The sequence below is a fragment of the Prunus avium genome, chromosome 1 (genome assembly GCF_965620075.1).
Source record: "Prunus avium chromosome 1, drPruAviu1.hap1.1, whole genome shotgun sequence".
NCBI classification, from domain to species: Eukaryota; Viridiplantae; Streptophyta; class Magnoliopsida; order Rosales; family Rosaceae; genus Prunus; species Prunus avium.
Window position 1 is genome coordinate 38,191,442 of NC_142284.1, and position 121,896 is coordinate 38,313,337.

Consider the following 121,896-nt stretch of genomic DNA (forward strand, 5'->3'; position numbering starts at 1 on the left):
TAGATTTCCTCCCTCCTCCATCTTAAGATTCAGGAGTTCTTCCTTGAGGAAGAGTTTGTTGGACAACGATTTCCCTGCAAACATCTCTTCGAGCTTCTCCCATGTTTGCTTCGCTGTATCCTTTATCACGTTGATGAGCACCTCATCGGAGAGATAGTTTTCGATAGCTTGCTTCGCTGTATCCTTTATCACGTTGATAACTCGTCAAGAACTCCCCACTCATCATCCGTCATGCTTGCTGGCTTCTTCTCCTTGCCAACCAACACAACATGGAGCTGTTGTTGTGTAAGAGCTGACTTCATCCTTCGTTGCCAAAGAGTGAAGTTCTCCTTCCCTGTGAAAGGCTTTAACTCCACCTTCATGCTTGCTGCCTGTGGTTGCTTCAGATGCTGTGAACTGCTACCACTCTCAGCTTCCATGTCACTTGCCATCTTCAACACACTAGCACTCCAAGAGAAGAACTAGCTCCAGCTGCCAAACACAGCTCTGATACCACTTGTTGTGAATTAATGACTAACTCACTGCCCTTAAAGATCTTGTTGTTGATGGACTTTAGACAAAGAACTCAATGATGGATGAGTCTTACACACACACACAGAAATTAACCAAGCACAAATGACACAAGTGTTTATAGAGGTTCAGCAAATTGCCTACATCCTCTTTGGTGATCACCTTGAGAAATTCACTAATGAAGATAGGTTACAACTTTGGTTTACAAAGGAAACCCCCTTAGAACACTACCCTCACAATCTGTTTCTCTCACACCCTTGCTCAACACCTTGATACATGATCGGTTCATAATTGTATATTATTTCTTACCCTTCTAGCTTATGATTTGGTTATGTTTTTGAGTTAAACTTGTGCTTTTAATCCTTTTTGTGTTTATCTTTCAGTTAATTGAGCTTTAGGTAACAATGATGGCTTTGGAGAACATAATTCATGCAATTCAAGCATGTTAAGGCCTAATTTGGATGAATTGATGAAGAGCTTAAAGACAAATTCATTATGGCTACAGCCCCCTGCCAGTCCAGTTCCGTAGGTCATATTGCAAGCTTTGTTTCAGCAACCTACATAGCTCGGATGAGGCCACATTCTTCATGACAGTTGCTCCAATTGGTGTGTACTATAACATATCCAAAATTCAGCCCCATTGGTTAAATCTGGAGTCCGTTACCTAGCAAACACAGAACCATGCTCAGGATGGATCTTATCAGCGCGGAAAATGAGTTAGCAATTTGTTTCGGCCTTAACTTCTTCCTCCGACCTTGGATTGGCCCAAATAACATATGGCTGGAAAGAAGACATTCTGCACTTCAATTTAGAGTGCTTAAAGTCCTAATTTGATTAAGAGAAGCCCAAGTTGTAAGCCCTTGAAGTTGCTGGTCATGCTGACCTCAGCATGTGCTGGTTGGATGCTTGGTCATGGTGAGCTAGGTATGAGCTATCATTTCTGGTTGGAAGCTTGGTCATGGTGACATGAAGATGAGCTAGGGCTGCTGGTGGGATTTAGTGGTGAAGTGCATCAACCAATTCAAGATTTTCTAATACAAGTGCATCACCCATTTCAGATTTTCTAATACAAGTGCATCAACCATTTCAGATTTTATAATTCAAGTGTTGTATGCATTAGTCTTATTGAATTCTGATTTTCACTTCCCCTAGGCCTATAAATAGGGAAGTTCTCTAAGCTTGTAATAACACCCCAAGAGGGGGAGCTCTCAAACACTTCTCTAGAGCTCCCTTCCCTTCTCTCCCTCAAATTCTCTTAGTTTCCCTTTGTAGTTCTCAATTGTTGTAATAAGATCATTCTATTAAATTTTCTTTGTACTAAATATCAAACACTTTTCCTTTCTCTTCTTCTAAATTCTTCAAATACTCTCTTCTCCAAACACTTCCCAAACACTTCTCCCATTTCCTTCATCAAATTCTCTAAAGCTTTCAAACACATGTTCTTCCAAAATCCTCAAAGTTCTCAAACATCTCTCTACTTCCCTTCTCTTCCAAAAGTCTCCATGTCTCAAACACTTCACAAACACATTTCTCTTCCTTCCCTAAGTTCTCAAATTCTCCAAGTTCACAAACATCCTCCAAGTTCTCAACCACTCTCTTCCAAATTCTCAAAGTTCCTAAACACTCTCTTCTCCCTCCTCAAAGTTCTCAAACACTTCCTTTCTTCCTCAAAGTTCTCTTAGTTTCCTTAATGTTTTCTTAGTTGTAATTTATTTTTCTTTGTTATGTAAATTCTTTTCTTAAGTTTTCAAGTTGAATTAGTTTCCAAGTTTCAATTATGGTTTTTGTTCTTATTCATTATGCTTATAAGTTAATATGCTAGTTTGAAAGATTGATCACCATTTAGGCTTGCATGTTAGCTATCTTGGTTTGAATTAAGAGTATACACCATGCTTTAATTCGAATTGAACTATGAATAGGAAGAGTATGTATGGACATTCGACAACAGGGATTAGATACATACTTGGTTGTTTAAAATGTTCTTCTATGCTTAATGGGTTCCTAATGCTTAATTTTAGGTTAGACAACAAATGATCAAATTAGGGAATTAGGAACACAAGGTTATGACCACACACCATGGCTTAATCATACATTAGCTAGAATCAATCCGTTAATCTAATTGAACTTGGGAACTTATTTGCTTGAGTTATTTCCTTTTTTCTTGTTGTATTTATTTCCTTTCTTTTTCATTTCTGTTTTGTGTAGGGAAAATGAATTGAATCATTCAATCACCAATCCTCGTGGGATCGACCTCGCACTTACATACGCTATACTACCGAACGGCTCGTGCACTTGCGAGTATCACAAGTTGAGGATGCAGCTTAATCAATTTTGGTGCAGCTGAAATCCACGCAACAAGTTTTTGGCGCCGTTGCCGGGGATTGGCAACATAGTTTGGTTCTATTTCTTTTCCCTACTTGTTTTATTTTTATTTTTCATTTTCATGTTTTTCTAGACAATTTCTTGTTTTAAAGTTAATGACGTTAATGGACCAGTTGTGTTTGTAGTCCAACAGAAAAGGACAATTGCCCAACAAGCAAGAGAACTGGGTTTAAGTCCCAGCTTACACAACCCATTGATGCTTGTTGCTTTGAAGCATGGAATTGGACTTGTGTTGATTTTTCCTTTTCATTTTTAGTTTTTTTTTATATATTTCGTAATCCTTTAATTCCGTTTCAAGTTTTTGTGTGTGTTTGTTTTAGCAATTTATTATAGCTCAATAATAAATGGAGAGAGATGGCAACCTCAATCATAAGAATAGGAAGTGTGGAGCAATGGGAGAAGTCGCGACCTCCAAGTGCATCACATTCGACCTAATCGCTTCAAGGGGGAGCATTTCAATCCTTTCTCTTCTTTGAATTCTGTTTATTTTCGTAGTTGTTTTTGCCTTTTGGTCCGCGTTGAGTTCTTTGTTTTTCTATGCTGAATCCAACCATATAAAGAACGTAAAATTTGGACTTACGGTTGGAAAGTTATAGCCTAAAAACTGAACATAGGTCGAAGCTGAAAAACATAGAAACGAATCTGTCCAAATGGTGATAAATATGTGATAGAAAGTGCTGTTTGTTTTTTTTTTCTTTGGTTTCTTGGTTTGTTTCTTTTAGTACAATAATTTATATCGTTTGTTTGAGTTTGTTTAGAGTACTTAGTTCATTTTCGTTTATGGTTTGTTGTTTCATGTTATCTTAATTTGTTTTTGTTTCTTTTTCTTACGAGAATATATTTTTAAAAAAATTTTAAAAGAAAAAAAAAATTATTTTTCATATGAGCCGACTTATGGTAACCCCAGTGAGCACTTCCGTTAATACAGTGTCTAGGAGTTCTTTAGGCGACACCTTCGGTGTCTAAGAAATTTGGGTTTTAAGCGGGACCATTGTGACCCCTCCAACCTTCCCGGATCCCCTGGCTGTGTTTTCTGAGGCCCTTAACTGGTCATCCGTGAGTTGCTTGTATATTCGTGTGTTTTTAAATTAAGTTTTATTTATTTATTTATTTTCTTTGTTTTCTTTTCTGTATAGTCTTTGTTTTTGTTTTGTTAAGTTAGTTTATTTATTTATTTACGTGGTATGGTTAGTTAGTTTATTTCTGAGTGTTAAAACACATTTTTATTTCAAACGCTGCATTAAAAACAAAAACAAAAAACAAAAAACAAAACAAAAAAAAAACAAAAACAAAAACAAAAAAACTTCTTCTTCTTCTTCTTCTTCTTTTTCTTCTTCATCTTCATCATCATCATGGCTTGCCTCTATTGTCTCTTACTTGCAGAATCTGCAGCAGCTCCACATGGTCCTCATTTTTTCTCTGCAGTGCTTCCACGTGCTGATTGGCACAGTAGAGCCGCTTCTGCAAGTCCGCCACCATAGCCTTCAAGGAAGTTATTTCCTCGCTCATCGCCGCACACTCCCGTGTTCTCGCCAGCAATCGCATACCCAAATTGGTAGCCGAGACCGCATGGAGAACAGTTAAATTATTGGACTCCTCCACCGCTGCTTTGTCAGACCTCTGTGCCACATGCAGATGATCTGTCGGTGTGAGCTTGCTGCCAATCATGCCTCCAAGCAGCGCTGCTCTGTTCGGCATTGCCTCAGAAAAATTCGGTATTACCTCAGCAAAGTTTGAGGCCGTACCGTGATGATATGTGGAGTTTGGGAAGACATGGTTTTGAGGAGCCCTTATCTGCGCATTCGGTGGCGCAAGGGACAATTCAAGGTTGAGATCATCAAGGTGAGTGCATGAGGATGCCATTGTTTTGTTTTTGGATTTTTTGATGTTTTTCTCTGAATTTGCAGGAAGAAATGCGGGGTACTCTTCTACTTCACCGAGATGAGTTTAAATAGACTTATACAGACGAGGGAGCCGAAAGCACTTCGGATCTCGAGGGTGCTATCATGTGCTCTTTTCTCTCGGATCCCTTCATTTCTGGCGCAAATTGCGAGCACGTTTTTTTTTTAAAAGGGAGCATGTCTACACTTTCACTTACTTTTGCCTCCCTGTTTTCTGATGTTTGTGTTTTTGCTTTTTCAGTTTTTATTTTATTTTATTTTATTTTATTTTATTTTCAATTATTTTCTTCTTGTTTGACAGGTTTCTTAATAATGTAGTTGGAAGAAGAGACAAAATTAAAGATGCGTCTTGGACACCTGGTGCAAGAATCCCAACTCTTCTTTTAAATTCTTGTTTGAATTGCGTGTTTATTTCAGTTTATTTATTTATTTATTTATTTTGTTTATTTATTTAATTAGGTAGTATAATTTAAAACTCATAGGATATTCTTTGAAGGAGCTAAATTTTTGGTAACTCCAGTGAGCAACCGCAGTCTATACAGTGTCTAGGAGTTCTTTAAGGCGACACCTTCGGTGTCTAAGAAGTTAGGGTTTTAAGCGGGACCATTGTGACCCCTCCAACCTTCCCGGAACCCCTGGCTGTGTTTTCTGAGGCCCTTAACTGGTCATCCTTAAGTTTTTCTCTTAAAAGAAGAAGCAGTTATTTGTGTATTTACTTAACTAAAAATAAAAATAAAAATAAAAAAAAAAAAAAAATCTTGTTTAGGTCTTCGTGTTTTTGTTTGATTGTCGTTCTTTACATTTAGGGTCAATCGTTTCTTTGAGATAGCTAACGTTTTTATTTCCCAATTAAAGAAAAAAAAAACACACATACACTTTAAAATTAAATAATAAATAAAAACTGAAATCATTTCTTCTTGGCGCTCGGTGTCTCGACCATAGGAGCTTTGAGTTTGGCCCTCTGGCTGTCCTCTTCCGGGGCTTCACGCACAGCCTCTTGGGGCTCATCACTTGAGCTCCCAAAGATCGCAATCTTAGCTTGAGCGTAACTACTCTCGCGATCTGCTTGCTTGCGTTTACCCGGTCGGTCTAGGTCCTCCAGTTGCTTTCTCATGTCGCGAGAGTACAACTCTACCATCTTTGATAGATTTTTATTCTCGTCTCGCAATACTTCTAGCTGGTGTCGATTCACCTCCACAATCCTTGACCTCTCCCTTTTCAAGCTTTTTATAGCACTCTGACAGTCTTCAACCAAACTTCGCTCCGCCGCCAACTGAGCTTTAAGCACCTCTACCTCATGGGACTTCGCAAGTAGGCGATGACCCAAACTTGCGACACATGCTGTACTCTGCACGCTCAGTGCCAGGGCATCACTCGTGACCCGGTTGTCATCCCTTGTCCCGAACACACGTATATCTTTGGGAGTCACTAAATTTCTGCAAACTCCAATGGCAACATCGTTGTCCAGGAGTATTGAGTCATTGACAGTCACAGGCCCCCGTGCGGAGGCAAAGTAGGGCATCCATACTGGTGCTACTGCTTGGCCTCGTGTCTGAGTCGGTGGAGCTAGGTTGAGATCTAACGAAAAGGGGTAGGAAGAAGCCATTTGATTTCTCACTTTTTTTTTTCTTTCTTTTTCTTGCTTCTTTTCTCTTTTGTGTTTCTGAGTTTTTGTGTTTTTTGTTTTTTGTTTTTTTCCCTTCTTTTTCCTTCTTATAGATGTAGTCTTTGACAAACAAACCCTAGCCGTTGCAGCGTCTAAGCGTTTTCTGAATATCCAGCGTTCCTCGAGTCCCACAACCTTCTCACTTTCCAACCGTTTCCAACACATTTGTCACGACTTGCTTTGTCTGAACGGACGCGTTCAGCAAAGTTGTCGCGCCTTTCCATGAGCCCGTAATTTTCGCTTGTGGATCTGCGGCGCCTCTATGCGTCGACACGTGGCTCCTGCTTTCTGCCCGTGACTATCCATGAAACGACATCAGGGACCACATTCCCTCTTTTTAGAAATCCCGCTTTGCGCTCATAATTCACGTTTTATCTTTTTAAGAAAAAAATTAAATTTAAACGTGTGGGCTTCAGATTTCATGTTGGGTCGGGTTTTACCGTTGTTGGGTTAATTTCATTTTGGGTTGGGCTTTCAATTGTTTGGGTTTCAGTTTGTGTAAGACTATCTGTTAGGGCTTACTGTTTTGAGTGTTTTACTGTTTCGTGTTTTTTTAATTTATTTATTTTATTTTATTTTATTTGATTGTTTGTTTTGTAATTTTTATTTTGTAATTGTTTTATTTTATTTTTGTATGTTTTGTGATTTTTATTTGCTTTAATACCCTTCATTTGTTGTTATGACATTGGTTGTGGCTAATTTTTAAACATTGAGGACAATGTTCATTTCTAGGTTTGGGGGTATTGGAGTTTAGCAAGTAAATTTGGTTTTTCTTAAAATTAAAAAAAATAATAATTGAAAAAAAAAAATTATTTATTTTTTTGCTTGTTTTTATTTTAAGTATTGTTTTGTTTTGTTTTTGTTTTGAGTCACTTTCCGAACACTTATGATGAGATAGTGATAAATGTTTGCATGACTTAAATAAAAATTGGATTTCATTTTATTTTAGTGTTTTTTTTTCTTTATTAAAAAATAAAAAAAAAATTTGGCATTGTTCTAGCATGATATGTTTGAAACCTTCTTTACACTTGCCATTTGTTTCATAATTTTCCAATTAAAGGATTTGCATGACCCAAAGAATTGTATCAAGCACAAATTAGACTTATATAACCATATAAAGTGAGCTTTTGAGCCTTGTGCTTCATTTCATGAGTGTTATACACATACTCTTATTTTCTTGTCATCAAAGTTGTTGTTTGATCTCATTATTCATTGATTTGGTTGAATACTTAAAAGTCATTCATTCTTTTGCAATTCGATTTCATGACATTTAAGAAATGATATTAAGGCCCTCTTTGGATCGTTTGTGCCTTTCAAGCTAACCTTATGCATGCTTAAGCATGATTTTCCATTGTTAACCATTTTAAGCCTACATGTAAACCTTTTCTTTCATTTACCAATTATATTTCCTCGCCTTAGCCTGAAAAACAAATATTTACCTTTCTAAGGAACTCATGAGCTTTAATTGGGATGTGTTTTTCATACTAAGTTTGGGAATTTCGAAGAAAAAAAAAAAATCACACAATTGGTGAAAGAAAAGAGAAAAGTTGTGATTAAGTGGTGGTTGAATGAAATTTCATTTTTAGGCCTTCAAAATAAATTGGTGGTTGTTCAGGAAAGGAGTGAATCAATGTAAATGAAGGGTATAAGGAGTTTTGATCAGGTAAAAGAAAAAAATCTAATCGTGATGATTCGAAGTCTTGTAAACAATTATTTTATGCTCTTGCATTGCGAGTTCCTTGGACTTTGTATTATCCATATCCTTCATTTCTTACTCACCTTACACCCTTGGCCCCATTACAACCCATGTTAAAGACCTAAATTGATCTTAAATGTCATGTGGTTGAATTGCATTCATTTTTCTACTTTTAAGTGTTTGACATCCTTCTTGAGATCATATTAATGCAAGTTCTTCATATTTCTATTGCGAGTTAAGTCCCTTATGGTTTAACTCTATTCTCATGTTTATAACTGAGTGTGCATTATAGCCCTCTTCTGAGTGATTCATTTGTGAGAGGACAACTTTGGTGAGATTTGAAGTTGAACTTATGCTTTGTATGATTTTTGAAATTGTGTGAAAACTAAGATTGGGGAATTTGTTGCATTTGGCTATCACACTACTACACTTTGAGCATATTGTGTTTAGAACTTTGCCGCTTTGTAAATAATGTCTAAAAATTGAGCTTTTATTGTTAAAACGTTTAAGTCATGTGCATGAGTCATTTCTCTTCAGAAAATGTTCGGAAAAATTGTTTTAAGTTCTTTGTGTTTTTGTGTTTGTTTTTGGTTTTGGTTTTGCTTAAGGACTAACAATCTTTAAGTTTTCTAATTACTTTGTTTTACAGAGTCAGTAAAACGTTTGTGGGTATCGTATCTGTTAAACCCTCAGGAGACACAACTCCTCCTACTAGGGATGCCTAGAGGTTTAAAGGCTTGTTGCATATGCTAAATGCAATCGAGTTACCTACGAAAGTGGTTTAGTTAACTTCTAGTTTTGTTTTTAACTTTTTTTTGTGTTGTTTTGCTCGAGGACTAGCAAAATCTAGGTTTGGGGGTATTTGATCGGTTCATAATTGTATATTATTTCTTACCCTTCTAGCTTATGATTTGGTTATGTTTTTGAGTTAAACTTGTGCTTTTAATCCTTTTTGTGTTTATCTTTCAGTTAATTGAGCTTTAGGTAACAATGATGGCTTTGGAGAACATAATTCATGCAATTCAAGCATGTTAAGGCCTAATTTGGATGAATTGATGAAGAGCTTAAAGACAAATTCATTATGGCTACAGCCCCCTGCCAGTCCAGTTCCGTAGGTCATATTGCAAGCTTTGTTTCAGCAACCTACATAGCTCGGATGAGGCCACATTCTTCATGACAGTTGCTCCAATTGGTGTGTACTATAACATATCCAAAATTCAGCCCCATTGGTTAAATCTGGAGTCCGTTACCTAGCAAACACAGAACCATGCTCAGGATGGATCTTATCAGCGCGGAAAATGAGTTAGCAATTTGTTTCGGCCTTAACTTCTTCCTCCGACCTTGGATTGGCCCAAATAACATATGGCTGGAAAGAAGACATTCTGCACTTCAATTTAGAGTGCTTAAAGTCCTAATTTGATTAAGAGAAGCCCAAGTTGTAAGCCCTTGAAGTTGCTGGTCATGCTGACCTCAGCATGTGCTGGTTGGATGCTTGGTCATGGTGAGCTAGGTATGAGCTATCATTTCTGGTTGGAAGCTTGGTCATGGTGACATGAAGATGAGCTAGGGCTGCTGGTGGGATTTAGTGGTGAAGTGCATCAACCAATTCAAGATTTTCTAATACAAGTGCATCACCCATTTCAGATTTTCTAATACAAGTGCATCAACCATTTCAGATTTTATAATTCAAGTGTTGTATGCATTAGTCTTATTGAATTCTGATTTTCACTTCCCCTAGGCCTATAAATAGGGAAGTTCTCTAAGCTTGTAATAACACCCCAAGAGGGGGAGCTCTCAAACACTTCTCTAGAGCTCCCTTCCCTTCTCTCCCTCAAATTCTCTTAGTTTCCCTTTGTAGTTCTCAATTGTTGTAATAAGATCATTCTATTAAATTTTCTTTGTACTAAATATCAAACACTTTTCCTTTCTCTTCTTCTAAATTCTTCAAATACTCTCTTCTCCAAACACTTCCCAAACACTTCTCCCATTTCCTTCATCAAATTCTCTAAAGCTTTCAAACACATGTTCTTCCAAAATCCTCAAAGTTCTCAAACATCTCTCTACTTCCCTTCTCTTCCAAAAGTCTCCATGTCTCAAACACTTCACAAACACATTTCTCTTCCTTCCCTAAGTTCTCAAATTCTCCAAGTTCACAAACATCCTCCAAGTTCTCAACCACTCTCTTCCAAATTCTCAAAGTTCCTAAACACTCTCTTCTCCCTCCTCAAAGTTCTCAAACACTTCCTTTCTTCCTCAAAGTTCTCTTAGTTTCCTTAATGTTTTCTTAGTTGTAATTTATTTTTCTTTGTTATGTAAATTCTTTTCTTAAGTTTTCAAGTTGAATTAGTTTCCAAGTTTCAATTATGGTTTTTGTTCTTATTCATTATGCTTATAAGTTAATATGCTAGTTTGAAAGATTGATCACCATTTAGGCTTGCATGTTAGCTATCTTGGTTTGAATTAAGAGTATACACCATGCTTTAATTCGAATTGAACTATGAATAGGAAGAGTATGTATGGACATTCGACAACAGGGATTAGATACATACTTGGTTGTTTAAAATGTTCTTCTATGCTTAATGGGTTCCTAATGCTTAATTTTAGGTTAGACAACAAATGATCAAATTAGGGAATTAGGAACACAAGGTTATGACCACACACCATGGCTTAATCATACATTAGCTAGAATCAATCCGTTAATCTAATTGAACTTGGGAACTTATTTGCTTGAGTTATTTCCTTTTTTCTTGTTGTATTTATTTCCTTTCTTTTTCATTTCTGTTTTGTGTAGGGAAAATGAATTGAATCATTCAATCACCAATCCTCGTGGGATCGACCTCGCACTTACATACGCTATACTACCGAACGGCTCGTGCACTTGCGAGTATCACAAGTTGAGGATGCAGCTTAATCAATTTTGGTGCAGCTGAAATCCACACAACAATACACTTAGAGAACTCTCTTGCTCTCACCTTAGCTTTTCTGAAACTCTCACTTAGAAAACTTAACTTCTGCTGCAGCCACTTCCTAATTATCCAACTTGTTTTCTCCTCTTGTGTTATCTTACTTCACCCCATTTCCTACACAAGCCAATGGACATAAGATAAGACACAATCTTTGTCCTCCACGTTCCTTCCTTTAGTCACCACTTAGACTAAATGTCAGATCAAGTAGGTAAATGATATCCCACTCAGCCACCTCCCACTTACACCAGAAAATGGAGAGTGATCTCTTTGAAATAAGATAACCAACTAGCCATGAGTGCTCTCCCAACTTATCCAGCAGGTAGTCAACATTCATTTAACTCAGAAGTGACCCACTAAGCCTCTGAAATCATGTGGAAAGCGATAGCCATCGAAAACACAGTTGAAAACACGTAAGGAAACGTCACAGCACCACTGGAGCGACCGGTCGTCAGGAATGGGCGACCGGTCGCCAGAAGTTTTCCCTCCAGACTTTGAATCTGCTCTAAACGACCGGTCGCAAATGTCACGCGACCGGTCGCTCATGCTTCCTGCGACCGGTCGCAAAGAACTGACGACCGGTCGCTCCTTGGTTTCGCTCCAGACTTCGAATCTGCCCAAAAACGACCGGTCGCAAATTCCCAGCGACCGGTCGCTTTTAGGCAGTTTCAAATTCTCCCTTTGAGCGCCAAAACCTTTATATCCTTTAGGTGAGCCATTTTTTCCAACAGTAACTTCTCATACTACACTTGTGAATTTATAAGATAAATCTATTGGATACCAATTACCTTTCAAGCATAGTCATGGGAAGCCACCAAACCGTTATTCACCTGATATTGGCAAGACATCAAAGTATCCAATTGCAAATCATGTCCCTCGCAGCTAATTTGGACTGGCCACTACACCTGGTTGATGTAAAGAATGCTTTCCTACATGGAGAACTCATAAAGGAGGTGTATATGGACATTACGAAAGGCGTTGTATGGACTGAAACAGTCACCACATGCATGGTTTGGGCAGTTCACCATGACAATGAAGAACAATGGTTTCAGACAAAGTAACTCAGATCATACTCTGTTCTTGAAATATCATAAAGAGATGGTAACAACTTTAATAATCTATGTTGACGATATGATTATTACTCAGAATTATAAACAGGAAATATCTCAGCTACAAGACTTAATCCATATTGGAACAATACTCTATTTACTTGCTTAATTACATTATTTACTTATTTTTAATTTACTTGCTTAATTACATTTTCGTCATCATAATCCTATTATCGTTTAATTCAAATATAATTAGATATAAATCACTCTAATATTTAATAGATTAACTTGATCCATATTTGAACAATACTCTATTTACTAGTATACTAATTTGAGCAATATTGTCCACTTGCAATTAATCACATCACTAGGCATTCAGAAGGATCCGTCAATCTAGGCATCCCTTGTGCTAGCAACAACTAAAATGATAGGTGTGTGAACATTAATCAGCATTTCAAAAATAACAAATATAGTATGACTAATCTTAAAACCAAGAACAACACACCAGAAATGTTCACCCAGAAACCCACCATTGGGAAAAACTGGGGGTCATCACTCCCACAAGGCAATCCATTAAGTCAAGAAGATTCTTACATAAAAAGTGATCACAAGCGCAAACAATCCTAGATCTATTTAGGAAATGAGCACTACCCCCATGTGCAACCTTTTTCTCCAAACTTGGCTGAGCTAGTAGCTTGTCCTTCTTGGAAATGAAAGCTAGTCCATCAGCTTCTTCATCCTCTTTAAGAAATCAAACAAGAATATGATCTAGACTAAAGGAGATGACTAGTCATAATGAACCGAGATGCAGACTGAAGAAGATGACTAGTCATTACTGAACCCAAATTTAGATTTTAAAAAGCAAATCATATTTCAAAGAATAATTTTCAAAATCTCATAATGAAAACTCAGACCTCACCAAGTAGAGAATGCAAACTAAAAGTTTTACTTCCAAAAATTTTCAATGGGTGAAGTAGATTTCAAACACATAAGCAGATTTCAAAAATGATTTGAAAACCTCATTTCAAAGGCCATGAACACTCTCAGACAAAAGAGAAAACTAAGTTGTCCAAAATGGTGCAAATGAAAGAGATGAGAAATGTGCAAAGCTATGGTCAGATTTCCTAAAAAAGACGTAGCTTTCGAAATGAAATCTTGAAAATCCATTTATATGTGATGAACACTCTCAGACAAACCAAAAACAAAACCAAGTATTTCAAAATGGTGAAAATGAAAGTGATGAGAGATGAAAACTTTGTATCACTAAACAAAAGTTTGATAAATGAAATTTCAATGAAAGCTCCGAAAGGAATTCAAGAACTCATGAACTCTTCTCCCAAAAAACAAAACCTAATTTATGCACAATCTCTCACTAAAATATGAAAAATGTGAAATGAGAGAGTTGATGAGTCCAAACCAGTCCTAGCCTTTTTGGCAAGTCAAAATGACACTTGGCAGCCAATCATTGGACTTATAATAAGCAAAATCACATGCCTTGATTAAAAATCCCGTACTGAAAATATTTGGCCTATATGACTAGTCATCTCCAAAAAGTATTGTGATGCAAATGCTGACTTTCCTAATGATGCCCATTATATGAATACAAAAATTATCTTGGTTTTGTAACCTCATAAGCTCTTCAATGTACTTCAACTTTCTAGCAAATACCCAAATCCTAATTAGTAAAGATGAGCTAAGAGGAATTACACACATGACAACTAATGATGACTAGACATACATATTTGACTAGTCATACATGACCACAATATAATACATGCAATGCAATGTACGATTTTTACTTTCAAGGATCTTGATTCCATTTGAGCCACGACAAGGTTGATCACAATTTTTGTAATCATCTTGAATGTAGACTTAAACTACCCTAAATTCCTCAAGCTTGAGTACATACAAAATTACAAATTTGTCAAAGACAGTTAAAAACATTAGCTAGACAAACCTAAACATAAGTGGTAAGACAGTAGTAACGAAACCAATGACAAGCTAACTCCAAAGTCCAAATCCAAACAAGTCATACCTACATGCGAAAAGCAAGGAAAGATAGTAGAAAATATACCAAAAAAGATTAAACTTAGAAGTCAAGTCTTTGCTGTTTACCAGGATTGCATAATATATATGTACTTGTTGAGGCGTTATAGATTTAATGTATATACTGACACAAAGTTAAAGTATTGGTCTTTAGAATATTTGGTCAAAGGCTTCATCGCATAGTTAATTACTAATGTAATCAACCAGCCTTACTCTTTTGTGTTTATCTAATCTCTAGACGGTGTCTTCCTTTACATTTGTCGCTTACATATAATGTGTATGCTACATGTTGTCTATATTTTCAGCTCCATTGTTAGCCATTGACCAAGACAACACACCGTTTTTTTCTTTGAAAACTTTTATGAAAAGGTCGTCTCTCTAGGACTCCACTAACTCCTTCAATTTTTTTTTGTTTTTTTCCTTAAAAAAATAAAAGAAAATAGCAATAAACGACAAATGTTAGCAAAAAAATGAAAAATGATAAAATTCGACAATAGATAAAAAGTTATTATATTTCCTATGTTATGAAAACTAATCTGGTAATAATAATATAACCCTAGATTCTTTCCAATGATAACTCGAAGACAGAGAGTGGGGAATAATATTGCAGCTTATTGGTGTGGTATGAAACCTAGGATGTGGCCTAAATTAGCCGCTTTGAGTTGGCCATTAACTGTTTAATTGTCAACGTATATATCTAATCTGTCCAAAGAATCTCAAATATATCAACATCTATATGACACAAGTTGGCCAATCATTCCACGTTTGACAAATAAACAAGTGATATATATATATTCATATTCTAATTGAAAAAAATAACAAGTTGGTATACGGTACCTCTAGGGTTCAAAGCCCTTCCCCTCCCCTCCCTTCTTACACGCCCATCCCCTCACCTTCCTTCTCTCTTTTTTTTTCTTTTTTTTTTGGTGACAGATTTAGGGTTCGGGCTTTTGATTTGCTTGGGGATGATGTAGCTGCCTTTGTTGGGTTGTTTTGTAGATCTCGGATTCCAACTCTTGATTTCCTTTGTGTATTTTAATTTTAATTTTATAATAAGTGCATCAACTCTTTTTAAGTTTGTTGCATATTCGTAGTCTCAACTTGTAACTTTTACTTGTGAGAGTTTAAAGATTGTAGTTTGCAGTTGTAGTTATGTACGTTGAGGTCTATGCTTGACTTTTGCAAGTTCCTTTTGTCCATTTATGGCTATGTGTGGGGAGGTACACTTGTACGCTTGATGTAACTAGTAGAGTCCTCGTATTCGGATTAACCCTCCGTGGTTCATGCGCTTCCGTATTTGTAATAATCATGTGTAGTTATCTATATTTATACTGGCTATTGTAATTAACGACCTTTATGCTTGAATTATAAATGCAATCTAATGTCTTTATCTATTTTTAAAAACAACAAGAAGTTGGTACACAAAAAACAATTAGAATATTTAATTCCTCCATCTTATTTCACAACATTAATTGATCACGAAAACCAAACTCATTACACCACATTATTTAAAAATAGAAATAAACTTTTTTACAGTTGGAAACTTACAACACACAAAATTAACCAAAGAAAATTACTGTAGGTAGCAAATTTGATGTATTATATGCCAAAGCTAGTAAATCAAAGTTTTCACCCCCGATTTCTTCCAACTGTGGTTGGGTGAAACATATTTGAGAAACTCCTCATCAGCTTCAAATATTTCCATGTCTTCCTTCCTCAAATTAACCCACGCCTCGACCCCATCGCCGCTTGGAGTGTCAAAGAAACTCACCAAGTTTCTATACGTCAGACTGGCTGACCCCATATAAACAGCCTTCCCCCATCCAAAATCAGCGTCGTACATCGGGAACCTGCACAGGCTCGTGAAGCTAAACGGCACCAACTCCCCGCGTTTCACTTGCGAGATGCGCTCTTTCAATAAACTCAAGTGCTGGTGCCCATCTTTCAGTTTCTTTACATACTCCGTGTTGACTTGCTTGAGCCCCTCTCTGACGTGGCCCACTATGGCTTGTAGTGTTGAGTCAGACACCGACCCGTCTTTGGGGCCCACGGGCACGGCTGGGCTCGCTTGTGACATTCGGCTCAAATTCCCGAAAGTATACTCCGGAAGTGGTGGATCCATTCTCGTCCGCAAGTTCACCGCATGAGACACGATGTATCTCTTTGGGACATCGTCAGAGTTGTCGATTTGCTTCGGGTTGTTGCAGGATGCGGCGTATCGGCTCAATATGAAGGCCGATAAGGCCTCCACACGGGTAGGACGCCGAGCGTGTTCGTTTTGGGCGTCCGTGCATTTCACCCTGAGTGTCGAAATTGCTGGTGCCTCGAACACAAAACGTTTCGTGGAAATGTTGTCTTTGACCATCCCGTTCGTGGGGTGGTAAAACCCGGACAAGTCCATTTGAGGGAAATACTTGTCGGACACAAAATCTGGTGCGGGCAGGGCGTCGACCTCGCCCCGCGTGGCTGCGGCGAGGCTGTTGAGAAAACTGAAATAAGCCAAGGCGTCTCCGGCCTTGTGGGACATGCCCATGGCGATGCTCATGCCGCCACACACGAACGACGTGATCTGTAGGCACACGCCCAGTTCGTGTGCGGAGTCGAGTTCGCATGGAAGGAACTTGTTGAAGTCGTTAGGGTTAGGGTTTGTGATGACGTCGGCGATGGTGACACTGGCTTTGGCTTCGACGTAGAGGGCACCCTCGTCGTTGCAGTCGATGTATTGGTTTTCCCTGACGCGTCCTGCTAAGGGGTAGAACTTGGTTAGGGTTTCCGATAAGGCTAGTTTGATTCTTGTGCAGCGTTGTTGTATGTATGTGGAGTCGGTGGCGTCGGGGTCTTTAGGGAAGAAGAGGACCATGGGCATGAAGACTGGCGGGTTGAGTTGGTCGATGAAGGAGAGGTTGTGGCGGCGGAGGTGGGGTGGAGTTGGAGAAGAGGGTTTGATGGTCTCTGTTGAGAGCACCTCAATTTCTAATGTAGGCATGGTTGATTTAGTGTTGCAAGCTAAGCTGCCGACAGAAAGATAGAAATATATGTGACAAATAATGGAGTGTTGGCAAATGATGAAGGGGATGGATAAGGGCAAGTCCACTATATGCTAACAAACAGAGTTTATATAGAGAACACAGAGGGTGGGAAAGCCTATAAAGTCAAACAAATCATTTTGGATATGGCCTGTAAAAGATAGTAATGTAATCGTGGAAATGTTTGACGGTTTAAAAAAAATATATATCTAGAACGAAGAAAGATTATTTTGATAGCTGGCCTACTTTAAAAGTCCCAATTCGCACTATAACTAGTGCCTCTCGTCGTGCCAAAAACGAGCCACGAAGTTGGTACCATATATAAAACTTCATTATCTACTTATTCGTAAAGAGCATGAAATTTGAGTGTAAAAGCTTAAACGGCCTTCACACTTGTGGACTCTTATTTTTCGTCTACCTTTCTCTAATTCTTTGTTCTTGCTTAGCCTCGACACCTGCGGTACTCTGATAATTTAGGATCCGTTTGATAATCATTTTAATTTTCAATTTTCGTAGTTAATTAGAATAATATAATCGTGTAAGGGTTTCGTTGTTTTGGTCATATATATAATCGTGGAAGGATAAACAACCGCGTGAGGACTATACTTGTTGTGTTTGTCGAGTTAGGAAGTGAGGAGGAGTTCAAGTATTGATTTTTAGACGGCCATAGTTTATTTATTAATTGGTTGATAAAAATGAAAGTCTATTTTTTTTGTACAAAATAAAATTGAATTTGACCATACCAAATCAATTACTATGGGTTTGGATTGGAAGGTACCCACCAAACTCCAAAATAATTTATAAAACAGGAGCAAAAGTGGACTTTTGGGCAAGTTGGTACTAGAGTCAAGCAATATAATCCATAAACAAAAAGAATAAAATTGGTTGCATTGCATGAAAACGGCCTGCGTTTCATCACTTCACCTGATGGTTGACCTGTTATTTAGTTTCTCCAACAGTGATATCGACAACACCCATAAATTTCATAAGGTTAAATTTATGTACATATATTTATACCAAACACCATATAAATTTATATTTATGTTCATTTTTATATTTAAATTTATCGAGAACAGCCATATAAATATACAAATAATTCATACCAAACACCAACCTTGTGATGTAAACCAGCTCATGTGCTATTCACACACACACTTATATATTTCTTGCCGAAGTTAGGTTCTCATACATAAATTGTCAATTTATTGTTATGAGAATTTGAATATGAAATTACTAATTTGCAAATTTAGGTCTCTTTTTCACTCGCCTAGACTCCGTATTATAAATACCTAATAAAAATCATAGGCCAGCGAATTGGTCACATCCTCGTAAAGTTATTTTGTAGAGCGTTTCCCAACTTGCATGATGTTGATATATATTAATTAGTTATAATCTGCGTGCTGAAAGCTTGAAATTAATTATAGTTTCTTTTAACCCAGCTGCCCCAAGCCTCCCCTCTTCTTCTGTTTTGGTCAAATGGATTACAAGAGAACAAATGTATAGAATGGAGTTGCTATCAACGATTAAGGCAAACGACAATTATAAGAAGAAAAAAAATTAATATATGAGTGCTGAAGGTTAGAAGGCAATTGTGACTAGGTAAATGCTGGTGGAGACAATTATATTTGGCAGGCAGGTCATGACTTAATCAAACACTTGCCAATTGGCATCGTCAACTTGCTTCGAGATATCAAGGATCATCCTTGCTTTTCTCCATTAATTCCTTTTATTATTTTATTATTTATTTGTTTATTTATTTAGACTTGAATAATAAATCATCACGCCATCCCAATTAAAACCATTTGCTTCTTGTCCAAGGTTCAGACCCTATTTATTAGGTAAAGGGAAACTTCGTTCCACACGCAAAAAAAAAGAGGCGCAAGACAGAGTCTCAGAAACCCCCAAAGAAAGACAAAAGAAAAAGAAAGATGTCTGCAGCCCAATATTTCTAGCCCATTACATTACAATATGGGCAAATGTTGGGAGGTGGTGAAAAATTGTTCGAGATTCAAAATTATTCACACGTGTCCAACCGCTGTGTTGAATGAGATGCTGCTCCATGATTCAACGGCATCAAATTCACTTTTGGAGTCCCCAATGAATCAAGACTCACCAATCCGAAAGGAGCCAAGGTCTATTGGGAAAAAGGCCGCAAAGGCCAAGGGAGGGAGTAATTCCACCAATGATTGTGCAAAAATTTTGGAGCAAATTGCTCTAAACGACCCAATGAGAATTGAGAGAGACATGAAAAGAGATGCGGACGAGAAGACAAGAGATGAAGCATTTGCAAGAGAAAGGGAGTATGCACACAAACAAGACATGGAGAAGAAGGATCGGGAAACCATGGCCATGGATACGAGTCATATGTCCCTTAAAACAAAGTCATTTTGGAAACTAGAATAAAGGGATGTTATGAGAAGAAGGATTTTCCGTGACGATGGACCTAGCAACACCGATTGGTGAAATGATGAAAATCATTAGGTTGTATTGAGAAGAGTTGACATTTATTAATTAGTTGTATTGCTTGTCTTTTATTTATCCGAAAATCTTATTCGAAATATGAGATGTGAATTTTATAATAAATATTGACATGTGGCAACCGAAAATCTTATCCAAATTAATCATTTAAGTAAAAAAAATAAAAATTAAAGTGAATAGTATTTGATCTTTGCAATGGCAATGAGTGGAAACACAACAAGCTTTTTGCAAGAGCTGGCACTATTCATTTGAATAGTAACAGCCATTGCGTCCCCTTTCCCTTTGCCATGGCAAATGGGTGGAAGTAGGCATGGGCGTGGATCGGTTTCGTGAACCAAACTAAAGACTTCGGTAGACCATTTTCTCTTCCTTTAACCAAACCAAATACTTCGGATCGGTTAACCTAACATTCAGTTCAAATTGATTCAGTACGTCGGTAGTACCGTAATAAAAACATACTATAAGAATACAATTTATAATACTTTCACATAACATAAGTTTTTGAACAAATACACCAAATTATCCTTGTAAAATATAAAAATTCAATAGTCTAATTCATCCAAGTACGAAATCAAATAACTTAGTCACTATACCATTCAATATGTACTCAAGATGTACTGGGAGCCACTTGTGTTTGTTGTTTGAACCTTTGAGCATTCTTTTTATTGAATTCTGTACATTTATGTAACTGATTTTGACATTTAGTCTACATTGGGTTCTTTAGCTTTTCATGCTGAATCCAACCATATAAAAAACATAAAATTTGAATTAACAATTGGAAAGTTACAGGTCAAAATGCTCTTACAAGTTCGAATCAACATTATCGTAAATTAGATTAATTATATTTTTAAATAATAGAAAAAACAACAACGGTTTCAACAGAGATGTTCTAACGGCTCCTCCGCTTCTATTGATTGTACCTCAAAAATTCAAAGCACAAAAATGACTGAGGTACAACAACATAAAGCAGCACCTGATACGAAACTGCAAGGATAGCGCCCAATTTCAAACTCGAAGCTTCTACTCTGACCGCCAAATATTCCAACACGTCTCTGCGTCTGCCATATTGAATTGAAATCAAATTGAAATTAAACATTTTAATACCCAAAAACCAGATTATTTCTTGACCAGTTGATCGACCTCTGTCTTTAATTCTCTCTTTTGTGTTTTTAATTTCTTAATTTGAGCATAAGAAAAAAATGCCAAGCCTCAGCTTGAAGCTGTACAGCTTGTTCTTCAAGTACCATCTGAGACACCAATTGCAGACCCTAAAGCAAATCCAACCCGACCCAAATTTCGGGATCACTTCCCGACCCGAAGAGCCCGCCGTTCCCGCCAACCCGACTTTCCAAGACGGCGTCGCCACCAAAGACATCCACGTCGACCCCCTCTCCTCTCTCTCCCTCCGCATCTTCTTACCCGACACTGTCCTCCCAGTCCCCCTCAAAACCGCAAAGCCTCCGAAACGTGGCGCCGCTCAATCGCCTCTCTCCTCTGACGACTCTGATGGGGCCGTGTATAGGGGATACTTTCCCGATCAGCTTATGGGGAAGCGCCACCGGAAGCTTCCGATATTTTTGCAGTTCCACGGAGGTGGGTTTGTGAGCGGGAGCAACGACACGTCGTCGAACGACGCGTTCTGCAGGAGGATGGCGAAGCTGTGCGACGTGATCGTGGTGGCGGTCGGGTACAGGCTGGCGCCGGAGAGCCCCTACCCGGCGCCGTTTGAGGACGGGGTTTTGGTGTTGAAGTGGGTAGCGAAGCAAGCCAACTTGGCTACGCTTCGAAACGCTCGCAGCCGTATCTTCGATAGCTTTGGGTCGTCGATGGTTGAGCCATGGCTGGCTGCTCATGGAGACCCATCTAGGTACTTGTTGCTTGTTGCCATATTTGAAATTGATCAATTTCATGGTTTTGCTGTTCTCTCTTAACATATCTGAAGTTCGAAACTTTTTAAGTTTGTGTTTATTTGTTTGTTTGAATTGGAATAATTAATGGGCATTGACATGGAATTTGTTATCAGAACAGGTGTGTACTCCTTGGGGTGAGCTGTGGAGCTAACCTAGCTGACTACATAGCTCGAAAGGCGGTGGAGGCAGGGAACCTCTTAGACCCTTTGAAAGTGGTGGCACAAGTCCTCATGTACCCTTTCTTCATTGGAAGCATTCCCACCAAGTCTGAGATTAAGTTGGCAAATTCCTACTTATATGACAAGGATACATGTATGCTGGCTTGGAAGCTATTTCTAACAGAGGAAGAGTTTGATTTAGACCATCCTGCAGGCAACCCCCTCTTGCCTGGGACAGGGCCACCCTTGAAGAGCATGCCTCCAACGCTAACAGTTGTGGCGGAGCATGATTGGATGCGCGACCGGGGCATTGCTTACTCAGAGGAGTTGAGGAAGGCTAATGTGGATGCACCTCTTCTTGATTACAAAGATACTGTGCATGAGTTTGCCACTCTTGATGTGCTCCTCCATACACCCCAGGCCAAGGCTTGTGCAGATGATATTACTATATGGGTCAAAAAGTATATCTCAATCAGAGGCGATGAGTTTTCCTATTGATTAATATGATTAGTTCAATGAAGAAGAAAACAATTATGAAGCTTGAGGATTGAAGCACATTTTAACAGCTTCAAAGGAACAAGAACAAAAGCATTTTGGTGTACAGCATCAGCTTCAAATTCATTCAATTTTTTGTTCATTTAATGGCTAGTCAAGAGACAATTTAAGATCAATTATATTCCCTGATATGTGATGTTCATTCTTTTTTTGCCACAATATGTGATGTTCATTCAGTTGTGCATTATATGTAAACCTTCGATCACATTTTTGTATAGTCACCCTGCAAATATAGAGTTATGAACAAGCATTATCTATTTAGTTCCAAGATTGTATGATCTAGAGAAAAACTAGCAAAGGTGCCCGCACGATGCTATAGGTATTAAAACTGTATAAAATATGTAAAAACTTGTAAAAACATATAGGAAACACAATATTATTTACATACATGTGAAAGTTTAAGTTACAAAAGATAAATTAGTAACATGTTATGTATGCGAAGTAGTGTTTAAAAACTATTACAGCTGTTGCAATAGATAGATAAATAACATGTTTTATACACTAAGATATCGATATACACAGATTGGTGATGGAACTTTTCTCTTCACTAGTTCTTGGTTTTTCATCTGTTTTGATGTCTTCATGAAGAGTATTTTCTTTTGTTGGCTTGGCTGCATAGGGGTTTTTTCTTCTTTCTTCTCATCTGCATGTGTTTTCACTTCTCTGTTACAAATTGGAAAAATGTTAGTTGTCAGTGTAGATAAATGGCAAAGTTCTAGTGAAAATAAGACAATAAAATATATGGGTGGTTTGTGCTATGGATCATAACAATGAAAATAAGTTGAGGAGTATTGCCTTATTTAAAGAAAAAAGGGAAACAAAAGTTTATATTCTGCAGCTACAAAAAGAGTATAGACCTTAAACCCTTACTGTAAATTCTTTATATATTTAGCAACCACATTTCACTCATCTTTCTCAAATGTACAGATGGGTAGAATTTGCAGCAGATTTCACTCATCTTTCCCCAAAAAAAGCCAAGTTTCTTAATATGAACTGAAATTTGCAGCAACTAAATATTAGAATTGGGAAGAATTGAAGTATACGTATACCACTTGAGTGAACTAAAAAATTAACGTAGGATAAAATCTTTAAAGTCCACAAACCAACAGAAAGGTGTTTAGTTGCTATTGCTTAAGTGTACATCATTGTCAGGTTTTAGAAGTCATTCCAACCAAAGTTAAGATTAGTTTTTAAGCTAGCTCTTATGCTAGGTTAAAGTAGTGACCTTTAAATACGATGAAATAAACACTCCTTCAAATATCCATCTAAAGGGATAACATCAGTTCAAATGCGTGACCATAAGTACGTTTTGCAACACTAGTTCAACAAGCCAGTTCCCCTTTACCAGTCAAGAGTTCAAAATCTAACAACAATAGGAACCCAATCACAGCTGCCTTCCCATTTATGAAAACAGAACACACACACATATATACAAAGGTACAAACTTGGACTGAAATAACACACAAAGATGCATAATTTCAGTCGCACAACCAAACCCAATTCCCTCCACCTCCATTTACACCCCTCAAATTCACTAAAAGCAGAAAATTTAACAACAGAAGGAAATGAAGTGATGGAGAAAAGAGTGATATCGGAGAGGCCAAGCGAGAGAAGAGGATTGTGGGGAGAGAGACCAGTGAAGGACCCAGAATTAGAAAAAAAAAACTAAGAAAACAACAACAACAAAAGTGTACATATGAAATCAGAACCTTGTAATGCAGAGGCTTTCTTTAACTCTAGGAAAACTCTGTAAGCTAAACCCATGGATGGTACAATACCTCAGTTCTAATGAATCAAAATGAAAAAGATAGAAAGTGTTCCATGATCAGTACCTGTAAAATTCTTACACTCCTAGTTCATTGGGCACAAATAACTGGAGTTTAATTAATTCCTACCACAATAATAAGTCTACAATCTAGAAAAAAAAAAAATAGTTCTTTCTATATATTTATTATTATATAAAAAAATTTGTGCTTAGTAACAGTGGCCAGTTGGATTGGGTTTTAGTATATAATATATATATGTCCAATGGTATATCCTATACAGGTTGCTTTGTTCACTATGTGCATGCCTCTTGCTCTTCTGCATATATACCCTTTGATAAATTTAAACTAATCTTCCATAGCAGCAGCAGGTAGGCTGGCCGGCAACAACAAATCTATTAGTGGTTTTAATTACTAGATGAATTGGATATCAGGTTCCGAACGGAATCAAGGGAGCCTAAAGACAAACAATTTAGGTGCAGATACTTCTTGTTTTGTCATGTATGTGTGCAGGATAAGCTTATCCTAGCTATATCCCAAGGCCATATGTATTATTTTAAACCACATCAGGACCTGGTAAAACGAAGGTAATAGAATAAAAGTTACAACCGCGAGTAGCATTGGAGAATTCTGTATCTGGGAAAATTACAGTCACATACGGATAAAGTACCAAAGCTGTGGACATAGACAAGATATAAAGCTCCCAAATCTTAGGGATTCCTTGAAAGTGATGGCAATAATGGAAGCTCCCTGGTCAGTGATTGCTCTATGTGTGCATTGCCCTATGCCTGCTGGAAGTAAGACAATTATTTTTTTCTAAGTCCTCACATTTTGCTCATTTGGAATACTTCGCAACATAGTAATCGCCATCGACGCAACAAGGAAGCTTCAACCTACACATCACAGACATATATAAATCCCCAGCGGAGGAGATGGTCATTTAACTTAGTTGCAAAATCTTCTCATACATTAGAAAGGTAGATTAATGGCATCTGGTCTCTATGCTCAAGCTGAATTCTATGGGGACAACACATCTGATGAGGTGATTGGTCTTGATCTCAATCTGTCATCCATGGCATGCCTTCCCGACCCTTCTTCTCTTTCCACTTTGGAGGAAAATCCTGCTGCCTGGGTGATCCCATTCATAGATGAAACAAGAAGTCATAAGAGGATAAAGCAGCAACATAGTGCCAGCTATGAATTCAATAATGCAGGTACTAACTATTATAGTCTTTACAGCGGCAGTGGCGGCATGTGTGCTAGGGGATTAGATAGCTTGCCAAGAATCCATTTCCGGGATCACATATTGGCATACACTCGGAGATACTTGGCAGTAGAGGCCATGGAAGAAGCCACTGCAAACCTGATGAGAGGCAAGGAAGGCGAATCCGGGGAAGGAGGAAGGGAAGATGGGACGAAACTAGTCCAGCAACTCATTGCTTGTGCTGAGGCTGTGGCTTGTCGTGACAAAGCTCATGCTTCAACATTACTTTATGAGCTCAGAGCTAATGCAAAGGTCTTTGGGACATCATTTCAGCGAGTAGCATCCTGCTTTGTCCAAGGTCTCTCTGACCGCCTTGCGCTGGTTCAACCGCTTGGGGCAGTGGGAGTTATAGGACCCATAACCAAGTCAACTGCTTTTTCGGCAGAAAAGGATGAGGCTTTGCACCTTGTTTATGAGATTTGCCCACAAATCCAATTCGGTCACTTTATAGCAAATGCATCAATATTGGAAGCCTTTGAGGGAGAAAGCTCTGTTCATGTCATAGACTTGGGCATGACCCTAGGCCTCTCACATGGATACCAATGGCGCAACTTAATAGACAGTCTAGCCAACCGTGGAGGACAACCCTTACATCGCCTTCAAATCACCGGTGTTGGCAACTCTGCCGAACGCCTTCAAGCAATTGGCAATGATCTCAAGCTGCATGCACAAAGCACGAAACTGAATTTTGAATTTTCAGCAGTGGAGAGCAGCTTGGAGAATCTAAAGCCTCAAGACTTCAATTTGGTTGATGGGGAGGTTTTGGTCATCAACGGCATACTTCAGTTGCATTGTCTGGTGAAAGAGAGCAGAGGTGCATTGAACTCAGTTTTACAAACACTTCATCAGCTATCACCAAAGCTTATGGTTTTGGTTGAGCAGGACACAAGCCACAATGGGCCTTTCTTTCTAGGGAGATTCATGGAGGCATTGCATAATTACTCTGCCATATTTGACTCCCTGGATGCAATGCTGCCCAAGTATGATACAAGGAGAGCTAAAATGGAGCAGTTTTATTTTGGGGAGGAGATTAAGAACATTGTGAGTTGTGAGGGACCTGCCAGGGTGGAGAGGCATGAAAGGGTTGAGCAATGGCGCCGGAGGATGAGACGTGCCGGGTTCCAACTGGCACCTCTGAAAATGATAGCACAGGCCATGAAATGGCTAGAAATTAATGCTTGTGAGGGTTACACAGTTGTAGAAGACAAGGGTTGCTTGGTTCTTGGGTGGAAGTCAAAGCCCATCATTGCAACTTCTTGCTGGAAATAATCTGCGACTTCATAAAACTTAGTCTGACAAAAAAGGAATAACGTTTGTGAATCTGATCAATCTTAATCGGACAACATAATCTGTTAACTATGTTTGATAATTTAGCATGATTCGTGTTTGAGTAAACAATATCTAGTGGACTACATTCTTATATCTTAAGAATCAAAGTGCATAGAGAGCCTGAAAAACTCTAAAACTCCACTTCAAAAGCTCCCCTTGGCCCCAAAATGTCACAGCCGTATTGAGGAAACAATATCAAAAAGAACCACAAAGTAGCTTTTGGGGCAATTGGGACTCTGTCAGTCATTTGGTCGAACATCTTGCACACAAAATGACCGTAGTGGCAAAATCGACGGCCAACAATACATCGCCATCAGCAACTTCATTGTGGGCTGCCACGTGTATGGCTGGCAATACACTCCGTGGACTATCACAAAAAAAAACACACAAAAAGCAACTTGCCTGGCCGAAAAAAAAAAAAAAAACTTGTGGATAAGACAGCACACATCCTTCGGTCAGTTTCCCAAAGGGCTCTCCTTTCTCGCTCACTCACAAAGCACACACAGTGAAGAAACGAAGACTGAGCAAAATCGAAGCAAAAATGGAAGCGGGTATGTCTCTAAACGCAGTCGTTCGGCTTCCGCTGTCGAGTTCGAGAACCCATGAAGATGGTTTGGTCAGGCACTCATTGGTCTCCACGACGACGACGACGACCCAGAAGGCAGAGCAAAGGCAGGGCCGCAAACTGGTCGTTCAAGCAAAGAGCAAAAGGGGAATGATGGCTCGCCAATTTCAAGCCAAGAAGCCTCCACCTCCTGCCATGCCCAAGATTGAAGACGACGGCAACCCACGTTTCGTTGTATTCATGAGAATGGCTAATGTTTGTTCTCTCTCCCCCCGTTTTTGCTTTTAATTTCCAAAGTTAATAACTTTCTTTGAGATTTTTGTTTAGCGGGAGAAAATTACAAGTTTTTACTTGTTGAATCTTGGACAGGTTTACCTATGGTACCCACTTAGTGTTATATCAGGCGGAACCACGGCTAAAATCATGGTTGCAGCAAAAGATAATTTTCTGGGGAAATATATATATAAAGATACACTTGCTAGAAATCTTGCTGCAGTTATTTACAGGGTGAGTTTTTGCTTAATTAAGCATAACTAGATTTCTACATACTTGTTCTTTTTTGTTAAATTTATGAACAGCAGTATGAACAATTACTCAACTGAACTGAGCAATCTGAAGTTGAGTTCATGTAACCAGAGTGAATTTGCCTCTTTTATTTTTTATTTTTTAATGTGTATAACTTGCCGAAATCTTCTAATGTTTTGTGTTATAAAATTTATGTATGGACATGTTAACTATATTGAGAATCCTTGTGGCAAAGATACTCATTGTTGACTAATCATGACTTAGAGGAAATATTCTGCTTTTAGTAGCCAAATGCGATTTTTATGATGGTTAAACATTTTTCGCAACCGGCCTCATATTAGCAATTGCATAATTGCTTGTTTTTAATTTAAACAGGACGAGAAGGAAATACAGAAGACAGCATTCAAGCAGTACCGAGTGTTGCGGTCAGCTACTGATTTTAGATATGGCTACAAAATTGTGGTAATCCTCTTATAACCTCTACACTAAATAAAAGTTCATTCATAGATGATTGTTATCCTTTTCTCACCATTAAAATGTGTGCAGAAGCTCAATTCTGTTATTTCAGTGTCTGAGTCTTTTCTGTGCTATACGTGTAGGAAAATGGTAACATGAGAGCAGCACTTTCTACCTCGGATGTAATTGAGGTAATTATTTGTCTTTTTCATTATGCTTGCCTACGCCATTGTCTTTGTCATGAGATTATAATGCATTAGACATTCAGCTGATCACAAGCTTCAGCCCTTGGGCTGCAACCCTTCAATTTGTTTATTCTAAATTAGAAGCTATTTATGCTGGTAGCTACAGAGTTACAGTTGAATTAAAATTTTCAGTTCTGATCAGATTGTTCTAATATTGTGACGGTTCTGAACCCAATTTCAGCTTCCAACAAAAGACAAGCTCAAAACAACTTTTGACAAAGTGAAAGATTTTTTTGGGGATGCAAAGGAATCTTTCGGCAAGCTGACAACACTGAACTTATCCGAGTCCGAGGAATCAGAAGAAAAATCTGCACAACAGGAAAAGTGAGTTATATGCACACAATACACTTGATAAGTTTTGTTTTCTCAACCGTAGTTGTCGAGGCTTTCTTGTTGGCTTCTCATTTTTCAGTTGTCAGGCAACACTCAAACCTAAAACCTCCCTAAATCAATCTCATAAATGAACGTCCATTACTTTACATGCCTAAAATGATTGTTGGTTCGTTTAACAGGGTAAAAGGCTGAAGGGCAGATAGGTTCTGTGAGATAGTGAAGCTTATTCAGCTGCGTGCACATTTCGCGAAAGGTCGTTTGGGATGATTGTACACACGGTTTTGTTTATAGATCTCTCTGTCCATTAAACATGATTTTATGTTCTTTGCCAATAACATCTGATACAAATTTAGCCTGTTCCACACTTTTATTTCTGAAAATCTCTTGAAACTGCTGAATTAAGTGCACCATGTAGCAAACGTGCCCTATTAAGACATTATATATGTAAAGGTGGTTAAGTGGGAGGTGAAAACAAGACATAAATAAGTTTAGTTTTGTAAGTTCTTTGGAAATCTGCATAGATGGATGGCATGAAATAAAACCCTAAATTTTCCTTGAGATTATAATCAGCATCGTATGTTATAACATGGAATACATTAATGCATGTTACCAACAAATTACATAGAATAGAAATTAATACCAACAACACATTCTTATATTATATTTTCCTCTTAAACAACGATGACGCAATCTTTCGTATGAAATTTTGGAGCTTTCTGCAGTGTGGAAACCAGACTCAGAGGGAGATGATGTTCCATTAAAACTCAAACTCAGAGGAAGCTTGAGACGGAAAGGAATCTTCTTTTCTTGCTGTGTTTTAAAGGTGGTGATGATCAATTCCCTTGAATTGGTGATCCATGTTGGCTGGGTGTTGGAACAAGAACAAGAGCAGACTTCTTTCTTGTGGCAAGCCCAAAAGTCTCGTCAAGGTCCACATCATCTGGTCCAACTCCTTGAGGCAATGCCCAATCAAAATGATACAAGAGCCTTGCCAATGCAATCTCCACAGTTGCCAACCCAAAGCCATATCCTGGGCAGCCTCTTCTTCCTCCACCAAATGGTAGAAACCTAAAATCTTGATCAACAACATTAACATTAACGTTGCCTGCATCTTGAAACCTCTCAGGCCTATACTCCAAGGGATTGTCCCACGACTGTGGGTCTCTTGCTATGGCATAGGCGTTGATTAGAACCCTAGTTTTTTCGGGTATTTCGTAGCCATCCAGAGTGCACTTGTCCATTGATTCTCGAGGGACAAGAAGAGGGACTGGCGGATGCAATCGCATTGTCTCTTTTATGACTGCTTTCAAGTAGTCAAAGTGTTGAAGGTAGCTCTCGTCAACTTTTCCAGTGCTGGATGCAAATTTTCGAACTTGTTCTTGTGCTTTCTTCATCACGTTTGGGTGTCTCACCAACTCTGTCATTGCCCATTCTAGGGTGGCTGATGTCGTATCGGTTCCGGCCACAAACATGTCCTATTAATTATATTAACACATTATCTTGATTAGGTTAATTGGGAGGTGATCCAGAAAACATGTCCACTGCTGATCTAAGCAATCGGTCCCATATTCAATTTAAGATCAAGATAGAAACAACTAGTAGTGACATGACATCACCCTTCTTAATTATATTTAGTTGAGAGTTGCGAGTTTAGGACTTGCATGCTGCATGCATGCATGCCACGCTTGACATACATACAATAAGTCATTAACACAAGCTACGTAGGACAAACAGAAATGCAACACAAAACGGTGTCGTTGGATCATAATAATAGAGAGGGGATCGATATTTACCAGTACAAGAGCCTTGAGATTGTCATCAGTAATTGGCACCTCCAAGTCATCTCTTTGTCGCACTCGAAGCAGAACATCCACAAAATCTTCTCTGCTACCGCCACCACGACCACCTTCGCACGACGTCGTTTTGTTCAAATGCTCTTGTATTATTTCATCACACACTTGTCTCAAACCCTCCAACTTCCTCTTCAGCCTCCTCCTGAGCCCACTCACCCAGTTGACCCACTCCCACTCGGGGAAGAAATCCCCTACGCACCACCCAGCAAGCAAAGCCTGCGTCTCACTCAAAAGCTCCACCAAACGATCTTCTGACTTTGACTTTGACTTTGACTTTGACTTTGACTCCTCCTCCTCCTCCACTATAAACCTCTTCCCCAACGCCACTCTACACAGCACATTGTTTGCCAACGCAAACAATAACTTGCTCATGTCCACTTCCGACCCGGACCGGCTGGCCACGTGGCTCAGCAGCCGGTTCACCTCCTCGTCTCGGACGAGTTGGAACGCGCTGACCCGTTTGGAGCTCAGCAACTCGGTGACGCATATTTTTCTAGCTTGGCGCCAGTAGGGACCGTACGGGGAGAAGGTGACGTCGGAGCAGCCGAAGGAGAGCCACTGAGCCGCCACGAGCTGCGGTCGGCTCGCGAATACGTGATCGTGGGTTTTGAGGACGAGCTTGGCCAGGTCAGCCGAGGAGATGACCAGCGTGGGCACTCGGCCGAGTTGGAGGTGGATGATGGGGCCCAGTTTCTGGGCCAGGTGGGCGAGGGATTGGTAAGGTGGAGCCTCTGTGAGGAGGAGGTGGTGAAGGTGGCCTATAATTGGAAGGCTTGTCGGTGACGGTGGAGTACGGACGGTGGCGGACTGTGGCTGTGACGGTGACGTTATACCTTTCCATTTCTGCAACTGCAAGCGAAGAAAGAAGAATACGAAGGGTATGAAAAGTAGAAGCGCGAGAATGAGAGAGTCCATTTTCTTCTTTTGCTTCCAAATTGAATCAATGATGTACTAAAGAGATTTGGGCTTTATATAGAAAAATATTTTGGGCTGCCAAAGATTAAAAAAAAAAAAAAAAGTTTCATGAGCCCAATATCCCAAGCCCATTAGATTATAATATGGCCCCACAATTATAAGGTCCAATTGTGAGAAGTCAAGGTATGTTTCTTGAATTTTCCTTAGGCTTATCCAGGGAAATTTTTCTCGAGTTCTCCAGAACTGTCCGACCGAATGTGTCTTCACCCTTCTATTCGTCTTCCAGAAGTGTCCATTATCTCCTTCAAATATTGGGAAATCCAGTCTCCCTACTCAATCAAATCAAGAACTCCCTCACTTTCTGTTAACATTTTCTTGCCTGCCAAACCCAACCAAACAAAGCCAATAATTTTCCAACTGATCAAAGCTCACAACCTCACTTCACTTGACCAATAAACACAAACCCCAAATCTTGAGAGAGACACAAAAAAATGTCTCAGGCCGTATCGAATTTGAGCATTTTTCTTCCAATGTCATCTGGTTGGAGGACCAAAAATTGCCCATCCCCTGTTTTCTCAAAACCAGTTAAGAACAGCCTCAGGGCCATGGCAAGAGATGCAAGGGACAACCTTGACCACTTGCAGAGGGCCACCACCAAGCACCAACAACAACAACCACCCCAGCCCAAAAAGAGAGTCGCCCCAGCACCACCTGTAGGTAAATTAATCACCCACTTACCAAATTTGAAAATCCAACGTTAAAGTTAGAATCTTTAATTTGATATTGAAAAATAAACAAAAACCCTTGAATTTTTGCAGGGTTGTGGGACCGGTTTCCGACGGCAAGGACAGTGCAGCAGATGATGGAGACCATGGAGAGGATGATGGACGACCCGTTTGCCTACTCGGGCGGGTCGGGCTGGGCATCCCCATTGCCGACGGAGACAGGTGGCTACAGCAGGGGAAGGACCCCATGGGAGATCAAAGAAGGTGAGGCTGATTACAAGATGAGATTTGACATGCCTGGGATGACCAAAGAGGACGTCAAGGTTTGGGTTGAGGAGAAAATGCTGGTTGTGAAGGCAGAGAAGGTGACCAAGAAGAAGGAAAATGGGGTGGAAGAAGAAGAAGATAATGGTGCTGATGAGTGGTCTGCTAAGAGCTATGGGAGGTACAACAGTAGAATTGCTTTGCCTGAGAATATTCAGTTTGAGAAGATTAAGGCTGAGGTTAAAGATGGGGTCTTGTATGTTTCTATTCCTAAGGCTACCAGTAGTTCTAAGATTTTGGACATTCATGTAGAGTGATAATTAGATTCAGTGATGGGGAGCAGAGGATTTTGGCATCTTTTTTCTTTTCTTTGTTCAATTTGAACAGGGTCAAAACAAATTTCATAAAATTTCCACGTAAAAAAGAAGCCCGAAACTTATTTATTTAATAACAATAATTGTGCCTAGATAATTTCATTCTTTTAATCGCGCGTATAAATTGTTGAGACAGGCATTTAGCATAATATAATTGTAAAAATAAAATAAAACTCTTACAATAGACATCTAAAAAACTACAATTGTAAAATTAAATATTAACTTTGTAAGTCGCGTTCAAGAATTTAAAAAAAAAGCCTCTTGTATGAACGATACGACAAACATACAAAAAATTACAATTGTAAAATTAAATATTAACTTTTTAAGTTGCTGGTATGAATAAAAAAAGCCTTTTGTATGGAAGTGCATGCAGAGAGGCTAGTATCCTTTTGATATATTTATTTTTTTTATTTCTCTAAAAATTAGAGATATTTAGTCATATACTCATTCTTAGCACTAAAATTATAAATAAATCCTATATTATTTAATTTTTATAAACAAACTCAAAAAACACCTCAAAAATGACAGCTGACCCTATTGAATTTAATTTTGACTATTAAATTACTTTGATACCCTATTGAGTATTTTGGGCTTTTTTATGAGGTTTTGGAGTTGAGTTTGTTTTAAGAAATCAATGACAGTTTTGTAATTTAAAAGAAGTTAAAAGTCTTTTTATTATGTTGTAAATGGATTGTGGGTGTGTTTCTAAAGTTCATTTCATATAGAGTTTTTTTTATAATTTAGGCTCATATATTGGGTATAATAGTGAATCTTCCAAATAAGTTACCATTTCCAAGTATAAACCAAAATTAAATCCAGAAAAATATTATTCTGCCTCATGTATAAGGGCTAGGGGATAAGTACGAACTGTGAGCCCCAAGAACATTCAAACAAAACCCAATGTTGCTAGCTAAGAGAAATAATAAATGATGGGCCTCTGCTATTTAAGGTACATATGTGCTTCTCAATTTTACTCACCTACGTTGTATTTGGTTGAGGAAATTCAAAATATAATCTCTCATGGTTTAAAACCTGTGGAGAACACCCGAAAACCATATTCTCTCGTCTGGAACAAAACCAGCAACACCAACAGCCATTCCAACCCTAAATCCCTCTTGCAAGAACCCATGAGATTAGCTCCAATATAATTAAGTATGAATACAGGGTTCTTGAAATTATGTGTATTTTTCTCTCTCTTTTTTTTATTGGCGTATACGATCTAAGAAATTTGTATGTATATACCAAACAAATTTACTATACAAAACAAATGTACTAGTGATAATTAATTATGAAATCTAAGCAATTTGTACGTATATACACTAGTTAGTCTCAATTGAAACAAAGTGATCAATATTCAAGGACAAGAGAGCTAGAGTATATATAGCAGCTACTAAATGTTCAGTTCAGACATGGGCGGAACCACACTAAGGGCTACACACTGTAGCACAGTGAGATTTTTTTGGGGAAAAATAATAAAACCTATATATTTAATTTGTTTTCAATATTAGCTCAGTATATATTAACTTATTAAAGTCCGAAAAAGTCCAATTCATTATAAATTTAATTGGAGGGCAGCAATAAAAATACACATTAAAATAGGTTCACTTTCAATTGTGTTGTTGAACATATTTTCATTTTGATCATATGTGTTTTTCAGTTGCATTTAATATGTAATTGTTTTTTGTTTTTGATAATGAGCAATAGTATTTTATTGATAAGAGGAACATAAACAAGTACAAAGCCACGATGGTGCTAAACCCTATTTGGTTTATGTTAAAGCTTATTGAAAATTAGTCAATGGAGTTATGAACTAGCGCGGTTTATATGATTTAATGTTCGCCTTTGTTTCTAAAAAGACTATAGAAAATGTAAGTACCAAAAAATAATAATTATTAAATTTTAAGCTAGTAACTTTAACTAGCTCACCCATTGTAAAATTCCTGATTCGACCCTTGAATCCACACATACTCATTTTTCTCTTCACTTAATGTTTATAAGGGTATCTCACATATATCACTGGTCGTGATATAGCCAAGCTCATTTAATTTTTTTAATTTATATACGTTCAATTAAAGGAGCTGCCAAGAACGATATGGTAACCCACGTGGAAGAGACTTAGCAATGGTTGGGACAGTAGCTTATGTCACGATGCCAAGTGAGTAATTAACCTTTTTAAAATTATAATTAGTAACTTAATTTCCTCTGTTTAGTAACAATAGTAAGCTTTAATTTTCATGGTAGTAAAACAAGTCCTTGCTTGCAAGCTTCTGTTATTGTATATACACACCGTGGAGACTCCCCAAGGTTGCTCTTCATCTACAAAAGATGGGTTACGACGATTTTTACAATTCAAGGTCAGTTTAGCAATGGGATGGTTAAAACATCATAAATTTATATGGAATATTATATTAAGTGTGTTGTTTTTTTTTTGGTATATTAACTTTGACAGTGATGAGTCTCGATTGTTTGTTCCTATTTGGTAGGCTAGATTGGATTGGATTGGATTAATCTTTCTACATTACACTGGACTGATTGGGATATAACTGGATTTTAGGAAGTTGTTTGGTGCAATACAACACCAAAGTTGAGATTAGCATGCCTTTTATATATATATATATATATATATATATATATATTCTCATTTCCAAATTAATTACAACAAAGTCAATTTTCAATCCAACAAAAAAAAAAAGAATATAAGTCGTCATCTTCAGACTTCTTCTTCTCAGCTACCTCCCTTCATATCTCAAAGAAGAAAAAAAATAGGCACAAAAATTGCAAAATTAAAAATATATATAAATAAAGAGGAAGAAGTTATGAATCTGCCTTTCACCAAATTTTTTCTTCCACCATATGCCTTTCGTCCAAGATCTGAGGTCTAGATATGGTAGCGGAAAAGATATGGCAGAGGGGAAGAGAGAGAGGATCTGAGATAAGAGAGAAGAGGAGAAGAGAAGAGGGGAAGAGAGAGAGAGAAGAAGAAGAGAGAACCGAGAAGTGAGAGAAGAGAGAGAAGAGAGTACAGAGAAGAAAGAGAACAAGAGATGAGAAGAAAATAGGGGAGGAGAGAGAGAGAGAGAGCAGAAGAAGAGAGATGGTTGGAGTCGTGCTCTCTGGCTTTGAAACCCACATATGGGGTTGGGTTTCTAAGCCCCAATTATTTGGGACTTGGATCCAAGGCCCGTATCCAGTCCTAGACACACTTTAAGCTCACCAAACAATAGCTAGGACTCATGTCCATTTTAATTGAAAATATTCAGTCCAGTCCAGCCTACCAAACGAGGCCTGAATGTTTGGGTCATTCTTGAAATGGGTCAAGGGGTTTCAATTTTGTCAATTTACGCCCTAACGTTTTAAAATTCGATCAATTTACACGTTTATGTTAGTTTGACTGTTTGGTCTTCTGTTAAGTGATGACGTGGTAAATGCGGACTCCACTTTTTTAGCTAAAGTGTAATCAAATATTAAAAAATAAAAATTTGGATTGATATAAAAATAAAAATAAAAACTTATATCCCTTCTCCCTCTCCTCCCTCACTTCGTCGGAATCTGACAGCCTCTCTCTCTCTCTCTCTCTCTAGGCAATCCCATCCTCCATAGCCACCATAACACACCATCTTGCCCAACCACCTCTCCCACCCAAAACTTCTCAAGACACTAGGGCCGGTCCTGGGTTTTCTAAGGCCCTGGGCAAATTTCTAAAATGTGCCCCTGTAGACAAATTAAACACTAAAAGTATAAAAATTTTATCAACTAATTAATTTTATTAAAATTAGAAGAGTTTACAAAAGATAAAGAACATTTTGAGGCCTCATTAAAACCTTGTTTGGGAAAAAGCTAATGGAATAACCACACCTCAATATTAAAGTCATTTGTTCTTTGCGAGTAAAATGAAGAATGATTAAAAAAATACTTTGCCGTTTTTTATTTTTTTCAAGATTCCATGTTTAACATTTGATGCTAAAATAGTTATCAACTCATTTGGAATTTTATGGCTAAGATAATGATAATGAATGTTCTTTATCTTGAACGAGTTGAAAATGGTGTTGCATTACTAGATCATATTGGATTGGTTGTTCAGATGCATTTGGTAAATTTTCAAGTGAAACATTAGTCTTTTTAACAAAATAGTTAATCAAATATCCTCTTACACTTTGAAAAAGTTCTATATCTATCTATAAAAAAGAAAGAATCTTGAAAGATCTTATGAGAAAGAAAAAAAAAACCTTGAAAGAAAGGCATTGGTTTGGTCTTGTGGAGGATTTTTTTTTCCAACTCAATGTCGGAGAAGAAGAGAATCACAAAAAATAAAAATAAAAATTTGTTTACATGTAGTTGTGGGGGCCCTTTTGTTCCAGCAGGTCTAGGTGAACTTGGGCCGCTGTAAAGAGAGAGTGAAGTTGCCAATTTGCCTGTGTTCAAGAAATAGGCCCAAAATACTCCGAAAGAATGCTGATTCTTAGGGAATACTCTGGTTTTTCTCACCAAGTAGAAATGATTGTTGTGAACTGAGATTTTGGTTTGGCCTGAGTGGCTTGTGGCATGGGAGCTAACTCTTCATGAGTTTAGCAAGAGCGTCTGCTTGAGTTGAAACATGGTTTAGGATGAAGGCTATTTTAGGGCTTGGAATGGTTTCTGATTTCTATGAAAAAGGTATAGGATGGATCTGGAAAAAGGAGAGGATGGTTTCTGGAAAAAGGAGAGGATGGTTTCTGATGTTAGGCTTGAGTGTTTCGAACAGTGGGTGTATGGCTTGCCCGCTGTGTCTTGGTTGGCTCTCCCTTCTAGGTAAACCACTGCTTCCTTTTATAGCTGTTGAAGCTCAAGCAGTTAATGAATGAGGGGCCTTAGGTTGGTGATACAGTAAATCAGTTTATAACTGAGGTTTTAGTGATGGGCAGTTGGGGGTTGGGTAGTAATTGCTGAAGTAAGACTGGCAGTAAATCTAACCATAGTTTTGGTGCTGTAAGGTATAAAATTGGAGATTGGGTCATAAATGTTGAGGAAGACACGCTCTCTGCTTACCCACTCAATAGGCTCAATAGAAATGGGCTTGGGTTTTGATGCTCCCAAGCATCTCAAAACCTCCATTTCTTGAACCTTTTGATGGGCCTCATTGATCCTTGTAACTATCCATACCACAACCTACTCAACAAGCTCCAGGCATGTATGTGGCTTAGGCCTACTTAAGCTTGTCGGGTGGTTTAGCATAGGAAAATGTATTATTAGCTTGGCATGGCATGTACACTAATTCTATATTTCTTTAATAAATTAATTCCCAAAATACAGTTTGGATTAACGCATGACCAACATTATATGTTATATTGGGCTTGAAATATCCTTGGGCCTCAACAGTAGTATTCTCGTGTTTTGTTTAATTTCCCTATATTTTGTTTTTTTTTTCTTTTGTTAAATTATATAATATAACAACAAGTGAGGAAGTTTCCTTGAGAGTATCAAAAAGTGATCTGTGCTGACATGCCAACATAATTACACGAACGTGTCCTTCTAGTTTTGATGGTTTGGTTTTTTTTACTTTTAATATACACATATATGAGCTATATAAAAAATTGAGTGCCCCTCTCATCTTTGGGCCCCGGGCTATAGGCCTGGTCCCCCTAGGCCAAGGCTGGCACCCACCATTCTCTCTCTTTACACCACTAACCCCAAGCCCAGCCACCCTCCCTCATCTCTCCTCTTCCAATTTCTGTCTTTCCAATCCAACCAAAACAACATAAAAACAAATTCTCAAACCCAACAACAAAACCTGGCAATGAAAAAAGAAGGAGATGATGAATTGGGTATTTCTAAAACAAAAGCAAAACTAGAAACCAACACTCACCTCTTAAAGGGTTATTTACTCAAATGGTCCATAAACTTATACCCAAGTTACATTTTGGTCCCTCAACTAAATTATTTGTTCAAATGATCCACCAACTCTTTATTAATCGTCACATTGATTCTACTGTTACATTTTCTGTTAAATTTAGTCATGTGAGCAGCACATGCTATATTTTTAAGGGTAAATAGGACTTTTGATAGTTAAAAAAAATAGAAATAAGTTTTTTAGAAAAGAAAAAAAAAGAAAAAGAAAACTACGGTGTCATCTCTTCTCCCCTTCCCCCTCATCTCCCCCATTCCCTATCTCCCCTCTACCCAATCTCCCTCTATACTCTCTGTGCTCTCTCCTCTTTCCCTATGTTCTAGAGAATGGCTCCATCCTAACCGTTTCTTTCTTTTTGGTTTTTAAATAAAACTCTATCTCTATCTCTTGGGGAGAAAACTTGGGCGTAGACTTGGGATTCTATCTCATGGGGAGAAAACTTGGCCAAGCTTTTCCATAATTTTTCAAAGGAAATTCCACTTAACTTGATCATATGGCTTACGGACATCACGCTTCACAACAACTTTTGGCTCCTTAATTTTTTTGACTGAATGAATAAGCTCAAAAGCAAGAGTGACATTATTAATGACATTATTAAGCAAAATGATATTCAAATGGTTAGCTAGTCTTTGCAATAATTTTGTAGACGCCGTTACATAGACTTATAGGTTGGAAATCCTTCACATTCTTTGCATTCTTTATCTTCGAAATCAGTGCCACCAACATATGGTTAAACTCCTTAATACTCTCGCCATTATTCAAGATCTACAAACAAATAAAAGCAATATCTTCCCCAATAACATCCCAGTATTTTTGGAAAAAAAACAAAAAAAGCAGACAAGCCATCTAAACGAAGGGCTTTCAAAGGTCCCATTTGGGAAAGTGTGTGACTAATTTCTGACAAATCAAAAGGGCGAGTAAGATGGGCATTCATCGCAGACGTTACCTTAGTTTCAACAACATCCATAATATTAGCTACATCCACGGGCATTCATCAAACCAGCATTTGTTGTCATCAGACCCCAGAAATTATGTTTTTCCTTCCTCTTTAATGAGTTTTTTCATGAAAATAACGTGTATTCCAGTCACCATCCCGAAGCCATTGAACTCGAGACCTTTGTTTCCAGAAAATCTCCTATTTCTCAAGTAGATCATCGAGTTTGCCTGATAAGGCATGCTTCCTGGTCGGGTCAAAATTGGGTTCATCCAGGTCAAGATTTTGGAGCTAACAATGATGAATATGTTTTAGAAGAAATCCAAATTGTTGTTGGCTCCAAGAATTAAGTCGTTGTGCGCATAGTAAAAACTTGTTTGTGAGAGGTAGAGACTGACAAGAAGCTTCACCCCAAGCCTCAAGAATAGTATTACGACATTCCTCTTTATTAGCCCACATGGCTTCAAAATGAAAACGCCTATTCCGAAAAGTTGTGGCAGGAGCATGAATTTCAACATGTGAAACCAAAGGCCTGAGATATCGGTTAGGTTGCTCGAGCCTTAGCCTTCAAAGATAGGCCTCGTCATCCACCTTGTTTTGGGTTAATACTTTTAGTCGGCCCACTAACTTGCTTCACTTGAAAACCCCTTTTTTAAGAGAGGATGGGCTGGGCCCAAAATAATGGAATTATGATATGTAATACCCCGAAAAATTCAAGGTGGATTTTCATATTTTAGTGAAAAATAATATAATGGTGGAGAATGATTATGGGTATTTTATCAAGTGATTTTGGATTGAGATTATTAAATTAAGTGTGTTTAATTTCAAGTTGGACAAACATGACCAAAATACCCCTATGTGTGGATAATTACCAAAACACCTTGTAGGCAAAGAAAAAAGTGAATCGTGGAGGACATCAAACCACCCTCCTCCCATTCTTCCCCCCCTTGCCTCAAGCTTTCATATCCACCATGTAAGAAAGGATGAGTCACCTAGTCTAAAATGGTGAGTCACCTAGCCTAATTAAGATTCTTAAATCATGAAATTATTCTCTTCCTTCCCATTCATTGTATCATCACTCTCTTATAACTTGATGACTCACCTAGCCTAAGGCTCTTCAATCATTAATTTACTCTTATCCTCATCATTCATTGTATCATCCATTTCTTCCTCATTCACCTTATTTTCATCCTTATTCTTCTTTTGTTCCTCTTCAAAATCCAAAATTCGTCACTTCCTTGGAGCAGCCGAGAACTCAAATTTCGGAAGTTTAAATGAGAAAACTTTGTTCATAAAAGTTGTTCATTTACGTGATTCCTATAACATACTCAAATTGCAGCTCAATCCGACTAGTATAGGCTCTGAAACGTTGGTATGATCACAATAAGTTTACCATTTCCTGATTTCACAGCAGTATGCTCGGTTTCAATATGTTTCAGTGATTTCCTGTACTCAAATGACTTTGGTTCCTTCATTAACGTTGTTTGAAATTCTGTCTATTATAACATATCAAAATTTTAGATTGATCAAACTTCTATAGCCACCTTGGGAATGTTTAGAGTGGAACTTGTTTGTAGTCTTCAACCCTAGTTCCTTCCCTCGTTTTCAGTCCAAAACACTCATTTCAAAAACTCAAAACACTATAGTCTCTTCATGATAGTTACTCTAAATTCTCCTCTTTATAACATATCCAAAGATCATCCAAACCCATTTTAACTCTCTGAAAATTGGTATGAACAAAACTTGTTCAATTGATTTTGTTGAATTTCTTGTTATAGATGTGTACTTTCTCTCAAATGGCTTGTTCCTTATCATTCAATTGATCAAATTAGCCACTATTGAGTAAATGATTCTTTGAAGGCATGAAGCTCATCTTTTTATTGTCTCTTTGAGTACTAGTTATAAACCAAGTGTTGGTTAGATTGCCTCAAGGATATATATATATATATATATATATATATATATATATATATATATATATATATGTGTACTTTCTCTCAAATGGCTTGTTCCTTATCATTCAATTGATCAAATTAGCCACTATTGAGTAAATGATTCTTTGAAGGCATGAAGCTCATCTTTTTATTGTCTCTTTGAGTACTAGTTATAAACCAAGTGTTGGTTAGATTGCCTCAAGGATATATATATATATATACAGTTATTCTCTTATCAGGATGTCCGCACGTTATTATCGTGCGGATCCTATTGTAAACAGGCAGGAAAACAGAGAGGGGTAGTACAAAATACACTGCGTCCGCACGATAATAACGTCCGGATGTCCGCATAAGAGAATTTCTGTATATATATATATATATATATCTTTTGAAGTGTGTTTTTATGAAGTTTTAGATTATTTCGATGTGATTTTGTTCCAATTTCATTTTGGAATTTTGTTACATCAAAATGAATATATCAAGGGTTATTTCAAATTTGGTTTTGTGTCATTTGAATTTAAATTGATTTTTGTGAAATTTCAAAGTAGAGACTATCCTACCGGAATTGTTTTGATTCTGCTACATACCTGATCGGTGCATAAATTACATATCATTTTGTACCCTTTTAACTTATGATTTGGTTATGTTTTTGAGTTAAACTTGTGCTTTTAATCCTTTTTGTGTTTATCTTTCAGTTCATTGAGCTTTAGGTAATAATGATGGCTTTAGAGAGCATAATTCATGCAAATTCAAGCATGTTAAGGAATAATTTGGATGAATGGATGAAGAGCTTAAAGACAAACTCATTTTGGCTACAGCCCCCTGCCAGTCCAGTTCCGTAGGTCATATTGCAAGCATTGTTTCAACAACCTACATAGCTCGAATGAGGCCATATTCTTCATGGAAGTTGTTCCAATTGGTGTGTACTATAACATATCCAAAATTCAGCCACATTGGATAAATTTGGAGTCCGTTACCTAGCAAACACAGAACCATGCTCAGGATGGATCTTATCAGCGCGGAAAATGAGTTAGCAATTTGTTTCGGCCTTAACTTCTTCCTCCGACCTTGGATTGGCCCAAATAACATATGGCTGGAAAGAAGACATTCTGAACTTCAATTTTGAGTGCTTAAAGTCCTAATTTGATTAAGAGAAGCCCAAGTTGTAAGCCCTTGAAGTTGCTGGTCATGCTGACCTCAGCATGTGCTGGTTGGATGCTTGGTCATGGTGAGCTAGGTATGAGCTATCATTTCTGGTTGGAAGCTTGGTCATGGTGACATGAAGATGAGCTAGGGCTGCTGGTGGGATCTATTGGTGAAGTGCATCAACCAATTCAAGATTTTCTAATACAAGTGCATCACCCAATTTAGATTTTCTAATACAAGTGCATCAACCATTTCAGATTTTATAAAACAAGTGTTGTATGCATTAGCCATATTGAATTCAGATTTTCACTTCCCCTAGGCCTATAAATAGGGAAGTTCTCTAAGCTTGTAAACACACCCCAAGGGGGGGGGAGCTCTCAAACACTTCTCTAGAGCTCCCCTCCCTTCTCTCCCTCAAATTCTCTTAGTTTTGCTTTCTAGTTCTCAATTCTAGCTTTCCTTTTGCTTCTTAGTTGTAATTTATTTTTCTTTGTTATGTAAATTCTTTTCTTAAGTTTTCAAGTTGAATTAGTTTCCAAGTTTCAATTATGGTTTTTGTTCTTATTCATTATGCTTATAAGTTAATATGCTAGTTTGAATGATTGATCACCATTTAGGCTTGCATGTTAGCTATCTTGGTTTGAATTAAGAGTATACACCATGCTTTAATTCGAATTGAACTATGAATAGGAAGAGTATGTATGGACATTCGACAACAGGGATTAGATACATACTTGGTTGTTTAAAATGTTCTTCTATACTTAATGGATTCCTAATGCTTAATTTTAGGTTAGACAACAAATGATCAAATTAGGGAATTAGGAACACAAGGTTATGACCACACACCATGGCTTAATCATACTTTAGCTAGAATCAATCCATTAATCTAAATTGAACTTGGGAACTTATTTGCTTGAGTTACTTTCTTATTTTCTTCCTTCTTTCATGTTCTTTGTTTTTGTTTTTGTTTTGTGTAGGAAAACTGAATTGGATCATTCAATCACCAATCCCTGTGGAATCGACCTCGCACTTACATACGCTAAACTACCAACGGATCGTGCACTTGCGAGTATCACAAGTTGAGGATGCAGCTGAATCCATTTTGGTGCAGCTAAATCTACACAACAATACCCTGTTTGAATAAGTGTTTAAAAATTTCCTAAACTTGGATTTTCATGAAATTTTAGTATGTTTTACTTTCTCGTATTTTCTTCAGATCTGGAAAGTTTTATCCAGTTTGGTTGTAAATTGTAATTTTGGTGATTTTTCAAAATAAAGTGTACAAACCTGGAAAAAAGAACGTTATGCAGCCTAGTCTGTTTTTGTTTCTATTTTGACATGCTTCCTTAATCCTAATTTTTATCAAATTTTGACATCTTTAATGTTTCTATGTCTAATTGTGATCTGGAAATTTTTACATTATTTTGATTTAAACTCAATATTTAGTGAATTTTCAAAGTTAAAGTGTTCCAACCCAATTGTTTAGCAAAACTGAAAATTTTGTTTTAAATTGATGTTTTAAATTTTCTTTATGAGTCTAAAGCCGAACCACCTGATTTTAAACATCCCAAAGAGTAGAACTATTACAGGAGGGGAATAGATTAGTTTTTGCTTGATGCTTAGTTTTAAGCTTGCTTGGATGTGAGGTTAAGGGAGTAACAATCGGGTCAAACAACTTGTCAAGTGTATTATGGGGTTTTAGGTCTACGTGCGCTAGTAGGACACTCAAATTTGTTTTCTTAACTAGGTGTTCTACTCTGCGTACTTTCGAGGACGAAACCACACAAGGTTAAGCTAGCTGGACTTGAGGTAGGGTTGCCTGATTTCCCAATGATTGGGCTATGTCACTGTTAATCTTGGTGCTTATACATAGTACTACAAATATGAATATTACTGTTGCTTTGCTCGGTGGATATTATTTAATGTTATGTGAATATTATTATTGATCTTTCTACGTGGATATTATTTGATGTTGAGTGAATATTATTATGCATGTGATTAAGCCTGATATATATTATTGTTATTATTTGTATTATTATTCTGCAGAGATAAATGATGTTTGCATTACATTACATATGCATCATAAAGACAGTGGTGTTTGGGGTGTGTGTGTGTCGTTTGAGGTATATCTAAGGGGTGGGAGAAGGCCTTAGATATATCTAAGTAAATTAAATGTGGAATATATTCAGGTGACGGGAGCAGAGCTTGAATATATTGAGGTGATGGGAGCAGGGCCTCTAATGAAAAGTGAAAGTTGAGAAATTCGTAAATAAAAGAAAAATGGGTTAAGGGACGGATGGGCACTAGTTCATATTTTAGGGTATTCGGAGCCACAGTGGTAAAACACATGGTATGGGACATGCGGGCTTGTTGCCCTAAGGTATGAATTAGTGGGATTAGAAGGGAGTGAGTTCATGGCATCACCGCATATGCAAATTTATTTATCTGGTATGATTGCATAATTTATATATCTTGTGTTGTTTGATGCATGACACTTTGATTAACTGTGATAGCTGACCTTGAGGGGTTTGACGATACTTTACTAGGCATTAGAATGCTCATACCCTAATAGATTTTGCAGGATTCAAGGCGAAGTTTGAGGAAGCGGGTTTCAACCAAGCTACTAGGTCTTTTGTTGTTGATTTGTGTAATTAATATTTGTAAGTAGTCAACCGTTTGTTAAAGATCTTAGTGTGTATTTAACAACGAGCTACTGCGACTCTGATTCTGTGATGTTAAGTAAATTTGTAATATTTGTGGCTCTATTTCTCCTCATATCATGGTCATATGATTTTATTCTTATGACTATGGTATGATTCACACCATGATCCGAGAATATTCCTTATTTTTGAATCGGGTCGTGACATGATAGTTTTTAATTCCAATAACTGAGGGAGAGAAAACACCACCATTGTCAATGGTATTCTTTCCTTTCTCAACAGTTACAAGCGAGTTAAATGCCAAAGAATCATTCCCCAAAATCAGCTCATGATTTAAATCTCCTTGAATGGCCTCATTACATAATTTACACCTCTTATGATGGCCAGCCATAATAGAGCCATTATTCTCATTAATGGTGCCTTGCCGTAACTTATCTCCTTCATCTTCATCCTCTTCCCGGCGCTGGACTTCGTCGGCAAGGCCTAGCTCGTCTGAGCTTAGTGCTTTCATCACCCATCTCGGCTTTAGTGGTCTTGGTGGTTTCATCTCAGGTTCATTTAACCATTCTTTGACCTTTGCTCTGATCCATGAACCAAAGGGTTTGAAATCCCATGGTTAATAACAAAATCCCGAAGCGAACACTGATTCAGAACATTATCACAAATGCCACACATATAACAATAATTTGTAAGCTTTCATATTTAATCAAAATAAGACGACTCCTAACCTCTGGGAAAGCAAAATGCAAACATCATTTCAGGGGTTGAGTAACATCAATAATAACCTTAATTCTTAGAAAACTTCCCAAACAAGTAACTCCTCTCTCAAAATCAATCTCAATAAACCTCCCCAAGATATCACCAATGAGTTGCCCAGTACTCCTCTCCATATATGCTAAAGGGACACCCTTCACTCTAACCCGAAAAGGTTGTGTAGTGAGGGGAACTCGATGGGGTCTTCTAAACCATCAGTTTCACCCAAGATCAAAGGAGCATTCTCAAAAGTCCAAGGACTACCTTTGACCACACAATTTTTGTCACTTTCTGACATAAAAGAAAACAAAAATCGCCCATGCTCCAGCTAGCAAATCTCTACACAAGCTCTTAAAGCATCTCCAGGAGAGTCTCCAAATTTTAGCCATATTATAGCAAACCACTTAAAATGTGTTTCCTCTAGCAATGTTCTCTATTTTGGATAATCTGAAATATTTTATTATTATTTTCTCTTTCTCTTGCAAATCCAATATATTTATTAAAAAAAAGTAGAACCCAACCCCACCAACCTACCAAATGTCTCTATCTCTCTCTCTCTCTCCCTTTTTCTCTCTCCTCCTAGCCAAATTCTCTCTCCTCCTTGCCAGATGTAGAGAGCCAAAAGTTGGTTCTCCAAAATAGAGAGCCAAATAGGGAGTCTGCTAGAGGAGGATTTTCCTTCTTTTTAGGCAAAGTAGCTAGGGATGAGATGATAAAGAGTCTGTTGGAGATGCTCAGCGACCAAAGCTTCTTCATAGTCCTCATAAAGAATTATACCTTAAAATCCTTCAAGGCGAGAAGCCTCCCAACTAAGAAGAAATGTGGAGCTTGCCTATTGTTTCCAATAGGTCGCTCAACTACTATAGGCATGTGTTCATCCTCAGTGACATTGAGTTGCGTGGTAAGTTTGTCCACAATCGCATCCATGGCAGCAAATAGACAATCAAAACTCTTACCCAGCCAAGAGAATAAAGCCACCCACAGTGACATACACTCAACTACATTACCAAAACAGTAATCTCGGACTCTCTCTCACAAAACTCAATTTTCTCCCAAACTCTGGAAACTCTCACGACTCTAGGTGAGAAGGAGAGACTTTTACATAATCAATTAATTAGTTCTCCAACAAAATTAATTTAGCAAAAAGTCAATTTTGGTTCTTATAGTTTGCCACTTTTACCACTTTGGTTCATGTCGATTTAATTTGGTCAATTTTGTCCCTGTGGTTTCAATGTGAAGCAATTCAAAGACAATCATCAATTTTTGTCAAATTTTTAAAACTTAGTTATGAAGGGGCAATTCAATCAATGTATTATTTTAAAGGCTTATTTACTGTAGTGCCCCCTGAAACTTGGGTCAAATCTCACTTTACCCCCCCAAAGTTAAAATGACCCACTTTCATCCCTTGACCGAGATTTGGTGATCCACTTTGCCCCCTGCCGTCAACTCCATTCAAACTCTGTTAAATCTGATGACATGGCAGGGGTGTTTTTGTAATTTTGTATATAAATAAAAATATAATTAAATAATTTTAATAATTAAAAATATAATTAAATAATTTTAATAATTAAAAATTAAAATAAATTTAAAAAATACCACTGCCACGTCATCAAAGTTAACAGCGTTTTGGATGGAGTTGACAGCAGGGGGCAAAGTGGGTCACCAAACCTCGGTCAAGGGATGAAAGTGGGCCATTTTAAGTTTGGGGGGGTAAAGTGAGATTTGACCAAAGTTTCAGGGGGCATTACTGTAATTAAGCCTATTTTAAATTAAAACAACATCTATAAACTAAAACATAATTTATTTATTTATAAAAACAAAACCCAGCAACCCCCCGGCCTCCCCCTCTCCCCCAAAAAGGGCAGCAACACAAGCTCGACAGCCAAGCTCAAACACCATCCTTCTCCCTTGCTAGCCCAGCCACCCTTCAGTTGCCCCAACCAATTCTATCTCCCCTTTGTAAACTAAATAGATTGCATATAGGAGAACACTACCTTGTTCTGTAGCCATTGGAATGATCGAAGCAGCAACTTGACACACACAGCACAGCTCCTCAATATCGATTTCTGTATACTCTCTCACAGATGGGGTATGAGTTCTCTAGAGTGGGTACTTCGATATGAGCAGGGACTATGTATTTATATGCATCAGTCGGAACTCCTTGCCCATCAAGAAGTCCTCAACCTCTCCTTATTGCATCAGAATTAGTAGTTCTAATCCACTATGAATTAGGAACCTTAGCAGTCTTGGACTTAAACTGAAACACTTCTCTCCAAGACTTACAAGTCCAGTTATAATTGAATTCCTTAGTCTCCACATAGCTTTGGAACTCTACGTTGATTAGCAGACCACTTGAGTGAGATTTTTAAGAAATAAAAATCTTACATTCTCCCACTTGGTCTATAATCAACAAAACCATGTTTCAACTACTTTATGGCCATGGAAATCAATTAAACTGTATTCCTAAACAAGCTCTTGGTCAACTATGAAAACAAGCATCGAATTATCAAGGTGCCTTGAATATAAAACATCCAGGACCTTTATAATCACATATACCTATCTGCATAGCCACATAAAGCTTCCGTCAAGATTAGAACACAAGATGAACATGACTTTTCTTTAGAAAATGCTTTATGTCATTACCATCTGTAGTCCACTTCTTTAAGAGATTACAAGATCTCCCTTTTCCAAAATAACTCTTTCATGAGTGAGTATCAGGTGCAATTATAGAAGCTAGCTTGTCTACACTTGATACCAACTGAAATCACTTGTTTAAACAAATTAAACACAGAATCAAATAATAATAATAAGACTGCACTTTAACTGAAAATCAATCAAGGTTCTTAAATAATAAAAATAAGCTACCAAAATGAAGGATAGATTCTAAAACAGACTCCCACTAGTCTTCCCCATCAAAACTGGACACCAATCCCATGCTTCTAACATGTCCATGAAAAACACCATTTGGCAGACCCTTAGTTAACGGATCAGCAATCATGAAATGTGTACCAATATGATCAAGCTTCACAAGACCATCCCTGATATTTTCTCTAACTGACAGATATTTAAACTTCAAATGTTTAGTGCCTGATGATCTTTTGTTGCTTTTGGTGAAGAACACTGCAGCACTATTATCATTCCAAATCTGAACTGGTCCTTCAATTGAGTCAACAACTCTCAGACTTGTGATAAGATTCTTGAGCCAAATAGCTTGACTTGCAGCTTCATAACACGCAATGTATTCAGACTGCATAGTTGATGTTGAAGTGTGTGTTTGCTTCACACTCTTCCACGAGACAGCTCCTCCTCCAAACACAAATACATAACCAGAAGTGGACTTTAAGGAATCCACACATCCTCCCAAATCTGCATCTGCATAACCAACTAACTCAAGATTCTCAACTTGCCTATAAACCAAATTGTAACTTTTGGTTCTCTGTAAATATCTTAAAACTTTCTTTGCAGCCACCCAATGTGCTTGGCCTGGATTGGACTGAAATCTCCCCAAAACACTTACTGCAAAAGCTAAGTCTGGTCTAGTACAGACTTGAGCATACATCAAACTTCCTACAAGTGAGGCATAGGGCTTGTCAACCATTTCTAATTTTTCTTGTTCAGTTTTAGGTGATTGTTCCATACTCAGTTTGTCTCCTTTTGAGACTGGAACATCTCCTCCTGCACAATTCTCCATATTAAATCTTCTCAACACCTTCTCTATGTAACCTTTTTGAGATAATCCAAGCAATCCTCTCTCCCTGTCACGACTGATTTCAATACCAAGTACATAAGAGGCTTCTCCAAGGTCTGTCATATCAAAAACTTTTGACAGAAAAACTTTGGTATCATGTAGTAAAGTCAAATTTTTGCTTGCCAAGAGAATGTCATCCACGTAAAGTATGAGAAAAATAAAATTTCTCCCACTGAATTTAATATATATACATTTATCCACAGGGCTTTCACTAAAACCATGAGACCTCACCACTTCATCAAATTTCAAATACCATTGTCTAGAAGCTTGTTTCAATCCATAAATGGATTTCCTTAATTTGCAAACCTGATCTTCTCTCCCTTCTTGAATGAAACCCTCAGGTTGCTGCATGTAGATCTCTTCATAGAGGTCTCCATTCAAGAATGCAGTCTTTACATCCATTTGATGGAGGTAGAGATTGAAATGAGCTACCAAAACCATCATGACTCTAAACGAATCCTTTGTAGAGACTGGAGAAAATGTCTCATTGTAATCAACTCCTGCCTGCTGTGTGAATCCTTTTGCAACTAGCCTAGCTTTGTATCTGTTAATGAGGCCCTTGGAATCCCTTTTAGTTTTGTAAATCCATTTGCACCCTATAGGTCGACATCCTTGAGGCAATTGAACCAATTCCCATACTTTATTTTTCTCCATTGAATTTAATTCAGATTTCATTGCCTGCAACCATTGCTCATTTGCTGAACTTGTCAAAGCTTGTTTAAGGGTTATAGGATCTTCTAGGCATGGATCATTTTGCTCAGATTCTTGAAGATAAACATAGTCACTTGACAGGGCTGATCTTCTGGCTCTTTTTGATCTTCTCACTTCCTGCTCTTCTTGTAAATTGTCTTGGTTTTGTTGCTGTGCATCTATATGGATTTCTGGTTGGTTAATATTCATCTCAACTTGTGCATTGACATCAACTTGGTGCATTTGAGGCGCTATTTCTTGAGGTGCTGTTTCTTCATTTTGCAAAACAATATTTGGTAGAATGATGTGGTCCTCTTCTTCAATCTCATTAGACTGCATGGTATTGCTGTCTATTAATTCATCAAAATCCAGTGTCCTATCTTCAATGGTTTCACTTTCTTCTTCTATAAAAACTGCTCTCCCAGTTTCAACGAATCTGGTTGTATTACTCGGACAATAAAATCGATATCCTTTCGTCCTCTCTGGATATCCCATGAAAAAACAGCTAGTTGTTCTTGCATCTAGTTTCTTTTCCAAAGGGTTATACAACTTGGCTTCAGCTTTACATCCCCAGACTTTTATATGGTTCAGACTCGGTTTTCTTTTGTTCCAAAGCTCGAAAGGTATTTGATTCACACTCTTAGTTGGTACTCTATTGAGAATATAATTTGCTGTTTTCAAGGCTTCTCCCCAAAGAAAAATAGGAAGATTTTTGCTTGCAATCATGGATCTCATCATATCTTTGAGGGTTCTGTTTCTTCTCTCTGAGACTCCATTTTGTTGTGGAGTTCCAGGGTTTGTATATTGAGCCACAATACCTTCTTGTTGAAGAAATCTTGCAAAAGGTCCAGGATTTCTTCCAGCTTCATCAAATCTACCATAAAACTCACCCCCTCTATCCGATCTAACTACTTTGATTTTAAGATCAAGTTGGTTTTCAACTTCTGCTTTAAACACTTTGAACATGTCTAGAGCATTTGATTTTTCTGCTATCAAATACACATATCCAAAACGTGAGAAGTCATCTGTAAAAGTGATAAAGTACTTGAAACCATCATGAGTTTGTGTTGGAAAGGGACCACAAATATCAGTATGAACGAGTTCTAACAGATTGGTACTTTTAATTGCCCCTTTCTTCCTTGCATTTGTGAGTTTTCCTTTTACACAACTAATGCAAATTTCATTCAATTCATCCAAGTCAAGTGGCGGCAGCACATGTTCTTTGCAAAGGGTTCTTATTCTTTCTTTAGAAATGTGACAGAGTCTCTTATGCCATAAGTTAGGTGATTCATTTTTACTTTGTGTTTTGCTAGTGCTTGCAACATTCATAATATGCTCAGATCCTTTGATATTTAAAGAAAACATGCCATTCACAAGAATTCCACTACCAACTGAAATTTTATTCTTCAAAATAGAAAATCCAACATCATTGACTACTAATTCGAACTTGGCTTTAACAAGCCTAGCTACTGACACCAAATTCCTTCTCATGGAAGGTACATAAGCTACTTCAAATAAATCCAAAATAAAACCAGACTCTAACTCAATCTTGACTGCTCCAATGAATTCCACTTGTACTTGGACTCCATTGCCAACGAACACCTTTAGTTCATCCTTGGTTGGCACCCTCTTGGTTATGAACCCCTGCAAGGAATTAGAAACATGTATTGTTGCCCCACTGTCAAGCCACCAGCTATAGTGTGATATATCAATTAAATTAGATTCAAAACAAACTTGGATTTCATTACCTCTAGCCTGCCTCTTTTCCAACCACCTCTTGTACCTGCGACACTCTTTCTTCATGTGTCCAAACTTCTTGCAGAAAAAACACTTAATTCCAGTCACACCTACTGCCCTTGAACCTTTGTCAGTTTGTTGATCAGGGATCCCATCTCAGCTTTCTCAGATTCCTTAAATTTCAGGCTAATGGACTCTAGGAATTCCTTAGCATTGTTGGAAGGTGGAATACCTCCTCTCACAGTTGGTGACATGGACTTGAGCATGATCAGAATGGCCATCCTATTTGCCTTTTCACATTTGGCAAAGTAAGCCTTTTCCTCTGCAGTTGCTCCTTCAGCAGGCTTTTCTGGAGCTTGCTCTCTTATAGCCAAGTCATAGTCTAGAAATCCCAAAGCCATCTCAAGATCCCTTTTCCATTTCTTGTAGTTTGATCCATTGAGGGTTTCGATGGTGTTAAGGTTGGTAGAAAAAACTGTAAGAGTTTATTGAAACATACAGATATATAAATCAAAACTGTCCCCAAATAATCTGTACATTATCAATTTACGCCTGTGGGCTGAAAATTGAACATGTTATAGTGATCACCAAAATATTTGATATATGAATTTCTTTCACAGGATGATTTCTCACATCTGTGGATTGAAAGCAATCACTGTTTAATTCATATATCCCATATTTTGCACCACACCACAATGAATCACCATAACCATGATTAACCAACATCTGTGGACAGACACTACTACAAAAAAGGCAAAAGACGACGGGAATTCACCGTCGTGAATTTGGTTTTCAAACCGTCGTAAAATCGATCGACGTCTTTTGCAAAGTAAAACCACGACGCGAAATCACCATCGTTGTTATAACAAACAACGTCATTAACAACCAAACAACCGACGTCTGTATACTGAAAAATGAACCAAAAAATTGTCCTGGAGAAGAATAGACGACCTATTTTATACAACCTCCGTCGTGTAAAAGAATACAATACGTCTTTAAATAAATAAAATATTACGTTATTAAATCATACGACGTCCAATGTATTTATATAACCGTCGTGCAATAGTAATGCCACTTCGTTTTTTACATTAATATTGACGTGGAAATAGCGGTTAGGGTAAATCACCGTCGTTGTTATAACAAATAACGTCATTTACAAAAAAAAACCGACGTCTGTACACTGAAAAATGAACCAAAAAATTGTCATGGAGAAGAATAGACGACTTATTTTATACAACATTCGTCGTGTAAAAGAAAACACTACGTCTTTAAATAAATAAAATATGACGTTATTAAATCATACAACGTCGAATATATTTATATAACCGTCGTGAAATAGTATTGTTACTTCACTTTTTCCATTAATATTGACGTGGAAATAGCGGTTAAGGTAAATCACCGTCGTTGTTATAATAAACAACGTCATTTACAAAAACAACCGACGTCTGTATACTGAAAAATGAACCAAAAAATTTTCATTTAGAAGAATAGACGACCTATTTTATACAAACGCAGTCGTGTGTATGTATATACTACGTCTTTAAATAAATAAAATACGACGTTATTAATATTTACTACGTCTTATATATTTACATAACCGACGTGGAAAATATGTTAGGCTCATGACTTACGACATATTTATTTCTATAAACGACGTAGTATGTGATATACAACGTCGTGATCATGTAAAAGACAGCCGTGTTTCTCTATTTATACGTCGTCTTTAGTAAAATAATAGTCGTCTAATCCATCCAAGACGCCGTCTTTTGTAATGTTCAGGTTCGATATTTGTCCTTTTAGACGTCGGTATTATTGTACTGAAGTCATGTTATTTGTAATTACATGTCGGCTCTTTATCCTTCTCCGACGTGATATCGTTAATAACTGTTTCACAATAACGTCGTCTTTTTTCACTTTTAGTTCGCTTTTAGACGTCGGTTAATTCAATGCCGTCGTTGAATGCTCCAAAACGTCGTTTTTGATTGACAATTTTATGGCAACAGACGTCTGTTTTTCACAGTTTTATAAGGACCGTCGTTTTATAATACTGAACCAGTATTTTATGTACTGATTGTTTTGTGTCCAAAACCTGCATATTGAAAGTGAAGAAAACACATTGCAATTTATTGCAAAATTAATGTCATACAGTAGTGCTGTTTAGGGCATAAATAATTTCATAAATTACAAGAGCATCATTCAATCCATAAATCTTCACACCCATCTCGAATATTTTGACTCCCAAACTCACCCACTAGTTCATCAAATGTGTCAACATTTGGCATCCCTCTAGTAAATGGCTCACACTCAATTCTCACATCACCTAAGACATCATCACCAATAACATCATCATTATATTCTCTATTAGGCGCTGATAACACTACCGACCAACCATGATGCATCGGGTCGTCAACAAAAAATACTTGTTTGACTTGAGAAGCCAAAACAAATTGGTCATTCCTATGTCCAATTTTACTCAAATCTACAAGGGTAAATCCAAGTTCGTCGACTACAAGGCCGGAAGTACTATCTATCCAATCGCACCTAAAGACTGGGATTGTAAACTTTTGGTAGTGAAGGTCCCAAATTTCTTGAATGACACCATAAAAACCCATATTTGAGAGAATTGGGTTTTTATCCTTGGCACTAGCAACTTGCATGGTATGTGCAAGTAAATAAACTCCACTATTTTGAACTGTCCGCACATCATCTTGTGCCTTGATGTTAAATTTAACACCTTTAATAAGATAGCTCCTATATAATGGCACTGCCATGTTTGGACCAGCTGCTAGCCACCTTAAATTTTCTGATACCCCATGATTGCCTCCCTCATCAAGTTCACTTTGAACCTGCAAATTAATTATATCTTAATTCAATCTAACATAGAAAGAAGAAAATTAAAAGTCCAATATGTTATTGAATAACATATACCTTGAAGTGTAGCCATTGAATGAAAGTGCTATTGTGCTTATCTTGCAGCCACTTTGTTCTCTTTCTAAATTTTGGATAAGCGGCCTTGATGTGGATCATATGTTCCCTACATGACACGAAAAATTCAAGCATTACGGTCCCAAACATATAAGATAAACATAAGAAATAATTTAAAATGGAAACTTAAGGAATAAAACTCATACTCGATATAAGGTAGAACTTCCTCCGTATTCTCCAAGACATATAGATGTGCTTGGTTCAACAGGTCCCGATCAACTAAGCTCACTGTGCAACCTGATAATGGCTTTGAAACTCCTATCTTCTGACTTGATGGCACTCCAATTGTACTAATATCAGATAAATGTTCAGTGCAATATTCTACAGCTTCTTCAGCTATATAACGCTCCGCAATGCAACCTTCGGGATGAGTACGGTTCTGAACATACCCCTTTAGAACTTTCATATATCTTTCGAACGGATACATCCATCTAAAATAAACTGGCCCACATAGACGAACTTCTCTAACAAGATGTATTACTAGATGAACCATGATATCGAAGAATGAAGGTGGAAAGTATTTTTCAAACAAACACAAAGTAACTACTACATCTTCTTCCAACTTATCTAGCTTGGAAACATCAACCATCTTTGCACATATAGCATTGAAGAAGAAGCACAAACGAGTTATTGCATACCTTGCAGGCTTCTCCAAAACAGAACGAATTGCCACAGGGAGCAATTGCTGCATTAAGGTATGACAATCATGTGATTTAAGGCCAAGAAGTCTTGAATCTTGTAAAGATACAAGATTTTTTATATTTGAAGAATAACCTTCAGGGACCTTCATACCATAGAAAGAATTGCAAACCGCTCTCTTCTCTGCTCTTGACAAATTCCAAGGCCCTGGAGGCAAACGAGTACTTCTTTCTCCATACTCGAGTTGCAAATCAGTTTTGACCCCCATGTTCAATAAATCTAACCGAGCAGCAATCCCATCTTTATTTTTTCCAGGGATCTCCAGCAATGTACCAATGATACTATCACAAACATTCTTCTCAATGTGCATAACATCGAGGACATGCCTCACTGGAAGGTATTTCCAATACTCAAGATCAAAGAATTTTGACTTCTTCTTCCAACAAATTCTGTCACCATCATTTTCACCTCCACCTCCCCCTTTTTTCGATCCCCATATGTAATTAATATCTTCAACCATATGCAGCACTTCTTCTCCCCTTAATGGCTCCAAAGGCGTGCCATATTCAGGTTTCCCATTAAAAGCTGCACGTTGCCTTCTATATGGATGATTAATTGGTAACCATTTTCTATGCCCAATGTAACAAATTTTGTGGCCATTTTTCAACCTATGACTAGGTGTATCATCGCCGCATATTGGACAAGCTTTATATCCTTTAACAACACAACCAGATAAGTTTCCATAGGCGGGAAAATCATTAATGGTCCACAGTAATGCAGCTCTGAGTGTAAAATATTCTCCTATGTGTGCATCATACACTCCTCTAATCCCATCCCACAAAGATTTTAAATCATCAATCAAAGGCTCCAAGTAGACGTCTATATCATTTCCGGGTTGTTTAGGACCGGAAATCAATAAAGTCAACATCATGAACTTTCGTTTCATGCACAGCCATGGTGGGAGATTATATGTAACTAAGATAACTGGCCAGCAACTATATCTGCTACTTAGAGAACTGTGGGGATTGAATCCATCAGATGAAAGAGCCAATCTCAAGTTTCTCGGCTCATTACCAAACTCGGGCCATTTATCATCAACAAGTTTCCAAGACGGGGAATCCGCCGGATGAGACATCTGACCGTCAATTGATTTTCTAGCAGCATGCCAAGTCAAATTCTTAGCTGTCTCATGTGATGGAAACATCCTTTTAAACCTTGGAATTGGAGGAAAATACCACAACACCTTCGCTACCACACCCTCTTTCAAGAATCCATCTTTGGTTTCCTTCCACCTTGAGATACCACAAGTAGGACAATTAGTTGAATCTTCATACTCCTTCCTATACAAGATGCAATCATTGGGGCATGCGTGGATTTTCTCATAACTCAGCCCCAATGCACACAAAGTCTTTTTTGCCTCATACAAAGAGGCCGGTATTGTATTTCCTTCTGGAAGCAACTCGTCCTGAAGTATCAATAATTCTGTAAAACATACATCACTCATCCCATGTTTTGCCTTCAAATTATACAACTTCACTAATGCCGATAACTTGGTGTACTTTCTACAACCAGGGTACAATGGTTGATCTCCATCCCCAATCACATTAGCAAACTCATAAGGATCGGATCCAAAATCACCAAAATCATTATCATCCATCTCTATTTCTTCAGACACAAAACTGTACCTACTATGGTCATCATCTTCTTCAACATTTCTACTAGCATTACTAGTTGCAATTGGTTCCCAAGGTTCTCCATGAAATGTCCAATTCTTATAGCTTTGGTCAACTCCATTAAAGTATAAGTGATCCCTTATAATTCCAACCCCAAACAATTTCAAATTCGCACATTTAACACATGGACAACGGATATGCGTTGTAGTTAGAAGATTTTCTACAGAAAATTGCAAAAATGCTTCCACCCCTAACTCATATGCCTTCGATCTTCTATCCGAGTGCATCCATGACTTATCCATCTCCGACACTATATCCTATTATCTATAATAAGGTGAAAAGACAAGCAATGACTATCACTATAGCAGATTATATAAGGTTTTAATAGCAAATAATATAGTAAACAGACGACGGTTTTTTAACAACAACAGACGTTTTACACATATATAGACGACGGATTTTAAAAAAACGTCGTCTAATGCTAGCAAGAAACAGACGCCAGCGAACTTGAACCACGACGGTAGTTAAAACAAGCGTCGTGGTATATTTTTATAGACGACGGTTTGTTAAAACAAGCGTCGTCGTATGCATAAAAAAGATTTCGAAATCCCAGTTTATTTTCAAGAACCCAGAATATATTCAGAACACAACATATACATTAATACTAAGCACGAAACCAACATATACTAAGCATGAAAACATTAAATCCATTCCCGATTCATAATAACAGAGAGTATTAAAAGATCCGACAACATTAAACCCTAAACCCGATTCATGAAAACAATAAACATTAAATCCATTAACCCATACCGTCGACAACATTAAAACATCACAAAATCCTTTACCACAGAACTGAATATCATTCAATGAATTTACAAGCATGAGATTAGGGTTTGCACTTACAGGTAGGCAGAGCTCACAGCTTATGGCCAACTTGGATTCGACGGAGTTGTAAACTTGGCCAACTTGGATTCGACGGAGAGACCAACTTTGAATTAGAGTTGAAGTGAGAGAGCGGAGCGAAATGTTTTAGGACACAGAAATTTTGGCAACTTGTATAAGAGTTAGAGCGAAATCTGAAAATTTTAGGTCGAGGTGAAATTTTTAGAAAGCGCGCTTTTTAAAAAACATCGACGGAAACAAAAACACAATCGTCGTTAAAAGTTCAACCTAAACATGACGCTTATTTTAAAAATGACATCGTTGTAAATATCCTTACGACGCAAAACCAAACTACCGTCGTTAAAACCTAATAGACAAATATAACCTAAACCCTAATAAATAAAACCACAATTATATATATATATTTTTTTTAAAAATAATTTCTCCAAAGGGATTAGGGTTTTATGTCCTAAAATATCTCGTCCATAAAACCCTAAACCCTAATCCCTTTTCTAAATTTATATAAACCCTAAACCATGAAAGTATAAGTGATGTTGTGACTCATGAAAACATTTCTCTTTTTGGTTTTAATTTTAAATTTGTATAACTCAAACTTAATTTTTTAAAGCTTAAGGGGGAAGAAAATATCTCAATGACTTCATAGGAGTTGACGTTGCATTTTTTGGATTTATTTTCAATTTATTATAAATATTTTGAATTAAATAGAATAAAATATTATTAATAAAACCCAAAAACCACGTCGGCGTTAATAAATTAACGACGTTTTAAATTATAATAAACGACGTAATTTTTAAACAAACGTCGTTTAAAGTTAAAACCATGGCCATTTTTACACAGAAAACGACGTACAAACCATTTTCCACAACCTAAACGTGTATATGTAATTAATACACGTCGGTATATTACAAAAAACGACGTGTTAAATAATATACCATGACGCGAGAGATTAATTTATCGACTTATTATTTTGGAGCATACTACGACGGTACCTACAACACTACTGTCGTGTTTATTTACCACATCCTAAGTTCAAATTACCGTCGTATTTTTTCAATTTATACGTCTGCCTTCTCTGTAAACTGCCGTCTTATTTTTATAGCTTTTTAAAATTAATTAATTTTTCTTTTATTTTGGTAATATCTTTCTTAACACAAAACAAAATTTAATTCTCAATCCTCAACATCATTTTCATCTTAAAAGGCAAATCTCTTCGTGTTAAATATTGATCAATATTTACACAATATATGTACACAAATTTGGCAAATACATCGTGGTTTCTTTTCTGCCTTCACCCTCAGCTTGTTCAACTGTTTCTTCCTCTCATATGCAAGCTGGGCCCTCTCCTTCCTCTTGTTCTCAAGCTCCTGCACAGCCACAGATGAATATCTAATAATTTCAGAAAATCAAAATCAACAAAGTGTGAAAAGCTCACTCCTCGATTCCTGGTTACATTGTAGTCCCCTTTTCCACAGTGATCAACTTCAATCCTCCTGTGTAGCAGGGGGGAACCAGCCTTAGATCCTGTTGTGGGTTGTGCGTCTGCAAACCCATGCAGGTTCTAAAGCTGGTTCCACCCTTGCTACACAGGAGGATGTAGCAAACCCATGCTTGGTCTTGTGAGGAATCATTCTGCAAACCCATTTGCTTTCAGAAAGACAATTTCTTGTGAGGAATCATTCTGCAACCCTAATTGAAAACTGAGAGTTAAAAAACGCGTGAAAAAAATCATATTTAAACAAATTATATAAGTACAACGTCGGTTCTAATATACATAGCGACGTCATATTTTAATAATCAACGTCCGTTTAGATAAACAAGCGCCGTCATAACTACATCGGAAATCCAAAAGTCACTTGGCGAGTATTAAAAAGAGAACGACGTCGTTTTCAGAACCCCAAAGTAACCACGTCGGTTTATTAAAATACAGTCGTTCGGCAGTTGTGATAACTACGTCAGTTATGAATTATTTACCGTCGTTATAAATTTATAATACGACGGTTTGTAAACCCTTTTACGTCGCTTGGTAAAAACTATGACGTTGTTATGTGTGTACAACGTCATTTTAAAGAAACCAAGGTTTAGAAATGCGCTCTTCGTAAATCATCGACGGAAAACAATAAAACCGTCGTTAAATATGACATCTATACCCTAAACCCTAAACCCTAAACCCTAAACCATAAAATATAAACCATAAATTATATATATATTTTTTAAATAATTATAGAAAAGGATTTATGGTTTTAGGGCCTAATATATATTAACCATAAACCCTAAACCCCAAAAATAAACCTTCATCCCCCTAAACCCTAAACCCTAAACCCTAAACCATTAAAGTATAAGTGATGTTGTGACTCGTGAAAACATTTTTCTTTTTGGTGGTAATTTTAAATTTGTATAACTCAAACTTAATTTTTTAAAGCTTAAGGGGGAAGAAAATATCTCAATGACTTCATAGGAGTTGACGTTGCATTTTTTGGATTTATTTTCAATTTATTATGAATATTTGAATGAAATGGAATAAAATATTATGAATAAAACCCACAAACCACGTCGGCGTTAATAAATTAACGACGTTTTAAATTATTATAAACGACTTAATTTTAAAACAAAACGTCGTTTAAATTCTAAACCATGACCATTTTTGCACATAAAACGACGTACAAAATATTTTCCACGACCACAACTCTTAACTTCTCGCCGTCTAATATCAAAAAAACAACGTCGTCTATAGAACCAAGAGCGTCGTTTGAAAAACCTCTTACGTCGCTTTTTTAAAAACTGTGACGTTGTTATGTGTATACAATGTCTTTTTGAACAAACTACGGTTTTTCACAACATGAAAACCTCAACAAATTTACAGGGACGTTGATTTCAACAAAAACTTGCGAATTCTAACCAATTTTGTACAAAAACTTGTCTAATTCTAACAAAATTTGTACATTTTATAAAAATGTTTAAGTATGCTAAAATTCCTCTACTCCATATGAACACACACAAACTCTGCCCATTCTTTCCTAACTTCTTCAATGGCAGCTTGGGGGTATGGCGCTTGATCCTTTCCTTTGGCAAACTGCAGTCCATAAACAAAGATTAATCTCACAGACGACGCTATTATTCATTCACCGACATAGTATATATATTCAACGACGGTATTTTTAATTTACCGTCGTTGATAATATAAAAACCCACATAAAAATAAATCTGAAAATTTTCTTCTTACCATCTTCTCAAATTCCAGGGAAGTATCCTTTATGATGTCTCTCATAAAGCGCATGACATAATACCCGCATTCTACACTGCTTGGTTGCTTTGGAGTGCCGGGCAGAGTTTTCCAGAGAGGTGTTTTACGGCCTACTCTGCCTATGTGTGTATTATACATTTTTAGAGCAGAGTTCACAATGTTTTTCCCGTCCTCATCCACAAACCGATTTCCAGGCAGTGGATCCAGAAAATATACGGTTTCCTTCTTTGCTCTTACAATGATCAAGACCCAATGACGGCTGCACAAAATAAATATAAAGGTTAAATAGTGTTATATGCAGAGCATCATACAAACAAAATCCTGTTTTTTGTTTTGGAGACTAACCCTGAATTGTAAGGCATCAGGAAAATCTGTTCACCATCTGTTTTTTGAAGACGATTGGCTACGAGACGTGATCTTTCAGTTAATGAACCAGCGTCAGCACTAACTAGAGCAGGGTCTATAAAGCCAACCATATTCACCATATTTGCAGCTTTCAGATGATCAAACAGGCACCTAAATATATGAATTGAAACCATGAGTGTTTTTTTTTTTTAAACAAAAGGAGAGTGTCAAATGAATATTTGATAAGGACAAACCTCATATATATTGCAACGACAGTAGCCCCAATTTCTTCCATGCCAGCAAATTGGGTAATATCTTCATGCAAGACGAAGGTGTTACGATCTATGCCAAACACCTCCTTCTCAATCATAAAGCTCATAGCCTTCTCCTGAGGCTTTAGTGTCGATTCAACATAACTACAAAGGGATTGTAAAGAAGATGGCAACTCCAGCTTTGTATAATCTGGTACTTCAGTACTCTGTTTGAACAAATAAAGCAACATAAGTGACGTGGTAAATAAATAACAACGACGGTTTAAATAACAAAACGTCGTCTTAAAATGAGTTACACGACGGTAACAAAATACCGTCGTAATGAATACTTTATTACGTCGTTTAAATAAAACCGACGTCTAATTCAAATGCAAAATTCATAATTAATGAATTTACCTTTTCAATTTTCTTTTCTCCAACACTGGATTGCTGTTTTAATAAATAAAGAGATATATATATAAGAAAGATTGTACAATAATTTAAACATTCAATTAAAACAAACGATGGTTGAAAGAAAATATAGACGTCTGAAAATTGAAAAAGAAATGAAAAAGGCAAAGTTAAGAGAATTTACCTTTTCATCTTTCTTTTCTTCAATCTTTTCACGATCCCCAGATTTCTGTTATAAGAAATAAACTCAATATATATAAGACATAGTACAAAAAGGGCAAAAAAAAAAAGTAAAAAAATTAAATTAAACCGTCGTGGTAATAATAACAAACGACGGTGTTTAATAATTACAGACGTGTATATTTAATAACACGACGGTAAATAATAAACGTCGTGGTATTTCATATACTACGACGGTATCTAAGCTTGTACAACAATTTAAACATTCAATTAAATAATTGCAGACGTGTAACATTCATTAAACGTCGTGGTAATTCCTTTATTGAAAAAAAAAATTGAAAAAAGCAAAGTTATGAGAATTTACCTGTTCAACTATCTCAAGTATCTTTCCTTCTACTCTCTTTTCAACTTCCCCTGATTTCTGTTATAAGAAATAAAGAAATATATAAATGACATTGTAGAAAAATTAAAACAAATAAATAAACCGTCGTGGTAAACATTAACAGACGACGGTAAATATAAACAGAGAAACAGAAAATTCAAAGTTCAAAGACGTTACCATTTCCTCCTGCTGTTCCCCATTCTTGGCAGTATCCTCCTCAAATTGTAGGGCTCTAACATCAAGTGCCCCAGAACAGCTTGCTTTGTCAGACATTGGATTTTTGGGACTTTGCCCTTGGATTTGGGGCAATGTATTCAGTTTCAGCAGGCTTGGATCAAAATTGGGGATGATTTTTGAAAGCTGACTCAGCAAATTTTCCCTCTCAGCTTCTACCAATTGCTTCGTCCTAGCCTCCATCTTTAAACTCTCTTCCCTTGATCTAGCCTCCATTTTCAAAGTCTCTTCTTGAAGGACAAGTCTTACACTTTCCTTCAATTGATCAGCAAACCTAACCTTTTGTTGTCTAGGTAAGTTGAAGTATTGCTTAGGGGAAACCCCAGCCCCTACACCTCTAACTCTTCCTGGATGCTCGGGACCCAAAGCCATTGTCAAAACATCATTGGATCCTGACAGAGAAATTGTGCCTTCAGAGACTTGCTTTTGCAAATCATCCTAACAAAAAGACATAATAAAAAGTCAGAATAAGGAAACAAATGACGGTTATTTATAAAAAATAGACGTAATATAATATTTCACACGACTCAATAACATAACAATCGACGTAATATAATATTTAAGACGACGCTAACTAAATACCGACGTTATTAATATATTAACACGACGTCAATAATAATACACCGACGTCTTATGATATAATTACAAAAAACAGAGCATGGATTCCAGATTCAGACCTTTAACGTCGCCTTTTAAAATATTTCGACGTAGTAAAACTTTTCACACGACGGAAAAATATAACAGCAGACGTAATAAAATTTTTAAAACAGAGTGAGTAGGCTTACAATTAATTTTGCTTTCTCTGCAGTCTTTGGATCCGGGATGTTACCATGTTTGTCTTCTCTTGCTTTTTTCCATAAGGTAGATCGATCAATATCTACCCCAGGCATGATTTCCTTCAAGTCCTCCTTAAAACCAACATATCCTTTTCGAGACAATGGATGATTGTACTCGAGTTTCTCCCTCCTCTGTGATTGTTCTTCATGCACAGCCTCAAATTCTTTAGATAACCTTGAAGCTACAAAGGCATCCCATTGAGCTTTCTCTATGAATTTGTATGTTTCAGGGGGCTGCCTTAATCTATCCTGCTCCTTGATGAATGGAAGGATATGAAACCTCGTTAGTGTGGACTTGAAATCTTTCCATTTCTTGGCGGCAGAAGATAGCACCATTTGCTTGCCCCCTTTACCAACCACAAAAGCCATGTCAACGGCTTCCCAAATCTGCTCTTTTATATCCTTGGATATTTGAACCCATTTCTTGTCCACAAGTGGGACTCTGGAGCGTGCCAACACACCAATGTAGGACTGCATCTCATTATGTGCACGGCCATAAGGTTTCCCTTCTTCATTGTACTCAACAACAGGCTTGATTTTCTGAATTTTTCTCTGCACAACACGGGGCATTGTGCTCATACCTCGACCTGACTTTGCCTCCTTAGAAATAGTTGCCGTGCTGGCTGGTTCTGTCTCAGAAGATGAAACAAACTTCATCTTCTTCGAGGCCTTGGTTTGAGGATTTACAACTCTAAGCTCCTTCTTAAAGGATTCATTTTTTTTCAAACCAGACTCCTTACTTTGGGATTGAGAAACCATGGTTACAGACAAATTAAACCTGCAAGTGAAAATATATCAGTGAAATTAAGAAAAACCACGACGATTATTTATAAACTACGACGTATTATAATATTTCAAACGACGTAAGAACAAAACAAACGACGTAATAATAATTTTACACGACGGTAATTAATCACCGACGTGATAAAATATTACAACGACGTCAATAATAAACAACCGACGTCTTATGATATAATAAAAACAGAGTATTAAATATTACAACGACGTTAATAATAAACATTCGCCGTGGTATTGAAAATAAAACGACGTAAATATTAATATACCGTCGTCTATACCACAAAAACAAATTAGGAACAACGTAAAATATTTTCAGCAGAAAAATAATTAAAAAGATTTTCGAAACAAAAACCATTGTTCAGAGAAATCAAACATGCGATGAAAGCTTGGAAACTTAAAATGATATCCTTAAAAATCAAAAACAAAAAAAGGATATCATTTTAAAAAACAACGACGAACACTTTCACACGACGCTAGGGTGACTGACGAACCGTCGTGGTCTATAAATCTAACCACGTAAATAATAAGCCACCGTAGTCTTATTTAGTTGAAGTAAAAGAACCAGAGTAGTGTTCAAACTTGGAAACTTTTCGTCTTTGTCTGCAAATTTTATCAAACTTGGAAAGAAAAAATGTAAAAAGATTTAAAAAAACGAAAATGATATGCGCATGCAAAACAGGAACAAAAATCCTTCCAGAAATGCTTACCCTTTGCTTGCGATGAAAGCTTTCTTCTGGAGTTTGGTGTTTCAGTTCAGAGATGAAGACGAAGAGAAGATAAGCTTGAAAGTTTGAAACAGTTCTTGGAGAATGAAAAATGAGAAAAGCTTGAAAGTTTTTCTCGGGTTTGGAACCAATGCAAGTATGGGTCAGGAAGGCGAAAAGTTTAAAATAATAAAAAAAACCTTTTCATAACAACGACGCTATTAATAGTATGCGCCCTAGTATGATACATTATACGGCGCTATTGTTAACACTGCCCTATAATATTACTTTCAACGACGGTATGTTTTAATGAAACGACGTTTTGAAATCGAATTACACGACGCATGTTTCTTCAAAAAAGATGAATCGTCATTTTCCAATTTACCAAACGACCTTATATTCAATAATAACGACGTTAAAAATTAATACCACGTCGTTTTAATTACTCATACCGACGTGTAATTTTTTTAATTACACAATAAATTAATTTTCCAAAAAATTACAACGTCGTTTTTATATAGCGTCGTTGTTAAATAATTTATACGACCTTATTTTAAATTTAAACGACGTGTATGTTATATATAAACGTCGATATTTTAAAACACCGACGTGGTATATAAGATTTGTTTATAAATAATGGGTTTTCTGTCTTTCTGTCGTCTTCATTTTTCAATTAGGGTTTCAACTTTTTCTCAATTCTCTGGAGGCACATCACCTCTCTGTCTCATCTCGCTTTCATTTTTCAGTTTGGATGTTGATGTGTGGGCGCGTTTGTGTATCTGAAAGACACAAACACGCACACATCATCTAAAAAATTGTCTTTCTGCACAGAAGGAGAACAAGGTCTGCATCAGCCCTCTTTCTCAGCTCCTCCATGATGGGGTTCTCTGGGTTGATCTCCATGGTCTTCTTGCTCGACATGTACCCAGCCGCTCTGTTATCCCTCAAGGCCTGAGCCTTCATGATTCTTTCCATGTTGGCAGTCCAGCACGGTCAGACGGTCAGACACCACAACCTTCTCCACTCTGTCACCCAAAACATCCTTCACAACCTTGCAGAGTCCCTCAAACTTCTCCTTCAACTCTTCCTTCTTCTTTGCCTCGTCTTCACTCTCATCAAGCTTGAGACCTTCCTTGGCGGCTGAGACAAGCTTCTTGCCCTCAAACTCCTTGTGAGAGTAATTGGCACATCATCCACTTCTAAAACATTGCCTTTGTTCATTCTGGTTCGATTATGATGAGGAACAGAGTTCATTCTGGTAATGATAGACGAATAATTGCATAAAATTTGTACATCGTTAATTTAACAAACCGTCGTGGTTAGTACAATTATGCGACAGTAGAGTTATGGATACCGTCGTAGTATATTATAATTAAAAAGTCGATAAATTTATATTTACAGTCGTGGTAACTTAATTTAAAGCGGCGATTTTTTTTGTAATTAACCGTCGTAGATTCCTTTGAATTTATGCGTCGCTGACTAAGAAAATTGGGTCGTGTTTATTAATTAATTAACACGGCGTCTTATTTTTATATCGTCGTCTTTACTTTCTACAGCGGTGATTTCATAGATGCAGTCGTTGTTTTTAGGTTCAGATTTTAACTCTGAAAATACCTTTGTAATAAGACGACGCTTTTTTAATTTGGTGCGTCGTGGTTTCAAAATATCTATACGTGTGCCGTTTTTTAGGTGTTTAAAGTATGTTTCTACGACGGGTTTCTATTACCGTCGTCTTTTAAAAAACAACGACGGTTTTTTGATCTACCGTCGTTGTTTACTGGTCGTCTTTTGCCCTTTTTGTAGTAGTGAGAAGGCAATCAAGATTACGATGGTCCATTGTGCAAGATTTCTCGATCATCTTTCTTGAATCCGAGATCCTTTAATCAACCAAACCGCTATAGCTTGCTTGGTTGATCCAAGATTTCTTGAATTCTTGATCGTGAAGCTTTCAAGCATGAATGATAAGAGCCTTATATCTGAAACATATGCTTAACAGATCTATATTAATAGAAGAGTGAAAATAGACACATACTAGTAAACGTTGAACTCAGATTATTGAAAACATAGTTATGTGTCGTTTCAAAAATTAAGACTTTGTTAACATGCTTGGTTAAATTGCTTCTAGGTTCTAAAACATGCAACCTAAGCTCTGATACCACATGTAAACTAAATAGATTGCATATAGGAGAACACTACCTTGTTCTGTAGCCATTGGAATGATCGAAGCAGCAACTTGACACACACAGCACAGCTCCTCAATATCGATTTCTGTATACTCTCTCACAGATGGGGTATGAGTTCTCTAGAGTGGGTACTTCGATATGAGCAGGGACTATGTATTTATATGCATCAGTCGGAACTCCTTGCCCATCAAGGAGTCCTCAACCTCTCCTTATTGCATCAGAATTAGTAGTTCTAATCCACTATGAATTAGGAACCTTAGCAGTCTTGGACTTAAATTGAAACACTTCTCTCCAAGACTTACAAGTCCAGTTATAATTGAATTCCTTAGTCTCCACATAGCTTTGGAACTCTACGTTGATTAGCAGACCACTTGAGTGAGATTTTTAAGACATAAAAATCTTACACCCTTCTCTTGCTCACTAATTCCATTTCTCAAAGCCCAACAATATCATTTTCTCAACTTTTCCAGATCTCCCTTAGCCCCTACTTTCTCAATTATTGTCAATCGATCTTCATTCTTTGGAAGAGAAAGATGAAGATGAATGGACCCTCTTCATTCAAGTAACATAGAGAAACTTATGAGAACAACATAGGGGCGCAAGGCCGAATCCGCTCAAATGGCGTCAAACGAAGAGGGGAGAAGAGAAGGGTGAATTGGGCGGAGGTTGGATGGCGGCCTGAGCGGGTGTCACTGGGTTATTTTACGAGTAGGTTTTGTAGTATGGGTTGGGTTGTGAGGGAGCTGATTGCTATGAGGTGGGTTGGAGGGTAATTTGTGAATTGTAGCTGTGGGGAGGGAAAATTGGGGTGTGGCTAAGGTTCGAGTATTGGTGGGGTTGTTTGAACTTCTTCAATGCTAAAAATTTGATTGCTTTTTCGCATTAATATAAGAATTTGATTGCTTTCTAAAACTTGTTTGAAAAGTTTTTGCTTGTGCATTTTTTATTTAAGAACACCCCATAACATTTTGGCGGGCGCTGGTGTTGGGAGAAGAGTGGAGAGAGATGTTTTATTTTTACTTTAAATTTATATTTGTATTGTTTATTTTTTAAAGGAATTAATTTTTTAATAATTTGTTGACTGAATTGCCCCTCCACAACTAACAGAAGTTAAAAAATTTGACAGAAATTGAGGATTGTCATTGAATTGCTTCAAATTGAAACCACATGGACAAAATTAACCAAATTGAAGTGACAAAATGATAAAAGTAGCAAACTACAGGGACCAAAAGTGATTTTTTACCAATTAATTTTAAAAGAATGATTGTTATTTGGTATTTGGTATTGTGAATTATGGTACAAACAAAGGAACTTCATCCGCATTAGCTTATAATTAAAGTTCGAGGTTCTCACCCTAAGAATTTAAAAGTGTGTTCCAAAAATAAAATAAAATAAAAAGGTTCATGTACATTCTCAAATTAGCAAAAGCGAAACTAGACGTTGTAATTTTCCAACTAATGGGGCCCAATAGGCACGCAGTGCTTTCAAATGACCGTTGAGTTGTTGATCCAATTAAATGAATAAAAAAATTTCCTAGAAAAGATAGGTAGAGCCTGAGAGAGGGAGAGACATCTCCATCCAAGAAAATAAAGAAGGAAACTAAAACCCACGCTTTAAAGGCAAACAAAAAACCCACACTCTCACAAAAAAGCTTCCTTTTTTATGCACATTTTTTGCCACAAACCAAACATGGAATTGACTCAAGAAGGCGCCTTGCGTGAATTTTGATTCACAATTCAAATTTCTAGCCATATATTGGATGAAAATCTTGGAGGGATTTCATACGAAACGATAAAACAAGAGTGTCTGTGTCTGCGAGGAACACCAAGAAACGCTGAGACAGGGCTCAAGAGATACAGAGAGAGTGGAAGTATAAGTGGCATTGTTTTCAAATTCGAGAAAATGGGTGAATCAGCCTGTCTAATGAGATCGTTCTCTAGCCCTTCTAAGTGTTCCAGTGAAGTCAAAGAGGTTAGTCCTTGCAAAATTTCACGTCTTTGATTCTTTGGTCTTTAAAGTTTTGCAATTGATGGGTTTTTCATATTTTGTCGTAATCTTTAATGGGTCTTTATCCAATTGCTCTGTTTTTCTCGCCTTGTGGTTTGTTTGGCTGCTCAGAAATCGTGGGAAAATGATAATTTGGGGAAATGGATATTGGATAAAGATGGCTATTGTTCTGTTTGTTGTTTAGGGACCAAAGTGCGCGTAGTGTTATAGTTTAGGCGGTTCGTGGGTTTCCATTGGATGCCTTCGGTTCATGATTTCGTTCGGGTTGTTCCAAATCTTGCGTTATTGCTTCTCCTCGATGAGAGAGAGAGAGAGAGACAGAGAGACAGAGTGAGTGACAAAGCCTTTTAGACCTATGAAAAAAACAGTAATTTTTAACCAGTTTCGTTTCCTCTATTAAAGTTCTTTAGCTTCTCTAATCCTGCATCGCATTCTTTTGGATTTAGGCAGTGAGCTTCTTCATGGTGGATTAAATGTTATGGGTATCTCTTTGTTAAAATTCCGCAATTGTTTTTTCTTCTATGGATGTACTTGGATGGTTTCGTTTCCTTTTCACAAGTTTCTAGAATTCACTGAGGAAATTGAGATGTGATTTTAATTGCAGGGGGACCCCCTTCGTTGCCTAGGAGAATCAATCTCCTTCGGTAGGTATATGTCAGAACCTCTTGCTTGGGAGAAATGGTCAGCATTTTCCCACAATCGCTACTTAGAAGAAGTCGAAAAGTTTTCCAAACCTGGCTCTGTTGCTCAGAAGAAGGCTTATTTTGAAGCTCACTACAAGAGAAAAGCTGCTGAGAAAGCAGCAGCCTTGCTTGAGGTGACAAATGCAAGTGCCAGTAATGTCTCAGAGTCGGTAAATATGTACAAAAATTGTGACAGTTTCTCCAACATAGAGTCGGCGAATGGAGAGAGCCATATGGTTGTCGATAAACAACAGGAAAATTTTGTGCCAAATTCTGAGGTAGTAATATGCCCAGCTGATATGAGTGGCCCTAATCCAAATGTTGAAGGGAATCAATTGGATGTTTCCATGGTGGATGGAGCAGAAGCAGTGGTACAAGAAAGTGTTAATTTGGCGAATCCTGTTCAGGTTGAAATCTCAAACAAGTTTGAAAATGACAAAGACCAAGATGAGATTGTTGCCACCCAAGAAGAGAAGATTCCAAATAAGGTAAACTGTTGAATGTTGTCCTGTTTTTACTCTTTACATTGCAATTGCTTGATCATGTTTCCTCAGCACGCCAACTGTGATCTTCCAGGAAGCAGCTGGTGAGGAGAATCTAGCTTCAACGAACAAGAAAAGATTGATAAACTCTTCCCCAAGGTTATCCACTAAAGGTAGAGCATCCAAGGCCCCGATATCTCCTGCCAAACAAGCAACTCGTGTGCAAACCATAAAAGGGAAAAATGTCACTCAAAAGGGTAAGAAGTTTTCGTCAGACTTAGTTGACAAGAGGAGATTGACTGGAAAATCTCTCCATATGTCAATCCATTTCACTTCTCATGCTGGTGAAAGTGAAACCAGTAAAATAACTTCACCAGTTGTGGAGAAGACCAGAAATTCAAGAAGTTATACTACTATGTTTAATATCTCCATGAATAAGCCGGCTTCTCGACAAAGTACAGCTAGGGTATGCACTTTTCTTGCCATTGTTTTTTTTTAAAAAAAAATTCTTTATTCATCATATTCATGGGTCTATCTGTCTGCACTCTGCACAAACATGAAACATCTAACAAGAGTTTTATTTGCCAACCTCAGGCATCTGTTAATGGGGTATTAAAGCAGTCTTCAGCAGACCTATGGTCCATAGATAGAAGGTATCTTGCTTTCTACTTCACATGTCCACGCAATATCTCAGTCCATTACATACTCCCTTTCCATTGTGCTATTTCTAAATGCATTGAGTACTCTAATTCAAGCGATCAATTATATTGTTTGCAGGGAAAAAACATTACTTAATAAGTCAGTGGCTGGTGCAATCGCAGATGGGATATGGACATCCTCCTCAAAAGAGTAAGGACTTTGCTACTTACATGCCTATGAGTTTTTTTATTTACTTTATCTTGGCTCTGGGGTGCTTATCTAAATTGGTTTTGCTCTTTCTAAGTTTCACTTTTTTTTCCCCGAAACTAACATCTTTTGTTTTATTTGTTGTGGAATTAATTACTTAACAGGCTTAATTAATTCCTTTTATTCATATAATGTTCTAGATTGTATTCTGAATGGACCAAAGTAGTTAGTGTACTAGATGACAAAGGAACTGCCACCATTCTTATAACTTCGGATAATGGATTATTATGAATCTAAATAACTGATTATTTGGCAGCCAATTTTCTACTGCAAATGGAAGTAAACCACGACCCCCTATTGCATCATGTCCTTTTATCTTCAAGAGTCAAGAAAGAGCAGAAAAGCGTAAAGAGGCAAGAATCGATATTTTGTTTTAAGTTCCCTCCTTATCATGCCATGGTTCATTAAATATTTGTGGGTTTCTTTATTTTAAAAGCTGTCTTCTTTTGCGGTGCCAGTTCTTTCAGAGGCTGGAAGAGAAGAAAAATGCCAAGGAGGCTGAAAATAAGCAGCTGCAACTGAGATCTAATAAAAAGGTTAGTTTCTTCTAAAAAAATATTTTGGTTTTGACATAATAACTTTTCACTTACTATTTGCATGATGATTTATGCAACTTCGTAATGCCTCTCTTGGGTCTCGGTTAATTTATAAAGGTGAAAAATACAAAACAGAGTTCAGGAAGGGTGATAAATACAAATTAGTGTTCACAAATCAAATGATTGTGTTGATTGAAGGATTATTTACAGAAGTTGCCCTAGATGATTAGAGGATAGTACACTGGTGATGGGGCAATATGCTATGCTGTTCTCTTTTTATTTCCTTTGTCAAACCATTAAAAAGTTTACTTTTTAAAAATAAATAAAAAATCTGATGCAGGAAAAAGCTGTAGGGGATGTTAATAAACTGCGTCAGTGCACTGGCTTAAAAGCCAAACTAAACCAAGATCTGTCTTCAGGATCACAATTTCCAAGTAACCACTTGAACAAGGTATACACATTTTCTTTCAAAGTTTGTTTATGTAAGGTGCTTTCAACTGTACTTCGAAAGTTTCTACTGAAATTTTAGTGTGTGGAGCAATGTAGACTGCTACTACTACTCTCTGCTTAGTTAGTCTTATTTTATCCCCTAATAGAGGACATTTATTTTTGCAGATACCTCTGGCACAGCCTCGGTCACCAAAACTTGGAAGGCAGTCTACTCTCAGCAAGGCCCTGGACCCAAGCTCTAGGCCTGCAGTCAATTCTCACAGCTCCAACTTTGCCACAAAAAAATATAAAGTGAGCACAAATAGATCAGTACCTTCTCTTTCGAAGAAGAATGCTCATGAGAATTCTCCTCCCAATATCCAGAGTTGAGGGTGTCTAGCTTAGGAAAGTGCATGGAGATTGATTGACTCCAACGGTTACCACTCTCTAACCAAGAAGAAAGGAAAGGAAAATAAAAAATTACCGCCCAGAAGGGCCAGAACTACTATTTGTAAGCAGGGGGTGTATTTGTGAGGTCTGTCAATTAGAAATTTTGTAGGGCTTATCTTTCATTTTTATGTTTGCTTCTTTGTTCTTTTGGCGATTGTAAATAGCTTTTAACCGTACTGGTCATGATTAATATATAAAGATAGGATGATTGCATATTTTGGTTGTTCCACATGGACAGGACAGCTTCTTCTTCATACTTTTCTTTTTTAATTCTTTCTCCATATTTTTCCCATTTCATTTTTTTTTTCTTTTCCATTTGATAGTTTTCAGATTATCAATTTTCCTATAAAACAGAAATAAAAAGTCTTAGCACACTGAGTTTGTTTCTTATCCAGTTCTTACTTAACGTGGGATCATACAAAAGGATTGTACACATCATATTCTGAGCCAAGACTTGTCTCACAAGCATTTTTATCCCTAGAAGCCCTTATTGGGCTGAGCCAAATTCCACAAGAAGTTTGTCACCAGCTAAAAAACGATGTCCTTTAAAGTACTTGATTGTTTTGACAAAGTACAAAGACAATATGTTTGGCTCAGTTGTTAATTACAATTATGTCTGGTTTCATAACTTGTGAGGACCATGAGTTTCGTGCGCTTTTACAGCCATCAAAACATTCTGGCAGGCATTTTGCATATAGTTACAAGAAAGCTGATGCACATCAAATCCAGATAAAGAAGAAAACTTATTATGCTAGTGTTTGCCATCACTCCTATTATACACATTCCGATATTCAAATCCAAACTGGTCAGAGAGATAGTATCCAGATTCATTAAGTTGGGACACTCAAAACTATATTAGCTTACCAAACACAAAATAGCAGAGGATCATTCATCGTTGAGGATGTGCAAATGCAAAAGAGCAAGGCTGGAGCAGGAGCATGTCATGCTATGAACAGACCTTGATCTAGGACACAATATTCTGATGGGTCGCATGGATATTCAAATCTCAGTGCATCATACAGGTGAGCAGGAACTTCAGTAACATGAGTAGGATCAGTATACTCTGAGAACTCTATATTTTGAAGTTCAAGATTCATACCATAACAATCACCTTGATACCAGCAAATCTGAAACTCATCGTCCAAAGAAGCAAAAGGTGATGTACTTCCCAAGATTAGGTTCCTTTGGGCAGATTCCAAATCAGTACTCAGGTTGATGCCCTGATTTTTCATGTTTGATGTACTAGTGGAAATTGTCTCAGAAACTTGATGGTCTACCACACAGCTCTTGGTTTGACCAGGAAAAGAGTCTGTTGCACTTATTGTAGGACTTATTGTTGGACTTACACGGCTACCATGATGGTTTGTGTACTCCGAATACGAAGGCTTACTCTTACTGGAGCCAGTTACATCTCCCCCTGGGATTGAAGGTCTTGAGCTAATGGAAGGAATTGATTGTAGTTGATCAGCTTGGAAATGGTGGTGTGGACCAGGCAGTGGAGGCTTGCTGAAGCCATTGTTTAACTGAATAAGTGGCTTGGGCTCTTTTTCCAATTGAATTTGATTCCAAGAGTACGTCGCTGGGATGGTGGAATCAAATGCTGTAAAGTTTACTTCAGATTCCACTGATGCAAAAGAGTGATTGACGCACATCTGTGAACTCCTGATCTTCTGAGAATGGGGAACGTTTCCAACCAAACCTTTTTTGGTTTCTGTATAAGAACTACTGAAGTCCATTTGTGAACTCCTCGTCTTCTGAGAATCAGGAATATTGCCAGTCGTTCCTTTCTTAGGTTCTGCTACAGGCTCTGAATCAATCCCCTTTATATCTCCTTCATTGCTCTTTGGATCCGCATTCTGAGCAACTAAATTATTGCCAGAAAATCTGTAGCTTCCATGTGCAACATCATTTTGTTGGATGTTGATCGAGTTCTGAACGCTAAGAATTCCTTGAAGATCTTTTGAGGAATAATCAGAATGCTTTGTCCCACCAAAAGAAGATTTAATATCATTTTCTTTTTGCAGCCTACTCAAGTAGAGCCGGTACTTCTGCACATGAAAATTCTCAGTGAGAATATGCAAGCATATTATCTATTAAATTAATTAACCGTTAGTTTACATGCAAGACTGCATGTTCCATTATTTGGGTGATGGGAAAGTAGCTACATATAATTCATTCTATAAAATAACAGAAAATAAAATAAAGAAAGAAATCATAGTCCAAATGGATAAGATTAACGATCATTGTCCTTCCTCAAATATTTGGTGCAACTAGCTGTTCAAACCTTCAGGTGACATATCAGCATGAGTGATATCAGGAAAGAGAACCATAAACAGAAGACTGCTATTAAAAGAGCGACAATTTCTATTGATGAATGCTAGGGATTATTACAGTAACTTCTTCATATGCTGTCAAAAAATGTGACAAACCCGACTGAGACCAAACAAATGGGATAAATTATTGCACAAGGAAATTATCCATTGCAGGGTATTCTGGCTACCAAAGTACCATAATGAAAGTGCTGCAGTGCACAAATCCTACTAGATAGGAATTTCAGATCTTATCAGGAGAAAGAATTAAGAAGTGAGATATCTACCTGCAAGTGGCTAGCAACGTTTTCTCTCGTCAACCAAGGCACGTTCATCAGGTCAAGTATCTTCTTCGGACCAACTTCTGCCAAACAGACATTACACATCATCGCTCTGTAGAAACATAATAAAGTTGGTGGCTATATCATTGAAAAACAACACAAATGGGAAACAGACATTTGAGAAATAACATAAAATTTATTAAGATTTATAGTTAATGATGCTGATCCAAAAACCAAGCTTTATAAGAAACGAAGTTACTTACTGTCAAATCCAATCTGATGTACTGCTTTTACAAATTTCTGATGAAGGTCTACAGACCAAACAACTCTTGCTTTTTTTGTGGATGAACAATCAGAAAAGTCTTTGTCATCATATTTGTTATCAACATCCTTTCTTTTTCTCGATGAAGTGAGGTCTTCTGCACTAAAAAAGTATCCCTCATCATACTGATCTGATCCATTTCTTATCAGCTGAATACCTTCAATACTTTCGTGACTCTCAATGTCTCTGATCTCATGTATCTTCTTTCTGAATACATGCTGCCATATATTACGCAGTTCTTTCATTCTTATTGGCTTAAGAAGATAATCACATGCTCCGTGCTGAACACCTTTCATTACCCTACTTGTTTCTCCATCAACAGACATCACTGCACAGGTACAAAAAATATGATTTGTCAGGAACTAAATGGTAAAGGAAAATTTTCAATTGAAGACGAAGCTTATGTCAGATGGCAGAGTACTGACTAATAACAGGAAGATCCATCTCAAGTCCAACATGCTCGAGAAGTTTAAAACCATCCATGTCAGGCATGTTCACATCACTGACTACAATGTCATATCCATCTTTCTTTTCACGAAGCAAGTTTAAAGCCTCTCTTGCTAAACCACATGTAGTCACTGAAACACAGAGAAGGGGAAAGAAAAAACTAGTCAGAATTGATGAAAATTTGATGATATCATCATAGACTGGGTTGGAAAGTTGAATATATAGTCAGACTGGCCAAAGTCATCCTGTATACTAATCAGACAAAAATAAAATCCTGTAAGACTGACAGAAATCCTTTTTTAAATGAGTGGGACTAAGAACTTGAAAAGTAAAATCAGTTGTCCAGCATTTTAAATGGAAGCCTTCTCTATCTTGCTCAGATCATTTAAAAGAAAGCATACATGAGAATATCCCAAACATAATCAAAGGAACTATTGTAAAGCTATGTGTCTTGAGCAGTGACTGTAAGAGTACTTCAGTTTCCTGTGAAATACTTCGAAAATTCGATTGAACAAAGATGATAGAGCATACAAGAATGTAAGAATATTAAAACGCAGTCTTTAAATCAACATGACAAGACCAGGAATATAATATAATAGACATAGGTAATGATGAAGGTCATAATAGACAAAGGGTAAATGTTGCTAGAAAAAAGCCTTTCATGGACATAGTTGAAACAAGGATATAAAGGAAAATGTGCTAAAGGAGGCTTGAAATCAGAAATCCAAGAATGAATGCAGGATTTGGGGAGTAATTAATTGTGCCCATTTGTCCATACAACTCATCTGGATAACAATTATACAAGTACACTACCAGAGGTACCAAAGAATGCTGAACACTCCAGTTATCCGAAATCGACCAACTTTAAGCATTTATATTGGATAGAGAAATCAATGTTCAAAACTCGATTAAACTAGCTAATAAAGGAAACACCTTGTGCCTAATTGCACTGCTATCACATTATCATTATCCTACTGCAAAGCAGCCTGTAGAAGGGCCAAAGCAGCAGGTTGATGAAGGGAAATACAATCAAATGCTCTTCTCAACTAAACCCTGATCATTTCTGATAATCAATTTAATTAAAAGGAAACTGCCAACTAAGTTTTTGCTTCTAGAAAAAGATAATAATAATCATCGGTTTCAAGAAACCCATATGGAGTAATTCACAAAAGCATCATCAGCCAGCCTTAGACAATTAGACCAACTTCTAAGTTCTACCCCATTTTCTCTGTTATGCAAGGAATATTGCCTTAATACCTTCACATAAAGCATGAATCTTGAATTCCATATACAGAGAGTTAAGTCCCTAGATGAACATTTAACTAAGCTCCCATTACCCTTGTTGTCCAAATTAACCCATAACTCAAAAAACCCATCTCTGAAAATCACCAAAACAATCAGAGAAACCAACCAAACATAAGAAATAATTCAGAAAACAGAGAGAGAGAAAGACTAAAGCTTTAAATTATGATTGAAACAGAGGAACAGTGACAAAGTGAGATAGCGTAAAATAACCATCATAGGAGCACTTCTTGAGCATCTTCTCTAAGATCTTAAGCCAAGTTGGATCATCATCGACGACGAGAACTCGGAGGCCAGCCGGAAACGAATCGTTTCGAGGAGAAGAGAAGCTACTCTCCATTAGGAAAAAGTTAAAGATGGAAGAGTTAAGATTGAAGTGGAGGGGGTAGAGTGGGACTTACAGCTCAAATGAGACTATATAGCTTAGGAGTGTCTCCAAATTTAAAAAAATGGCTTTCTTTGGATTTTATGGGAAGCTTTTTAGAGAGAGAGAGAGAGAGAGAGAACCAACGAATATTTGGCGCCGGATATCTAACGGTCCCCGTGGTTCATGTTAGGCTTTAATCGCATTTGCATTTTGCTAAACCAAAAAAAAAAAAGGGGAAATTGTATGGGGGGTATGATTAGGAAGAAGAAAAAGCCACACAATTTTTACCTTTGGTGTTGAAAAAGAATATGGGAAAGTGAAACAAAATGGTAACTTCGAGAAATTGGGTTTAGAATCTTAAAGAGGTAGAATCTAAAGGTGGGGGTCGGGGTGGGGTTTGTGATTTGTGAAAGAATGTTTGAATGAATAAGGCATCTTATAAATGATATACAGGTAGCTTAATTCAGCAATTTCAATTAGACACAAAGTTTGATTTAACCATATTACTATTTCTCAAGTTTTTTTCTTTATCTAAAGCGATATTCTATATTAGTTGAAGATCAAACTCGGGTGTAAAATGATGGATGATGAACTATGCTAACCAGAAAGACAAAATAACACTTCAATGTTGCAGCCCCTGCTTTGTTGGGTTAAAGATGTATTGTTTATTCTTGTAGTCCTTGAGAGGAAGATGAAACAATTTGAAGTTCATGTTGGATAAACAATAAAGAAGGGTTTGAGGGAACGTGGAATGCATTTGAGAGACAAAGCAGAAAAAAAAAACAAAAAAAAACAGTCGTTTGAACCAGATTTGTAGTGGTTGGACAAAGCCAGGAATATCTGGACTTGAAGACAGCTGAAATCCAATTGGTCCCAAACTCACAAAATTTGACCTTTTATTATCTTCAACCAATGCTTTGTAAGGCATGCATGATCTCAAGACCAGTCTCGTAACACATTATCCAAATCCTTCAATGAAAGTGGAAGCATGAAGAACCCTTTTCATTTACTTGTTTAATAATGCCATTGCCCAGCAAGAAAAAAAAACATATAGTTTAAAGCATCTTTATGTACTTACGGTAAAGTTGCACTCAATATTTTAGGCAAATGCATGGCACATTGTGAGAAGCAAAACACAACAGAGAATTTTTAAGAATGCTTATCCAATAAGAGAAGGACAAAACATCCTTGTTGGTTTACATTGACAACATTAATCAGCTGTTCAGCCAAAAAGAAAAAAAAAGACATCAGCAATCAAATGACACAGTGTGTTCTGTCTCCATGTAATTAGTGCGTGCATATCAGTCTTTGATTTTTGTCATCTTTTAAACATGAAATTGAAGTGGAATTAGAGAGATTCCAAAACAACATTAAGTTTTGTATTAGAAAGGAACTGAGGTGCTTGATGCTAATCTGGAAGGAACATTAACTTTTTAACAAAGAATTAATCCTTAAACTGCTTTCTAATTACTCCAATAGCAAGCAGGGCCTCTGGAAAGATGACATGCACTCAGTGACATAAGGGTCCATGCGTAAAAAATTTAAAATTAATAATAATAATAATTTTTACAAAGTTAGCAGATTTCTTGAAATATTTATGAGTTGAGAATAAGCCATTGGAAGGATGAGTGAGATAGGCTGGCTAATCAATCATCATCGTTAATTGAGGCCACGATACCCCTAAGCAGAAAAAGATCGGAGCTAGGAAGGATAGTGGCATCTTTTTTGAAACTCCATTTAAATTAAAAGAATTATTTTATTTGCTGCTAATGATCACTTAATTAAGTTTCTTGACCAGCAAACTCAGCAAGAACAAGTTTGCTTGGAGCACTTTGTGCTGCACAAGATGCTAAGAGTTTTCCATGTGGTGTGAGTGAGCCTCATTAGTGACAAAAAAACCTTACTTGTAACGGGGACAACATTATTTTGTTATCCCTGGTCAATAACACAATAATACGTGGAAAAGTTATCCTACATGTCATTGTGTTATTGACCGTAGATAGCAAAAAGTGTTATCCTCATTGCATAAGAGTTTCTCTCCATTAGTGGCTGAGCCATTAACCCTCAATGTTTTTTTTAATCCTTCAACTCTCACAGGAAAAACTTTGGGGGGTTTAAAGGCTTAAAGGCATACTTTAGGAGAGTGGGGTAGAAAAGGATTTTGAGAAATAAAAACTCAATGGCTCTAAAAGGAAATGCCCACTTAGAAATTCTTTATCTCCAAAGACAATAATTTACTTAAAAAGAGGGTGGGCATGATTGGTGACTAACAAATTAGCAGGATGAACTCCATGCAACTTCTCATAAGTGGAGTGCCTTTTTATTTGTTTATTTAAAAGTTAGAATATGGCTCTGCCCTTATGCTCTCCTATGATGCTTCCCCTGTTCTTACCTGTTTATTCTTTTTTTTTTTAATTAACTTTTTTAATTATTATTTTTTATAGTTTTGTTTTACACTATCTCTTTTTTAACTGTTACAATGATGGTGATGATCAATCACTGACCCCAAGTTTTATCATGAATTATGAATTATATTTCTTATTTTTGTTTTGCCCATTAAAATGCACATAGATATTATGAGATTGTAATGCTGCCGCCCTAGCAACATGCATGCACTGATGATAATGGACCAAGTTGGCAACTTGGCAATTTCCCTGTTCGTTTCTGAAATGATTTAGGACATTGGAATTTGGAACCTACTTTGCTCTTGTATTTAACAGGTAAATACACAATTATACTACTGATTTTTCTGTTTAATCTTTTTTTCCTTTTTTGGTAATTTTGTGGGACAAAATATTGTGACATTATTGCACGTCAATAAGTATGCAGGTTGCTTAACGATGCAGTCAAGATAATTTAAGCCCTCCAGTGAAGTTAGGCAGCCGGATTTAACATGAAAGCATACTAGTTTGCTTCCTGTGGAGGGGAGGATATGTGTTTGTTCATCATCACAAGGTAGGCACAAAGCTCACCCACCTCTTTGAGCATTTGGCTATCCTCAGGGTTTATGGGACCTGCCTTTCCTACATTTACCGATTCTCGGCAGTGGTGATTTCAAGGGCTGGATTGGAGCACAATCAAGCTCAGGATTGTTTTCAGACTACAGTTTTCCTAAGGCCACAGTTTCATACCAATGTGAAAACTATTATCCTCTCTCTTCACAATGTTGGAAGATTTCCCATGTTCGAATCTCCCCTCCTCCATCAATGAAAAGAAAGACAAGAATTAAGGATATGATAGCTTTTTTACTATAAACAGATTCCAGACAGTAAAAAGTGTTGGATATTGTAAGTTTTCTCATTAAGTTGTAACATATCATGGAGTAATGGCCAGAAACCATTAGTACTAGGAAATTACTTGCCTTCCATTCCAACACTCAGGTTCCAAAAAGCTGAGATGAATGCCAGGCATACCGGTTATACATATCAATCCTAGTATTTTCAGTGCTGTTGCCAGACTTGAAGGTGCCTTTGTCACTGGAGGCTGGCAAGCTACTCCTTGATGTAACTCAAGAATCTCCAAAGCTACCTTCTCATCGCCTGAAAACAGGCATTCGGTATTTCAGTTTACTATATACAGCTACCATGAAACACCTGCTCAACCTGCCATGGTAGTTTACATTGAACTTCCCTATTTTAGACTATATACAGTAGGGCATTCAGCATTTTGTGTAGCTTGCAACTTCATTCTTCCTCTGTAGGTCAGAGCATGTAATCATATACCACAACATGTGTTGCAGGCACAACTACAGGTAGATTTTCAATATAAAGATAGAAACGTCTTAGGTTCTCCTTGGCAAGGGTAACTGTATCAATCACATCACTGTTGCTAGTGAGAACCCACAAATCTCTAGAGCTGACTCTCTTTAGGCTGTCACGGCAAAAAGGGCAGGATTGTGATCGTGCATTCCTGCAATTCAATTCAAGTACATTACAGAACAAATATTTTTCACAGGTTATCCCCAGTATGTAAAATGCTTTCCAATTTTCTGAAACAAGAACAAGTGAAAAGGGCAATTGATGGTACCAATTATGGAAGCAGGTGATGCACATGGAATGCCCACAATTGGGCAACACCATCCTTGTACAGTTTTCCATGCATATTCCACATTCATCATCTCTATCTTGATCTTTATCTGACAGCTTCCTCCAGCCTTCCATCTTCTTTCGGCTCAAAACATCTGTGCATCGGCTTTTCTTATTATTGTAATTATTATTATTATTATTATCTTCCAGTTCGTTAAACTCGCCTTCAAGTTGTCTAAGATAAGGGTATATTACAGCTGCAATGATTTCCAGCAGAATGCACTCAGATGTCAAAACAAATTTTTTATTTTTTATTTTCCAAGAAGGGCTATGTATTTAATAAGAAGCTAATTAACTAGAGAATAGCATACCATAAAACTCCCTTAAAGTGACCTTCTGTTCTTTGGAGGACATTGAAGGCATTCCATCCATATAAACCTGCACAATTATGTAAAGCTTAATTTGGAATCTTAGGCAACAAAAAATAAGTAAAAAAGCATAAAAGAAAGGAGAGCCCACCTTGTATACAAGTATGTGGAGAAGGCCTAAATAATTGGGGAGTATATCGGTGCAACTACAATCCATCCATTCAATGAAGTACAGGAAAATGGGGGCAAAGGGGCTATAAGACAATCTCATTTGGATGCAGTTCCCACCATAATCTTTGGGAAGAGCAGCTGCCCTGCAAAAACCCATCTCAAAAACTAATGAAAAAAGGATCTTTTTTTTTTTTTGCCAAACAAAGATCAAAATGTATTTGAACCTGAGGAATTAAGCCTATATAACAACAAAAGTTCACACGACAATTATCAGGGAGAAACAAGAGCAGTCTATGACACGAAAATGGGGATTTTCTTTTTCCAGAGAAGCAAGTAAATTGGCAATTTGGCACAAACAACCAACTTTACCTTCCCTCTTAAATGAGAAATACCACCCAACAACCACAATTGAGTTAAATTAACACCACAACAAACTACCCAGAAGAGGAAAACAAACAACTAACGCAAATGCATATGAATTCCATAGTTTTTGACTGATCAACAATAAAGAACCGAACTTGATCATAAAAATATACAACCAAAAATAGATTTTTTTGAAGGAAAAAATGACTCACAAGCTATTGGCATGTTGTATGTCAGCTTCAAGAGCTTTGATAGATTCTCCATAAGAAGATTTGCTGGCCTGTGCTTGCCACATATGTTCTTTCTACCTTTTGAGTTAGGAAGGAGAAAACAGAAGGAATAGAAAGACAAAAGCGGAAAGAGGGTGAGGGATAAGATGAAAAGAGTGACCTTTTTGGGTGGGAGTTGGTTTGGTTTTGTTTTTGTTGATGAATGTTTGGGGTGGGAGACATTAGATGGTGGGTTTAAAAAAGGAGAGAGAGAGAGAGAGAGAGAGAGAGAGAGAGAGAGAGAGAGAGCCAAGCCTTGCTTAGTGTTCAAACCTTTCACACTTAAGGAAAGAAAGGGATGCCTTCTCTTTCTCATGTTGCCTTCATTATTTTATCAACTGCAGTTTGGGCTCCCTGCCCTCCCTTCCCTCCAAAGACCAACTCTTACTCTTGATAATAATTGATACTTTGGAAGGAAATTATTAAAAATAAATTTGTTGGGTCCTACCAGTTCGATTAAAAAAACAAAATAAAAGAATAAAAAATAAATATATTAGTAAAAGTATTTGGGCCGTTAGTAGCCCAAATGACCGAAACCCCATTGTTTATTTGCTTTGTTCTGCACATTTGGGCCATACCACGTCACCATTTTCCAACAAATATGACTTCCCATATGGGGTGTAGTAGTAAATAACCATAACATGCTAGAGCATCCGTTAATTCTGGCCGTTGATGTTTCAAAGGTTATTTGTGCTGTGCACAACACAACCATAATAAATTGAAAGATATTTTGGTTAGTAGTAATGTATCCCACGTGGGCGACTGATGCTAACATTGCTTTGCTGTGATGGAATTGGCTATTGCTGGAAGAAGAGCAACTTCGACATGACCGATTGATTGCTATATGTCTAGCGTGTAGGGCCAGGAGAGTTCAAGGAACCAACTTTACTATTAGTGAAATGAATAACGACAAGTGAACAAGGTTTGACGTAGTGGACCCTCAGAATGGACTTCAGCCCATAATTTACTTTCTACTCTCTGTCCATCCTTCACAATCAAGATCTGAGCCCAATAGAGCTTCTGCTTTGATGGGCCCCGTGAATCTGCAACTGCAAAAGTACACAATAAATATTTCATTAATACATCCATCTACCTTTTTTTAGTAGAGAATTTCTCGCGCACACACACAACACAATTGCAATGCAATGAGGTTCGAACCTGAGACATATGATCCTATTTGCGTATACCCATCTACTACTTGAAATTGGTGAATTTATTTTGGGGTTTTTTTTATAATAAAACAATTGGCTAAGGTTGTTTTGGGTTATTATTGGTGATGATAGAGATGGGGGGGCTAGTGGCGATTGCGTCCAAGACCAAGATAAAAAAGGGGTGCATGAACGCATCATCTTCATACTTTTTTCAAAGTTAAGAAAAGCTAAAGACAAGTTGGTCCAAAGGGAAAATGAGAAAAGAGATTTAGTTGTGAGCAAAAGCAAAAGCCAATTTTAAAGCAGAGACTGTCAACTTCAAATGCCAAAGTCCTTGTAATGTTGCTCCCTTTTTCTTTCATTAAAGATTAAAGATGCTTTTAGCATCGTCCAGGTTTTCAGTCATCTTCATCATTCTTACCTCCCGTGACACTTTTATTATTTTCATCCAAATTATAGTTTCTAATATCATTTTCTTAATATTTAATTATATATAAGTAAGATTTTAGATTTTAGCTAAGTTTATTACACTTTTATTATTTACATCCAAAGAATCAGTAATAACTTTTTGGGAGATTCATTATTATACCCAATATAAGGACCCAAATTATAAAAATACCTTATATGAAATAGACTTTAGAAACACACTCAAAGCTCATTTACAACATAACAAAGAGTCTTTTAACTTCTTATAAATTACAAAACTGCCATCAATTTCTTAAAACAAGCCCAACCACAAAACCTCATAAAAAAACCCAAAGTACTCAATAGGGTATCAAAGTAATTTAATAATTAAAATTAAATTCAATAGGGTCAGCCGTCATTTTTTAAGTTCTTTTTGGGTTTGTTTATAGAAATTAAATGGTGTAGGGTTTATCTATATTATTAGTGCTAAGAATGAGTATATGACTAAATATCTCTAACTTGTTTCACTTTCCTATTTTACCTTTTTGAGTAAGAAGAAGAAGAAGAAGAAGAAGGGAATAAGCAATCTATCTAGTCATTTTGTTTGTTTTTTTCTTCTTCGGTTTAGACCCGGGCATTTTCTCACTTCTTTGTTTTGTTTGAGGTAATATGTATTTTCTCTTCAATCAATGGACACAAGCCTTTTGTGGTTTGTGAACCTCCATAATTAGACTATATATATTCGCACCAAAGTTACATTTTTATTGTTTTATTATGCTTATTATACAATACTACAAGAAAGTTACACAATGTCATTGAATTAACTAATTGCTTGTACCAAGCTTCGGTTCTGAGAAATTGAGGGCCCTATGCGAAACTTAAACGGGAGCTCTCAATTTAATATGAAAATATTTGTAAAAAAAATTTCATGACTTAACACCATAAAACAATTTTTTTTAATAACTAAAATTCATCATCTATTAGCATGCAATGGCAATCATAAATAACATTCATAAAAGTTTTAATGTTTCAATTTAAGAAAATTAAAGAGGAAGAAGATATGAACTTTTTTTGTTTCATTTTGAGTGGATGAAAACATACACTCCAAATTTTTTTGTTTGATTGGAGAGAGCTTGTATATATTGCTTTCCTCTTCTTTGAATGACAACGACTGAAATGTAAAAATACAACTCCTGAATAACACAATATGGACTCGGGTCCAACTTGCCTACTAAAATCAAGGGAATGAGTTCCAACTCAACCAAATACACACTTGTGTTACTTTCGTACACACTCAAGTATATATATAATACTATACCTATAACATTAATGTACATAATATACACGTAAAAAAATTTGAGTGCCCTTAAAAATTTGGAGCCCTGTACAATGACACCACTTGTATACCCTCAGGCCACCCCCTACTTCTACCAACAACTCACCTCCAAATCTTCAAGAACCCGTATCTTCAATTTAGGTGCCAAAATATCACAAATAGTTTTTATTTATTTTTTATTGGTTGAGATGAGATAAATCCTGCCGCCTCTGTGATATCTTTTTCTCAAATCTCAAACTATGGGCCATCTTGATTTTTTGGGTGTTTGAATTTAAAAAAGAAAAAAGAAAAAGCCAAAAAACAATGCTAAAAGTTGTTTTTACTTACACAATGAATTCTGTATGGAGTGGAAATAATTTACATGAGACTGGGATATACATTCACTCTTTACACTCTTAAAACTTATCGTATAATTAGAGATAGAACAAAATAAAAAGAGAATATCTACACGTGATAGTGAAGTTTTTGTGTCAAACTCTTTTTCAAAGTAAAAGGAAAACGCAAACTTAAAAATGAAACAGAAACCATTATTTTGATTGGGAAAAAGAAGATTCCAAAATGGCAAAAAGAAACGAACGTGAATGAACATTCCACAATTTCATCAATCAATAAAAAGTGAAAGGTAAGTGGTGTACCACAGATTGGACCATTTGGAGCTTAACAAACAGTTTCAACCTCTTCCATCAATAAACCTCAAATTCTGAACACTGGTAAGCTTCAAAAGAATTATTTTGTCTTTCTCATGCCATGTTCAATGAGTTCATCCTTCAACTGCCTGGTCATTTTTCTTTACTTTGCATCATCTGTTGTGTGCCAAGTTAAAGGTATGTGATTCTTCTGGTTTTTTTTTTTTAAAAAAATTTTGAAGAGCTTTTTACTTCAAAATAAGCTTGCAATATCTTTCTGCTAAAATTGCATGTGCAGAGTTTGTAAGTATAGATTGTGGAGGGACAAGAAATTACACTGACCCAAGTACTGGGCTAGCATGGATTTCAGACTTGGGGCTCATGAGCCAGGGAAAATCAGTACAAGTAGAAAACACAAATGGAAACTTGATGCAGTATCAGTGGCGCAGAGATTTTCCCATAGACAGCAAGAAGTATTGCTACACTTTGAGCACAGAAGAGAGGAGGAGGTATCTAATCAGAGCAACATTTCAATATGGCAGCCTGAAAAGTGAAGACACTTACCCCAAGTTTGAGCTTTACTTGGATGCTACTCAGTGGTCTACTGTGACCATATTTAATGCTTCAAGAACATATGTGAATGAAATGATCATCAGGGCATCGTCCGGTTCGGTTGATGTGTGCATATGCTGTGCAACAACTGGGTTTCCATTTATATCCACTCTGGAGCTGAGGCCTTTGAATCTTTCCATGTATGCTACAGATTATGAGGATCATTTCTTCTTGACAGTGGCAGCTAGAGTGAATTTTGGTGCTCCAAGCATAGATGTCATAAGGTAACACCATAGCTGAGCAATTATTAAGTTTTTGAATAAGTTTGTTTGAATGCTTGTTATAAATCTAGTCATTCGATACCTTTCAGTGAAAATATATTGTTTTGCTCAGGTACCCAGATGATCCATATGACAGAATTTGGGATTCTGATCTTGTGAAAAGGCAAAATTATCTGGTAGGGGTGGCCTCAGGAACACAAAGAATCAATACATCAAGGGATGTAAACACAAATAGTAGAGAATATCCACCTGTTAAAGTAATGCAGACTGCAGTTGTTGGCACAAAAGGACTGTTGAGCTACAGACTGAATCTTGATGGTTTCCCAGCAAATGCTCGAGCTTATGCTTACTTTGCAGAAATAGAGGATTTGGGTGCGGATGAAAGTCGAAAATTCAAATTGGAGCAACCTTCATTGGGTGACTCTAACAATGCAGTGGTAAATATTGCTGAAAATGCAAATGGGGACTACACTCTTTACGAGCCGAGCTACATGAATGCGAGCCTGGAGTTTGTTCTGTCATTTTCCTTTAGGAAGACCCCCGATTCTACTCGAGGGCCGCTTCTAAATGCACTGGAGATAAGTAAATATGTACGAATTGCTGCGAAGACTGATAGGCAAGATTGTAAGTCCATGATCTTATTCGTTGTATAACTAAAAGTTTTTGCATCAGATTGACTGTGCTTTACTATGATGAGCTGATTATAATTTTTGGTTTTTAATTGGTAGTGAGTGTTCTCAATGCCCTTCGCTTCATGTCTGCCGAAAGTCTGTCAGTAGATGAAGGGGATCCTTGTGTTCCAACTCCCTGGGATTGGGTGAATTGTAGCTCCACAACAACATTGAGAATTACAAAAATGTGAGTTCTTCATATCTTCCTCCTGATAACTTTGCTTCATGTCAATTTCTATTGCATTGCCATTTAATACAAGTGATTCAAAGGTCCAACTATAATAAAAGGCTATAGTCTGACATTTACAATCTACATCCAAGGTTTTTTTTTAATTGATTCTGAAAATCCTACTGAATATACAAGTCTAGAGGAAACTTGAAACATGCATGCAAAACCATCCTACAGGATATATACAAATCCCAAGGAAACTTGTAGATTTCAAGCTAACAGTTCAAAGTCAGATTTATCGTATAGGTAGCTTCCACTCTTCATCAAATGCACCTTTCTTGGTGTGCTGATATACATAAGATGAATTCATTGACAGAATTGCTTCACGTCATTCAAATATCAGATCTTCATCTCCACCTCTGAATATCATGCGGGAAGAAATCATTCACTAGTTATTGCATTCAGCACAGTTGCTTGCTTATAGGTTCGTTGATAGATGTCTTCTAATATCCCTTTTTACAAACAGTAAAAGTTATTGCATCAGTGGATTATTGTAACTAAATCAGCAGACACCGTGAAACATTTTGTCATGATTAAGCTAGAAACTTAAAAATTGATCACAAGTCTTAAAAGATATTCAGCATTTTAAGTTTGTGGAACCCTCTGACCTGTGGTGCAGTGACCTGTCAGGAAAGAATGTGAAGGGTGAGATTCCCTTGGAGCTTAATAACATGCAGGAGTTGATAGAGTTGTAAGTGCTATTATCTTCTAAACAGCTGCGTGCCTTTATATTGTTTCGTCGTTTTTTCGAGTTCCCTTGCAATCGGTTTTTTCTTTGCACTTAGGTGGTTGGATGGTAACTACCTTACTGGACCATTTCCTGACATTAGTAATCTTATCAATTTGAAAATTCTGTAAGCTCCTCAAACCTTGCTTCAAATTTACATATTTGAATTGTAGAGCATCTTTTTGCTTCGATGATGCATTTCTTTTTATCTTTGTTCAACATGGAAGGCATCTAGAGAATAACAAATTGACTGGTCCACTACCTTCTTACCTGGGTAGCTTGCCAAGCTTACAAGAACTGTAAGTAGCAATCGAACTGTGAGTTAGGCTATTTCATACATCTTTAGGATTAACTTTAACATTTTCCAGAAGTTTCCATGATCTACCTTAATCCAACATAACGCATCTCTTCTCTGACATATGTTTCATATATGCAGTAAATGTGAAATTCAAATGTTTCAGGTACATACAGAACAACTCTTTCAGTGGTGAAATTCCTGCAGGACTGTTAACTGGGAAAGTCACTTTTAAGTAAGTTTGCTTTTCACTAATGTGTGCAATGCTATATGTGGGAGCAAATTTCCCCACAAGAATATTCGATTGGAAAGATTCCCCTTTCTTCTTCGCCGCCTCTTTCTCCCTGCAAAATAAATTGGATAAAAGGATCACACCCGGGGGGTGTTGGCCAAAGGCCCTCCGATGCCTAAGTTAGTTCAATTGATTTAGGAAAAACCAATAGCTAAATAGGGTACGGAGATATATATATAAGGTGTAAACCAGGCGGCCGGAGCCTTATGTAAAAAAGAGAGAGAGAGAGAGAGAGAGAGGAGGTGGCTAGGATTTTGTGAGGGGAAGATCTCTACAGAGTTCTAGTAGAAATTCTGACATACCTCAACCCTTGTGTGTGGCCATCCTTTTATAGAGGTCTCGGGAGCTAGGGTTTCAGAGGAATAATTCCGTAGATGGAAAGAAATTATTCCTCCCCAATTTGGAATTGATTTGATTAATTAGGGATTTGATTTATTAGGAAAATAATCAAATCCCTAATTGTGGTAGGTATCAAATCAATCCCCAATTTAATTAGGTAACTTCTCATTTAATTGGAAATTGTGGTAGGAATCAAATCAATTTTCAACCTAATTAGGTAACATTCCATTTAATTGGGTAATCCCCAATTAAATTGAGTAACTCCCAATTAGGTTGAATAATTCTCAATTAGGTCAAATAATCCCCAAATGAAAGGAATTATTTGACCTAGGGTTATGATTTAATTCGGTTCCAACACTATAAACATTGCAATAGACAGTGAACTATAAACAATAGTGTACATACTTTCTCTGAATAGAATACATATCTGTGCTCTGCAAGTAGAACATCAAGCATAAGAGAAAGTTTGAATTCCAAGATATATGTCTTAGCCCAGAAAACTTATTGACAGATACACAATTATCTTGCAGTTTTGAAGATAATCTCAGGCTGCATAAGGGGGCACAAAAACAGAATCATTTTAAGTTGATAATTGGAATTTCAGTTGGAGTACTTGGGATTGTATCAATTTTGTTAATCGGGAGCCTATTGCTATTACGCAATCTTCAAAGAAGATCATCTCATCAGAGAAGTAATGAAAAAGGTTTGTACACCAAGAATCTGTTGACTGCTGTCACAATTTTTGCAATCCAACATCTTTTCTTGTGCATTAGGTGATTCTATGCGCATCAGCACAAAGCCTTCAACTAGGCATTCAATTTCCCGAATGGATGAAGGCATAGCTTGCTACATTACACTCCCTGATCTGGAAGAAGCCACTAACAACTTTTCGAAAAAAATTGGCAAAGGAAGCTTTGGATCAGTCTATTATGGGAAGATGAAAGATGGAAAAGAGGTAGCAGTTAAAATGATGGCTGATTCATCTACCAACATGAATAAGCAGTTTGTAACTGAGGTAGCACTCTTGTCAAGAATTCATCATAGAAACTTGGTTCCTCTAATTGGATACTGTGAGGAAGAACATCAATGCATTCTGGTTTACGAGTATATGCACAATGGAACTTTACGGGATCATATACACGGTCTACTCTCTCATCAACACTAGTTAAAAAACTGTTCTTTGAATTTCTATTCTTAGTTGTGATGGAAGTGATTTCTTGACGACAGGTTCTACCAGCCAGAAGCACTTAGACTGGCAAACTCGCCTTCGTATTGCAGAAGATGCAGCTAAAGGTTTAAAAAATGGAACTTCTTACTTATTTACGCGTACTTCTTTTGTTCAAGTTCATGCTAAGGACATAAATTTACGTATGTATAGGTCTTGAGTACTTACACACTGGATGCAACCCTAGTATCATCCACCGGGACGTAAAAACAAGCAACATTCTCCTAGACATCAACATGAGAGCAAAGGTTTCAGATTTTGGATTGTCTAGGCAAACCGAAGAAGACTTAACCCACGTATCAAGTGTAGCTCGAGGAACAGTAGGCTACCTTGATCCTGAGTAAGCCACATTACTCATATATGAATAGTTCATTATGCTCACAGTTCTCTCCTGTATGCACTTAATCAACAGTGTCTATATGCTCCAACAGGTATTATGCTAGTCAGCAATTGACTGAGAAAAGTGATGTATACAGTTTTGGTGTTGTTCTATTGGAACTGATTTCAGGAAAAAAGGCTGTGTCAACAGAAGACTTTGGTGATGAGTTGAACATTGTTTACTGGGTCTGCTTCTAATTCACTTAAATGCTAATTAATCTTCTTGCAGTCTAGGATTAGTTGTTAAACACCATACTAATCACTCAAAACTATTGTTTTCTTTTTCCAGGCAAGAGCATTAATTCGTAAAGGGGATGTGGTAAGCATCATAGATCCTTTTCTACAAGGAAATGTCAAAATTGATTCCATTTGGAGAATTGCTGAAGTTGCAATCCAATGCGTTGAGCAACATGGAGTTTCCAGGCCAAGAATGCAGGAAATAATCTTGGCCATCCAAGATGCCATGAAGATTGAGAAAGGCACAGAAGCCAGCCAAAAAATATCTCCCAGCAGTAGCTCCAAAGCACAATCCTCCAGGAAAACTTTGCTAACAAGCTTTCTTGAAATTGAGAGCCCTGACGTATCAAACGGTTGCCTTGTCCCATCTGCCAGATGACCTTTCATCTCATTTCATAATGAAAATCGTAATGCTCTTGCCTTGCACAATGTATATGTATATGCAGGTCGTGTCATATTGCTGTTATAAAAAGAACTTTTACCAAAAGTTGTTTTAGAATTACATTACCCTTGCAAATTCTCTATTGCTTTGCAATGACATACTATAATACTAAAGAGCTATGCTAAAGACCGTACCGTAGGTTACTGTGCGATGCGCATTCGCACATAGACTATTGACTGAGGCGTGGGTTATCGCCAAATTGTACCCCTTGGGTTGGCTAGCTACTGATTCAGTTTTGTCACCACTTGCCCCAAAGTGTCTTTCTAAAGCGACGTTCACTGAAATTTTCCGTAATTTTTTTTTTTCCTCTTAAACGGAAGAATGTCTTCTTTTTCTTTATGGAAAAGGGTTGACTAAATTAAGCCATGCCATAATAATTGGCATGCCAAAAAATATGTTATATATATATAAAGCAAAAGGCAGAGAATGGTGAAACATTTAAAATACCAGAAAATGTCTTTGGTTAATTCAAACATTAAGAATTGAAATTATTAATTAAATAAGGATAATATGGTAAATTCACCTTTTTTCATATTAAAATAAAAAAAATAAAAAAAAATCAGATAATAGGTCCTACTTTTATGGAACATAACTATCCATGTTATCTTTTCTTAATTCTAAAAATAAAATAAAAAATAAAAAAGAAAACCAATTGGCACATGCTCGCCAAGGGGCTAGTATTCATTATGGCATGGAAAAGGATATATTCACCGGCATGGAAGGGAAAAACAACGTAATTAATTAAACAAAGGACCATGCTTCCTTCCTTACTTATAAGGATTTTTTTTCTTCGACATAAAAAAAAAAAAAAAAAAGATCCTTCCCTTCTATTGTGACTCAACCACAAAGTGACATGTGTCTCCTCTTTTTTAATTATCAAAACTGCTTTTTACTTTTGGATTTTTAAAGATTTCTATCAAATGGATTTACAACATTTGAAAGCTTTGTAATAATATTAACGCTTCATTTTTACAGGTTATATTTTTTTATAAAAAAATCTTATGTCGACGCCGAAAGAAATCTGTGTCTTTTCAAATCTTGTAAATCCTATGATAGAAAGCTTTAAAATCCATAAGTTAAAAATTTTGATTATAAAAATCCATAAATAAAATCCTATAAGAACATCTCCAAGGGAGATGTCACATGCAAAATCTTAGATTTGAATTTGATGGCTTATGTGATAATTTGACACTTTGGAAAACATTTAACTCCACCCGAAATGCCAAATATCATATTATTTTATTATATTTTAAAAAGCAAATAGGGTTCATATCAAGGGCGGAGCCAATTAAGGCCTAGGAGGGTCATATGACCCTTCTGACCCAATGGTAACACTTATAGTTTAGGCTTTTGTTTGCTCATTATTTTCAACTTGACCTTGAGAAAAGAAGGCATGAAGCACAAGAGCGGAACCACACTAAGGGCTACAGTGGCCTGTAACCCAGTCAGTGGCGGTGTACAAATTACCTTATTTCCACTTTTATTTATTTTTATATTACTCAATTGACTTAAATTTACAATGTAAATAAGGAAGTACCCCCCATTTGGATTCAAATAAAAATACTAGAAAATCAAATTCCCACCAAATCAAAATATGAAAAATCGGTTTTAGTGTAAAATACGATTTAGGTTAAAAATGATGGCTCATTAAGTCAATATATAATTCATACTAAAATCCCATAAAATCAAGTTTTCTTATTTGATGTGTGAGGCATAAAAGCCTCAAAAAATTATCTTCAGAAAATGATTATTCCGAAAACCCATTTTTCATACTTAGTCAATATTTTTACATAAAACAATTTGACCTTCTACCATGTAAGTGGGTGGTAGAGCAACTGGTTTGACCTTCTACCACGTAAGTGTTTTTATTCATGTTCAGTTTAATTAGCAACATCTTCCAATATTGTCTTAAAACCCATTAAATATTTTTGGAACAACAACCATCAAAGTTTTCTTATATAATTGAACTTATTCTAAAATATTTATGTAGAAAAACAATGGATACTTAAGATTTTAGGTTGTTAATCTATTATCTCATAGTTTTATTCTCATGGCACATCCTTGTATGCATTTTTCTTCTCCTCTAAACCATCCTAGTCCAAGTCTAGTGGTGGTATGGCTTTTCCATTTATCTTGGCTAATAATGTTAACCCTCCTTGAGAGAATTCCTGGCTACGCCACTGGTTCATATGATGCATAAAAATAAATGATAGCAGGGTGTACATAGTGAATATTACAAAGGAGACTATAGCTTTTATACTTAGTTATGCTCACAATGACTAACTGACTCTAAAACCAATCATGTGCTTTACTATCTAATTAGTTACAAACTTAATCATTAAGTAATCTAGTTAGCAACTTTTGTTGACGAGTCCTTACTTAGTTAGGATTTTGGTTACTTATTCATTTATTTAGTCATATTGTAATTTACATTTATTTCCTATTTTATTTAGGGTTGTACTTCCTTATAAATACCTACATATTGGAGAATAATAAAATATCTGAGTATAACTGAATATTTGCTATACTTTGTTTGACTTGGTATTAGAGCCAGGTTCTTATTTAGGGACTTGTGCTTGCGTTCTCCTTGAAATTTAAGTGCTCTCTTCCCCTCCTATTCGAATTTGGGGAGGGGGGTGGGGAGGCAAGGATGAGTGAAATGATCAATTTCTCTTTCATATGAAGATACTGCCTATTTCTTGGCTCTGACGACCCATTCTCTTTAGAGGGAGAGGGGCTTGTACACAGGGTTTCTGTGTTCTGCTATGTGTTAGGGTTTGCTCTTGTGTTTCTGTTGCAAACTTTGCTTTGGTTTGTCAATTGTTTCACTTGTGATTGATAGAAAGACCTTCTTTACAATTGGTTCGTCTCAAGTATGATGTTCTATGACTCGCTTGTCAAGTTGGCCATGCGAAATATGTTTTACCCAATTTGAGGGGGGAGTGTTGGCGAGGTCGGTCTTAGTTAGGATTTTGGTTACTTATCCATTTATTTAGTCCTATAGTAATTTACATTTATGACTTATTTTATTTAAGGTTACTTCCTTATAAATACCTCCATATTGGAGAAGAATAAAATATTTGAGCATAACTGAATATTTTGCCCTACTCTGTTTGATTGCTGGGACTATAGTCAACAACTCAAAGACGCCAATACTAGACATCTGAGTTCATCCCTCCTCAATCTCAGCTGGGGGAGGACACAACCTGATATTAGAACTAGGACACATGGAGATTGGACTGTATAAGCCCTTGGTTAACATATCAGCCACCTGTTCATCAAAATGAATATATTGAATCCTCAAATCTTTACATTGAACCCTTTCACGAATGAAATGAAATTCAATGTCTAAGTGTTTAATGCGAGAGTGGAACACTGGATTAGCACTGAGAGCTAAGGTTAAGAGATTATCACTATGCAATAATGGAGCTTCAGGAATAGCAATGTCAAGATCACATAATAATTAACGTATCAAGAAAATATTAGCTGCACAATGAGCCAAGGTTTTGTACTCTGCCTCAATAAAACTACGAAATACACCGACTTGCTTCTTTGAAGACCAAGAGATAGGTAGTGCCCACCTGAGTAGATGGTATTGTTGATTTGATATGTGATCTGAAGGACATGTCCTCTCAACATATCGTTGAACACCAGAGATTGATCAAGCACGTTAAACTCATTTTGAGATCCCATAACTCCAAAAAGGCAAGCCAAACCCATGTATCGAATAATGCAATGACCTCTAGAATGATACTGTTTTTGCCCTTCATATTCTCATAATCTCATTTCCATGCAATTGGGCAATTCTTCCACTTTCAGTACATGCAGTCGATGCTTCCAATCATGCTTGGGAAACCTCAAACCTCGACTTTTTGCATAAGCCTTTGGAAGTCCCTAAGCGTAGGTTTGCGAAGATAGTCCCTCGTGTAGAGAGTTTCGATTGCATCACAGAATCTAACAAAGCACTCTAGGATAGTGGATTTTTCTATCCTAGCAATCGCATCCACCTGGTTTGCAAATGCGCCATATGTAAGCATCCGTAAGGAAGTTGTAAGTTTTTTCTCTAGAAGAAGACCCAAAACCCCAACAACATTGCACTTATGAATGAAGTATACGTCATAATTGCAAACATCATGTATGATTTTATTGAACAAATGAGGCTGCATTCTATATCGCCCTTGAAAACCAACATTAGAATATAATGAATTTGGGATAAAGTAATCTTCCAAAAGCTACTTACCCCGAGAGTGTCTACGCTTGTACACGTTCGGGCCATGGCCGGATTGTGAACCACTGTGGTAATTGATATTGATTCAATGTACAGATACATATGTATATATGGCTACAGGTAAGTGCTATTTTAGGGAATAAGTTACTGCTTAGCTAGAATTAAGGTTGTCCCATGTTTGAAGGGATTACAACAATTATGGTATATACAATCTCCTAAATTGTGGGGATTTTATTCTCAACATCTTCAACTTTTGCTTTGAGAATCCAAGTTCTCCACTCATGAGCACTAGGGGGTTTGAACCCGAGACCAAAATTGGCAATTCCATCCACTATAGTCAACTAATAAGGATTATTGACGGCATTAAATGGAATTTCACTAGTGTAAAAAAAGCTCCCAACCTTTCGACACACTTGTTTCCTTTCTTCCTTTTTTGTATGTGGAATTCAATGTTGCTTGGCGAGACTCCGATGATACAAACCTATCAAGCGATCCTCTCGGCCTAGGGATGGAGCATTTGAATGTGGTACACTCCCACTACCACTAGCACTCCCACTTCCACCCATACTTACACTTCCAACCCTACTTACACTTACTCCATAACCTTCCGATTGAGATTCAAACTCCATTTCCATATTCACATCTCCTTGCCCAATCTCAAAAAGCATTTCATTTTGCTTAGTTTTTTTTTCTTTATGTCTTCAAGTGATCAACACATTGTTGTTTCACATTTGGTGGGAGACTTCGGCGAGGCTTCATGCTATGGTGGGTATGAGCCAAGTGATGTTTGAGTCTAGAGATACCTACGGTGCATTTTTGGTCACAAAAACAACACTTAATGTATCTTTCTTCATCAATTACCTTAACCCACTTCCAAACAAAATCTTTCCTATTGCCACTCATAATTTCAAATCTGCCCAAGTTTTAAAATTAACTCAATCATCACATAAACATTATAAATACTCAAATATAGGAAGGAAATATGAACTAAACAACTAAAACTACAACTTAGAAGAAGGAAAACATCAATTTTACAACCAAAAAAGAAAAAAAAAAAGTGGGTTACCTAGGACATGCGAAAATTGAAAGAAATATTGAAGAAAGTTGGTAATCTTTTTCTACAGATGCTAAAAATTACTTTCCTTTGTAGCTAAGTGAATGGGCTTTGATGAAATATGAAAACTAGCGACTGGATGATGGAGGAGAAAGGAGTTGCATCACGTTGGGCTTGTCCAGGAGTCGTAAGAAAGGATGAATGTCGAGTCGGGGGCTGGGTTCTTTTTGGCGTTTAAAAACCCTTACCCAATACGACTTCGTTTTGGGCTTTCTTTTGTTTTTGTTTTTAAAAAAAACTACAAAAGCCCACGCCTTATTTAAAAGTGTATGCCTTACTAAAAAAGACTTAAGCTTTTTGTGTAAAAGTCAAAGCTATCAATGCCTCGAAACAAAATGGGACCGCCTTACTCTGATGCATATCACATCGGTTATTGTGTGATGCACACTTGCCCTCGTACTCAGGCGATTAACATTAGCAAAATCCTTAGTTTTTCTTCAATGGGGAAAAGACCTGCACTTAAAAAGCATATAAATGTAGAGTGGTGATTTCCCCACTATAATTTTATTGACTTACACTCTATTTTATAATTAAAAAAAAATGTAAGTGTATAAAATTAGAGTGAGGAAATCCATCAAAACGGCGGTTATCTCGCAAAACTGTACCCATTGGGTTGGCTAGCTACTGCTCCAGTGTTGTCACCACTTGCCCCCAAATATCTTTCGAAAGTGACGTTCACTAGGAATTTTCCGCAACTTCATATTTTTTTTTCTCTTAAACAGAGAAAGGTCTTCTTTTTCTTTGTGAAAAAAGTTTGCCTAAATTAAGCCATGCCATAATAATTGGCGTGAAAAAAAAAAAGAAAAGAAAAAGGATTATATTCATTATGTTGTGGAAGGGGGAAAAACAATGTAATTAATTAAACAAATGTAAAATGTTGGTAGGAAGGAAGGCCAAAAGAATAAGATATAAAAAGGTATAAACCAAAAAGAAAAGGAAAAAAAAAACCCCCACAAGAAGAAAATGGGATTCGACCCCATTCTTTTTAATTTTAAATTGGATAGTAGACCCCATTCTTAGGTTAGAGAAGCAATTGACCAAAATTTTATACCAACAAAATTTTATACCAAAATTTTAAGGATTTGTTGTTTGTGTGTGTAGGCAGCCACCACAATAATAATTTCATAATGCAACATTTTATATTGCTTCCTTATGGGATTCTCCACCGGATGTGTTTCAGTCCATGGATAAGCTTTCCAAAGTGGACCCTTTGATCGAGTGGTTCAGATGATTGCATGATGAAGCCATTCATTCAATCGTACACACGAGAGAAACCCACTACAAATAAATTATATACATAAACAAGGGTTGATTTGAAAATACATGAAATTAGTCATCATAACCATATGAAAATAATGATGCATATCATTAAAAAAATCAGATGAAAGCTAACAAAAGGTACCTTGGCAATATTAAAAAGAGCACCAAATATAGGGAAAGATTATGATAAGAACGTAAATTAAATGGAGGGCATCCCAAATTCCTAATAAAAACATCATCCTCATCATCCTCGTAGCAAAAGACGTATTTTCCTTGTTGCGTATTCCATTTCTGACCATATAAAGCAGCCAACACCGAAAACAGTCGTTCTCAGAGAGCCGACCCTTCTGAGAAAAGGATAAAGAGAAAAGCCTTGGGAAAGAAACCTCTGTGTCCCTCTCTTTGCTTTGTTTTGTTTTTTCCTGGTGAGGTGAGGGCTGGTTTTTAAGTTCTCTGAAGGAGAAAAGGAGAGAACTTTGTTTGTGGTGTTCATTTGTTTACTTGATAGTCTGAGAATAGAGGGGAGTTTTTGCTCTCTGTTCTTTGTATCTTTGTTACGCAAGAGATAGAGTTTGTGATGGAGATGATATATTACCAGCCTTCTTACCAGGAATCCTTGAATGTTCTGGAGGCTGATATACAGCATGCTAATTCTCTGTGAGTTCTTTGTTTCTCTGGAACTTCTTTGTTTTTGTTTCAATTACTCTGGTTCCTATTTTAGTTTTTTTGCATATCCTTTTCCCCAAGTGGGTAGTTTTATCTTTTAATTTTGCAAGTCTTTATTTAGGCAATCTGATCCTCATGATCAACATCATAATTTGTCAATTGAGGCAAGAAAAAGCAAAACCCATATGGGATTTTTTTTGGTCAAGTTCTAAAACCCATATGGGATTGTCTATTACATATTCAGACCTAAGTTATACCCTTTGTCTATTTGCCAATTTGGGAATTTTTTTTTCCCTTTTCAAGTCCAAAGAGCATTGGTGTAGGAACGAAGTTGTTTATTTATTTTTTTTGGGTTCAGACTTGGTCATGGTTGAGTAATCTGATTGAATTGTAAAGTTAGCAACTTGTGCCGTACTAGTAATTCTGATTTTGGTTTGGATTACGTACAGAGCTGCTGCAATTCCAAGAGGCAAGGGCGGTGCCCGTTTTCAGATGAAATTGGTTTACAATCACTTGGCTCCCCTCTTTCTGTTTTTGTTACAGTGGATTGATTGCTCATGCACATGTCTACTCCCAAGATATCTAAATTTCTTCCACATACTTGTCTACAAGGTGGTTTCCTCTTCTCTAATCTCTAGTCTATTAGTTCTTACTGAAAAGGAATTTGCTTTTGTTGCTCTCCCTAATTTGGGCATGCCTTTTCATTATTTGCTCTTTTATCTGATACAGGTATACACAGATGGCAGGCCTACCATATCAACCCATGGAAGGAAAGCAACTATAAGAGATTTCTATTGTATGTTAAATTTGGCTATTTTTTAATTCATCATTGAAATCTTCGAATGTCACACTTAGTTGTGCTCAACTAAATTGATTCTAACTTCATTTGCTTTGTCAAAAACTGAATTTCAGCCGTAATCTTACCATCTCTTCAGCGGCTTCATGGGGATTTGGGGGAGTTAGACGATGCTAAGGAAGGGTATCCTAGCATGGAAAGCTCCGGAAAGAAGATGATTAGAGGAGATGGTAGCCTTGTCAATGCTGAGTTGGAGAGAGAAGAGGAGTGTGGAATTTGTTTGGAGCCTTGCACCAAAGTGGTCTTGCCTAATTGCTGTCATGCAATGTGCATCAAATGCTACCGCAATTGGTAAGTACAAGCCTTCATATGTATCCCCTATATATTGCTTTTATCATGACTGCTTGTTTTTCTAAAGATTCATTTTTTCTTTGCACATGAAATGCTTTGTTTCTAAATTGCAGGAATCGAAAGTCAGAGTCTTGCCCTTTTTGTCGCGGTAATATAAAGAGAGTTAATTCTCAAGACTTATGGGTGCTCACTTGCAATGAAGATGTGGTTGACACTGAAACGGTTTCTAAGGAGGATTTGTTGCGTTTCTACCTCTATATCAACAGCCTGCCAAAAGATTACCCAGATGCCCTTTTCTTGGTGTATTACGAGTACTCTAATTTGTTCTAAGAAAACGAAGAATGGTGTACAGATAGAAAAGAGCCTGCTGTCAAATGTAAATAGAATCCGGTAAGGAACTTCTATTGGATTTTTACACAAAATAACAGTTCCCAGTGCTACGCATATTTAAAACTTAGAAGTCAGTGTAAGACTACATCATCATTAGTAATATCACAGTTTTCATTTTCAGAACTGAGTTCCGTTACCTTACTGACTTGTTAAAATTCCATTAATAAGCACATGTAAATACACTTGTTAATGTAGGAATACAATTCTGTAACTTACTCTTGTTGAATGGCTAAAGTTACTGAGGAGAAAACCCATGCAAAACTCATTGTGGTGTGGCTTCACGTCTGAGTTTTGCCAGAGTGGGTTTGTCATAAATGCGGCCACCATTTTGATTTCAATTTGTGCACATGATTGTTCTTTTTCTGTAGCAAATTTTCAGAAGCTAGTCACCTTAGAATCAGGTAATGAAACTTGCAGCCATATTGAAATAGCTTTTGGTAAAAGCTCTTATATATCAGTTCTTTACATGTGAAGTATCTGCAGCTGTGCTGCTTTTGGTGAACCACTTGACTTTCATTAGGGAGAAGAGGCATCATCAATTTGGCAAAATGGGTTTGATCTTCTTTCTTTGTGATGCAAGATATAAAATTATAAATTGAATCAAATTGTTTTAAGATTTTTTTTAACATTTGCTTACTAGAACACTCGACACATTTGAAACCATTTCCAGGTTTGTTCGGAATGCAAGATATAATAATACTAGAAAAGAAAATCAGCACTGCCAGAAACGTTTAAAACACAAAAACATCATTATTGTGTTGAAAACTAATACCAACCAACACTTGAGCTAATCCCGTGACGTTTATCTTTTAGCAGCATTATAGTACCGTCTATAAGATTCGTCTACTACAACCAGACAATTAAAGAACAGACTTTCAGGCTGTTTGCACAAGTTCTTTTATTTGTTTTATTTTTAATTTATAAACAATTCCGAATTTGAGACTTTCTTCCAAGTTTTGTAACCTTGCAAAAGTATGCAGTTTCCTGGTCATAGCATCCATGTTGTTGTGTGTGTGAGTTTAGTATATTATCGCTCTTTTTAATAAAAAAAACGTTCCTCAAACAAAGAAAGGAAGCATTTTTGTATATCTATTAGAACACTTGAATGTAGCAAAGTTGAAAGTCTTCCCAGCATAGATGTGATGTGCTGGATCCAACTTTTTGTTATCAGTACCCAAATATGCCTTGCGTAACCTTGTCCTCTTTGCTTGACTTATGAATATATTTCACATATAAATTGTTATATAAAATTCAAACTATAACTTAAATTCAACACATGCTAATATGCTAATAACAAAAGATTATTTAATAATTTCCAAAAAAATAAAAAAGATTGATTAATAATGTTCTTAAAAAAAGATTAATTAATAATATTAGCAAAAAGGAAAGTCTATTGCATCTTAAGATAATTTTTTTAATATAACAGTCGCACCATACGAACATTAATTTTTCATCAAGTAAAAAGGAGAGGAAGCTAGAATGAAACAGTAACGGTGGTCCTTGTACAGTAAAAATAACGGAAGAAGTAACGGAGGAAAGTAAGAGACCGACAGACGAAGAGAGAGAGAGAGAGAGAGAGCGCGCGCGAGTAAAAGCAGTCAGCTCCTCAGGCAGAGTCCCTGCAAGATCAGATACACCACCGGACCGGAAGTGGTTCGTCTTCTTCAAATCCAACACAATCCGATTCGTAAACCTACCTCTTCTGTACTGTACGGAAATCCACGGGTCAAATTTGATAATTCCGTGTCGGTTCCCGAATCTTCAATCTCCATTCCTAGGGTTTTAACTTCGGTCCCGGACAAATTTATAGCTCTTGGATTGATTTCTGCCGATTTAGGGATTCATAGCGTGTTTTTGGTTGGATTTCGGATCCGAGCCTTATTGCGGAGAGGGTAGCGATTGGGTATGAGCCATTGGGATGCCTGAGAACGGTGGTTCAGGGCAGGTTCAGGAAGGTTTTGCAGCTGTGGCACAGGGAGATCAAGGGATTCAAAGCAGCCAAATTGCAAATGGGTTAGCCGAAGATTCAAAAGCAATTCACGATGACGTCGTTGGGCTAGTGAATCAGGTAATTGAATTTTGAGAATTGCAATTTGCGACGGTCTCGTTTCAATTTGATCTGTTGCATAAAGCTAGGGTATCGGTTTTTAATTGCAGGAATTAGGCTCCGTGCCACCGGTAACGGTCCCGGTAGAAGATGATAACAGTGTTTCGGGAGATAACGGGAAAGTGACAGAGGAGTCGGGGAAAGAGGAGTTCGTTGATTGCTCGGACGATTACGCCATGGATGAGGTGGAACGCCTGCGTGCTTTACTGGAAAGCACAGTTGACGAGAAAGAAAGTTTTGCGTTCCAATTCGAGGTCGATAGTTTTCTTTTTTAATAAAAAAAGATCGATGCTTTTCAAGTAATTTTTGTGTTTTCGGTAATAATTGCTGTTTTTTGTTTAACTAAAGGAAGAAAGGGAGGCTTTTGCCAGAGAAGTTGCTACTCTTCGGTTACAGCTGAAGGCTCTCACTGATCAACATGCATCGCTTGGTGAAAGTGGTAATTTTATTCATGAGGCAGAAAGTGGGGAAAATTATAACGGTACTGGTACCCGGTGGAGTGAATTGATGAACGAGTGTTCTGGGCTTGTTAAAACGGCTTTAGAAAAAAAACTGCAGACTGAGGCCACGGTAAGGGAGTTTGATGGATTTGTGTTTAAGAAGGATCAAGAAATTGAGGAACTAAATGCGAAGGTCAATGAATTTTCAGTATTGAATGATGTTGTCGCAATTTTTTTGAATTCTGCTCAGAGGTCTGTGGAAGTATCATCTGAGGCTCAGATTGAGAAGGATGCACATTTTGAAGTTGTAACAAACAGGATGTTGGCTTCCCTTAGGGGTGTAATTAACCAACAAGAAATGGTGGATGGTTCTTTTGGTGGAAAATTAGTACATGTTGAGGAAGGCACTTCTATGCTAATTGAGAAGTTCACCCAGATGCTTTCTGAAATTGAACAACTTAGACAGTGTTTGCCGGAGGCCAGGGAAGATCTTAGTTCGCAGGAGTTAGGGGGGATTTTTGCTACTGTCCGTAATGAGTTACTTGTGCTCAAAAGAAAGGAAGCAGAGTTTGTTGAAAGATTGAGCCATCTAGAAGATGAAAATAGGAAATTGATTGAAGAACTTGACAATCAAAAAGGGATTGTTGAGACAGTGAGTGAAGATCTAGGAAAAACAAAAATGGAGCTGGAGCAGGAGAAGAATAGGTGCGCTAATACAAGAGAGAAGCTTACTATGGCTGTGACAAAAGGAAAGGCATTGGTACAGCAAAGGGACTCATTGAAGCAGTCCCTTGCTGAAAAGATGAGTGAGCTTGAGAAGTGTTTCATTGAATTGCAAGAGAAATCAAATGCACTTGAAGCTGCTGAATTAAGCAAGGAGGAATTACTTAGAAATGAAAATTCGGTTGCATCACTGCAAGAAATACTATACCAAAAAAATGTAATTCTTGAAAATTTTGAGGAAATTTTGTCTCAGACTGGTGTACCTGAAGAACTTCAATCTATGGATGTGCTAGAGAGACTTCGATGGCTTATGGATGAAAATGGTAAACTCAAGGCCATTTCCCTGGAATTCCAAAGCTTGAAGGCGGCTATGTATGCAATTGACCTACCAGAAGTTATTTCATCTTCTAACTTAGAGTCTCAAGTACATTGGCTTAGGGAATCATTTTCTCAGGCCAAAGATGAAGTGATCATGTTGCGTGATGAAATTACTGCAACTAAGGAAGTGGCACGGAAAAATATCGACCAATTAACCGATTCACTTTCAGCTGAATTGCAGGCAAAGGAATATCTCCAAGCAGAGCTGGACACTCTGACATCTGAATACCAAGATATTGTCAAGAAAGAGCAACTGGTTTCTTTAGAGAAGGCTGAGATGATCAGGATGTTACTTGATGCCTCTGGAGTTGTGGTGGACAATGAAGAGGTTTATCAGCCTTCATTGGACAATGTCTTGCTCATTGACAGATGCATTGGCAAGATAAAAGAACAGAGTAGTGCCTTACTTGATTCTCCAAAGGTTGATGCTGAGTTGTTTGAAACAATTCAAAGCCACCTGTATGTAAGGGATCAGAAGTTGATGCTGTATGAGAATATGCTAGAAGAGGAGATGCTGGTGAGGTCAGAGGTGAATAATCTGTCAAATAAGTTCCAGGCAGTATCTCAAAAACTTGTAGCATTGGAAGAGGAAAAAGGGTCCCTGCAGAAAGATGTTGAACGATCAGAGGAGAAAAATACTGTGCTAAGGGAGAAGTTGTCCATGGCAGTCAAGAAAGGTAAGGGACTGGTTCAAGACCGGGAAAACTTGAAACATCTTTTGGATGAAAAGAACTCGGAAATTGAGAAGTTAAGGCATGAATTACAGCAGCAACAATCTGCACTTGCTGAATGCAGGGATAAGATAGGTAGTTTGTCTACTGATGTAGACCGCATCACAAAGTTAGATGCTGATCTTGTTTCTATGAAGGAACAACGGGATCAACTTGAACAGTTCTTACTGGAGAGCAATAACATGTTACTGAGACTAATTGAATCTATTGATGCCATTGTTCTTCCTATTGAGTCAGATTTTGAAGAGCCTGTGGGGAAGGTAAACTGGCTTGCAGGGTACATGAATGAATGTCAAGATGCCAAGGCAAACGCACAGCAAGAGTTGGGGATAGTAAAAGAGGAAGCCAGTAATCTGGCTGCTAAGTTAGCAGAAGCCCACTCAACCATAAAATCTCTGGAAGATGAATTGTCAGTTGCAAAGAATGATATATCTCAACTTGCTGAAGAAAAGAGGGAAATAGAAGTGGATAAGACCAATGTTGAAAAAGAGTTAGAGAAAGCAATTGAAGAAGCTATGGCCCAGGCTAGCAAGTTTGGTGAGGTTTGTGCATCTAAAAAGTCACTGGAAGAGGCATTGTCACTTGCAGAAAATAATGTATCTGTGCTTGTCAGTGAAAAAGAAGGGGCTTTGGTCAGTAGAGCTACTGCAGAAACAGAGCTAGAGAAAGTGAAAGAGGAAGTTGATATTCAGACAAGCAAATTAACAGAGGCCTACAAGACCATAAAGTTACTCGAAGATTCCCTATCGCAGGCACAGGCCAATGTTTCTTTACTTACTGAACAAAACAATGATTTTCAAATTGGTAGAACCGATTTAGAGGTTGAGCTAAAGAAACTCCAAGAGGAAGCTGGGTTCCATGATAACAAGCTAGCAGATGCCCGTGCAACCATAAAATCACTGGAAGATGCATTGCTGAAGGCAGGGAATGATATTACTGTACTTGAAGGTGGAAAGAAAAATGCTGAAGAGGAAATATTAACACTTAATTCCAAGTTAAATGCATGCATGGAAGAGTTGTCTGGAACTAATGGCAGCATAGAAAGCAGGTCCATAGAGTTCAGTGGTGACCTTCAAAAACTTCAACTCTTAATGAAGGATGAGACTCTGTTGTCCACTATGAAAAGATGTTTTGGGAAGAGATTTGAGAGCCTGAAAGATATGGATCTGATTCTTAAAAATATATCGGACCATTGTGTTTCCATGGGTTTAGAAGAATTGCAAAGACACCAAGTATTGGAGGTATATAATACGTTTTCTTCTTTAGTGCTCACTTTATTTTTGTTTTTGTGCATGCTGTATTGGTGGACCAGAATCCATCGGCATTTAGATCTCGCCTTTTTCTAGTTTTCTATTATTTTTATTATTATTTTTTTGTCAATTTCATATTTATGCCCAGGAAGAATATGTTTGGTAATAGTTCTCAATACTTTGACATGCCAATCGAACATGGTCCTCAAATTTGATATTAGTTTTTTTTTGGCTCTGATAAAATCAAATTCTTTTATAATTAGAATGTCATATGATGAACAATCCCCAATGTCTCAAAAATTTGTGAAGGTCTCTTATTTTCTGTCAGAATGGATGATGTTTTCAAGAAGAACTTGACTTCTTTTCATTTTCTAACGAGCTCCTTTTGTTACTTATTCCAGGAGGATTCATATGTGACAAAATCTCTCTCAGAATGTCTTGACAGTATTTCCAGTGTTGAAAAGGATAATGGTGAGAACAATGTTACAGATGTCGAAGATGTGTCTTCATGTTGGAAGAAGACGGTGGAAAGGTTCCAGTTGCGAAACAATATTCTTGCAGAAAATTTTGAACGCTTCTCTTTTTCTACAGATGAGTGTGTTGCAACTCTATTGAGAAAATTAAAGGCAATAAGGGATGAAATAGTAACTGTGGTTGAGCACACGGAATCTTTTAAACAAAAGGCAAATAATCTGGAAATATATAAACAAGAACAGGAGAATACAATAGCCATTTTAGAAAATGATCTCAAGTCTCTACTCTCTGCATGTACTGATGCTACCAGAGAACTTCAGTTTGAAGTCAAGAACAATTTACTTGAATTGAGCTCTGTTCCTGAGCTTGAAGATTTAAGACATTATTTGTCCCCAGAAAGAGGAGTAATTGCTGGAGAGGGCACAGAAACACATGAGCAAGCTCTAGACGGCAGCAAATATGGAAAAACAGCAGAAATGTTGTCAGTTTCTATTAGAAAAGTTAAAGCTTTGATTAAACAGTTTGAGAGCACAAGTGAAGTGGCAGCCTCTACAATTGAAGATTTGCAGAATAAACTGACCGAAGCTAGGTCATCTTCTGAAAAAGCCATGGAAGAAAGGGATCTAGGAAAAAATAGGATTTCCAAGTTGGATGCTGATATAGAAGCATTACAGAATAAACTAGCTGAAGCTAGGACAACTTCTGAAAAAGCCATGGAAGAAAGGGATCTAGGACAAAATAGGATTTCCAAGTTGGATGCTGATATAGAAGCATTACAGAATTCATGCAGCAAGCTGACGCTTAGACTAGAGGATTATCAAGCAAAAGAGGATAAGTTTAAGGAAAAGGAAGCAGAAGCTCAAATCCTGTACAATACTTTGCTAATGAAAGAACAAGGTAAAGATCTTAATCTTTTCTTTCTTTTCCTTTTCCTGATGTTGCTGAACATATCTACTTTGCTGTTCTAATGACTGTAACTGCTCTAATGACTCATTTGTTCACATTTTCTTGTTTCAGAGGCTGAAGACTCCCTCCTGTCAGCATCTGAAGTCAAAACCCTCTTTGACAAGATCAGAGGGATTGAAATCCCTATGCCAGAGTCAGAAGTAGGAAATTTGGAGCTGCATGATTCAGCTCATGTAAAGAAGCTCTTTTATGTTATTGATAATATTATTAACCTTCAGAATCAGATAAGCTTTTTGTCTCATGAAAAAGAGGAACTGCAGTCAACTCTTGGGACTAGGATGCTTGAAATTGGACAACTGAAGGAGGAGGTTGAACATTATGACAGAGATAGAAAAGATACAGAGAAGATGAAAAGCGAACTGTCTGTGCTCATATATAGTTTGGAAAAAATTATAGATATGTCGGGAGGTAATGATTTAGTTGGAGATCAGAAATCTTCTGGTGTGATGGGACTTCTATCAGTATTAGAGAAGCAGGTTATGGCTTTACAATTGGAGTCTGAAAATTCAAAATCAAAAGCCCAGGAACTTGGTACTAAGTTGGTTGAGAGCCAAAAGTTTGTGGAGGAATTATCAACCAAGGTTAATGTACTTCAAGATTCACATCAAGTAAGGCCTGCTCAGCAAGAGATTGTTCAGGAAAGGAGCATCTTTGAAGCACCTTCATTGCCTACTGGTTCCGAGATATCTGAAATTGAAGATGTGGTAAATATTGATTTATGTGATGCCATTTTTTTCCAGTTAATGTGTTTTAAGGTAAAATCAATATAAACTTCGGTAGGTGATTGAGGTATAGGCTCATCAAGTTAGTTGTGTGTTGAGGAATATGTGCTTTAAAGATGAAATGTGTCAGTAGTTTTGTTTCGACATCTTTATAAAATATTTTCCTGCATATGTAACAACTGAAGTTGTTTGTAAATCAATTATATTCAGGGGCCAGTTGGAAAGAACACGATATCTTCCGTACCATCTGCAGCTCATGTGAGAACCATGCGGAAGGGTTCAACTGACCATCTCACAATTGATATTGGTTCTGAATCTACGCATTTAATCAACAGTGCAGAAACTGACGAGGACAAAGGTTTGCACTTTAGTATTTGTCTGTCGTTCCTAGTAGTTTTAAGGCCTGGTAAACTTATTTCTTTTGTTTTTCTTTTCTTGCCCTCTTCCAGGTCATGTATTCACGTCTCTCAATGCATCTGGTCTCATTCCAAGACAAGGAAAGTTGATTGCAGATCGAATTGATGGAATTTGGTAAAGTGCTGAACTTTAAACTTATTACATAAAGAAGAGGGTGGGGATGGACAGTACCAATTCCTGCTAGGTTATCTTTTTTAGTTTTTTCAGAAATACATTACAGGAAATCTTTACTAAGGTGCTTCATTCTATATATACAGGGTATCTGGTGGTCGAGTTTTGATGAGTCGGCCAAGGGCAAGGCTAGGCCTTATTGCCTACTGGCTCTTCTTGCATCTGTGGCTGCTGGGAACCATTTTGTAACCAAGTCTGATTGTTTCTCATTTTGGGTCTGCAAGCAAAATGTATCATAGCCTTTTTGTCATTCTTCTCTTTCGCTTTGCATATATGTCCCGTCCCCAAGTTAATTCTCTGCAATCACATTTTTAGGTTGCAGAGGATCAAATGGCTCTATGGCCGTGGAATTATTATTATTATTATTTTTTCCACTTTTGTCAGTTATTTGTTTTGTTTAATCGTAGTTTGATATATGACAGATGAACCAGAAATCTTTGTAGTGAATCTAGCGACAGTACTTTCAATCTTTGTGCATATTTTTTACATTAAAGTAGTAACACCAATTACCAACCAGCATAATACTTCTATTTAATCTGCCCTTGCCTTGCCATATGCTTCCCAAAATACTGGATTTTATTATATGTTGTCATTTGATAAATCCAAAAGACTGGATTTAGAAACCGTAAAACACAGTGGGCACACCAGAAATGCATGGCCTCTCATTTCTGCTACCTTCAACGATCCACGTGGCAGCAGTATATTCTTAAAACGGAAAAAAAACAAACAAACAACAAAATTAATCATAAAAAGCACGAAGCTTTACATGGTCTGTTAGTCGTTGGTTGTTCAATCTTGGGTCTTCAGCTCCGGTCGTTCTCATGCTTCCAGTTCTAAGCACCGGATTTTTAATAGATTTTTCTCTTTAAGGAGCACTCAAAGAGGTGCATAATTCCACGCAAAACTAAAGAGGTTCGTTCGTTTAATCTTCAGTTGCCATTTTTTCTGTTGTTCAAATGAATAATCTAAGCGAGCTTCAATTTAATTTATGGACTTGGTTTTTCTGGTGAAGTTGAATTTACGAACTTGGTTTTGACAGGACTCTGCCCTGCCTGCCTGCCTGCCTGCCTGCCTGCTATCATCCAATGGGTTCGCTCGCTGTGAACTTTTGGCGGTCTACAGTAAACAATGCCGCCTTTACAACCCCCTTGAGTTGGGGAAGCTCTATCTTCATCAGTTAGTCTTTTCACACTGCTTGAATTTTTTTCTATGTTTCTGGGTTTGTCCTGGGTTTAAGAGATTAGCTCACTATCTATCTTATGCATCATTTTGCTTAATTCTTGGTTGGCGTTTATGATTTTGCTTCTTGCTTTGATTGTACAAATGTTGAAACATTTGGTCAGGTGGGAATTTTGTTGGCCTCTATGATGTGCAGAAGGTTTTATCTGCCAAACCATGCAGTGTGAGGCTTTCATTTTTACACTGTTTGGTCTGTAGTCTTAGGAAAGACACTCAAGTTTTCAGCCGTTATAATCTTAGTACAATTGTGCTTTTCTGTCTTGGCAGGGAGTTGCAATTAGCCCAAGAGCTTTTGCAAGTCGGAATTCGGTGAAGAAATCAAGGAGGGATGGGGAAGCACGGAAAAGAGTAGCAGATAAGAGCACTGCTACTGAAGATGATTATGTTCAAATTGACAACAAGGTGGACCCTTCTGATAATTTAGCTGCAGAGGAATTGGTTGCATTCCCTCCCAGAGGTGCTGTGCTTCAGGCTTGCACGGTTACTTCTGGGTTGATAGCTGCTTTGGGTATAATAATTCGACAGGTACAATTTACTTAATGTCTTCTTGGATCAAGGTTTTACGTTCACCTAATAGTTTTTAACGTTCTTGCCTCTTTTCTAGTTTCTAATGGTGATATGTGAATAAATTGTTTTCCTTTTCCTATTTTACCCTTTTGAGAACATCTTTTATTTTCTGTCTTCTTCTACTAGGCAGTATATTTTGATGGACTATTTAAACGAAGAGAACAGGATCATAGGCCAGGTTTTTTGTAGACTTAGATATTCATTTTGGACCTTACAGAACAAACAGGCTACACTGCACTGCACTTTCTATCTTCTTCCTGTGACACAATTGTCATTGTTTCTGGTTACTTTATGTACTAAAAGTTCATATTGTCTGATAAAACCAACATATTTTCCCCTGACCATTGTCTAGTCATGCTCATGACCCCACACAGATCTTCCATAAGAAACTGAATTACAAATTGAAAGTTAAATCCTGAGGCCCGAGTTCTTGTTACTAGTTAACAGTTGTGACATACTAATCTAAAGTAGATCATTGCTCTCAATTTTAGTCAAATGAACAGGAAACTGTGGGTGGAGTTTTGCTGAACTTTTAAACAATGTGAATTTTTATTTTTATTTCCTATCTGCAACTTGCAGGCATCTCATGTTGCATCAATTGAAGGGTTGCCAGTCTTTGACTGCTCATTGGACGTCTCATGTATGAACTTTCACATACTCTTTTGAATAGATTTGTCAATTTACAGTTTATTTTCATTCTCTTGGATAAGAAAGAGCCCCAGGATCTTTGCGAAAGAGATAGCATGTAAGCAAGATTTGTCTATCTAGAGTAGGTTGTCTCAATCTCAAGTCTTATATCATGGAAAGGTCGAGTCATATTGAATGTAGGTGACCTATAGTTGGGTAAACTTTTAATAACAGGATATAGATTACTAGGGCCCCGAAAAGAAGGTAGATATGAGAAACATTAATTGAATACTTTGTAGATAATGGAGGAAAACCCATACCGTTGTAAGATCAACTTTCCATTGCTTTCTTCTCTTTAACTTTTTTAGTTTTGGCTTTTTATGTCATTGGCTGGGTTAGTTGTTTCATTTGTTTAAAGAGCATAACTCTTATCTCCCCTATCCTGCAGTTGATTTTGAGGTGTGGCATCTTGAGTTGATTACAGGATTAGTTATTGTGATATCATTATGCCGATATCTCCTGTTGAAGACATGGCCAGATTTTGCAGAATCTAGCGAAGCGGCCAATCAGCAGGTATCAACTTTCTGCTCTAGCACATCTGCAGGGACTCAAAAGAGCCGTAAATGATACCGTACGCAGTCAATAGTTGTCTCCACAACACTAGCTAATTAGATTTCTGGATAACATGTTGAGGAATGTCTCAACAGCATTTTAAACTTGTATACTCAGACACAAAAGAGCCTAGTTGATATTATAGTAACTCAGTTCCCCATTGCTGCTTATTCGGATCCCTTTATGTGAGAGTATTATCCATAGCTGCTTCTGCATCTCTGACATAAATCTTCTCTTGTAACTTAGGTCCTAAGTTCACTTCAACCTTTAGATTACATAATCGTCACGTTTTTGCCAGGGATCAGTGAGGTAAGCAAATACATTTCATCACATTGTAGTATCTTTACCATTCTTGCTTGTTCAACTCATTTTGCATTCATTCATGGTGCATTGGTTGGGCAGGAACTTCTTTTCCGGGGTGCACTGCTACCACTTTTTGGATCTAATTGGAGGAGTGCCTTGGCTGTCGCTGTCATTTTTGGTGTTCTACACCTGGGGAGTGGCCGAAAGTATTCCTTCGCCATTTGGTACTTATCTTCTTATCTCTATTAGAGTACTTCAATGGTCCATTCAGGCCATTGTTAGATATGAACAGCTTTAACACCAAATGAGTGTTCAATCTTACTTATCTGAATTCCCGTTTCTGATATCGAATACATCACAGATTCACAGTGCAAAAAGACATGCCACATAATGGCAACTTATGGAAATAAATTTATGTAGTTGAACTCTCCATGAGAATTCTGTGTTGAAAATATTGCTTAGTGATTGATGATTTTCTGCCGTGTTGCAGGGCAACTTTTGTTGGGCTTGTGTATGGTTATGCAACCATCGTCTCCTCCAGCCTTATCGTGCCAATGGCTGCTCATGCGGTGAACAATTTGGTGGGAGGGATATTATGGCGCTATGGATCAGATTCACCGCAGCGGATATGAGAAGACTGCCACTGTCATTTGCCAACAAGTGTACATAATTTGATTTGACTTGGAAGCGGACAACTTCAAACTAGCTAGTGAAGTCAATGTGAAAGTTGATCAACCGTATGTTTTTCTTTTTACAAACAATATTCTAAACTATACTAATTTACATAGGCTTATTTATGTACATGCCCTCTGTACTTTCAAAGTTGTCTCAGATTACTACATGTTCTTTGAAACGTCTCAAAATGCCACCTACACTTTTAATAACTGTCTCACGTTACCTATTCCGTCAGTATTAAGAGACGTTCCGTTATGTGATAGGTTTATTGAGTAATTTGGGGTCTGTGTTGGTGGTGGGTGGAGATTTTTGGGAGAGAAATCTTATGAAGGCTGTTGTGATGAGTGGGTGAGGCTTGGTTGTGGGTTCAAAGGTTGAGAGGGTGAAGAGGAAGAGGGTGATTAAGACCAAAAGGGCACATATGGAAATTGTGGATTGGGCTTTGGACAGAAGGAGATTATTGGAATTGGTTCGTCTGAAAATTGTGCATGTTTTTTATGAAGAAGAAGAAGAAGAAGAGGAGGAAGGAGATGGGGAAGAGGACGATGAAGAAGAGAAAAGCTTGTTACTTTTGTCAACAATGGCTGTGTCATTGTCTTCCGGAAAGAAACTAGAAGCAAACCCATACCCCCAGAAGTGGGGCCCACATTATATAACGGAATGTCCCTTAATACTGACGGAATAAATAACGTGAGACAGTTATTAAAAGTGTAGGTGGTATTTTGAGAGGTTTCAAAGAACATGTGGTAATCTGAGACAACTTTGAAAGCACAGGGGGTATGTACATAAATAAGCCATTTACATATTAACTTACCTATACTTTTATGTATATTAAGTTACCAAGATTTGCAAGTTCAGTAATTTACCTAGAGGCAAAATATATAAGTAAATTAATGGGAGATTCACTATTATACCCAAATTATAAAAAATTAAAATTAAAAAAAACCTTATATGAAATGGACTTTAAAAACACACCCAAAGCTCATGTACAACATAACAAAGAGGCTTTTAACTTCTTATAAATTACAAAACTGACATCAATTTCTTAAAACAAGCTCAATCTCAAAACCTCATTTTAAAAAAACCCAAAACATTCTAGGGCATCAAAGTAATTTAATAATCAAAATTAAATTCGATAAGGCCACCTGTCATTTTTTGAGTTTTTTTATAATTTGTTTATAGAAATTAAATGGTGTAGAGTTATCATTAGTGCTAAAAATGGGTATATGACTAAATATCTCTAAATTAATTTCTAACAAAAACATAGGGATCAAGAATTATAGGAGCAAGAACATGTCTTCCAGATTTGCAAAATAATTTTCCAAATAGTATAGCTCTGGTAAATTAATTTCTAAAAAAAAGCATGGGGATGAATTATAGAGAGAAAGATTGAACAAATTAATTTCAAACCATAACAATTATGAAATTGGAAATTGGTTTTGATAAAAATAAAGAAATAAATTGGAAATTGGAAATTTGAAATGAATTAGGGGAACAACCCACCCATAAATTTGAAATTTAAAACAATTAATGATCAAATAGTCTAATTTGCAATAAATTCCACCGTTACCAAAGAGCATATCCCAAAATTTATGTCATCACACACCAAGTTTAAGATGTACACTCTTATGGTGCTTATTATTTTGGGTTAATTACAGTTTAGTACCTGTTCGGTTCATTTTTACACATGATTTTTCATGTTATTCACCCACTATTTTGAGTTAGTTCTTGACATTTTATAGCTTTTTACTTCTTTTTTGTGTTTTAATAGGTTTTACCTTGGTTTGTATGAAAATGAGCTAAAAGTGCATTATTTGATATAAATTCTGTTTTTGTTCATTTTCGTAGGTCAACTTCGTGGCCTTGGATCAGCATGTTCCGGTCCTTGGATGAGGTGATGATCTTCATAAGACTTGTTCCAATGGATGTTAACTACAACATATCCAAATTTGAGCTCCATTGGGCAAGTGTAGCCTATCCAACTGATCGGACAATTGACGCTGGCTCTGGATGTTTGTTTTGGCCCAGTTTTCACCCCCACTTAATAGCATTTTATTTCTACTTGTTACCACACCTTTTGGTAACAATGGATTGCATTTGAGTGGCATTTCCTGAGTCAATTGGAGCCTTGGATTATACCTTAAAACAAGGTTTCATCATTTGCAAGGGGACAATGGGCAATAGCTTTAGAGAAAGAATAAGTTTTATACTAAAAGAAAAGCTGGAAAGGAGGAGAGAGAGAAGTCAAAAGGGATTGCAATCAGATTTGGGGGAGTTTTTGCAACGGGAGAGAGGGTATTCCACCATTCTACACAATTGAGAGCAGATTTTGGAGCTTGGAGCTAGGAGAAAGCCAAGGTGCAGTCAAGAAAAGTGGAGAAGAAGACTTCCACCATTGATGATCTTGAAGCTTTCATCATTTTCTGAAAATCTGTAAACTCTTTCTAATTTCATTTTGAATTTGTGTTTGAAATGATTATGAGGAACTAAACTCCATAGCTAGGGCTTAGGTTGAAGCCCTAAACATGATTACCTTTTTGTTTTGATGCTTGAGTGTATGAATTTCTAGATATTGTTGATGAATTCCAATTCACCAAATTAATCTATCCTTGATGTATGTTCTTCTTTGATTGATCACCTTTGAAAGCATGCTTCTTGAGATTGTTGGGATTATGTGTATCCTCATGTTATCCTAAGCAATAAATGGATGAAGTAAGAATCATCCATGTGAATTGGTTTCTTGAATACCTAATGTAAACACCATGCTATTAGGATTCTTGTGATGTTCATATTCTCTTTGAACTTAATGGGTTCTCCTTGTAATTGAATCGAAGTACGAACCATACCTAGGTTCGGTTATGAGGAGGGCACAAGTATTGTAGCACGAACCATGCACTTTACGTATATTAGAGAGAATCAATGCGTCTTGAGCCACGACCCATGGTCTTGATTGCGAACATCTTCATCAACATGTTTAGAGTTCATTACTTGAGTATTCATGAACTTGGGTAGAATTGTTTAGGGTGGATTCCGAAACCCTAGTGTTTGTTACATTTTGATTTCACATCTTGATAATTCATCTCCGCCATTCTCATTTAATTTCAAAGTCCATTTACTTTCATGCAATATAAATAGGTTACTTCAAACAAATCAAACCCCCCCCCCCCCCCCAATGTGTGTGTGAGTTGCGTGTTTGGCACGTTACGTGTCTTTGTTACTAAATTCTATCTGTTTCTGTAATTGTTTTGGACTTGTGGTCCGCGTTGTGTTCTTCCATTTTCTGTGCTGAATCCAACCGTATAAAGAACGTGAATTTCGGACGTACGGTTGGAAAGTTATAGGCAAAACACTGGATAAAGGTCGAAACTGGAAAAACAGAGAAAACGACTCTGCCCAAGAACGACCGGTCGCTAGTGTCTCACGACCGGTCGCTCAGCACACAATTCTGAAGTTTCGACTCTGTACTAAAACGACCGGTCGCTTTTACCTCACGACCGGTCGCCAGACAAAAAAACGACCGGTCGCTGGTCACTGTTCACAGCACAATTCTTTTTTGTTTTGTTTTGTTTGTTTCTTTTATATTTCTTTTTAGTTTCAAATTTTCATTTGTGCATTGTGGTGTGTTAGTTAAGTGTTCTTTTTGTACTCGAATTAGAACTTATAGACAACCGACAAGTTCTTCGTGGGATCGACCCCGTACTTATACAATCTATACTTCGATAGATTCGTGCACTTGCGGGTATTTTTAATTGGTTGTTTGCACATTAAATTGTGTCCTTTTAGGAATGCAACAATTTTTGGCGCCGTTGCCGGGGAACTGGCACGGTTGCTTATATGTTTTGTTTGAGTATATTTAGAGTACTTAATTTTATTTTCATTTTTTTTCTTTGTTTGCCATTTCATTTTATTTGAGTTTGTTTTTGTTTTCTTCTTATTGCAGGAACATTTTGCTTATGTCCCTTCTGAATTTGGATATTTCATTAGATAGCACTGTAGAAGATATCCAAGCTCAAGCTTTGAGAGAAAGGAACATCCAACTAGCTGTGTCTACTACATTGCCTTTTTCACTCTCGCCATTTTCATCATCACCAAGCTCACCAAAAGTCGAGTCACCTCCACCTTCACCAATGGCGGCAGCAGCTGCAAATGCGGAACTTACTATGCAAGAATACTCTTCACCGCCAACAACTGGACAACCATCTTGCATAGTATATCCCGCAAGCACTTTGGAAAACTTTGAGTTGAGATCGGGCATGATACACATATTGCCTAAGTTCTTGGGAAATCCTGGAGAAAATCCCAATGCACATATCCTAGACTTCGAGGAAGTGTGTTCCACAATAAAGATTGAAGGCATGAGTAGTGATGAGATAAGAATGAGACTTTTCTCATTTAGTTTGAAGGATACAGCAAAGGAATGGCTTCACTATCTACCTCCAAATTCCATCACAACATGGACGGATCTTACTTCAAAGTTCTTGCAACATTTTTTCCCAGCACAAAGGACAAATGAACTCCGAAGTCAGATTACAGGAATTCTGCAAAGGCCGGGAGAAAGCTTCCAGGATTATTGGGACCGTTTCAAGAAGCTTCTAATCACTTGTCCGCATCATAACATACAAGCTTGGCTTCTAATGCAACACTTCTATGAAGGACTTTTTGAAGCGGACCAAAACAATGTGAATGCAGCTGCAGGAGGAACTATAATGACCAAGACTCCAACAGAACTGCGAGCAATATTTGATCTTGTTGCTGCAAATGCTCGCCAATATAATTCAAGGCAAAGACCAGTCAGAAAAGGGGAATCCTATGATGTAAGTACCCTTTCTAGTATGGAGGCTCAGATTGCAAACCTAACCAACATGGTGAAGAAATTGGCACCGGGATCATCCAAGGTTTGTGCATTTTGCTCCACAATTGGTCATGACACTGAGGATTGTCCCTTGGCACATGAGGAAGCAAATGCAGTGGGCTCATTTCAAAGAAATCAGTGGCCTAAGAATGATCCTTTCTCACAAACATACAATCCGGGGTGGAGAAATCATCCAAATTTCAGGTGGAGTGACAATTCTAATGTTCAACAAGGGCCAACTCAACCACCTCAAGGGCCAACTCACCCACCTCATGGTCAACAACATACTCGCCCACCTCATGGTCAAATGCACTACTACAATCCACCACAACCACCACCTCAACCACAATCTACAGGAAAATCTTTGGAAGAACTTGTTGCTTCCATGGCTAGAAACACGGATAGTTTCATCACTGAGACAAAAAGCTACATGCAGAGGAATGACACCCACATGCAGAAAACGGATAAGGCCATTGCCAATCTAGAAAATCAAGTGGGGCAAATTGCTCAAGCTTTGAGTCAAAGGGAACCTGGTATGATGCCTAGCCAACCAGAGATTAATCCAACTGGGCGTGAGCATGTTCAAGCAGTTACCTTGAGAACTGGTAAGGTAATTGGTGAAATTGATGGTTCTAAAGATTTGATTCACAATGTTGATGACATGCAGGTTGAACAAGTGGCTGAGCCTAAAGAAAAGGATGAAAGCAAAAAAGAAAAAGATAAGCAAGCAGCTTCTTCATCCGAGTGGATCCCAAAGCATGAACTTGCAAGAAGGGCAAGAAAGGAGAAGGTAAGTCGTGAACCTACTGATGAAGAAATCTTACGTGCTCCTTTTCCTCACAGGTTGATGAGTTCCAAAAAAATTCAACAAGCCAAGGAAATATTGGAAACCTTCAGAAAAGTGCAAGTCAATATTCCCCTCCTGGATGCAATCAAACAAATTCCGAGTTATGCAAAGTTCTTGAAGGACCTTTGTACCAACAAGGGGAGATTCCAAGATCATGAAACGGTTGCACTAACGGAAGAAGCTTCTGCTGTTTTGCAAAGGAAGCTCCCTCCCAAATTGAAAGATCCAGGAAGTTTTACAATTCCTTGCATAATTGGAGATAAATTGTTTGACAAAGCTTTACTTGATTTAGGTGCTTCAATTAATCTGATGCCTTATTCTGTTTTTGAAGCCCTTAACTTAGGTGATCTTAAACCAACTTCTGTCAGCATTCAATTGGCGGACCGATCAGTGAGATATCCAAGAGGAATTTTGGAAGATGTACTTGTGAAAGTAAATGATCTCATCTTACCAGCTGACTTTTTGGTGCTAGAGATGGAAGAAGCTCCTATTCCGGGTGCGGATCTTCCATTGATTCTTGGCCACCCTTTCATGGCCACTGCAGATACTGTGATCAATGTTCGACAAGGAACATTGACAATGACAGTTCAAGGGGAAACAATAAAATTCAAAGTATATGATGCCTTCAAACTCCCCAATGATGAACATGAATGTTTTCGTATTGATACATTGTGTCATATTGTGCAAAATACATTTAATAGTACTCATGGTACAGATTCATTAGAAAAAGTGTTGACACAAAATCCTCAAGTTGCTGAAATTGTTGATAATGAGTTACTTGAGGCTGTGAAATTCCTTGATGCATGTCCAGCCATACCACGTAAGTACACTCCAAATTTTATACCTTTGCCAGTCAATACTGAAAAACTTGTTCCTTCTCTTGACAGGGCACCCGAGTTAGAGCTCAAACCATTGCCATCCCACTTGAAGTATGTTTATTTAGGTAAAACAGAGACATTGCCCGTGATTATTGCTAGCAATCTCAATGTGGAAAATGAACAGAAGTTGATGCAAGTGTTAAGAGAACATAAGGGAGCAATTGGTTGGAGTATTGCGGACATCAAGGGCATAAGCCCAACAAGATGCATGCATAGAATTTTACTGGAAATTGATTCCAAACCCACAAAGGATGCTCAACGCAGGTTAAATCCAATCATGACAGAGGTAGTCCGAAAAGAAATTCTGAAGCTATTGGATGTGGGTATAATTTATCCTATTTCCGATAGCAAGTGGGTAAGCCCAGTCCAAGTGGTTCCTAAAAAGTCAGGAATAACTGTTGTAAGAAATGAGGGAAATGAACTTATTCCTTCTCGTGTCAAAACGGGATGGCGTGTTTGTATTGATTATAGAAAATTAAATACCGCCACCCGAAAAGATCATTTTCCATTACCATTCATTGACCAAATGCTTGAACGTCTTGCAGGTCACAGTTACTACTGCTTCTTGGATGGCTATTCAGGATACAACCAAATTGCCATCGCTCCTGAAGACCAACACAAGACGACATTCACATGTCCTTATGGTACCTTCGCCTACCGGCGTATGCCATTTGGATTGTGTAATGCCCCGGCCACCTTCCAACGATGCATGATGAGTATTTTCTCCGATATGGTAGAAAAATTTATTGAAGTATTCATGGATGATTTTAGTGTGTTTGGTCATTCATTTGATTCATGCCTTAACAACTTGTCTTTAGTTTTGCAAAGATGCCGGGAATGCAACTTAATTCTCAATTGGGAAAAGTGTCATTTCATGGTACAACAGGGAATTGTTTTAGGTCATGTGATTTCCAGTCAAGGCATTGAGGTTGACAGAGCCAAAGTAGATGTGATAAGCGGGTTGTCACCTCCCACATCAGTGAAAGAGATCCGATCCTTCTTAGGAC

At 37.2% G+C, this 121,896-nt stretch overlaps 12 protein-coding genes, 1 non-coding gene and 1 pseudogene across 17 annotated transcripts; 9 read left to right on the forward strand and 5 right to left on the reverse strand.

Annotated features, from left to right (window-relative positions):
- Window positions 1–15,651: 15,651 nt before the first annotated feature.
- On the reverse strand, window positions 15,652–17,309 carry LOC110772674 (stemmadenine O-acetyltransferase-like). The gene has a single exon (XM_021977127.2). It carries the CDS (start codon window positions 17,197–17,199, stop codon window positions 15,826–15,828), a length of 1,374 nt encoding a protein of 457 aa, XP_021832819.1. The 5' UTR covers window positions 17,200–17,309; the 3' UTR covers window positions 15,652–15,825.
- Window positions 17,310–20,828: 3,519 nt separating this feature from the next.
- Window positions 20,829–22,683, forward strand: LOC110772675 (putative carboxylesterase 11). Its single transcript, XM_021977128.2, has 2 exons — window positions 20,829–21,584; window positions 21,746–22,683. The coding sequence occupies exons 1-2, from the start codon at window positions 20,917–20,919 to the stop codon at window positions 22,281–22,283; spliced, it is 1,206 nt and encodes a 401-aa protein (XP_021832820.2). The 5' UTR covers window positions 20,829–20,916; the 3' UTR covers window positions 22,284–22,683.
- A 2,148-nt stretch (window positions 22,684–24,831) lies between these two features.
- On the forward strand, window positions 24,832–26,746 carry LOC110772669 (GRAS family protein RAD1 pseudogene; annotated as a pseudogene).
- A 373-nt stretch (window positions 26,747–27,119) lies between these two features.
- Window positions 27,120–29,222, forward strand: LOC110772682 (multidrug resistance protein). 3 transcript variants are annotated; one of them, XM_021977133.2, is made up of 6 exons: window positions 27,122–27,516; window positions 27,631–27,768; window positions 28,162–28,248; window positions 28,386–28,433; window positions 28,669–28,811; window positions 29,000–29,222. In XM_021977133.2, exons 1-6 carry the CDS (start codon window positions 27,238–27,240, stop codon window positions 29,010–29,012), a joined length of 708 nt encoding a protein of 235 aa, XP_021832825.1. In that variant the 5' UTR covers window positions 27,122–27,237; the 3' UTR covers window positions 29,013–29,222. The 3 variants fall into 3 exon arrangements, with proteins under 3 accessions (XP_021832827.2, XP_088102879.1, XP_021832825.1); XM_021977135.2 differs by lacking the exon at window positions 29,000–29,222 and having other exon boundaries at window positions 27,120–27,516; window positions 28,333–28,433; window positions 28,669–28,808; XM_088246753.1 differs by lacking the exon at window positions 29,000–29,222 and having other exon boundaries at window positions 27,121–27,516; window positions 28,669–28,815.
- A 129-nt stretch (window positions 29,223–29,351) lies between these two features.
- On the reverse strand, window positions 29,352–31,615 carry LOC110772680 (tryptamine 5-hydroxylase-like). The gene is given in 3 exon segments (XM_021977131.2): window positions 29,352–29,685; window positions 29,687–30,295; window positions 30,614–31,615. Coding segments are annotated over 3 exon segments (1,632 nt in total). The 5' UTR covers window positions 31,589–31,615; the 3' UTR covers window positions 29,352–29,637.
- A 206-nt stretch (window positions 31,616–31,821) lies between these two features.
- On the forward strand, window positions 31,822–32,932 carry LOC110772681 (small heat shock protein, chloroplastic). Its single transcript, XM_021977132.2, has 2 exons — window positions 31,822–32,305; window positions 32,407–32,932. Exons 1-2 carry the CDS (start codon window positions 32,080–32,082, stop codon window positions 32,892–32,894), a joined length of 714 nt encoding a protein of 237 aa, XP_021832824.1. The 5' UTR covers window positions 31,822–32,079; the 3' UTR covers window positions 32,895–32,932.
- Window positions 32,933–69,750: 36,818 nt separating this feature from the next.
- Window positions 69,751–73,926, forward strand: LOC110772663 (TPX2 (targeting protein for Xklp2) protein family). Its single transcript, XM_021977117.2, has 9 exons — window positions 69,751–70,173; window positions 70,814–71,380; window positions 71,469–71,840; window positions 71,969–72,027; window positions 72,152–72,223; window positions 72,537–72,633; window positions 72,739–72,816; window positions 73,157–73,267; window positions 73,432–73,926. The coding sequence occupies exons 1-9, from the start codon at window positions 70,105–70,107 to the stop codon at window positions 73,633–73,635; spliced, it is 1,629 nt and encodes a 542-aa protein (XP_021832809.2). The 5' UTR covers window positions 69,751–70,104; the 3' UTR covers window positions 73,636–73,926.
- Window positions 73,927–74,419: 493 nt separating this feature from the next.
- ARR11 (response regulator 11) lies at window positions 74,420–79,016 on the reverse strand. Its single transcript, XM_021977112.2, has 5 exons — window positions 78,570–79,016; window positions 77,033–77,185; window positions 76,549–76,935; window positions 76,292–76,368; window positions 74,420–75,743 (listed from the first exon to the last, which is right to left on the reverse strand). Exons 1-5 carry the CDS (start codon window positions 78,694–78,696, stop codon window positions 74,637–74,639), a joined length of 1,851 nt encoding a protein of 616 aa, XP_021832804.2. The 5' UTR covers window positions 78,697–79,016; the 3' UTR covers window positions 74,420–74,636.
- Window positions 79,017–81,999: 2,983 nt separating this feature from the next.
- On the reverse strand, window positions 82,000–84,272 carry LOC110772672 (E3 ubiquitin-protein ligase AIRP2). 2 transcript variants are annotated; one of them, XM_021977125.2, is made up of 5 exons: window positions 83,863–84,272; window positions 83,268–83,430; window positions 83,120–83,186; window positions 82,750–82,903; window positions 82,000–82,632 (listed from the first exon to the last, which is right to left on the reverse strand). In XM_021977125.2, exons 1-5 carry the CDS (start codon window positions 83,943–83,945, stop codon window positions 82,425–82,427), a joined length of 675 nt encoding a protein of 224 aa, XP_021832817.2. In that variant the 5' UTR covers window positions 83,946–84,272; the 3' UTR covers window positions 82,000–82,424. The 2 variants fall into 2 exon arrangements, with proteins under 2 accessions (XP_021832817.2, XP_021832816.2); XM_021977124.2 differs by having other exon boundaries at window positions 82,750–83,005; window positions 83,863–84,271.
- Window positions 84,273–87,348: 3,076 nt separating this feature from the next.
- On the forward strand, window positions 87,349–93,150 carry LOC110772683 (Leucine-rich repeat protein kinase family protein). 2 transcript variants are annotated; one of them, XM_021977136.2, is made up of 14 exons: window positions 87,349–87,635; window positions 87,736–88,273; window positions 88,383–88,894; window positions 88,999–89,128; window positions 89,790–89,861; window positions 89,956–90,024; window positions 90,125–90,196; window positions 90,359–90,427; window positions 91,354–91,526; window positions 91,597–91,965; window positions 92,051–92,116; window positions 92,202–92,388; window positions 92,480–92,612; window positions 92,716–93,150. In XM_021977136.2, exons 1-14 carry the CDS (start codon window positions 87,554–87,556, stop codon window positions 93,040–93,042), a joined length of 2,799 nt encoding a protein of 932 aa, XP_021832828.2. In that variant the 5' UTR covers window positions 87,349–87,553; the 3' UTR covers window positions 93,043–93,150. The 2 variants fall into 2 exon arrangements, with proteins under 2 accessions (XP_021832828.2, XP_021832829.2); XM_021977137.2 differs by having other exon boundaries at window positions 87,350–87,521.
- Window positions 93,151–99,955: 6,805 nt separating this feature from the next.
- LOC110772661 (E3 ubiquitin-protein ligase AIRP2) lies at window positions 99,956–102,033 on the forward strand. Its single transcript, XM_021977116.2, has 5 exons — window positions 99,956–100,364; window positions 100,823–100,985; window positions 101,103–101,169; window positions 101,286–101,520; window positions 101,634–102,033. Exons 1-5 carry the CDS (start codon window positions 100,285–100,287, stop codon window positions 101,848–101,850), a joined length of 762 nt encoding a protein of 253 aa, XP_021832808.1. The 5' UTR covers window positions 99,956–100,284; the 3' UTR covers window positions 101,851–102,033.
- Window positions 102,034–103,390: 1,357 nt separating this feature from the next.
- Window positions 103,391–110,756, forward strand: TNO1 (TGN-related, localized SYP41 interacting protein). Its single transcript, XM_021977138.2, has 8 exons — window positions 103,391–103,978; window positions 104,068–104,271; window positions 104,366–107,530; window positions 107,941–108,910; window positions 109,031–109,683; window positions 109,912–110,059; window positions 110,151–110,232; window positions 110,376–110,756. Exons 1-8 carry the CDS (start codon window positions 103,829–103,831, stop codon window positions 110,476–110,478), a joined length of 5,475 nt encoding a protein of 1,824 aa, XP_021832830.2. The 5' UTR covers window positions 103,391–103,828; the 3' UTR covers window positions 110,479–110,756.
- A 261-nt stretch (window positions 110,757–111,017) lies between these two features.
- Window positions 111,018–115,121, forward strand: LOC110772687 (CAAX amino terminal protease family protein). The gene is made up of 9 exons (XM_021977139.2): window positions 111,018–111,201; window positions 111,329–111,465; window positions 111,633–111,691; window positions 111,796–112,053; window positions 112,675–112,735; window positions 113,171–113,295; window positions 113,581–113,643; window positions 113,737–113,861; window positions 114,128–115,121. The coding sequence occupies exons 2-9, from the start codon at window positions 111,375–111,377 to the stop codon at window positions 114,267–114,269; spliced, it is 924 nt and encodes a 307-aa protein (XP_021832831.1). The 5' UTR covers window positions 111,018–111,201; window positions 111,329–111,374; the 3' UTR covers window positions 114,270–115,121.
- A 3,702-nt stretch (window positions 115,122–118,823) lies between these two features.
- On the reverse strand, window positions 118,824–118,930 carry LOC148297784 (small nucleolar RNA R71). Its single transcript, XR_015833318.1, has one exon. It is a non-coding gene; the product is annotated as a small nucleolar RNA R71 (small nucleolar RNA).
- Window positions 118,931–121,896: the final 2,966 nt, after the last annotated feature.

Excerpts from the sequence above, each read along its gene's own strand:
- LOC110772675 (XM_021977128.2), top strand. The coding sequence starts at position 20,917 with ATGCCAAGCCTCAGCTTGAAGCTGTACAGCTTGTTCTTCAAGTACCAT. Across the intron at positions 21,585-21,745 it reads GCTCATGGAGACCCATCTAG|GTGTGTACTCCTTGGGGTGA; the intron begins GTACTTGTTGCT and ends TTATCAGAACAG.
- LOC110772674 (XM_021977127.2), bottom strand. The coding sequence starts at position 17,199 with ATGCCTACATTAGAAATTGAGGTGCTCTCAACAGAGACCATCAAACCC.
- ARR11 (XM_021977112.2), bottom strand. The coding sequence starts at position 78,696 with ATGGAGAGTAGCTTCTCTTCTCCTCGAAACGATTCGTTTCCGGCTGGC. Across the intron at positions 77,186-78,569 it reads CAAGAAGTGCTCCTATGATG|TGACTACATGTGGTTTAGCA; the intron begins GTTATTTTACGC and ends TCTGTGTTTCAG. Across the intron at positions 75,744-76,291 it reads ACGTTGCTAGCCACTTGCAG|AAGTACCGGCTCTACTTGAG; the intron begins GTAGATATCTCA and ends TTTCATGTGCAG.
- LOC110772683 (XM_021977136.2), top strand. The coding sequence starts at position 87,554 with ATGCCATGTTCAATGAGTTCATCCTTCAACTGCCTGGTCATTTTTCTT. Across the intron at positions 88,274-88,382 it reads CCAAGCATAGATGTCATAAG|GTACCCAGATGATCCATATG; the intron begins GTAACACCATAG and ends TGTTTTGCTCAG. Across the intron at positions 92,613-92,715 it reads AGTTGAACATTGTTTACTGG|GCAAGAGCATTAATTCGTAA; the intron begins GTCTGCTTCTAA and ends TTCTTTTTCCAG.
- LOC110772661 (XM_021977116.2), top strand. The coding sequence starts at position 100,285 with ATGGAGATGATATATTACCAGCCTTCTTACCAGGAATCCTTGAATGTT. Across the intron at positions 100,986-101,102 it reads TCCACATACTTGTCTACAAG|GTATACACAGATGGCAGGCC; the intron begins GTGGTTTCCTCT and ends TATCTGATACAG. Across the intron at positions 101,170-101,285 it reads AACTATAAGAGATTTCTATT|CCGTAATCTTACCATCTCTT; the intron begins GTATGTTAAATT and ends ACTGAATTTCAG.
- LOC110772672 (XM_021977124.2), bottom strand. The coding sequence starts at position 83,945 with ATGTGGCAAGCACAGGCCAGCAAATCTTCTTATGGAGAATCTATCAAA. Across the intron at positions 83,431-83,862 it reads ATACAACATGCCAATAGCTT|GGCAGCTGCTCTTCCCAAAG; the intron begins GTGAGTCATTTT and ends GGGTTTTTGCAG. Across the intron at positions 82,633-82,749 it reads ATCACCTGCTTCCATAATTG|GAATGCACGATCACAATCCT; the intron begins GTACCATCAATT and ends ATTGAATTGCAG.
- LOC110772681 (XM_021977132.2), top strand. The coding sequence starts at position 32,080 with ATGTCTCAGGCCGTATCGAATTTGAGCATTTTTCTTCCAATGTCATCT. Across the intron at positions 32,306-32,406 it reads CGCCCCAGCACCACCTGTAG|GGTTGTGGGACCGGTTTCCG; the intron begins GTAAATTAATCA and ends GAATTTTTGCAG.
- LOC110772687 (XM_021977139.2), top strand. The coding sequence starts at position 111,375 with ATGGGTTCGCTCGCTGTGAACTTTTGGCGGTCTACAGTAAACAATGCC. Across the intron at positions 112,054-112,674 it reads TGGGTATAATAATTCGACAG|GCATCTCATGTTGCATCAAT; the intron begins GTACAATTTACT and ends TGCAACTTGCAG. Across the intron at positions 112,736-113,170 it reads CTGCTCATTGGACGTCTCAT|TTGATTTTGAGGTGTGGCAT; the intron begins GTATGAACTTTC and ends CCTATCCTGCAG.
- LOC110772682 (XM_021977133.2), top strand. The coding sequence starts at position 27,238 with ATGGAAGCGGGTATGTCTCTAAACGCAGTCGTTCGGCTTCCGCTGTCG. Across the intron at positions 27,769-28,161 it reads TTGCTGCAGTTATTTACAGG|GACGAGAAGGAAATACAGAA; the intron begins GTGAGTTTTTGC and ends TAATTTAAACAG. Across the intron at positions 28,249-28,385 it reads GATATGGCTACAAAATTGTG|GAAAATGGTAACATGAGAGC; the intron begins GTAATCCTCTTA and ends CTATACGTGTAG.
- LOC110772663 (XM_021977117.2), top strand. The coding sequence starts at position 70,105 with ATGGGTGAATCAGCCTGTCTAATGAGATCGTTCTCTAGCCCTTCTAAG. Across the intron at positions 71,381-71,468 it reads AAGAGAAGATTCCAAATAAG|GAAGCAGCTGGTGAGGAGAA; the intron begins GTAAACTGTTGA and ends GTGATCTTCCAG. Across the intron at positions 73,268-73,431 it reads CAAGTAACCACTTGAACAAG|ATACCTCTGGCACAGCCTCG; the intron begins GTATACACATTT and ends TTATTTTTGCAG.
- TNO1 (XM_021977138.2), top strand. The coding sequence starts at position 103,829 with ATGCCTGAGAACGGTGGTTCAGGGCAGGTTCAGGAAGGTTTTGCAGCT. Across the intron at positions 103,979-104,067 it reads TCGTTGGGCTAGTGAATCAG|GAATTAGGCTCCGTGCCACC; the intron begins GTAATTGAATTT and ends TTTTAATTGCAG. Across the intron at positions 107,531-107,940 it reads AAAGACACCAAGTATTGGAG|GAGGATTCATATGTGACAAA; the intron begins GTATATAATACG and ends TACTTATTCCAG.